The following is a 141043-nucleotide window of genomic DNA, read 5'->3' on the forward strand; positions in this document are numbered from 1 at the left end:
CAAGAAGAGATAGAAAAACTGAATATCCCCTAAAACCAGTCAAAACACACACTATACAACAATAATCCCAGTTTAACAGGTGAATGTAACTAAACATTCAAGGAGCACAAACTCTTCCAAGGGTAGGGAAAATCATTAAGTTGCGTAAATCCCAGGAATGCAAGTGTTCTTTAACATTAGAAAATTTATCAATGTAATTTACCACATTAACAGATTAGAGAAAACCATACAATCATCTCAAAAGATGCAGATTTTACTACTGTTCATTAAAAAAAAAACTTTTTTTTAAAATAAAAGATTAAAAGACACATGTTACATTCATCATTTTATTGGGCTACACCATCATAAAGCTTACATGATGGACAGGTCATATAAACAGCTATACCAATACCTAATAGTCATACAGCACTTGATAGCTTACAAATCACTCTGCACCCATTATCTACCTAATCTAGCCACTCTCAAGGAGGTATGACATTTTAAAATATATATAAATGAGGAAACAGATTTAAAAGGATGACGTGATTTGTCCCAAATCCCAATTATTTTCTTTCTTTATTTTGTTGGTTCTCTGTGATATCCACACATAGATAATACATAATAGGAAAAAAACACAAAATTCTGAATCTAATTCTCCAGTGGTTCTCACATGTTCTTGGAACAAAGATACAAATAAAAATGTTTAACCTCATAGTTTATATTCTTAGTCATATCTATCCTTCCTTCTTGAATTTGTAAACTACAATTAAATGCTGGTATTTCCTCAACTTAAAAACTATAGTTCCCTCAAAGCTAGATGACACTTGCAGCCTGATAGTTTCTACCTTCCAACCAGGCAATGTATCTTTGGGGAACAAGTGAGCATTCCTCTTGGTCCTTACTTGGTTACAAATGCCCGGTGTAAGCTACAGACCTTTGATGCAACTTGACCTGCCATTTCAGTGTCAGATGGAGGATGTCATGGGAAAGATGGAGTGGTGATTTCCCCTATTTCTCTAAGTATAGCTAAAACCCCTGGACGTTCTATAGAAAAAAACATAAGATTCTGAAAGGTGGAGAGAATACAGACAGGCTGGGGACCTCTGGACCCGAAGAACAACACAGGGCTCCTTGGCTTTTCTTTTTGCTTCATTTGTCCCAGACTGGGTTCTGAAGAAGCAGGCAATCCAGAAACACCAACAAGCACAGACCAAAAAAAAAAAAAAAAAAAAAAAAAGCCCAAGAAAAGTCTGCTCTTTCTAGCCAAAGGACTAGGAAAAGAGCAGCTTAGCAAGACAGAAAACTTTTAGACAAGAACCACCCTACTCCGGCCAGAGACCATGGAAAAACACTGTGGTCTTATCCACAACCAACAAAGGCCAAGTGGGGAGCCTACACATCCACCCTCACAGGCTGTAATGAGGCTCCTCAATGCCCCATCCCCACCCTGAGTGGTGTCAGAGAAGGTCAAGTGGGGGACAGGATTGTCAAAGCCAACCCCTCCCCCATCCCACCCCAGCAGTGTCACCGGGGACCCTCTGGGGAGACTAGGCTTCCAACCCTACCCAGGGACAAGACGTCTCTCCCCTTCCTTACTGGTGTGGTGCCAGTGGAGGCCACGTGGGGAGCTGGAACTCCTCCCCACCCCCAGCCCAGCAGTACTGAGGATCCCTGTCCCACGTGTCAACAGAGGCCAATGATGGGCCGGGACTTCCAACACCAACGTATAGTCATAAGGCAGTGTCCCCCCAACCCTTTCCACCAGAGAAGTGTCAGAGGAAGGCTGCCCAGACAGAAGCTCCAAACAGAGTCAGAGCCTCATAATACTCAAAATGTCCAGATTTCAATGGAAAATCACTCATCACACAAAGAACCAGGAAAATCTCAACCTGAGTGAGATGATCCACAGATGCCAACACTGACATGGCACAGATGTGCGAATTACCTGACAAGGATTTTAAAACAGTCATTATAACAATGCCTCGGTGAGCAATTACAAACACACTTGACACAAATTTAAAAAATAGAAGTCTTAGCAGAGAAATAGAATAGAGAATCAAATGCAAGTGAAAAATACAATAACTGACGTAAAACCCAATAATGGGCTCAAATAGTAGAATGGAAGGGACAGAGGAACCAGTGAACTTGAAGACAGAACAATAGAAAATACCCAATCTGAACAACAAAGAGAAAATTGCTATGGACTGAACTGTGTCCCCCAAATTTATATGTTGAAGCCCTAACCCCCAATATGACTGTATTTAGAGATGGGGTTTTTAGAAGGTAATTAGGTTAAGTGAGGTTATAAGTATGGGGTCTTAATGTGATAAGACTGGTAGACTTCTAAGAAAAGGGAGAAAGAATTCTCTCTCTCCACACCCATGCACTGAGGGAAGGCCGTAAGAACACAGCAGGAAGGTGGCCACCTGCAAGCCAGGAAGAGAGCTCCTACCAGAAACCAAATCAGCTGGCCCCTTGAAACCAAATCATCTTGGCCTTCCCAGCTCCAGAGCTGTGAGAATTAAATCTCTGTTGTTTGAGCCACCCAGCCTATGGTACAGGCACACCTCAGAGATATTGTGGGTTCAGTTCCAGAAAGCCACAATAAAGTGAATATCACAACAGTGAGTCACATACTGTTTTTGGTTTCCCAGTGCATATAAAAGTTATCTTTATACTGTAGTCTATCGAGTGTGCAATGGTATTATGTCTAAAAAACAAGTATGTACCTTGATTTAAAAATACTTTAGATGCTAACTTTCAGCGAGTCATACTAGTAACATCAAAGACCACTGTTCACAGATCACCATAACACATATAATAATAATGAAAAAGTTTGAAATATTGAGAGAATTACCAAAATATGACACAGAGACACGAACTGAGCAAATGCTGCTGGAAAAATGGCGCCAATAGAGTTGCTCAACAGTGGACAGTTTGCCACAAACCTTAAATTTGTAAAACAAAAAACAAAAAACAATCCCACAATACCTGCAAAGCGCAATAAAATGAAACACAATAAAATGAGGTCTGCCTGTATTTTGTTTTGGAACCCAAACAGATTAAGACAGGTTTTGGTACCTAGAAGAGGGATGCTGCTCTAACAAATACCTAAGAATGTGGAAGTAGCTTTGGAACTGGGTTACGGATAGAGGCTGGAAGAGTTTTGAGGTGCCTCCTAGAAATATGGGTATTAAAGGCCATTCTGGTGAGGTCTCAGACCTCAGAAATGAGGAACACATCGTTGGAAACGGGAAGAAAGGCAATCCTTGTTGTAAAGTGGCAAAGAATTTCACTGCACTGTGTTCCAGTGTTCTGTGGAATGTAGAACGTGTGAGCAATGAAACTGGATGTTCAACAGAGGAGATTTCCAAGCAAAGTATTGAAGGCACAGCTTGGGTCCTCCTTACTGATTAGAGCAAAATTCGAGAGGAGAGGGACTTCCCTCATGGCACAGTGGTTAAGAATCCGCCTGCCAGTGCAGGGGACACTGGTTTGAGCCCTGGTCCAGGAAGATCCCACATGCTGCAGAGCAACTAAGCCTGTGTGCCACAACTACTGAGCCCGTGCGCCACAACTACTGAAGCCCACGTATCTAGAGCCCACGTTCAGCAACAAGAGAAGCCACCGCAATGAGTAGCCTGTGCACCTCAACGAAGAATAGCCCCCACTCGCCACAACTAGAGAAAGCCTGTGCCCAGCAACAAAGACCCAACCCAGCCAAGAAAAAAAAAATTCGAGAGGAGAGAGATGAATGAAAAAGGAATTGTTAACCCAAAAGGAACTAGAACTTGGAGGTTTGGTAAATTCTATCCATGTTGCAAAACACGAGAAAACTTGTTCTGAAGAGAACACTAAGGGCGAGGCTGAGCAACCATTTGATAAAGAGATCATGGGTGTGACTCATAGATTTAATCAGCCATCTCAGCAGAAGCCAGGGACAGAAATGGGACTATACCAGCAGAAACACAGCCAGCTGGCACTAAAGGGGATAGAAAAACCAGACAAATGAAGGAAGGCTGTTGGACTTCTTAGATCCTATAGGGCCAGACAATAGAGCTTATTCAGCTGCAAACGTGCGCCGTGCTTCAAGAAAGGGAAGAATGACTCTGAAGTCGACTCAGAGATCTTGAGGCTGCCTCCTCAGCTTCAAAGGGTGGGGACATCACCTTGGTTTCAACAGGCCAGACAGCCTCCAGCCACAGTTTGGAGGAAGGGCTGCCCAGCAGAGCTTGGCAGCAGGATGGCTGCACGAGCAGGTCTGGAAGGTGGGACACAAAGCTAGACAGGTTTATCCTCACCTGAAGATCTCATGGAGTTTGCTTTGCTAGGTTTTGGGTTTGCTTGGGATCCATCACCCCTTCCTTCTTTCCTACTTCTCCCTTTTGGAGTGAGAACGTCTACCTTATGCTGTCCCACAATCGAATTTTGGAAGCACATCACCTATCTGGTGTCACAGGTTCACAGCTGGACATGAATTTTGCCTCAGGATGAATGATACTTCAAGTCTCACCCATATCTCATTTATGTATATTTAGATGAGACTTTGAACTTGACTTTAGAGTTGATGCTGCAATAAGTTAAGACTTTGGAGGTTGTTGGGAGGGAGTGGATGTATTTTGCGCGTGAGAACATGAATTTGGGGGCCAGGGACTGAAATGCTATGGACTGAATTGTATCCCACCAAAATTCATATGTTGAAGTGCTAACTTCCAATGAGACTGTATTTGGAGATAGGGTTTTTCAGAGTAAATTAAGGCTACATGAGGTCATAAGGCTGGATTCCTAAGCGGAGAGGACTGGTGGTTTTACAAGAGGAAGACAGCAAGCGCTTTCTCTCTTTCCATGCTCAGGCACCAAGAAAAGGCCATGTAAGGACACAGCAAGAAGGCAGCCACCTGCAAGCCAGGAAGAGAGCCCTCATCAGAGACCAAGGCCGACACATTGATCTTGGACTTCCAGCCTCCAAAACTGTGAGAAATTAATCTCTGTTGTTTGAGTCACCCAAGCTATGGCACTTTGCTAGGGCAACCCATGCAGACTAAGATAAAAACGTACCAAAGAGTAAGTAAACAGAGTCTCAGGAACCTGTGAGACTAAAGATCTAACATTTGTTAGAAGGGGTGGGGGTGGGGGCTGAAAATGTATTCAAAGAAATGGTGGCTGAGAATCCCCCAAATCTGGCAAAAGACACACACCTACAGCCTCAAGAAGCACAGAAAGCAGGATAAACTGAAAGAAATGCACACTAAGACATCACAGTCAAACTTGTAACCACTAAAAACACAGTACTCAAAATGTTTGCAAAAATAATCTTCAAAGTTTCAGTGAAGAAAAGCAAATATAAAGATGTCACCTGCCTCTATTCAAGAGTAAAATGATGAAAGGTAAGGATTTCTAGTGTTTTCAAGTTGTTTACAACTTAATATGCAGCGTCAGTTCAGGTCTACAGCTAAATTAAACGATGGTATGAAAAAGCCTAGGCTACAAACTACATACAACTGAGGCAAATTTTTATAAATATGCACATTCTCAGGTAACTCAGCTTAAAACAGGTTGAAAGCATCAGAGGTCCCTTCTGTAGTCTCCCTTTCTAGGTTGTCAGTCTTGACCCTTGGAGTTAATGTGATTCTTAGTAGGTAACTTCTCAATGAACATGGCCTAAAAGACCAAAAGTGCAGAAGTGGACTTGCCAGGCCAACATTCCTTGGCTTCAAGGTGGAAACTTCGTGACCAACTAACAAGCCTGACTGATATTTTTCCTGGTTCTTGGTACTCATTTGAGTAGTTATCTCAATCAACATTTCCTGAGTTCATCCCCCAGCTCTTTTTGTCTATTCTTATTATCCACCTCCTAAGTGCTCTGGTATTTAAGACCACGGACAATGTCCCTTCCACCACCACGCTCAACCCTGTACAGGTTCACTGTGAATTGCCAACCTCTTATTTCCACCCTTGCAACTTGCCTAAAAGGACCATTTATCCCTTCAAAACTTCATCTCCTTAGCATTATGAGACCACCTACCCCAGCCAAGATGGCCTCTTTCCATCATGGCACACCCTATTTCTCTTTCAAGGATTTGGTAGCTTACATACACATTAGGGTGTTGGAAATAATTTCCCCCTCTCTCCAGGGAAATACACAACGTCCTCTGTTACTTTAAAAAATGTAAAACCCTTCCTTCACACTCTAAATAAGCTATGTCCCATATCAACAATGACTTCTCAATTAAATCTTTTTTTGTAACACAGTCTTAAATTCCTTTGTAGCCCTCACAGCATGTATGGTAATTGTTCAATAAATGTGTTCTGAATATACTACATGTACATGACCTTTATCCAGTATGAATTCTCTTTTGCTGGCCAAAGGCTGAATGCTCACTAAAGGCTTTTCCGTATTCCTTGGTTTTCCCTCCAGAATGAGTTTTCTGATGTTGAGAAAGGGATGAACTCTGGCTGAAAGCTTTTCCACATTCCTTACACTTATAAGGTTTTTCTCCAGTGTGAGTTTTCTGATGCTTTGTAAGAGATGAGCTCTGGCTGAAAGCTTTTCCACACTCCTTACACTTGTAAGGTTTCTCTCCAGTGTGTGTTCTCTGATGACGAATAAGGGCTGAGCGGTCACTGAAGGCTTTGGCACAATCATTGCATTTGTAGGGTTTCTCCCCAGTGTGAGTTCTCTGGTGTTGAGTCAGGGCTGAACAGTAGCCAAAGGCTTTCCCACATTCATTACACTCATAAGGCCTCTCCCCAGTATGAGTTCTCTGGTGCTGAATAAGGCCTGAACGATCACTAAAAGCTTTCCTGCATTCATTACACTTATAGGGTTTTTCTCCAGTGTGAATGACCTGATGCTGCGTAAGGAATGTGCTTTGGCTGAAGGCCTTCCCACATTCATTACACTCATAAGGTTTCTCTCCAGTATGAATTCGCTGATGTTGAGTGAGGTATGAACTCTGATTAAAGGCCTTCCCACATGCATTGCATTCATAGGGTTTCTCCCCAGTATGGATTATATGATGCCGAATAAGGGCTGAGCGGTGACTGAAGGCTTTCCCACATTCGTGACATTTGTAAGGTTTCTCTCCCGTATGAATTCTCTGGTGTAGAGTAAGGTGTATGCTCTGACTAAAGGCTTTACCACATTCATTACATTCGTAGGGTTTTTCTCCTGTGTGAATTCTCTGATGTAAGACAAAAGCTGAGTAGTAACTAAAGGCCTTTTCACACTCATTACACTTCCAAGGCTTCTTTTCTGCACAAATTTTCTCATGTTTCATTAGATCTGAATTTTGTTTCAAGTTCTTTTTAAGTGAATCACAATTGTGTCGTCGCTCTCCTTGCTGCTGAACAAGTAATGTCCTCCGACTAAAATTTCTTCCAAATCCATCACACTGGTAACTTCTCTCCCCAGAAGGTTTCTTCTGAGGGACAACCTCTTGTATTAAATGTTTCTCATGGTTTTCCTGCTGACTCTTTAAAGAATCCTCACATTCACTGGAACTTTCCTTTGGAAATCTCTCTATTAACACCCCAGTGTTAACAGGGGCTGATTCTTCTTCAGAAATGTCCTGCTCTTGAGTTAGTTCCTTGCATTCCGGTCCTGTATCCCAGTCTCAAAGAAACAAAAATACAATGTATCATTTCCTACACTGAGAGAAAAATAATTGCTGTGGTAGGAAAATAACAAAACAAACAAAAAATGCTTACAGGGGACAGAGGAACTTGTAAGTTCTCAAAAATAGTCCTGCAACCTTGAGAGAGCATGAGAAAAGAAAGATGACTGGGCAAAGCAGTGCTCAACATTCCTGTATCCAGCAGGGGAGGAAATGAGAAAGAATAACAGAACAAGACTAAACAGAGGTGATGGGGGAAATAGCAGATAAGAAACAGGGTCTGGTGGAGACTGGACCGGGATCTGAAAACGATGGTCTCCCATGCATTGCCCACTGTCACCACCTCACCAGAGCATCAGGCCCTGAGAATGTCCATCATTAGCTGATCTTACCACCAATCTTTTCTTGTTCCAATATGTCCCAATCACTGCTAGCACACTAACCTTTTAAAAGCCTACCTCTTACACAAAAATCTCTGTTGGTTCCACTGTCTCAAGGTGAGACACAAATCCTAGAAGCTAGCATTCAAGGTAGTCCAGATCTACAAATTCAATTAGTAATTAAAAAGCAACTGATCATCTCTGATAGTGCCACACCGAACAAACTGGAAACAGCAAAACAGAACCAACCTTTACAAAAAAATAAGTAGTGTGTGGGGAGGGGAAGGCCAAATTCCCACATGCTCAGATTGGTCCCCAACCTGTCAGGACACCTGCCCCCCAAATTCCAGGCTTCTTAGGAAGAGTTTGGGGGAAAACCCTGCACTGCTAGAAATGTTTAAATATTCTAGGCTTAAATGGTCATTAATATCCATTCCAACCATGACTCTACATGAAATAAATCAATACAATATAACATTCTCAATGATGTATCATAATCAAGGAAGTGGCTAGGATTTTAAGGATAAATAGGTAGAAAGAGCTTAAAGGCAAATGGACTTTTAGCTAAGGGGAGTGGAAGAATTGAAGCCCCAAACATTTGCAGAAAACACATGGTTAGCGGAGGATAGTCAGAGACTTGCCTGTCTCGTGTTAAGGGTTCAAGTTGAACAGAGAAGATAAAATGACTAGGCAGGTAGGTCTTGAAGGCAGGTAGAGGAATACAGAACTGGCAGAGTAAACAACTCACTGTGGGAAATCTGGCAGTATTATGCTGCCTAATTAGACAAGGATAAGAAAGTACAATTAAAAGCTAAAGAAAGTATAATTAGCTGGTAGTCTACTGCAGTATCCAGTTTGACAGAAGTGATAGGCTCAAATCCATGACATCTTTCAAAAGAAAAGTTAGCAGGACTTAATCATTAGCTATCACTTGCTTAGCATATAGCCAGGTACTGTTCTAAGCATTCCCTTGGATTATTTCATTTGATCCTCACAACAACCCTATGAGTTAAGTGCTATCATAACCCGCATTTTACAGTTGGGGAGTTTGAGTCACAGAAAGAATAATTAATCTGTTAAAGCTCACAGAGCTAGTAAGTAGTTCAGATTGGCTTTGAACCCAGGAAGAGTGGTTCCAAAGTCTGCACTCTTAACCACTATGCTATGCTACCTCCACTTAGAGAAGAAGGCAAGGGACGACTCAGAGATCAATTTATAGTCATTGTTCTGAGACAAAAAGTCACGTTATCCTGCAGAAATAAAATAACATGTATGAAAAAACCTGTTTAGAGCCTTGCACCCAAACAAATTATTAACAAACATTAAAATGTTGATTTCATTTCACCTTATTTGGGAAAAAGAATTGGTTTGAAAGGGTGGAAAGTACTGAGTTTCTAAAAAATAAAATTATGACTCTATAACAGATCAGCATCCACAGAGCTGGAGTATGGCCCAGGAGAAAGGCACTTCACTTCAACCTTTCCATGGGTCTAGCGAAATCTGGAAAGGCTCCTCCACAAGCATTGCAAAGATGCTTTTCCCACTGACCACCTGGGTTTTACGTTCACTGTTTCCAAAAATCACTCACCTGGACTAGTTGCTTTAGAGACTTCTCTCTCCAGCTCCTCCCCACACTCCAACCGAGAGATTACATCAGGCTTGGAAATTGGAAGCCCTGTTCGTGGGGAAAGAAAAAGGAGTCTGGTAAAGAGCTCAGTGTTAGCTCCTTGGTCGTTAGAAAACACAGTCAATATAAGAGAGAGAAAGGTCAGTTCTGGATTTCTCCCTCAACGGCGCTCAGAAGAAGGTAGGAAGATTGATATGGGGTCTATTTGAGTTCAGAATAATTGAATCACTTGCTTTTACCTCTCCCTATTAAAAGAATAAGCACCCATCTCTTAAGAGGTGTTTTTATTAGAACTTTGTCTCAACATCCTTGGTCAGGGAGTAGGGAAGAAGGACGCTACCGCCTAGGCAATTACAATATAAAGGTGTCCACTTCTAACTCTAGAAGGTTTAAACTTATATCCAGAAACAAAAAGAAGAAATTGCCCGCATCAGACCTTACACAGGGATTAAGAATCTTTGAATCTAAGAACCTCAGAGCTCCTAGGAACTGAGGAAGCAAAGGTACCACACTGGGTAAATTCCCACACTGGGTGTGGGCCGGGGTGATGCTTACCCAGCAAGACCAGATTCCTATGCTTCTCAGGCACATCTCCTTGAGGAGCGTTCAGCTGCCCCCACTGGGTGACAGCCTCAGCCATATCCCTGATCATCGACTCCTGAAAAACGGAACACATCAAGTGCTCACCAAGGGACGTCCTTCCAGAAGCCTCTGGGAAGGACTCAAACAGACAGCATAAGAGGAGAAAGACAGGAAGGACAGGAAGGTTAGACAAAACGACCTCTACCGTCCCTTCCAATACTAAGATTCTCTGGTGTATTTGGAGTCACAGACTCGCTCCTTACCTCCACGCATCAGAATCGCATGTAACCTGCAAGTGCGAAGGAACACCTGCAGGGTAAAATCTGAAGGTACCAAGTTACTAGTTTATGTGCTGAAAAGTTAAATTATAGAACTACAGAAATCCTTACTATTTGGCAATAGTGGAGATATGGGAAAGTGGAGATATGGGATATCTCCCAATATGGGATATGGGAAAGTGGAGAAAATATAATTATGAATGAAGTATTTTCTTTATGGTATGGTTTTAGAATACAAGAGATTCAAGAAATATGAATTATTTTTCTCTCTCGTTTTCCTTTGAGAATAAAATCAGTCCAATATATTTTCTAAAAATTAAGATGTTTGCTACACATGTCACAGTATATAGATTTGTAAAACAGTATTTCAAGCCCAAATTATCAGAGTTCCGAAAGTGTTCTTGCCATTTCTCCCCAGTCAGTCTGACCACTCTCCCACCCGCCTCCACCATCTACTCTCTAACCCATCATACACTTCTCCTCCTGCATTCTCTGTGCTCCAGTTGCCGGCTGCCCTTTGGCTGCTTGAAATGTATGTCATACTCCCTCCCTTCTGCCCCTTTACACGCATTGCTTCCTGTCCCTGAATGTTCTCCCCTTGCCCCATCCTTTCAGCTATCTTAATCCTACTCACACTTCAGATCTCAGCTCAGGGGTTACCTCCTCAGGGAAGCCTTCCCTGACTCTCTGGGTGGTAGCACCATGTTCCTTCCCTCCTCTTGGGTTATGCACACATCAAGGGGACTTTGTGATTAACGTCTGTCTGTCCCATTAGACGCTAACCTCCAAGAGAGTAGAGGCCAGGTTTAATTTTGCTCAGTGAAGCAGCCCTAGTCTCTGGCACAGAGCAGGAACACTGTGAATATTTGTCAAAGAATTAAAAGAAGGTGAAACACTTGAACAAGAATTAAGTTTAAATGGGGTGTTCTATAAAAGTGTGCCTGGGAACAGAGGTGGGAGGGGAAGAGAAGTGTATCAAACATTGAAAACATTACAGGAGTGTTTACCTTACCTTACCTTAACCTAGATGACAGGCACAAAGTTTAGATCATCTACTAAAATGTAGGGAGAGTGAGCAGGGTGGGTAATGCTCCTTTGAATCTAGAGCTGAATCGGTTTACTGCTGATAAAACAAATGTCTAATAATTGTTCTAACTCTATTAAAAATTTTTTCTATACAACTTCAATGTAATGGAGTCACATTGAAACAGACCAGTCCCTGGGATGCTAGCAAATGAACCAGTCATGGCTTTCTTTGAAACACCACTTTTGCCATAGCCCCTGAATATATATGTATATACATATATACATGTATATATGTATACACACACACGTATATATGTATACATATCCTCCAAAACCAACTGGTAAAATAATTCACATCATGACATAAAGTTAAGAGAACTACCTACTTTGAAAATCCCCTGCTCAAAATAATTTAAATCTTTTTCTAATACTTGAACTATGAAATCACTTCCCTTTTTATTTAAGTTATGGTCCCTTAAGGCCACATGCCTCAGGAGTGCTCAACACAAGCCATGCAATTTGTACAGTCTCTTTTCTTTACAAACAATGCAGCAGTAACAGACTACCTAGCAGTTCCTTTGAGACTTTAGTTCTGAGAAAACCTCAGCAATCATACTCATTTAAGGAGCTGCTGCTCAGGGTGAGTATGTGGGGGGCTTGAGGGCACAGGCAGACCAATCACGCACTGTCCAGCAGATGCTACTGACTCTCTCTCCTCTTCCCTCTGAAAGAGATCTACCAGTTCACATCAGAATCAGTACTGGTGTTTCTTCCTAGCGTTTTGCATGGATTGTCAGCACCTGGATGCTGTGAGGCAGGTCTGAGGTTGACAGGCAGTCCCAATGCCTTTACCACGGGGTCTGCCATTCTGCCAGTATCCTAGGCCAGATCCTACAGAAGCATCTTGACTAATCTTCTCTCTCCAATCATTCACAGCATGTTTCGTCTTGCTGGGCCTCTAAAAACTTTCATGGGGCCTCACCTGCCTTTGGAATAAGATCCTGTGTGGATTTTTCTTGTGGTCTGGCTACAACACGCCTACACTTCCCTCATCACACTCCAGCTCACTCCACAGTGACACACCTTCTCCCTGAAGACCTCTGACTCTCTCATCACTTGGAGACTTTTTGCCAAAGCTGTTCTCTCTCTTGGAATATTCCTATATTCTATTTTCCAACTACCTACTCTCTCCTGTCTTCCAAAATGCAGCTTTTATCCCAGCATTTTACCCCCAAATACTCTAGAGGATGGAAAACCTCTTCTAAGGTCTTTTATGACTTGTCTGTACTAGTAATTTCTCTATTAAAAAAAATATATATATTTCTTCTTTCTGTTTAACTATTTTACTTATCTATATCTTATTTCCTCAGTAAACTTCACAAGGCAGAGGCAACTGGCTTTTATTCCTTTGCATCTCGCCAGGAGGCCAATTACAGCACTGAAGAGCTTGTAAGTGTGCATCTAGCACTAAGCGGATAGAGAAGTGATGCCAGGAGGGAAAGTTCTGTCCATGTGAGGAGCATTTACTATCAGGTTCACCGCTCATCATTTTATTAGGATGAAGCCAGTGGTCTAGGAACCACGGCTGAGCAAGTCCATAACAATGCTAGAAACCATATTCACGTTCTGAGAACAGAAAAAAAAAGAAGAAATTTAAACCCACCTGGGATGCAGGGGTCAGCAGCACAGTGGTCAGGCCATTTTCTTTTGGGTTTCCAGCATGGGGAAGGTCTGAATTCTCAGAAAGTGACCCTACAAGTGGAAATAGGAACCACAGTGATTACCCTTGCTTGCAGTACACTCACAGAAACTGCCACACACAACTACTTGTCACCTAAGAAGAGTCAACACAGGGAACCAAGGGACAATCCCACAACATCTCTTATACAAGACAGTCATGACCATGGCTGCCTCAGGTTCCTCCTATGCGCTTCTGCCCTTAAACTCCAGTAGAACTCTGCTACGAGATCCTGGACACTTAAATACATATTTCCATTTCTCATCTGCTGAGTGTAGTCAAAATAATCTCAAAGCCTCGGTGTGTCAATCCGTGCCTCAATGAGTCACTCCTGTTCTATTCCAGGCTCACAGGATGAAAGACTAGTTAAATTCTTTTTGAACATTGGCTTTTCAGATACAAAACTGGCTTTCTCAGAAAAGCAATGGGCCTGTGGGGAAAAAAATCCAAGTACTCTAAACAAATCCTGTGACTTCTCGAATCCTCACTTTCCCCATCTGCCAAATGGGTCAAATAAGATAGTCTCCTTCCTCCATAACCGCCTTATGAGGTTCCTGTGAGAACAAAAGAAGGTCATTATCAAAAGCCAAATCGTCAGATCTGGTGATTTGGGGGTGCAAGAGGCATACGTCATCCTAAAGACCAACAGGGCAATGTAGGTAGCGGGCTCCCCTTAAACCCCAACGTGAGACCACCTGGTAGGAATGGGCTCTCTCCCAGAGAAGTGATGCTTGTCCTTCCAGAGCTTGCCCCAGCCAGAGGGCAGCCTTTCTCCTTTTTTCTCTCCAGCAGGCGGCATCCCTCTGAAATTCTCACCTCTGCCCTTAGGCTCCATGGCGACTTCCTCCCCGCCGGCGCAAGTGACGACCGTGGGAGAATGGCGCGACGAACGCACTAGGGGCGGGGGGTCCACAGCTCTAGTCCACCCCGAGGCCCGGGAACACGCGCGCGACTCTATAGCTGGGCAGCCCGGTGTCCTCCACCCGGGGGCTCTCCACCGCCCTCCTTCCGGCCACTCAGACTCAGAAGGACACGCGCTCAGCCCTCCTGGAGCCCAGGCTCGACCTCGCGAACAACACTGTGGAGGCCCAGCCAGCGACAAAGGCACCTAGGAGCCGGCCGGGCCGAGTCGCGCCGGCCCGAACCGCTACTGAACTACAACTCCCAGAATCCTCCGCAGGGCGCGGCGCGCGTCACCGGAGGACGCTTCCCAGAGGACCCCGCGGGGCCGCCTCTGCCCCCGGACCTGCGTCTCTGCGGTGGCGCGCGGCCGTGCTGGGTCTTTAGGAGTGCTCGGCCCCTCGGAGAGCTCTTTCCTGGACGCTCCAGGGGCCGCCCCTTCCTCAGTGTGTACTCTGGGCTTCGACCCCGGAGGACGTGTTCGGCCGCGCCAAACCCCGCCTCGAGAGGGAAATTCACTCCCCGCAACTGTAACTGGCAGAGGGCGGCGCCCCCCTACCCACCCAGGATTCCTCCCTGGCTGCTGTGCTCCCTCGGAGGGAAGGCGCCCGCGTTCCAAGGATGTTCACCCCACCACGTCGCTTCCCCTGTACTGCGCCTCCACGACCCATTGTCGGGGGGCAGAGATTACCTCAAGTAACCAGGGATGTTTATTCCATGCTGCACCTCGAAATAATGAAAAGCAGAATCTCAGTCCCGGAAAGCACCTCAGTCCGGTCCCCAAGAAGCTATTAGTTAATAGTTGGTACCGCTGACCTTAAGGTGCCTGGAACATGAAGGTCTTTCAAACTCCCAAGGAGCTCTAGGAAACGTCAGCTGCGAGTGGGGTTATCTTCAGGCTGGTGCATGTTCTCACCTTCCTTCCCACAATAAAGTGGCCAATTTGCTATCCAGCTCAAGTTCCCAAGAAAGAAAATCAAAGTACCTAACTGTCCCTGCTTGGGTATAAGCCACAACGTCTGTTTGTCCTTTCTTTAATAGAATCCCCAACTTTTAGCTAGGCTTAAGGCTGCCTGGAGTAAAAATGACATTTCTCATCGTCCCTACCTCTTGCCAGGGGGATGAGAGCAAAGTGATTCTTAAAGGGAAGAAGAAACTCCTCCATGATGGCTGGAACGCAGGCTAGTCATTGCGGATGGTGTGGACAAGGTTAATACCCTAGGAACGGCAAACCAATAAGACAGAAGGAACTGAGCCCCTAACATTTTGGTGGAACAGAGCTTGGGCTTTAATGTGGGAGAGATGTAAACTCCTGTTTTGTAGAAGCCACTATTATACTGGGTTTCTGCTATACAGATAATTATGCTTATCTCCTAATTCATCTCTAGGTTGGCTGATTTTGGTCCAATCAGCTAGGGCTGGGAGGAGAGGGTGCATGTGATAGAGAACACAGCCCTACCAGCTCAAGCTGGAGGGAACCAACACCCCCCCCTCTCCACCCCCACCCCCCATCAGCAGGAGGTATGGAGTGGGCAGTTTCTTTCAAAAAATAGTGTGTGAAAGGTACCACCAGTTGACATATCTGGAACACCTGGGAATACCTTTCTTCCTTTTGTTAACTATCACCATGAAATTCCCTTTCGTTACCAGATCAATGGGCAGTTCTCAGTCCTCTTCACTTTACCTATGAACAGTAGTTGGTAAAACGGACTAGTCCCTCCTGGAAACACTCTGGTTTTCCTCCTTGACTGGCCACTCCTCAGTCTCCTTAAGTAGTTCTTCCTCCTCTTCTCCCTAGCCTCTAAACTAGTAGTGGTCAAACTATAGCATGGTCAGGATCACCTGGAGAGCTTGTGAAACCATAGTGCCGAACTTCACCCCTATTCAGGATGTCTGAGGTGGGCCTGAGAAATTGCATCTCTAAGAAGTCCCCAAGTGATGCTGAAGCTGCTCATTTGGGAACGAACTAAATGTTGGAATATCCCAGGGCTCAATCCTTGGACTTTGTTTCTTTTCCAATCAACACTTACTGCTTGGTGATCTTGTTCATTCTAGATATTCTAAATACCATCCAAATTTAGTCAACTCCCAATTTATCCCTCTAGCCTAGGCTTCTCCCCTGACCTTGAGCTGTCTCCTCAACCTCTTTACTTGGATGTTCGGTAAATATCGCTGATGTAGCATGTTCAGAAGTGAACTTTTGATGTCTTTCCTCCCCCACTGTAGTTTTCCCCACCTCAGTAAATGGCAACTCCATCCCTCTATTTGCTCTGTTCAAACACCTTGGAGTCACCATTCTTCTCTTTATCTCACCACCCACATCCACTTCCTCCCCAAATCCTGTTGGCCATACTCTCAAAATCTATGCAGAATCTGACCACGTCTCACCACCTCCACTGCTACTACACTTGTCTAAGCATCCATCATCTGTTGTCTGGATCGCTGCAAATGCCTGCTAACTGCTCTCACTCCTACTCTTGCCCTGCATATTCTAGTCTCAACACAGTGCTCCCCTATCTCAGAGAAAAAGCCAAAGTCTTTACAGTGGCCCGCAGAGCCCTTCAAAATCTGCATCACTGGGAATTCCCTGGTGGTCCAGTGGGCAGGACTTGGTGCTTTCACTGCCATGGCCCGGGTCTGTGCGGTGCAGCCAGAAAAAAAAGTCTGTATTATCCACACCCACTAACTCTCTGATCTCATCTTCGACTACTTTCCCCTCCTTTGTTCTGCTGCAGCGACACTGGCCTCTTTGTCACTTGTCAGTCAAGTGAACATGCTTCCACTACGGAACCTTTGTGCTTGTTCCCCTGTCTGGATATCCTTCCCCAGATGCCCACATGGCTTGCTCTCTCACCTCCTCCCAGCCTTTGTTCATCTTCCCTGTGAAGCCTTCTCTGACCACACTATTTTTTTTCCCCATAGCACTTATCGCTTGCTAACATATGATTATTAATTTTGTTTACTAGGTGTCTCCAACACACATGCACCACAGATTAAGCTCCATGGGGCAAGGAGTATCACTAGAGTATTTACTGGTACTTAGATGATCAACAGCTGTATGAGAGTATGCTCTGTACTTGTAGAGAAGGAATAAATGCCTGCAACTAATATGGCCCTCATTGCTTTTCTTGGCTCTCATTTGTGTGCTGTTGGAAAACCTGGACTTCCTTTATAACTCTGCTTTTATTTGCACAGGCCCAACGTTTGAACGGACACTACCAGCTGGCCCAAGTGCATAAATTGGTGTCACAAAGCAGCACAGAGGAGTTGGAACCCCTTGGGATTAAAAACCCATTGGTCCCCAGTGAGTTCCCATTGTCTCTTAAGGGAGGATTGACCTTGAGCTTTCCTAAATTTATTAAAGTTCCTAAGTTTAAATTTGAGAGTCACTGTTTCCTTCTAGTCTGTCTTTGTGTTTGCCAAAACAACCTGCCAGGAAAGCATCCTTGCCTTCCTCAAGAAGCTACGGTGCCATCAAAGGCCATGAACTTTGACGCGAAAGTTGACGTAAAGAGAGGTAAACAAGGAATCCGTTAATAACCATGGAAGAGGGAAAAACCAAAAAGTAAAGAAAGGGTTTGGGTGTCAAACAGGTGGAGGTTTGAGGGACATGAGATTCAAAAGAAGAGAGAGGTGCTAAAGGTCTCAGGCAGTCAGAGAGGAAGGCAGACTTGAGACAGGAAATCGAGCTTGGATTGAAATAGCAGAGGGAATAAATCAGGCGTGAGTCCTGTGCCTGGTCACGTTACCTCTGGGCCTCTGCACAGACCCTCAGCTCTTTGCTCCATCTCAGCTGCCAGAGCCTGGAAGCGTGCTCAGCCTTGTGACTGCACCACCTGCAGCGGGACAGTTATTGGCCTGGGCAGGCCAGTCTCTCCCCTTGCTTGCCACAGGTCAAATAACTGCACACTGCAGGTTCCTGGCTCCTGGTACCACGCCCAGACTTGTTGATGTGCCACACGATGGGTTGTGGGATCTGGCTATGATGCAACCTGAAAATGCGAGGAAGATGGAAGGGATCTGATCAGATAAAATCCTTCTGCTTCTCTGCCCATCACCTGCTCCAAGGCATGGTTTCTCCACGTAGACTGTCTGGAGAATTCTTTTTTTTTTTTTTTTTTTTAATTTTTAAATTTAATTTTATTTATTTTTTTATACAGCAGGTTCTTATTAGTTATCTATTTTATACATATTAGTGTATACATGTCAATCCCAATCTCCCAGTTCATCCCACCACCACCACCCCTCCCTGCCACTTTCCCCCTTTGGTGTCCATACATTTGTTCTCTACAAATGTGTCTCTATTTCTGCCCTGCAAACTGGTTCATCTGTACCATTTTTCTAGGTTCCACATATATGGCTCAGTAAGTTGAACTGCTGATCCTAGGGTATTTGGAATTGCTGCTTTATTACTAAGCAGGGATTCTCAGAGATGTAGGTGTAAGGAAGCCAATCTATGTCCCCACTGTGTAGGTGAAGATAGGACAGTCTTCATTTTGGTTTCACAGATACTTATGTTGAGGGCAAGAAGGACATCACGTCTAATAGGACATGGTGGCCCTGCTTTCAGTTACATCCTCATGTCAGCTGCTTTAGTCCTGAAGGATGACCCCTCGTGGGTGAGCTATGTCTGGAGTTAACTTTGGCTTTGTGGTATTCTTTGAGATTAGACATGGCCGCATCTCCTGGTTCACTGTGGTTGACTTCTTCAGCCTGGGACCCCACCCAGCTGCCATGGCTGCAGCTGGCTTTTGCAACTGGACTTTGAACTTCTGGTATGAATGTGTTTCCCTTCAACAGCTATGAGTGAATATATGATGAGAAAGGGACGGTATTGTGCCCAGGGTATTGATGGAATGACAGAGCCAGGCTAAGGCATCTTAGGGACCAATGAGATTAAAGATAAAAACAACCACTACCCTAGAAACAAGAGCAGTTGGGTAGAAACAAGAATAGTCGGGTGATGGGTTACTCTACCAGAGCCCAGAGGTCAGGTAAGAGGGCAAAAGAGGCAAACTCCAGGGAAACTGAAGGTCCTGAGGAGCTAAAGTGAAGAACAAGAGCATATAAACCAAATCAGAGCTCCAAGAAGCTCCAAGAAGAATGAATTAAGAGCTCATAGCACAACTACAGTGAAGGTATTTGCATTGCTAAATATATTAGCTTGATGTTTATTTTCTTACTGAAGTTTCTAGTTCTAGAAAGTGCATTGGATTTGGGACTCAAGTTTTCATGACTAGACAGGTATTCATTCATTCGGGAAATATGTAGTAAGTGTCAGGCACCACACTGGGGACACAGCAGTGCACAGATATGAAATCGTTCCTGTCTCATGGAGTAGTCAGTCTAGAAAAAATAAATGCATGCATGAATGAATAAAATATATGATGCCTATCTTAGAGTCCCCTTCAGACACTTACAGAGCATATTGATTGGAGAGGTTATGACCAATTTGGGGATCCTCAGAGTATGATCTTAAATTTGAAGCATCCTAGGGGAAATCTATGGCACAGTCCATTGAGGCTATTTATTGAGACCATGGTACCAAATGGAGGCATGAGAATAAGCAGTAGTCAGAAATGCTCAGACATAAATCTTTATTATTTTGAATAAGAGCATCCTAAGTCTCTATGGGGGTCCCATGTCTGGCAGAAGCACCTCTATGATATTCTGAAGCCTGTTTGGTATAACGTCGCTAATGCTGGATGATAGATGATTTGCAACTGAACACTTTCCCGCACACACCGCATTCGTAGGGCTTCTCCCCAGTGTGCACCCTCTGATGTTGAATAAGTCGTCTTTTCTGGAGAAAGGCTTTCCCACATTCAGTGCATTTATAGGGCTTGTCTCTACTATGAATATTCTGATGCTGATTAAGGGATGAGCGGTCAAAGAAAACTTTTCCACACTCACAACATCCAAAAGGAGTCCCTCCAGTGTGGGCTCTCCTGTGGCGGAGGAGCGAGGAGCGGTCAGAGCTTTGTCGCACCCCTTGCACCCAGAGGGCTGCTCTCCGCTGTGAGTGAGCTGGTGGCGGGCAAGGATGCTCTTCTGGCTAAAGGATGTCCCACATTCTGTACACTCATAAGGACTTTCTCCAATATGGGTTCTCTGATGTCGTGTAAAAGAGGATTGGACAAAGAAAGCCTTGCCAAACTTGTTACATTTAAAGGGCTTCTCTCCCGTGTGAGTTCGCCGATGTTCAGTGAGGGTTAATCGGTCATAGAAAGTTTTCCCACATTTGCTGCATTCAAAGGGGTTCTTCCCAGAGTGAGACATCAGATGTTTCTAAGACTACTCAGATAGCTGAAGGCTTTCCCGCACTCTTTACAATCATAGGGCTTCTCTCCAGCGTGAGACCTCTGATTGCAAGTGCGGGACAAGTGGTTGAATAAGGTCTTCCTACATATGCTGCAAAGCTTCTCCCTTTACTGTTGGTTTTCTTAGCAGGAGTGGATCCTTGCCTGGAGTCCTTTTCCTTGGGGGAGGATTTCTTCAAAGTCTCCCCTGAAGGATTTTCCTTCATCGTGCCCTCAGGGTTTTCTGGGCCAAGTACAGGACCCAGAGGACCATCTTCTCTGAGTTTTTCCATTAATGTCTCTCGTGACTTTACTTTTTTAGAAACATCCTGCCTTTGAGTTGAGTCCTGGCTCTCAAGTCTAGCCTTCTGGTCTAAAACAAATAGAAAACAGAGATATAACTGGGTTTAGTGCCAGTGAAAAAGAAAACATTGTAGATGTTAAGAAAAGAACGAATACAAAATATTGCCTGGTTTATTGGTAGCTCCTCAAGAGAAAGACATCATGGAGAGGGTGAAAAATGGCAGAAGAAAAGAGAGGAATAGAGACTGGAAGTGGAGGGTGGGCATTTAGTCCATTAAAAAAGTTTCAGTTATTCATTCACAGATATTTACTAGGTTCCTACTAAGTGCTAGGCGCTTGTAAAAGTCACTGGGATTCTAGGGGCTTCCCTAGTGGTCCAGCAGTTGAGACTCTGTGTTTCCAATGCAGGTGGCACGGGTTCGATCCCTGGTCGGGGAACAAAGATCCCACATGCCTTGGTGGCACGGCCAAATAAATAAATACATAAAAGAAGATTAAAAAAAAAGTCACTGGGATTCTAATAAACAAGACAGACACGGTCCCTCTCCTTGTGATGCTTGTATTCTACCACACAGAAGACAAAGAATAAACAAACAAAATAGAACAGATGGTGAAAAGCACAGTGAAGGAAATAATGAATGGGAGTTGGAGTGGGGCCTTCATTAGAGGGACCCTTAAGAATGGTCATCTAGAAGCGACATTTAAGCTGAGATCTGAAAGACAAGGTAACCATATGAACAGCCAAAAGAAGAGAATTTCAGAGGGAGATACAGATGCAGAAAAATAGGAGAGACACAAAGAAGCACAGAAATGACCGGGCAGTTTGTTATGTGTCCGTGAGTGTAAACAGCAGAGAGTAAGTGAGGAGACAGGCTAGCACCTGAGCAAGGGAACTGTCAGTGACTATGAACGGTGTTTTAGAGGAAGAGGAGGGAGATATGGTAAAGGGCAAGCAGGAAAGATAAGAAATGTTAGCAGAGCTGAGATAAAGATAGGTCTCGGAACTTCCCTGGTGGTCCCGTGGTTGGGACTTCACCTTCCAGTGCAGCGCTGTGGGTTTGATCCCTGGTCGAGGAGCTGGCATCCTGCATGCCTCATGGCCAAAAAGCCAGGGCATGGAACAGAAGCAGTGTTGTAACAGGTACCAATAAAGACTTTAAAAATGGTCCACATCAAAAAAAAAAAAAAAAAAATCTTAAAAAAAAAGAAAAGATAGGTCTCAACCCACCCTCAGAAAAAAACCAAGAGAAAGGGCCTTGTTATGCACAGCTCCACTAATTCATTCCTCTGACAAGTATCTGAGTGTGTGCTACATACCAGGTACTGTTCAAAACACTGGGGATACAGTAATGAACAATATAAAACAAGAATCTCTCATGGAGTTTACATTTTAATCGGAGAGTAGGTGTGGACAGACAATAAACAAAATAAAGAAGTAAAGATATAGTATGTTAGGAAGACAGAGCTGGGAAAAGAGCTAGGTCGTGCAGGGGCTGGAGATGGGAAAAGGATGGAGAGAGTTCACTTTTAGTTAGGCTGGTCAGGGCAGGCCTGACTGAGAAGGTGGCACATTTGAGCAAGAACTTGAGAAAGGTGACAAGAAAGCCATGTTTCGATCTGGGGGACAGGTTTTCCAGGCCAAGGCCCGGTATGGCAGGGACCATCCCCACAGGTCTATGAGACCCCAAGGAGCAGGATCTAAGTGAACTGTCCAGCACAGTCCCACCTGCCTGGCTCACACATACCTAGAGAAGTACCTCCTGGGACTTCTTTCTCTTCCGCTTCCTGAAAATCAAGTTTCCACGGCTCTTCACCTCTCTCCAACTGGAAAATCACATCAGGTTTAGGGGCTAGAAGTCCTGTTCACAAAGAACAGAATGAGAAATGGCTGTTTAGGATGGAAATTCATTCATCTCAGGGTTTAATAACAGCCCCTTACTCTCTAGAGAGGAAGATGGAACTGTCCAGAAAGCATACGCTAATTTCTAGAATAAGACACTAATTTCTATTCTCTGAAGGCAAGTCAGGACTGACTTTCTAGAAAATCTGAATTAGATCTTTTGAAGTAGTTCACTTCTTTTTCCCAATAAATATCTAGAAACCTCCCCCCTATGGAATTGGTATTCCTGGGGGTTTTGGGAAAATTCTTGGCCTAGAGGAGTGGAATATGGAGAAGGTTCTGCACCTCAAGGAACTAAGGTGAGGAAGACACCCTGTGTCCTTTGGTAGTTTTTTAAATAATAAATTTTATTCCCTTAATTATCCTTCTGTGCAACTGTACTGAATTTGATGAAGCTACTAATCAAACTGGAAGAGTTTTAGAAATATAATTCACCTTTCATACAGTTAATATAAAACACTCAAAACTGAAAACATCAATAAAATTTTTTTTATTCTCAAAAGATAAATTATGATGTCTTTGGCTTTTAAAATTTTCAAGTAGTGGCATTTATAAAGCCTTGATTTTCTACATTTAGTTTTTTTTTTTTTTACATTTAGTTTTTAAATGCATAATTAAATATTTAAGACATACAAAAGGCATAAAAACTAAAACAAACACCTATGAACCCACCATCTAACTTAAGAAATAAACATTAAAGCTAAGATTGAAGCCCTTCCCTCATCCCCTCCCCCCTTCCCCCCATGAGGTAAACACTACGCTAAATTTGATGCTAATCACTCTATGCATTTAAAAATGTTTCATCTTCTTTGCACTTTTTAAAATACTTTAAAATATTCTGTATTCATTGTAGATAATTGAGAAATGCAAAAAAGAGAAAAGGAAAAGCCACCCGCAAGCCTACTAGTCAAAGATAATTAGGGGTAAAATTTTGGTGTAGATTCTTCCAGACTTTTTCTATGCAGATAGATATATGTTGTAAATGTACTCAAGTTCCAATCATTTTGTATCCTGCTTGTATCACTTAACAATATATCATTACTGTTTTTCTAACCCTATAAATATCATCATTGTCAAGGCCCATATTATACTGTAGTCCATTATGGATATACAATTCATTTATCTAAATGCCTATTACAAAGTATGTATGTTGTGTCCATTTTTCACAATTCTAGGCAAATTGAGATAAACATTTATCTGATGTTTTTCCCCTTAGGACAATTTCCTGAAGAGAGGGTACCCATTTTCAGTTTTATATGATACAATTTTTTTACTTAAAGCTAGAGTCTCGTCCAACCTTCACTTATCCTATAGACTCCATCCAGATCAAAAGGAAACTCTTGGCCCGGGGTTTCCCTCAGGCTGAATGATGAGACTTCACTGGCATGACAGCCACATCCTTGGCCATTTTTCTGCACGTTCTTGTCCCTGGCCTTAGGAACTTCTGTGGCTTGGACTCAGCAGTCTTCCTTAATGCTGTTCAGATGTCCTGTTCTGCTTGCCATTCTTTTGGTCCATTACTGTGGTCTAGGGAGTTCTGGGATTATCTCAGGCTTTCCTCTCTCATTTTAAAAACTGTAGGTGGTTACTTTTCCTACAAGATGCTGTATGTTTTCTCTATATCTTACCTTTCCTTCATTGTTGTTCTTTTTTTTTTTTTCATTGTTGTTCTTTATGACTGTATTTCAATTTCTTTTCTTTTTTTGGCTGCATTGGTCTTCATTGCTGCACGTGGGCTTTCTCTAGTTGCGGTGAGCGAGGGCTGCTCTTCGTTGCGGTGCGCGGGCTTCTCATTGCAGTGGCTTCTCTTATTGCAGAGCACGGGCTCGAGGTGTGCAGGCTTCAGTAGCTGTGGCACGCGGGCTTAGTTGCTCTGGGGCATGTGGGATCTTCCCGGACCAGGGATCGACCTGTGTCCCCTGCATTGGCAAGCGGATTCTTAACCACTGCACCACCAGGGAAGTCCCTTTAATGTCTTTTGAGTGAGTTTTGACATCAACAGGAACCTGTTCTTTACCTCTTGGTAAGGAGGTAGGATTTCATTACTACTTTGCTAGGCAATATATCTTAAAGCAGCTCCTTGAGGCATCTACCAAATCCCAGTAGTACTAGGATGTCACTAGTTAAACACAAACAAACAACAAAAAGTATATAAACTCACAAAGCATTCTTTCATCCTTCCCGGGAATCTATTCAAAGATGTACAATTCTGTCCCAGTAAGAAAGGAAGGACCATATTCTTTACACACACACTGGATGGCAGATTCTGAGTCACTGAGGAAAGTCATGCTCACCCAAAGAAACAAAATCCTGATAGTTCTCCAGCATCACCTCCCTGTAAAGGGCTCTCTGAATAGGAATCAGCTGCTTCCACTCATCCTTTGAGATCTTCACAGCCACATCCTTAAATTGGAGTAACTTCTAAAAAGACAAACATATTCTTACTTATGTGTCTTCTTTTATGTATCACTGAGGAGGCATAAAGACCACAGCACTGGAAGACAATGGAATGGATAAGAAATGGTTTTGATGATGTCAAGAGGACTGGATATTTTAAGGAAGAGGTACAGGTCTGTGACCTGAGGCATGAAACTCTTGGTTATGGCCTCATACCATCGTGCCCATGGAAGAACCTCCAAATTTCAGGGACACTGTTATGTATCCTCAATTTTTTAAACTATAAAATGAAAGAATTAGATTAGATCATCTTAAAGTCCCTTCCAGCTCGAACATTTATGGATCCATGAGATCTGAGCCTGACCAACTGGTTCTCAAGTCAAGGGAAGACCCATGATGGGTGTACCCTCAGTTGAGGATACTTTAAAGCAGGGGTCCCCAACTCCCAGGCCGCAGACCAGTACCGGTCCATTGCCTGTTAGGAACCGGGCCGCACAGCAGGAGGTGAGTGGCAGGCGAGCGAGCAAAGCTTCATCTGTATTTACAGCCGCTCCCCATGGCTCTCATTACCGCCTGAACTACACCCCCGCCCCCGCCCCCGCCCCCGGTCTGTGGAAAAAGTGTCTTCCATGAAACCGTTCTCTGGAGCCAAAAAGGTTGGGGACTGCTGCTCTAAAGAACCGAAACTAGAGAAATGGCATCAAAGACACAGCGCCTCTTTGAAAGGCAAGATAACATCCTGTCCAGACTAGAAGATTCAGACTATTTATATTCTCATGAAAGAGAGCCCATGGACCACCAGACTCATTGCCATGGACAGAGCTGCCTCAACTCTCTGCTCCCCAGTGATGATCAGCTCATGAGGGGGCCGGTTGCCAAGGCTTTAGGAAGGGTGACTCAGAAGGAAGGTCTCTGCAGCTGTGTTGTATGGCTTGAGAGGAGAGAATCTGGAGCCAGACAGGGTACTAGTGAGTATTCTCTACAGAGCCCACCTTTACCAGAACGGGACCAGTCTCCAAGGCATTCACTCTCTGGCTGGCAAGGAAGCTTCAGACTGAAGGAGGTCCAACTCACCTGCCATCTGGCTGTTAGCAGCACAGCTGCCATTCTCTCCTCTTCTGTGTTCTCTTGGAAAAGGACCAGTCCAGGGATGGCAGAGCTATAGACAAGGAAACACGGAGAAGAATCCCATTTTGCAGTTGTCAGACCCAGGCTAGAAAATCTCTACCTAACAATGAGGTGTGAAACGGCCTTTACTCCCAATACCCTACTAAGAGCAAAGCAACCCCAGAAATAAACTCACCCTTTCCCAGGGGGTGTATATTATGGATATTGCCAAAACTGTGTTCTGGAGTTGGCAGATTCCTGGGAACAGAACTCTATTCCCACATCGGAAAACTATTAAAAATCAAATAGTTTACACTGAGGTTAATTTTTACCCCATTTAATATATCTACAATCAGCATTGTGCTCTGTAGTATTTTGACATAAATAAACATTTAATAAATAACTCAATTGGACTTTTCAGTTATGACCCGGAGGATGCTTCTACTAATATTTTCTTTAAAGCTAATGCCTGTATGGTCAAGAATAAAAAAAAGTAAAAGCAAATAGACGACTATGTATTAGTCAAGTTTTGTTTAGTTCTAAGGACCAGAAATATATTCAAGCCAGTTCAGGCAAGTGAGGTGTTATTTTTAGGGTACAGTGGGCATTATAAGGACACTATAATCAAACTGCATCCAGGCCTCCTGAAAGTTGTAGCCCCTACTGGGATTTAAAGAGCATTGGCCTCCTGTCTTAATTCCTTTGATTGCCAGGGGTCTCAAGTACAGGTTTAAGAAACTGACTGGGTCCCATCCAGCCAAGAGAAAGGCAATAAGGGACTTCGCTGGCGGTCCAGTGGTTAAGACTCTGCGCTTCCACTGCAGGGGGCGCGGGTTCGATCCCTAGTTGGGGAATTAAGATCCTGCATGCTGTGCCATGTGGCCCCCCCAAAAAAGAAAACAAACCAAGAAAAGAAAGGGAATCAGAAGCCAGATGCTAGAAATTCCAGCCAGTTTCTTTGTTAGGGTCATTTTTAAAGTTCTTGCAGAACTAGGAGGCTGTACTCAAAATGATACTACTCAGTGGTCAGTCCAAGACAATACAATTGCTTCTCCAGCAACAAAGGGCAGCAGAACCAAGCAAGATGGATAGACTGACCAGAGCCCTGCAGCATTGGCTGTTATCACAGAGGACCATGGGAGATAAAGTATTAGCCAGAGAGCTAAGGACTGTTATAGTCACCTGCAGAGGCAGGTGGACCCCACCCAAACTTTGGTGCCAATGTTGAGACTGATGATGCTACACCCACACACACCAAGAGTATGAAAAAGATTATTATTTATTTAATTGAGGTCTCCGGGAAGAGCAGGGCAGGCCTCTCAAGCAGGTTCAAAATGGCTTGAGAGAGCAAGGAAAGAAGACTGGCCTGGGTTTTTATCGTGGTTAGGGGATGGGGCCAAGGTGAGGGTTCCCACATGCCCATGGGAATGGGCTTGTGTGGTTTGAATCTCCTGCTGATGTCAAAGGAGAGAACATTCAGGCTTCCTCATCAGCTTGTTCAGGTGTGGGGCGTAAGGGGAAAAGGGAGAGGTGAGGCTTTAAAAAGCTGTCAGCAGTCAAATATCAAAAAATGGAGGCAGGCTACACAGAGTAACGATACATCCAGGGAAGGAGGGAGAATCTATATCCCCTTCTCTCCAGTCCTTCTCAACCTTATGACATTACAGCACCTGGAAGACATAAGAGGTAATAATATTCTCAAGGGAAAGATTCGTTCATCTGTCAGAAGTTTTAAAATGAAAATCTGAAAGACCCTTCAAGGAGTGGAGCCAAGAATAATGGTCTCCCCAAGCTAGTCCACAAAGAATGCCAGAAAAATATTCTCCTGGGCTTTCATCACAAATGCTATTGCAAGATGTAGTCAGTAGGCAGTAGAGAGGGCAGAAGGGTAGAAAGAGGAAAAGGAATTAGAAGTAAAGGCACCCATCAGTACCCACCCGAGGCTGACTCCATGTGATACACAGCTATACAATCCAACGGGATAAGGCACATTTGGCACCATCTTCTGGATTCCAACTATGGTTATGACCCACTACCAATCAGATTTAATTTCTATTTTTTAAAATTTCTTTTGTTAGTAGACTCGTGTGCCTGCTGGATATGGAAGAAACAATGATGGTGCTATACATCTTTATCTCTTGCTCCTTGAGATCTCTAGACAGAGAACCTGGATATACCATTTTGAACCTTTAGAGTGGCCAATAGCAAGATTACATTTATACTTTCTGTGTGTGCAGGGCATCTGACACGTGCCTGGAGGTGACTGCAAATGAGAATGGTGCTGGAACAAAGGCTGCTCTCTAAAGCCATCAGGGAACATGAGTCTTGTGTCTTTCCATCCCTCAAGAGAACGTTCTCAAAATTCTCCTCTGTACAGACAAGTCCTCCTGGACTTACTGATGTAATACCCACAATTAACCGGCCCTGGTCTCTGTGTCTCCTACTTGAAATTCTCGAGACACTATTGATTGTTGGCCATTGAGAGCCTAATGACCTTAAATCATTAAGGTCATTTCCACCTCTTGCCCAATCAGCTGTGGCCAAGGAGCGAGGTTGGGGGGGTGAGGAGTTCTTGGAGAAAGGGATTAAGCCAGGCCTGGCCAGGCTTACTATTCTATATAAAGTAGCTTTCTTAGTAGCAGTATTTCAAGGTGAGTGACAGGCAGCTATTGTTCTGTCTCCTGAGATCTGCCAACAACACTTCACACTTTTTAAGGAAAATCTTTACCCACAACTGAACATTTATAAAAAATGACTTCACTTCCCGGCCAAAGCTGATTGGCATCTGAGCCAATGAGAGTCTTTACCCTGGAATTTTGGAAGTGGAACCAAGAAGAGGTCTGTCTCTTCTCATGAGGTTCCACTTGAGGGAAGGAAAACTTGGGAGCCCTTGACAGTCACATTTTGTCACGCCATCCGAGAGCAGAAAAAGCTAGTCAGGGCTTCCCTGGTGGCGCAGTGGTTGAGAATCTGCCTGCTAATGCAGAGGACACGGGTTCGAGCCCTGGTCTGGGAAGATCCCACATGCCGCGGAGCAACTAGGCCCGTGAACCACAACTACTGAGCCTGCACGTCTGGAGCCTGTGCTCCGCAACAAGAGAGGCCACGACAGTGAGAGGCCCGCGCACTGCGATGAAGAGTGGCCCCCGCTTGCCGCAACTAGAGAAAGCCCACGCACAGAAACGAAGACCCAACACAGCCAAAAATAAATAAATAAATAAATAAATAAATTTAAAAAAAAATTAAAAAAAAAAAGAAAGAAAGAAAGAAAAAGCTAGTCAGCAGTGACAAGAAAATATGAAACATAAATATATACAGAAGTAGAGGCGAGGGGTTACAAGAGGGCCCTGAATTTGTTCCGGCCCCTGGTTCCAGTTTACAGGCACACCTGCAGTCTTCTCCTTGGGTTCCGTGACCTATCAAGTATTCTCAAAATGAATCCCCTTTTTACTAGTCTGAACTGAGTTTCTGTAATTTGCAACCCAAAGAGACCTAAGACAAGGAGCAAAACCTCCCAGTTCCCTCACCTGAGGTTTCATTGTTCATGTTCTGCTACCAAGACCTCTCTTCTTAGAGCTCTTCGGGGTCCTGAGGATACAGAGAAGACACAGCATCCAACGTGGCTCACAAAATCAATCTCAAGATGCCCACCAGTGCCATGAAAAGAAACTATGCAAGTTTCCAGCCAAGCCTATAAACTCGTTTCCAATCCACTCCCTGATGAATCCACATCAAGAAATAAAGGGTCAGGGTCATTTATCTTCTTTGAACTCTCAGATTTCTGTCTCAATCACCTAATATAGCCTATCTTATACTATAGTTATTTGTATTTTTGTTTTATCTTTCTAAGTAGATGATGAATCTTGGGAGCCAAATCTTGCTTTCCTCAAAGAAAAACTACTTCCACATATTTGGTACTCAAGAAATCTTTGCGGACTAATTGAAATGCCAAGTTTTGCAAGAAAGCCTGATTGGTATTGGAAAGCGGCACGGAGGATGAGAAGAGGAGAGCCTTTGGGCAGCTGCAAGAGGCCGAGTGGAAGGGGTTGAAACCCTGGACCATGTGCAGGGAACCCAGAGAAATGACCCATCAGGTGCTTTCCGGGAAAGCTGGATCAACAGGATTCAGCGGAGCCAGTTCAATCCAGGTGTACTGGGCCCCTAGGACGGGTAAGCAGGGGGACTGCACGGCGAGTTTCGGTCAGGAAGCCTAGGGGAGGGAATGCGCCGTCCCACCCGGCGGACAGCACTGCTGACCGTGGCCCTGCGCACCCCCAAACACGACACCTAACACTCGGGGGCCAGGCTATCGTGACCTCGCTTCACTTCGCAGCCACGTCTTCACCCTGAGTCGTGCTGGACCCGCAGCTAGCGCTTGCTCCCCTGCCCCGCCGCGGGCCGGTTCAAGGTCAGCCGGGGAAGCGGCGGCCAAGGATAGTTCGAAAACACCCCATTTCGGTTCCACCCTCAGGTCATGGCGCTACGCATCCCTCCCTACCTCCCGGCCCCTTCCTCAACACGTCCCTCCCCGGCCACCTCTCCCACCACACCCTATCCTAGGTCCTCACCCAGGTGGCCAACCCGCTCGCGGCGCCGCGTGAGGCGCAAAGAGCGCAAAGCGCCTGCGCAAAATGCGCTCGGAAAACTACGATCCCCAGAAGGCCTCCGGCGTAGCGGCGATACTAGGCCACGCCCACTGAAGACGCCCCGCCCCCTAAGGTAGCAACGGGGTATTCGTGTCCATCACTTAAAAGGTGCAACCTCGCCGTTTTTAGTAAATATGGAGGAAAGCCGATGAGTAAAGAGTCAAAGCGGTCTCATAGCCCTGTTCGCTTGCCCCAGCTTGGCCCGTCACCCTACCGCGGATGGCTCTGTTTCCTAGGCAGCTTGCTATCCAATTCTCCAGAAGGATATTTTTAAGCATTTTCTACCCTTCTCAGGCACCTGCTACTTCATCGTCTCCCTCCCTTCGGGAGGGTGTGGGTGGGGAAGACGCCTCAGAGTTTCCATACTTGCCCGTAATCAAATCTACAAATCTGCCTTTCTTCACCTCCATTCTTTCTGCCTTCTGTAATTGTAACAATAAACAGAGCTACACCCGGGGTTCGCAGTTGTAAAAGTCAATAAAGCACCTTCAGGCTTAAGCAAGTTGGGGAAGCATTTTCTGTCTCCTATACCTAAAGCATCCTGATAAATGTTCACATCTCTAACATTTTAAAAGAAATCTTCCCTCAGTGTCACATCCGCCTCCAACTACCATCCTCTCTCCTTCTTATCAAAGCCAAATTTTCAGCATTGCGAATACTTGCTATTTTTACCATACACATCCCACTCATTCCTCAACCAAGTTTATTCCAATATGACTTTGGCGCAACCATTTAAGTTACCGACAAATGCCAATAGACTCTTTGTCCCTTTTGACCTCTTGGCAACACTGAATGCTTTTTGACTATTCCATTTCTTGAGAATCTTTTCTCTTGAATTCTGTGACACTGCTCTCACATGGTGTTCCTCTTACCTCTTCTATTCACTCTGCTTTAAGGGCTCTTCCTCTCTTCATGCCCCTTAAATGTTGGTGTTCCCCAAGGACCTGTCCTAGACCCTGGTCTCTTCCTACACTACACCTTCATGAGCAATTTCCCTCCACTCACATAGTTCCAGATATCACCTATATATCTGGGATCACTCTTTTCCATTTCAGTCTGCCTATAGAACATTCCCATATATGTTTGGATATTTCACAAGCATCTCAAACTCAATATATTCAAATGAAATCACTCTCTACCCTCATGTGGAACACTTTGGGTGCACCACCTTATTCCTTGGCCCAAATTTTACCCCAGCCATGCTACAGCAATCACTTTTGCACAGATACAATCAGATAACACCTCATCTTGGTTGTATCCCATACTTCTCACTTTCCTCTTGGAGTTTCTCTGACTCTGCAACCAGGGAAGACTACAGAAATCCCTGGTGGTCGTTCAGCAGCACTTAACCAATTGGGTGTGGGAGCTGGTAGTTAAACACTCCCCACTTCCATATCAAGGGCTGACAGTTCTGAGGCTCACTCACCATGACTCCTTAGGTCCCAGCAGGATCGAGCCCCAGTTGCCCACAGCAGTGACCAACGTGATCATATACTTTTGTATTGGCTTTTTCTTCTTTTTTTGCAGGTACTTGTTATTAATAATGTAATGAGTAACTTCAGTATTTTAATATTCAAATCTTGCTTTATCAGATTATATAATGCAAAAAAATTTAAATATCTCAGTGGCAGGACAATAAAAGCAAATTGCTAGTGTGTTAAGTGAAGTTACATTTATGCTGCTATTAGTGGATCAGCTACTGGGTATAAACAAGAATGTGTTAGCTAGATCCATGGCTGCCTATCAGTCAAGGGGTGACTTGCAACTATCTTCTAATACAGAAACCAGAGGAAGCAGAGAACTAGCTGCAGGTGGCTCCACTTCATTAACTTTACTGTGATAACTGTAGTAGTTAACTTCCAGGATCTAGCTTTTTAACCAGCCAAACCAAGGAATCAGAAAGGAAACAGTGGGACAAATCCTTCCACTTTATCATCATGGCTATAATTTTCCTCACTCTTTTGTATTTACAGTTTTGGAGCATCCATTGCCAGCACCCATTCATGCTTTGCCCATTCTAATAGAGCTTCCTCCTCCCTCCAGAATCATAATAAACGGATTCTAATATCCTGCTCAGAAAGAGATAAAATACATGATCACATGAAGTATCTTTTAACTTTCCCTAACTAGCAACCTTGGATACTTCCTCCTCCATATCCTCATTGGGTTGTTAGAGGTTCATCAAGTAACATCTTTTCCCCACTTGAGTTCTGATCGAACTCAGAACAAAGGAGGCAGGCACATAGAGATCAGAACAGCTGTTTTGAGAGCTGTTGAAAAATGTGTCTGAGGGACAGTGACAACAGGTTTCCCCAGCCTGGACCCCACCCAGATATTTGTCCTACTGGAAGCGGAAGACTGCTTTCTGCAGGTACACAGTGCTTGCCACATGGCCAGGAGCAAGCATCCCTCTAACGTCTCCAATGATCAAAATAATCCCTTACCTTTTACCTCTAACAGCCCCTGATGATTTTGCAAAACTGTGCTATACAATACAATAGCAGCTAGCCCAGGGTGGCTACTGAGCACTTGAAATGTGGCTAGTCCGAATTTGAGATGTGCTGTAAGAATAAAGTATTTGAAGACTTAGTTTTAAAAAAATGTAGTATCTATCTCAATGCTTTTTATATTGACTATATTTTGAAGTTTTTAAAATATTTGAATGAAATTCAAATATTGATTGAAATGAAATATTAAAATTAGCTTTTGCTGTTTCATTTTAACCTTTAAAATATGGCATTATATTCCTGTTGGGCAGCACTGATCTAAAATGCCTGGACTCAGGTATAGGACTTAGAGTCTCTTCAAGTTGATTTCATATTTAATGGTCCTGGAGGGGAAAGGTACTGCAGTTTTCCAGGGCCAGATCTGGGTCCTTGTCTCCCACATTGGTGCCATATGATCTTCACGCTTCTACTATCAATATAAGCTGAGACATACATTTCCCCTGTACATTCAGGCTCTTGTTAATGCATAGTCAAGGAAGACTCTCACCAGGATCCCCATCACCCCAACATGGGTACTTCAACTACTTTCTGCCTTTTTACCGCAGAAGTCCCACCTCAATAAGAGAGACCACTTAGGAACTTGACATCCACAGCCAGCTTTCTCTTGGACTTCCTGAGGAATCACGATTCTGGCTTTATCAGTATGTTATCTAGGGACTCCCCTGGTGGTCCAGTGGCTAAGATTCTGCGCTCCCAATGCAGGGGGCCCGGGTTCAATCCCTGGTCGGGAAACTAGATCCCACACGCATGCCGCAACTAAGAGTTCGCATGTCGCAACGAAGATGCCGCATGCTGCAACGAAGACCCGTTGCAGCCAAAATTTAAAAAAAATGTTATCTACTGACCGGCATCCAGTAGCCTTGCTCCCCAGCTCCTCCTCACCTCTGTCTTATTTATGTGAGACTTGGGGGTTATTTATTCTTAGGAGCACAGGCTTGGGGGTGAGATAAATTTCTGGGATTAGTAGTCCCACCAATTCTCTGTCCCAGGCTTCAGTGCACCGGTTTTCTCTATTTACCATATTGTCTTCATCTCAAAGTTCCCTAGCATTGCTTATCCTTTTCTTTAAAGCGTTGATTCATGGTGTGCTTCTATTAATTTGTGTGGTAAGTGTTCAATTCTCTTAAACTTAGATAGGGCTTATTTAAACACCAGAGAGATTATTTCATTTTTTTGAAACCCCTTTTAAAGTATTTTGCCTTGTATCTTAAGAATGTTGGCATAGGGACTTCCCTGGTGGTCCAGTGGGTAAGACTCTGCGCTCCCAATGCAGGGGCCCAGGTTCGATCCCTGGTCAGGGAACTAGATCCCGAGTGCCGCAGCCAAAAAAAAAAAAGATAGATAGATAGATTTAAAAAAAGAATGCCGGCATACTTCCAGTTTGTCCAATTTCTGATTCGAAGATTTCACCCTACTAATGGCCATTCAGTGAAGCTAAAACCTCAAAATTTAAGACCTCCACTACTCTATACCCTATTGAGAGGTAAAATGGCCCTTTCCTCAGAATTTTTAGCAGGAGATGGAACAGTACTCCACCTTTTAAAAATGCTCTGCAGATCACCAAATTTTAGAAGGGAACAAAGGGAGAACCGCTTACTTTATGTCCCCACTCTGTTTCGATTACCACTTTACTCAAAAGTCCATTCTAGTCTCATCTTGCTGACAATGGCAGAGTATCTTAGGGGAATACCTGACCTTCAATTTACTTTTAACAAGGCAATAAATTAAAGATTCAGAACTCTCAGAGACAGTCATCAGCCAAAAGTTTGTCAGTAATTTCTTTTATTTTGTACTTGACATTATTAAATAATGATATTATCCACTTCAGTAGATTCTGCACTCTGTTTTTCCTCAAGTTACTTTGAAAGTCCACATGTGAAAAGTCTTCCTGCCGCTCATCTGCTTTAAGAAAGGTGGACCAATAGGGTTGTGTGTAGATTAGGGAAGGGTCTGTTTGGAATTCCAGCTTCTTGAATCAGACTTTTACTCCCAGGGAGAAATGCATGTTGGTTCACTGGGATTCATGCAGGGCGAGGTAAGTTCCAGACAGCCTTTCAGAATCAAGTCCTCTTCTGGGTTTCACCTTAAGCAAATAGAAAGGGAATGCAGATGCCTAGAGTTAAAGTTGCCTGGAACCTGACTGTCAATAAAGTAAAAATATAGGACTGGGCCCAGGGAATAGAAGGGTTTGGGGAGTCGAGATTTCAAGTTTAGCAATGTGGGATCACCTCATGGCAGACCTTAAATATTCAAAGACGTTTTCTTTAAACAGGGAGCTATTTTAGGTCTTGAGTAAGGCAATGATGGGCAGGAAGGGATCATTTGGAAAGATTGGCCTAACAGTAATATGGAAAATGTAACTTGTGACAGAGGCTGTTTATATTAACCAAATGCTGAGGTGCCTGTTGACTTTCCTAGTCTCTTGGTGCTGGGTTCTGGTTTATGAGATATAAACAGAAGTGATGGCCCTTAAAAACATCCCAGCATACCCCCCAGCTTTCTCTTCCATGATGACCTTTGAGGCAACGTGTTCTAAATGATGAGGATGAAGGAAGACAGACTCACATCTGAGTTTATGTGAGAAATGAATCTTTGTTTTTTGGGGGTTTACTTATTGCCCCATAGCTTAACATCCCCCTCCTCAATAATGAAGAGGAAAGAATTCGAATCAAGGAGTGTCTACTGCAGTAATGGGAGCCTGAGATGATAAAGGTACAGGCTAGACTGTGAAATTCAGAGAAAGGATGTGAATCTAAGAGGTGTTTTAAATAGAACTTGGTAAGTCAAAGAGTGATTAATCCAGATAAATATTTATTGAGCACCTATTATTTGCAAGGCACTGTGTGAGATACAAAGACATATAAGTCACAACTCCGAGTGCTTACAATCTGGTTGAGGAGATAATACATGTACATAAATTATAAAACAAACCTTATAGCATTATGGTAAAGAGAACAGACTTTGAAGGGAGACCTGTATTCAAGACCTGGCTTCACCTTTTACTAGCTGTCACATTGGGTAAGTTATTTAACCCCTCTAAACTTCAGTTTGCTCATCTGTAATATGTGGGTAGTAACAGTACCTACTTCAGAGGGTTAATGAGAGGAGCAAATAATCTACTCCTTGCAAAACTCTCAGTTGAGTGCTTGCCCCATAATAAGCGCTCAATAAGTGCTAGCTACTAGTAGTAGTATTAAGAGATCTAGAAGCTGGGACACAACAGAACAAGGTCAGTGCCCAAAAAACCTCCAAGAGAGAGGGACTAACGGCTATAAAGAAAGAACTGTTCTGGAAACAACAGTATTGCTCTGACATTAGTGTGCCTTCCCCTCCTGCTGTGTCCTCCAGTTATTTAAAGTGTAGTGATACCTGGGGCCCAGGACGAGAGGTGTGTCTGAGGATCGCCTCCTAACGTTTGTCCCTATCGTCTGACAAACCTCTGCAAAATGTTGACTCTAAAGAGTCACATCCTAATTTCTGGCATCCCACATCAGCTCTATAACACAGTGGGTAGAGAGTGTTCCTTCAAACACTGTGGTAACAGAGGCAGGTAAGGAGAGTAGTAGCCAGAATAGGTGCAATGACCGGGAGATGGGTTTAAGATGGGGAAGACCTATCTTGAGTTTGCATGGAGGTCCTTTAACTAAAGCTTTTGCTCAACTCAGTCTATTCCCTGTTTGGCATAACGCCTTTGATGTTGAATAACTGATGATTTGGAACTGAAAACCTTCCCACACACGCTGCATTCAAAGGGCTTCTCTCCTGTATGAACCCTCTGGTGTCGCGTAAGCCGGCACCTCTGGCTAAAGGCTTTCCCACATTCGCTGCATTCATATGGCTTGTCTCCAGTGTGAATCTTCTGATGTTGAGTAAGGGAGGAGCGGTCAAAGAAAGCTTTCCCGCACTCACTGCACTGATAGCGAGGCTCTCCAGCGTGGGCTTTCTGATGTCTATTCAGTGATGAGACACCATAGAAGGCTTTCCCACACTCGTTACATTCATACGGCTTCCTGCCCGTATGGATTAGCTGATGTCGAGTGAGAATACTTTTCTGGCTAAAGGCTTTCCCACATTGATTACATTCATAAGGACTTTCTCCAGTATGAATTCTCTGGTGTCGAGTAAGGGACGAGCGGTCAAAGAAGGCTTTTCCACACTCATTGCATTTAAAGGGCTTCTCTCCAGTATGAATTCGCTGATGTACAGTTAGGGATGAACGGTCGAAAAAGGCTTTCCCACAGGCATTGCACTCGTAGGGGCTCTCCCCAGTGTGCGACATCAGATGTCTACTGAGACTGCTCCTGTGACTGAAGGCTTTCCCGCACTCAGGACAGTCATAGGGCTTCTCTCCAGTGTGAGTCCTCTGATGGCGGATAAGGGAGGAGTGGTCAAAAAAGGTCTTCCCACAGTCACTGCATTCCTGGTCTCTCTCTTTAGTGAGAATTTTCTTGGGAGGGGTTGCCCCATGCTGCAACCTTTCCTCCTGAGAAAGGGATTTCTTGCAGGCCTCCACTGCAGGGTTTTCCTTCTCTGTTCCCAACCCACCATCCACTGCATGAACTTCAAATTTAGGAGATGGAGGACCTTTCATTCCAAGCTTTTCCCTCAATGTTCTTTCTGATTTTTCTTCTTCTGAAGCACCTTGAATCTCAAGCTTAGTCTCCCAGTCTGGAATGGACAGAAAACACAGATGCATGTTTCTTTCTTGGGCTAGGAAATGTTACAGCAGAGAGGAGAGATGCTATGATAAATCTGAAAAGTCATGTACAGTCACCGCATTGCTTGCTCCCAGAAATACTGTTACACTCTAGGGAGAAACCAACACTTGGGACTGAAACGGGGAATAGAACTGATAGTGGAAATCTCAGAAAAGAGGAGAATTTACATTGGGAGCATGGCCAGGTTAATTAGGAGAGCTGGCTAAGTGGAGGGGATGGTGAGGAATAGGATTATCAAAGCGTGAATGGGTAATGTGACAGGTCTGAGAAAGTAAACATTTGGTGAATAATAGTGAACAGAACTTTAAGGTGTAGAGAAAAAGAAAAAAAAAAAAAACAACCCTGGTGGGGGACAGAGAATAAATAATAAAGCAGAAGATTTGAATTTGAGAAAAAGGTGATACCCAATACTCCCTCCCACATACACCTAAATAACAACCACAAAACAAAACAAAACTCTGCCCTGCCCAGTTCATACTCAATTACCTTGAAAGACATTCTCTGCACATTCTTTCCCCTCAGATCCATGAAGCTCCACTATCCAAGGCTCATCCCCTCTCTTCAACTGAAAAATCACATCAGGTCCAGGAACTGGAAGTCCTGCTCATGGAGAAAGAAACAAGCCAGGTAGTCATGGGTGATTAAATACACAATGATTCCAAAGCTAATCCCAACCTCTAAGTCTTGCAGAGAGCAAATGCAAAAGGCAGAAAGTGCACACCAGGAATACAGAGTATGAAGTCATGCAAGGAATTCAGGAAACTCTGAATGGAAGTCAACACTGAGGTTCTAAAAAGGAACAAATAGCATTTGGTCAGAGAGTTGATAGACTCCATTTGAATTAATGTGTTTATTCTTCCCCACGAAGTGAATGGGATGATCCTAGCTTTAGCACTGGTAGGATGGGGGGAAGAGTCCTTAACTCAGAGAAGATGAGAATGAAGAAAGGTCACCTTGAATAAGAATGTGTAATGTGGGGGCTTCCCTGGTGGTGCAGTGGTTAAGAATCCGCCTGCCAATGCAGGGGACACGGGTTCGAGCCCTGGTCCGGGAAGATCCCACATGCCGCGGAGCAACTAAGCCGGTGCACCACAGCTACTGAGCCTGCGCTCTAGAGCCTTCGAGCCACAGCTGCTGAAGCCCGTGTACCTAGAGCCCATGCTCCGCAACAAAGAGAAGCCACCGCAATGAGAAGCCCACGCACCGCAACGAAGAGTAGCCCCCGCTTGCCGCAACTAGAGAAAGCCAGCACACAGCAACGAAGACTCAACGCAGCCAAAAATAAATACATTTATTAAAAAAAAAAAAGAATGTGTAATGTGTATAATGTAGGTGCCCATTTCTGTTCATTTATTTACCCTTTACTATTGTGATTTTATTTAAACAAGTGGATCATGTTCATTGCAGGAAATCTAGAGGCATGTACAAGTAATAAGAAAAATCACCTTTTGTACTTTGTATTCATTTCTTTCTTTCTATTCACTTTGATACTGAAAGATACCTATAGATACATTTTGTTAAAAACTGGATAATGACAATTATATCTCAATTTCTGAAAATAAAAAAAAACTACTGGAGAGTGATTTTGGAAAATAACTAAGACTACCCCAACTAAAATCATTCCTATCTGATTTATTTTGACATCTACAAGTAGATAATTTCTAAATCCATCACGATTCACTATATATAACATATGTCACTCCAGGCATTTTTACATGTAAAACATCATTTTGGGCAGAAGACTCTCAATTAAAAAAAGACAAACAAAAAACAAACAAGTAAAAACCCCAAATAACTGGATAATGAAATAATGCTAAATTTTAAACTTGATTTTGTCACATATTAATAAATTTAAAATATTATTTTAATTAGCACAGCTCTACCTCACCATTTTAATGGCTACATGGTATTACATTGTATGGAATAACATCATTTATTTAATTAATCTCTTGCTGACAGACATTCCAGACTGTTTTCAATGTTTTGCTAAAACAAACAATGGTATGATGAATATCTGTGTACACCACAGGCTGCTAATCTTATTATTTCCTTAGGACAAATTTCTAGAAGTGAATCTGTCCATCTTTGGTTACATTTAAAAAACAGATCCCCTCCTAGAAATAGTCTTGAGGTCTAAACTTCCCCTGCATTGGGACCCCTGACTTGGGCAAGGGAGGTACTTTCTTCTTGGGCCCAAGGATCATCGATCTGGTTGTATGCTGACTCTCTGCTGAGAACGGCCACATCCATCACTTGCCCATGGCTTCCTGTCTCTATCCTTAGATTTCTATTTTTCCCACCAAAGTCTGTGACAAAGGCTCAGCAGTCTCCCTTAATGCTCCCTAAACATTCTCTTCTATTTCCAGATTTGGCCTGTTTAAGCTAATCCAGGGTGTTGTGCTTGCTTTTTTGACCTGCCTTGAATGAAATCTGCGACGTGACTCCTTTTACTGCCACCTGCTGCTGATTTTAAGTCTATTCTAAATCTGTACACACTCAGCCTCTTATTCTGGAAGCTCCTGAGAGGTTCTCCTTACAGGAGCCCAACTTTACTCTCACGAATACCTCACATCAGCAGTAGCTCTTAATTTTCCTTTTGTCACACAAGTCTCTATCATTGCAAAGTGCCTTCTGCAGGCATCTCTCTAAGATGTCCTTAAGACAAATATTCAAAATCAAACACATTTCTAGTGACCTACTCTGAGCTACAACCTTATAATCTCACCCCTACATGCCCTCTTTTTTTTTTTGGCATGCGCGTGTGGCATGCAAGATCTTAGTTCCTGACCAGGGATCAAACCCACGCTCCCTGCAGTGGAAGCACAGAGTCTTAACCACTGGACTGCTAGGGAAGTCCCTCTCTTTTTTTTTTTTAATTGAAGAATAGCTGATTTACAATGTTGTGTTAATCTGCTGTACAGCAAAGTGACTCAGCTATACATATATTCTTTTTCATCAATAGATTCTTTTCCATTATGGTTTATCCCAGGACATTGAATATTGTCCCCTGTGCTAAAGAGTAGGACCCTGTTGTCCATCTGCCCTTTTTTTTTAAACAAAACACTTCTTTCCCCCTCCTCTGCTTCTCTGAGGAAAAATCTTCCCTCAACGAGAATGCCCCTTGCACTCCCCCTTAGTACTCTGGATGGAGCTGAGTGAGTTACTGCTGAGCTGGGGGAAGACCTGGGCGTAGGTAACTCGGCCTCTTCTGCTGGCCCCAACCCTCTGGAGAGCAGCTCCCTGCAGCAGGCTCTCACATGCCCTGCTCCTCCTGGCCCTGGACCTGGCCCTCCGTGTTGCAGGGCCAGGCTTCTCAGCAAGGGCCCCTTGGTTGTCCAGTCTGCTTACAGCTCAGGGAGCAAGCCTGTCCCAGGCTGGGGTTCAGGATTAAGAAATCCACTCTTGCTGTACACCTAAGCCACATCCCTCTGCTCTTCGATCTTGTCTCTCAGGGGTTCTGACTTGGGTGGGAGGAGAAGAGGTGTCAATTTATTAGCCTCTCAAGCCCACGTCAACACAGTACAGAGTCTACTCCTGGTGGGAAACTCTCCTTACCCAACGAGACAATGCTCTTATAGTTCTCCAGCATCACCTCCTTGTAGAGGTCCCTCTGAGTAGGGACCAGACGCCTCCACTCTTCATCTGTGAAAACCACCGCCACATCCTCAAATGTCACTGGGTCCTGGAAACACAATGATGTTCTCCTTATTCATAACCCTTCTCTTTACATGGACCAGACAAAACTGTCATAATGATGACAGTCTGGAGGATGCAGAGGGAGTGGAAAGAAAATGGTTCTGACAAAGTAGGGCTTCGAAGCATTTGGGGAAAGTGCTATAATCCCCCGAGGCATGAAGTTCTTGGTCACAACCCCACAGTTCCTTCCTAGCTGAGCCTCTGAATATCAGGGACTCTTTTTTCAGACTTACAGAAAATGTGCAAGAATAGAACAAAGAATTCCCATGTACCCTTCTCCCAGCTTCCCCAAATTAACATTTTCCACACTGGCTTTATCTTTCTGTCTCTCTCAGTACATGCACATTCACCTATCTTCTTCCTGAACTTCTTTAGAGTAACCTGCAAACATGATGTCTCTTTACTCATAAATGTTTCAGTGTGTATTTTGTAAGAACAAGGATATCCTCTTGTATAATCACAGTATCATTGTAAAAATCAGGATAGCAGTTATATAATTATCTAATCTACAACCTTAGTCAAATTTCACCAATTGTCTGTGTGTGTGTGTGTGTGTGTGTGTGTGTGTTTTAACAAACCCTTCAAATAATGGTGTAGATTAGATCATCTTTAAGAACTCTCTCATTTCAATCTGTTATTCTGTGATTCTGTAAGGTTGCATCTTTACCCCCAATCCTGAAACCAAGATGAGTCTCCACAGTGTCTGGAGAAGTTCTAAGCCAGAGCATGGAATTCAAGACTCTTTGCCCTTGGGCAGGGAGGGGTAAACCACATGTCTCTATCCACACAAAACTCTCTTCAGGACTCTTTCAACCTCACTGAGGTGCTTTACAGTATGTGTCACGTTCTCCACCTAACCCAACACCCCCTGGGATATGGGGGCCTACTTTCAGTCCATACATAGTGGATGTACTAAAGGGAAGTCAGAACTAGGAACAGCCCGCTGTTCCCCAAACCTTCCAATCAGACCCGTACCATTGGTTTTTAGGCAAAATTGCTCAGGGTGAAGGCCACAGGGGCTGTGTGCCTGGTGACAGGCTAGTGGGCACACGTTCAAGGCAAGGAAGCATTACTGAAAGATATCACAAATCAAATGGGAAGGACACACTCCCTAAGGAGTTCTTCCTCCACCTGGTTGGGTTTGATCAAAGAAGCTCCAAGATAGAGAAAGAAAAGTGGTTACATTCTGGAGCCTGATAGAGTATTTCAGAAACACAAAAGTCCACCTCACCTGGAATCTGGCAGTTGGAGACACAGCAGCCATTCCTTCCCGAGTGCTCTCCTTGCAGAGAAGTGCCGAATCCTAATGAGGCAGAGGTATGGGATGAGAAAGAGGGTATAAGACCAGTCTTGTTTTGTAGTTTTGTGATCCATGAAGCAAGAAATCTCCACACACCAGTGAGTTATGTACTCACCTTCATTCTCAATACCCTACAAAAAGGGAAGGCAAAGTAAAGTAAGGCCAAGAGCAAGCCCACCCCATCCCAGAATTAGAGCGAAAGGCCATGGATATTGCTATGCAGAACACAATGTGGTGCTTGTTTTACCATAATCTTAGAGGCAAAGTTCTGTTCCTGGCAGTCAAGAACATATCAAGGCTCATATCGTCTTTATAAATTCACATTCAACATTGCTCATAATGATTACTACACAAAAAGCATAAGAAATTTTATGAATGGCTATACGGACAAGTCCTGTCAAGGAAATACCCATAGCCTCTTCAAAGGAAAAATGTCCCATTCACAGCAATACCCGATGCTAAAGGAGCAGCCCTTGGGCAGCCACAGTTTGTTCCACGTGACCCTGTGTCTCACTCCTGGAGCCACAATGATTAGGCCACAAGTAGGCAATGCACAGGCTGACCAGTGGACTGACGTATGGTCTGGCTTGAAAAGATGACATCCATCCTCAGGATCGTGAACTAAGAAATGTCAGGACAACAAGTGGGTGATGAGCTGAAAGGATACCATGAGGGGCAGAAGTAGCCACGTGGGTCAGAGCAGCAGAAGGTACCAGGAAGCAGAACCCATGAGCATGTGGGAGGCACGAGGTAGAGAACAGGCTGTAACAGACTAAACACAGGCGGGCACGTTGGTGGTGAAGCACTGAAGCAAAGACCCTAGAATTCCTGGCCTTAAAGGCCCTTATGCACCTAGCACCACCCCAGACCGCAATTTGCATGCAGACCAGCCTTATTTATTCTTATATTTCCATAAGACTCTAACCCTCTTAGGCTTTGTGTGAACTTTACTTGCATTAACTGAGTACATCTCAGTTTCTCACAAGAGTCTAATTAAGACATGGTCAAATCAAGCATTTTGTGGATTCATGAGTGGGGTGTGGGGAGAGTGTGGTCCTGAGAAGGAGAAGGAAAGGGTGTATATGCGGCTCAATGACTACTGTCCTGCAGCCAAGGGAATGTATTTATTGATCCTTGTTATTCATTCATCCATCTATCCAACCAACATTTATTCAGCACCAACTATTTATACCAAAGCAAAAGAAGTACGACACTGTCCTTGTCTTCCAAAAGCTTATGGACTACTATGCAGGACAAACAAGTAATCAAGTTAATATTTCACTACAGGATGAATAGATGCTCTAAAGGGATGTGCACAGGTAACTATGAGACAGCACATCAGAGGCTCGCCTAACCCAGACGGGAGGCAGGGAGGAACACTGCCGGTTTCTTGGCAGAAGTGGGACCTAAGATACGTTTTGATTTGGGGGAGGCATTAGAACATTCTAGGCACAAAAAAAATCAAGTTTTCCAAAAACAAGGAGGCTGGTCTTTACAGGGAAAGGATTAACAACTGTAATGAGTTTAGAATGGCAATGTCTAGGTTGGGGCAGTGCTGCGGGGGAAGATGGGGTTGGAGAAGCAGGCAGAGACCAGCTAGATCAAGGAGAGCTCTGCATGGTCCTACTCCCACTGGCATGGGGATCACAGAAGGATTTAAGCATGGAAGGGTCACCACCAGATTTGTGTTTTAGAAAGATCTTTGCAATTTGTATCAAGGGCCTTAAAATAACATATCTTTGACCCAGCAATTTTCTCCTCGGAGTTTCTCCTAAGGAAATAAGTAAGAACACATGCAAAGCTTTTTATTAATCATCACTAACACTAAGCTTTACTGAGTGCCATGTGAGGCAACCTCCTAAGCACTCTACATGTGTCATCTCATTTAATCCTTACAATACAGCAAAAATTTGAAATAGCCAAAGTTCCTAAAATAGGAGATTTGAGGGCTTCCCTGGTGACACAGTGGTTAAGAATCCCCCTGCTAATGCAGGGGACACGGGTTCGAGCCCTGGGTTCGGGAAGGTCCCCCATGCCACAGAGCAACTAAGCCCGTGTGCCAATAGGATAAACTGTGATTTTATATGTGTATGTGTGTGTGAATATTATACATTGATTAAGATGAATGAGCTAGAACCTCATGTTAGTCATATAAATTTCAGAAATATAATTACTGAGCAAAAATAAAGTTATAGAATGACTTACTATGTAATAGTTATATAAAATTTTAAAACAGGTAAATGGTATCTACAAAAATCTATATGGGACAACAAGCAACAGATTGTGAGTATCTCTGGGAAAGAAGGGAAACAGGATTGGGGAGGGATACCTAGGAGACTTCAACTTTGTAATGTTTTGTTTAAAAAAAATCTAAAGGGAAAAAAAAACAAAGAAATTCACACAATATTAAGTGAAGAATGCACACTTTTAAAATTACATAATTGAGCATGCACACATGTACAGAAAAAAGACTGGAAGAATATATATTAAAATGTAAATGGAATTTGAGTGGTGGCATTACAAGTGATTTTTATTTTATTTCTTACAATTCCTTGTATTCTGATTTTTTTTTTTTTAACAAGAGTTATGTGTTTACTTTGGTGTACAGGAAAAATAACAGGAAGGAAGGAAAGGAGGTGTGCAGAAAGTTATAGCAGACCTGAGACTGCCATTCTTGGGAACATCTACTTGCAAGGTTGGCCCTTGGCTGGGGTCTGGGAACTTCAATTTTAAGAGGGTTTCCTAAGAGGTAGGGTGGGCCATTATGCCTAAACTATTTGTGCAAACAGTATGGTTTCTGCTGAACACCTGCTGTCCTGCTAGAGGGCCTGGAATTTTGGTATATGTTAGGCAGGAGGTGCCTACGTGACTAGCCCTCACTTAAAAGCTTGGGCTCTGAGTCTAAAGAATTTATTTGGGCTGACACATCACACACATGTTGCTGCATTTTCATTGTCGGAGGAGGAAGTGCTCTGTGTGACCCCTCATGGGAGGGAGAGAGCATGAGGAAGACTTCCCATGGTTCCTCCAGACTCTGCCTATCTGTCCCCCTTACGACCTGGCTGTGTATCCTTGCGAGATCACTGTCATCATCTTAGCCATGAGTACAAATATGGGCTGAGTCCTGAGTCCTTCTAACAAATGCCTGAACGAGGGGTGATCTTGGGCCCCCCCCCGACACAGGCGGCCATACCACTCTGGGTAGCTGTGGCAGAATGGGAGCAGAGGAGGTGAGTAGACCGGTGAGGAGACTATTACAATTAACTAAGCAAGAAATGATGAAGAACTGAACAGCAGACATAGAGAGAAGGGGAATTACTATTGATATTAAGAACAGACCATTGATTGGAAGCAGAGGCTGAAGGTGATGGGAGAGGCAAGGATGACTCCAGGTCACAGATCTGAGTAACGTGTGAATAATGGCACCATTCATAGAGATGAGCGACAGAAAAGTAGTTTTGGAGGGAAAGCTAAGAAGTACAGTTTTGGGCATTTAGAATTTGAGCTGTTCCCACATCTTTGGATAGGAAAAAAATCAGATGACTCTGGCTCCCACTGACCAAGTTGTAAAAATTATTACTTGAATTTTGAAAAACTGTGAGTTTCATTCAAAATAGAAAAGTTAATATAAAGTATTTTAAAAATGGTTATAATACAAAGAAGGCAATGTTCAAGCCTTTAGTTATATATAATAGTACTTTGCTTTTTTCTATTATTTGTATGACTATTCATAAAGTATAGACGTATCCTTGAGATATATAGTTGTATTCATTCATATAAGCATGAAAAAAGAAACCTAGGAAAAGGGGATAAGCAAAGTAATCCCAGAAATAGGAATTCCGTACCCCAAACAGGAAGGACTAACCAGCAATGGGACCAGGTAGAAAGAACATGGGCTCCTCACAATGAACCAACCTCAGATTCTAAAGAGGCAAAGTAACTGCAGACTTAATCCTTCTTCCCTTAGGAGATGAGCCCTCCAGCTGGTCTTATTAATTATAAGATACTAATAAGGTAAGTTACATTTTCAAAAATGCCAAAAGACTAGATCAATATATACTTACTAGACAACGGGTTAACACCGGCCAAGCAAACTTTAAAAGAATATTGCCTTGAGGGTGAACACCAGTTTGCAAAAACTAAAACCTATGTGAAAGGCAAAAACTTAAAAACAAAACTTACTGGAAAAACAAGTTTGGTGTATCTATAAAAAAGAATCTCAACCTGAGGAGGGATTGGGGTTTGAATCTTGCTAGGAGGCCAAGAGGATACCTGTACAAATGGAAACAAATATACATCAGTTGGCAACCAGAGCCTCCAACTTGTGTTGTCTGCGGCAATATGTATTCTTATACTTGTTGGTCTGTCAAGATTCCTCCATCCCCAGGAGGGTCTCAAAATATTACCGTTGGGTCCTATGGAGATGTCAAAATTAGCATTTAGAGATACAGGAGAGTATAGGAGTAAAGGCTCTGGCAGACCGCTTGAAATCAAAGTCCAGCTCTGCCTCTTCCTACCTGTGTGACCTTAGGTAAGTTTCTTAACCTCTCAGTTTGCCCATCTGTAAAATTGGGATAGTGAAAGTACATATCTCATAAAGTTATTGTGATGCTTAAATGGGATAATACGTGTAAGGCATTTAGAATAATATGCTAAGTAAGTATGAGGAGTCCTAGGGAGGTAGAAATAATGAAAATATTAATTACACTGTGTTGCTGCTGTTTTAGAGTAGGTTTAAGTGTAAGTGTAGCCACAATATTGGGATCAAGGTATTTGTATATGTTGTCTAAAGCATTAGAACTTTTTGAACAAATCAGTTGAACTACATCTGAAATTGTGGTTGAAACTGCTCAATGTTTAAATGCTTAAAGACAATTTTCAAAGTTTCATTTTTTAGATTATAACTTTAATACACTGAGCATTAACCAAATTACAAACAGAGGTGAGCATAAAAGCTCCCCAGCCATTAAACGACCAGCTAATATTCCCAAGGTGCTCATCGTCCGTGGGCTCCCTGCCAGGCCAACTTCACTCCCCATCAGGTCTAGACTCCACCAGCAGTCACTTCGGTAAGCTCTCAACGGTACCCAGGACTCCTCAAATCCACCAAATTCACATGGAATCACTGCCAGCAAAGGGTCACCTCTGTTTTTCCTTTCCCTATTTCTGGATCTCAGAGTATTTCTGGAGAAAATGCTCTTCAAATTCTTATTCTATACCTTCAGAGAGTGCTCGCCTAGAAAGCTTTTACTGTTCCCATCTTAGCTACACAGCTATTCCAAACCTCCATGGCTACCCTTCAATTTCAGCAGAACACTGTCTTTCACTACACTGAAGCTTCGCAAGAGTGAGTTCTGAGCGAGGCAGGACTGTGGTAGAAAGCATTCCACAGGCCTGGATTACTGACTGTGAAGACTTGGGCGAGTTACTTAAGCTAACGGTTGACCCCCCCCATCCCCTGTTTTTTAATACCTATTTCACAGGGCAGTTATAATAGTAAATGAGACAATTAATGTAAAGCATTTATCTTACAGTCTGTTCAATAAGTGAAAGCTTCTTTCCTTTCTACTGCCCAACGCCAACCCATTCAACCAATATTTCCAAGTACCTGTTATGTGCTAGGCAGCCTAGGTGTGAGGCCAGCAAAATGGAAATGTCTCTTTTCCAGGACTTTACCTTAGTGTCCTACATCTGTGTCCTACTTTCCTTTCCACCATTGTTTCCTCTCAGAATCTGCTTCCTGCATGACCCACTCTTCCTTTCTCCAGCATCTCCCATCGCTTCAGTAGCTTCTTCACATATCTTCAAACAGATATAATCCTCCTCGATGTGAAATTATCTTCACTGAGGCCCACGGCCTCCCTCTGGCAAAACAGTTCTCATTTAGATTTTCCTTTCATGATCAAACTTCTTCTACATACCTACTGACTTCACATCATCACCACCTACTTTTCTCAAAGCCATTTTTCTGCTCCTGCCACCCCCACACACCTGAAACTGCATGCTTGAAAACTGCCAATGCATTTCTGAGCTCTAATTCCGATAGTCCTTTTCTCCTTATTTCTCTGCAGCGTTTTGACTGTTTGGACAAGTTTCTGATGCTGCCCAAGGCTCAGACTGTGGACAGTGTTCTTCTCGCTATCCTGCAGAAAGTCCATCCACACCTGGTGCTCCATTCCCACCTTTACAGAAATGCTTATCGAGTCTAGTCCCAATCCCTCTTCCAAACTCATCCTGCATTTCCAAATGACTAAGAATTGTGAATAAGGCATTTTGCCGGCATCTTAAAACCACCTTCCCCTATGCAATTCCCCACATGAGCTCCTCTCCCTGTCCTTACATTTCTAGCAGATGCTCTATTATTCTCTCAGGTGCCCCAAATTCAAACTCTTACCTAGCTCTCTTTCCTCCCAAATCTAGTCACCAGATCCTTCCGAGTCTTCTTTTGCAATGTCATTTGTATCCTTCCCCACCACTGACACCACCATGATTCAGGTCCACAACAGCTTGCTTCAGGACTACCACCACTACCAAGCATTCCTAACTGCTTCCCTGCACGAGTCCCTTCCCCTCTCTAGTCCTGGATGGAACCTCTAGAATAACTGTACCAAAACAGTTTTAGTCCTGTCAGTCCCCGATCCGTCCCATACAATCCACCCCGCTGGCCGTGTCTTGTCCTGATCCTCTATGCTCTGACCCCGTTGTGCTTTTCCCCACCCTTGTGTCCCACTATTCCTCGATACTTCACTCTTATACATAGCATTTCCTTCTCAAACCTGCCTAATGCATCGCTACTTCTTTCCTATTTTTTTTCACATCAAATTCTACCTCCTCCATGAAGGTTCCCTGATCTAGTGCGGAGGCCTATGGTAGGGAGCTAAACGAGACAATCTGATGCGATTTCTGGGAAAGACGGACGGACTGGAGTGGGCGGCACCCTAGATTTAGTGTCAATTCCACCCACGTTTATTAAGCACCTATTACGGGAAGAAGGTACGGGAGGAGCGGAGGAAGGCTCCAAACTTCCCACGGAACACATGCACACACGGGGGCTGGGGGGACAACTTTCCGTCCGCACCTGTCCGAGCCGGGACGTCGACACACACACACACACACACACACACACACACACTCACGCACACACTCAGACGTTCTGCAGGTTGGCTCCGCCCGCGTCACCTGTTCTACTCCCACAGCACCTCCCCCAAGTTCTCAGTGTCCCCTTCTCTCGGCCGCTGCGCTCACTCGGCTCCGCCAAGACACACACCCACAGCCCTCACCTCCGGCACAGACTGCTCGCGACCTAGGAAGACGGCGCCTTTTCAGGTCGGGAAGGCAGTGCGCAGGCGCAGAGGGTTCTGACGTCCGCGCTCCCCACCAATGCTCGGCCTTCGCAGACTCCATTTCCCAGAAATCTCAGCGGCTGGCGAGCTTTAATATGATGTCTAGCGATCTGCGCAAGCGTACCCTTCTTATGACGGGGTGGGCGGTGCTGAACCGGATCGTACGCGGCAGTGCGGCAGCCTGAGCGCGGAGAGGGAACCGTCGTGGGTGCTAGGGAGGCTTGTGGTCAGCCTGGAAGTACTGTCTATGTGTGATGTCACGTCCCTCCAGTCCTCCGATGGGAGGGCCGTCCTAAGGAAATGTGTCTCTTTTAGCTTTGGGGTCCCGTCCTTACTGGGAACGACTTCGAGTCTTCTGGCCCTCGGAAGGGGCTTGTTTCTGCTTCAGCTTGTTCACTTTTAAGGAATTTGGTTGTAAAATTTGGGCAGGAGTGACGCAGAGTTTGGTTCTGAGGATGGGGCTGGGTACGTGCCATTTTTGTGCACAAAAGAGAAGAGCCCAGGAGTAGGGCAGGTAGCCCGACTCACGACATTTTGAGCGCACCCCAGCTTGTCTTCCTTGGTGCTACTCGAAGGACCCTCGTCGGAGTCTCGCAGGGCTTCTCAGCCTTGCCTGCACGCTGGAATCACTGAAGAGCTTTGATATATTGATTCCTGGGGCCCACTATGAGGAGTGAGAGTTTGAAAAGATCTGCAGGTGATCCTAATGTGCAGCTAAAGCTAAGAATCACTGCTCTATAGCTTCAGGGAAGATTTGAGATTATACAAAGAATGTGATGAAATTCTACAGTCAGGAACAAGTCTACACTTGCACTCAGAAAACCTAAATTGCCTGCCATAGGCAAGGCATTGTTACAAATACAAATAAGACACAGTTACTGCCCCAGAGGAACTAGTGTTCCAGTGGACAAATCAGAATGTGAAATTGTTACAACACAAAGCAGTGTGTTCTACAATTATGTCACTATTGGGAGACACTATTGGGAGTACAACTGAGGAAGCAATTAACTATGGCCGAGAAAGTTGGAAAAAGCTTCCTATAACTGGTATACTTGAAGAAGAGTAATTAGAAAAAATGCAGAGAGAATAGCATCTGCAAAGGTATAGGCTAGAGGATCAAAGTGCAAAGAATTAGTAGCAAGATGAGTGGCTGGTGGATAAGGTTTAGGGGCTGATAACCATAACTTGGAGCCAGATGGAGTTCGATTTTGTGCTATAGTAAGGGGTTTGGACCTTCCAAGAAGATTAGGACTTGGAAAAGTTACCCTGTCCAAGACATATTTTCTTGCTGTTCCCTTCTGTGGGTGGTTTTTTTTTATTCGTTTAGCCTTATGCTGAGAGTGGAAATTTGGGGGTCCTAGGTGAGTTTCTTAGAGTTCCCCACCCTTGGGCAGGCCTTAGGGTTTCATCGCTACCTTAACTCCCCAGGTTGCTGTCAGAGTGGGAGCTTAAGTTCTCCAGGGTTTAGCAGGGTAAGAGTTGGGTTTGCTGCTCACTCACCTCTCAGGGCTCTAGCTCGCACTTCCTTATTTTTTAAAATTGAGGTATAGTTGATTTACAATATTATATTAGTCTCAGGTGTACAACATAGTGATTCACAATTTTAAAAGATTATACTCCATTTATAGTTATTATAAAATATTGGCTATATTCCCTGTGCTGTACAATATATCCTGTTGCTTATTTTTTACATAGTAGTTTGTACTTCTTAATCCCCGATCCCTGTCTTGCCCCTCTCCACTTCCCTCTCCCCACTGGTAACCACTAGTTTGTTCTCTATATCTGTGAGTCTGTTTCCGTTTTGTTATTATTCACTAGTTTCTTGTAGTTTTTAGATTTGGCATATAAGTGATATCATAAAGTGTTTGTCTTTCTCTGTCTGACTTATTTCAGTAAGCATAATACCCTCTAAGTCCATCCATGTTGTTGCAGGTGGCAAAGTCTCATTCTTCTTTATGGCTGAGTAGTATTCCATTGTGTGTGTGTGTGTGTGTGTGTGTGCACACACACAAGTCCACTGTCCTCCTTGGCAGCAGATGCCCATTGAAGGAGACCCAGCCCAACCTACCCCCATTTTTTGCTGGAATATTTTATACCACATCTTATTCATCTGTTGCTGGACACAGGTTGCTTCCATATCTTGGCTATTGTAAATAATGCTGCTGTGAACATTGGGGTGCGTGTATCTTTTTGTTTTCGTTCATTTTTTTTTTTTAACTTTGCAAATTCCTTACTTTCATGCCTGTGTGTTTAGAGAGATGATTTATAACTTTTCAGCATTTTTAGTTTTTTAGTTTTTTTCAATTAGGGTTGTTCAGGAAACCAAATCTGCCATGTTGCTGGAAAGATTAAGAGAATTTTAGCCAGTTTTCTTAGAAGAGTTAGGAAGGGCATATGGATGCTGAACAGCCAAGAAACAACCTTGTTTAGAATAAAACAAGGCCTGCCAGCTGGGGGCTCTGCCAAATTGCAAGATGTTATGGCTATCTGCTGCTGTGTAACAAATCACTTCAAACTCAGTGGCTTAAAACAAGGTTTATTATGCCAATAACTTCTGTGGGTTAGGGACTTGGACTTCTGTGGGTTAGGGACAAGCAAGGGTGGCTTGTCACTGCTTCACACTGACTCCATTGGGAGGACTCAAGTGTCTTTATCACTTGTGTGTCTGGTACATGGACTGGCATCCGTGGCTGGGCTCCCCAGGACTGTGGACCAAAGTCCCTACACGTAGCCTCTCTTTGTACTCGGACCTCCTCACAGCGTGGTGGTCTCAGGGTGGTCAGACTTCTTACATGGCAACTCAGGGCTCCAAGAGAGAGAGTCCCAGTGAATGAGACAGAAGCTGCATGGCCTTTTATGACCTAGCCTCGAAAATCAATGGTCACTTCTGCTTTACACTGTTGGCTGAAGCAGTCACAAGCTTGCCCAGATTCAAGGGTAGGGCATTACAGCCCACCTCTCAAAGGGAGGCGTGTCAAAGAAACGATGGTTGTTTAAAAAAAAATCTGCCACATAGGATTTTAGCCTTCCCCTTTCATGGGTGTTTCTCTATGAGACAGGTGGGGCGGGGGTGGAGTGTGGCCTTGCAGTGTCCCTATTTCAGCAGACAATTTTGCTGTGTCTTGTTGTTTTGCTCAGCTGTGTTGCTGTCTCCCGAACTGCTGCAGGTTGCTTCTAACAGCAGCCCCTGCTCCTCCCAGGCCCCCTCTTGCAATTCTAAGACTCCTCTTCTTGGACACCCTTTAACCTTATTTCTCTGAGCGTCTCTTCTCTTTGCTGCTACTACATGGTACTCTGTATCCAGATCTACATCTCTCCAAACTCTCTGTCAAAAGAAAACATCATTCTTTTATATCATGTGGCCTTTTAAGAGGTGTTATCTTAGCAGAAGAGCATGGGCCCTTAGTGATAAGTGTTTTCAGTTTTACCACTCAGTCTATGGGGTAGAGGATGGTTTATCCCCTAGCAAAGGGATTTGGCTACTTAGCAGTAATATTCTTTATTTTCTACTACCACCTCTTTTTTCCTGGGGTGCATGTGTATCATCAGAAGCTGGGTAGATGCGGTGGAAGAGAAATATTCAGGCACAATTTTACACTATACCTGAAAAGCATTGCTTCTTCTGATGCCTAGGTCTGATTCCAGGTCAGATTGGTAATTTACTTCTATACCTTTGTTTGTTTAATATATTTTTTTCAAAATAGATACCATTGGGTTTTTAGTCCACCCTAAATGATTGTATATGCCTGAACCCTAATTGTGAACAGGTTCCTGTTTTTACTGTGGGACTCCTTACCCAGGTAAGTCAGATGGTGGTGCTCTAACATCCCACATTAGTTAAGGAGGCTCTGTCTGCCAGAGCACACGTTGGACCTGCAGAAATCTCTGTGCTTCAGTTCTGCCTTTCAAAAGCACCAGCCAGTCTTTCACATTTTTGTTTCTTTTAATTAGTTCTTAAAATTCCTTTAGCTCTTTAAACTAGAGTAAGCCATCTCCTTCAGGCTAATGTGAGTTAGAGAGATGCTCTTGCTATCTGATTTTCCTCTGGATAAACTACAGTTCAGCAATGTTGTTCTTAAAGTCTGATATTTCCCATTATTTTTCTGTGGTACTAGAATTTTAGCCAGGCACAAGAATAAAGACTACATTTCCTGGTAGCTAGGTGTGGTCATGTGTTCTGGCAAATAGGATGTAAGTGGATGTGTTGTACAGCACCTTCTGACAACCTTCCGTAAAAGAGAGATGGACTCAGAATAAAAATGAATGAACTACTGATACACATGACAACATGGCCGGATCTCAAGGACTTTATGCTGAGTGAAAGAAGCCACTCTCAGAAGGTTACATACTGTATAATCCTGTTTATAAGGTATTCTGGAAAAGGAAAACTACAGCACAGAATAGAGCAGTGATCACAAAGGGTTGGGATGGGAGAAGGGTTTGAGTACAAAGGAGCAGCAAAAGGGAATGTCAGGGGTAATGGGGAAACCTATCAGGCTGCTGGGGACCAGGGCTCCCCTGACTGCACTTGGCGTCAAATGGCACACCAGAGCACTCTGAGTCGGGGAAGAGACATCACTGTCAAGCTATTGATTAACTCTTCCGGGTAACAAATGTGCATTGTAACAAGGGCCTCTAGCTCAAGGTCTGTCCCAAAGGATGGAATTTAAGAGTGGGAAATGTCAGGCACTGTAGCAGGCCAATGCCTAAAGGAAAAGACATCAGGGGCAGGCAGCGCCCCTCAAGTTCATCTGAAGCAGTTCCATTTCTAGTTATGTCAGCCACCAATGAGATGACGCTCTTTTCTCATGTGTCCATACCCTCCCCTTTTTGGTTCCAGAGCACAGAAGAGAACAGAAACTCCTGTGTCAGCCACGGTTCCCAGGCAGCCCCCCCTTCCCACACCTCCTCAGCTTAGGAGAAAGAGGGCTTACTTGCCGGGCACTTGCTGTGCCATCCTGGCCATCTGTGCCACCAGAAGTGCTGGCAGAAAAGTGAAACAGATTGAAAAAACAAGAAAGGAGAATGGAGACTTCCCTGGTGGTGCAGTGGTTAAGAATCCACCTGCCAGTGCAGGGGACATGGGTTCTAGCCCTGGTCTGGGAAGATCCCACATGCCGTGGAGCAACTAAGCCTATGCGCCAAAACTACTGAGCCTGTGCTCTAGAGCCCGTGAGCCACAACCACTGAGCCCGCATGCCACAACTACTGAAGCCCACGCACTCTAGGGCCCATGCTCTGCAACAAGAGAAGCCACCGTAATGAGAAGCCCGTGCACCACAACAAAGAGTAGCCCCCACTCGCTGCAACTAGAAAGCCCACGCGCAACAATGAAGACCCAACGCAGCCAAAAATAAATTTATTTAAAAAAAAAAAGGAGAGTGGACTTTTTGCCTTGATTTAATAGGTTATTCTTCCTTGAACCCCTAATTAGGGTCTATAAATCAACCTCTCAGTCCTCACAAATCCCCTCTCTGATTGAGGAGTGCCTCCAGAGAACCACTGTTTTAATATCCAGACCGTTTCTCCATTTCTTTTAGGTCCTAGATGATACACGTTTCCAGAAGAGGAGGGAGTCCAAAGCGCTCCCTTCTTTGAGTTCACCCTTCACTGAATCCAAAACCGGGGGACAGTGGGAGAAAGACAGGCACGTTAATAGCCTGTAGAATAGCAGTTAGTAGCCTGCAACTGATCTCAGGTGGCCTCGGCCTGCAGTGGCTTGAAGCAGGATTTCGGTTTGTAGCCAGAGACTGAAGTCAGGCCGTGGCAGTGAGAGTGCTGAATCCTAGCCTCAGACCACCAGGGACCAGTGGCCAGTGACAAGGCCCTGGCCCGTCAGCTGTGTAGAAATGAATTTCCACATAGAGTCAGAAAGCAGTGAAACAAAGTATTTATTAGGAGGAAAAAGGGTACGTGTGGATAGGCACACAGGTGGACTCAAAGAGAGGGGCCTGCCCCTGTGGTAGTTTGAATCACTTTTATGGGGCAGTTCTTCCACGTTTCCTTTGGCCGATCATCTTGCTTTGCCTGGTTCTGAGTTCGTATTTGGTATATTTCAGGGTCCTCTCATGTGTGTGCATGCACCTCTTAGCCAAGATGGATTCTAGCGAAGAGGCCTATGGGTAGGTTGATATCACCTACTATGTGGTGGCGGCCCCTCCCTTTTTGACCTTCAAGGAGCCTTTCTGCGCATGTGTAGTCAGGAAAGTGTCCTTGACCTCAGGATGAGAAATAAGCGGTCTCTTATCTGGGCAGGGCTTAGCTTCTCTTCCTTCCTGCTATTTTGGCCCCTTCCAGCCTGGGACCCATCTATCTCCTGCTTCACCATGGGCCATCAGATCTCCTGAGCACTTTATAAGAAATATACATGTCTGGAGAGCCTACTAGAAATTCGTATTCGGCAGATTAAGGGTAGGGCCCAGGCTTCTCTTTTTAACAAATCTCCAGTGACTTCTGTTGAGCAGCCCCAAGACAGGCTCTCCGGCCCAGGTACTAAAGGCACTCCCAATATGGGGGTTGCTTCCGGTTCCCTGCCCGTGGCTGGGAGCAGGGTGAAACCTCCATCCACGTAGCTGATGCCCACTTTCCCCACCCGCAGCTGCGGGAGCACAGCACCCAGGATTCCCCAGTTGACAGGGCGCAGGCGCTGCTGGGTCCCGCCCTGCAGCCCCGCCCCCCGCCTGGCGGCGGGTCTGCGCAGGCTCAGGACGGGTCTCGGGAGGTGGGGCTGGGGCTGGAACTCGGGCGTCCCTTGGACCTTTGTGGCTTTAGCGACTCCTGGCGCGCAGGCTTGCACTGGGCACCGCGCCCCGAGCCCGTGACACAGAGGGGAGTGTCCCTTCGTCTGCCCGCCTGCGAGGGGCTGAGGAGGCCTGGAGCTGGGCGCAGAGTTGCGGGGCCGGTCGTTTCCCTGTGAGGCTCTCCCCAGAATCCCTGCTGCCTACGGGCAGTGGAGGAGCGGGCACGGAGGTCGCAGGTGCGGCTGTGGCCGTTTTTCCTGGTGCTCTGCGTGAGAGCTGGGTTCCAGAGCCTGGTCCCTAGGAGGAGAGCGGCGGAGCGGAGCCCGTGGGCGGAGGCCGGGCGCGTGAGGGGTGTGGGAGTGGGAGCGGGAGAAGAGCATCGCCCCCGCAGCCATGCTGCGCGCCGCTGGGAAGTGGACCCGGGTTTGACAGCCCTGCTCTGGGCGCTGCGGGTTGGCTGGGCGTGGCTGCCGGAGTGGGAATGCCTGGTGTTACCCAGCTTGCTCCCCGCTCCCTGAACCCCGGGAGAACTGCAGGGACCCGGCCGAAGGACAGAGATTTGGACCTAGTGAAAGGACATCGCCCCTTAGCACGAGCTATGGACTCCACAGCATCAGGTTTGGCTCTCGAGGGTGCCGCGGGCCAGAACTCTCCTGGGGGGTTAGTGCTGGGTCGAGGAGGAGGGCCCTAGGAAAGGGCCGGGGAATCCCACTGGAGAGGCAGAGCCTGCAACCGCCTTCCCTGTGGCGGTGCCTTCCAGGCTAAGGAGCGTGAAGTCCCAGCATCCAGAGACCACGGAGGGCATGGCCATGGGAGACTTATCCCAAAGGCCAGCGGACAGAGGGGAGAGCAGGAGGGGATCTCTTCCTGCTGTGGCAGGGAGACGGCAATAAATCTGCAAGGGAGTGGCCCTTGGCCAGGGATCAGAGGACAGTGGGGCCATTTGGAGCTTTGCGACCCTCTTCCTTTATTACTTCATTAAGTAATAATGTTCTTCCAGATCATCTGGGTACAAGGTCAGCAGTGTACACGGTGGGCACCTCCTGTGACCACCGTCCCCCCCAGTGTTAGGGAGAGCGCAATCCAGGTGACCCAGGAGATTTTAAGCCATTCCTTTCTTAGTTTAGAATCTCTTTTCCTTCACCAAGTGGGCATTTTATTTTATTTTTGCTGCATTGGGTCTTCGTTGCTGCACGCGGGCTTTCTCTAGTTGCGGCGAGCAGGGGCTACTCTTTGTTGTGGTGCACGGGCTTCTCACTGCGGTGGCTTCTCTTGTTAAGGAGCACAGGCTCTAGGTGCATGGGCTCAGTAGTGTGGCTCGCAGGCTCAGTAGTTGTGGTGCACAGGCTTAGTTGTTCTGCGGCATGTGGGATCTTCCCAGACCAGGGCTCAAACCCATGTCCCCTGCATTGGCAGGGGGATTCTTAACCACTGCACCACCAGGGAAGTCCCGGGTGGGCATTTTAATTCTTCAGTGCACACGCTCAGGGTCATAAAACTGGCCAATGACAGAACTGGGCTAAATCTCTGGGACTCTCACCCCCTCTTTTTTCCTATATGCCTTGTGGTCTGTAGACCAGCAGCACAGGCTTCTCCTGCAAGCTCTCTAGAAATGCAGACTCTCACGCTCTACCCCACATCCCCTGAACCAGCCTGTTTAGCAAGATCCTCAGGAATCCATATGCACATTAAAGTTTGAAAAGTGCTGACCTGTGCTATACCATGCTGCCTGCCTACCTCCCTGCTTTTGTTGGTGGTGGCCTTAACCACTTCTCTGGCATGGTTGGGGTTAGTTCTTTGTTTGTTTGAAGACTTTAAAAACAGTATGATACAAAGGCCTATAATAGAGGGGCTCTCAGAATACCCTCTAGAGACCTAACGGTGCTTAAGAACATAGAGGACAGCTGCTCAGGAAGAGCTGGCCCCTGTGTTGCTTCCCAGGGATAAGGGGAGAGGTGTAACTTCTTCCCCAAAGTCCTATATCCCTATGTGGCCTCGTCCTAGGCCTTATTTTGTATTGTTAACCTGTCTTATACCCTCAGGTTACATTAAAATTCCTTGAAGTTCTTATCCACGTTTATATTTTCAAAAGGCCTAGTAAATGACCTGCATATTGGAGGCCCAGTAAATAACTCTCTGATAGAGTGGTCAGACTGGTCACACTTCAGCTACCTACAGCTTGTTGTGGCCTATGGACAGGTGGGGACCTCACGCAGCTGTGTACAAGGGCAGCCTCTAGCCCGTCCGTCAGCTCCCTTTGGCCCAGCCTTGTCCCCAGAACCATGGAAGTGACACACTGACTTGGGGAGTCTGGGAGCTGTAAATCTCATGAGGGTTAGCCTTCCTTATGGCTCCTTTTACCTTCCTAGTTCTCCCTTCTCAGGACCCTGCTCTTCCTCCAGAGAGATGCCCAGGAGAAAAGGGAACAGCCAGCTTATTCCTGAAAGCCAGGCCCCAGGTGAGTTGGGGTTCTCTTAATTTTTCCTCAGTTGCCTGAACTATGGATAGTTTTGCCTCCTTTTCTCTGGAGCCTCCTTGTTTGCCAAAGGGAACTGACCCCAATTCCTGCTCTGCAGGAGGCCGAGCCCATCAGGGCTTTTGCTGGCCTCCTTGCCCCTTGCCCAGGGCCCTCTCCTCTCTGCTCAGTGTGCACTCACTCAGATCCTTTGGTTTATTTCTGTAACGGGCGCTGTGGTGAGTACCAAGTAATGTGAGAGCACCCTGGCCCTGAAGGAGATGTCACAGCCACAGAGGGGAGAGGACTCTCGCACCAGGATGCAGCCCCAGTCACAGTAAGGATGTGTGTGGTGTGATGGCAGATGGAATGGCACAGACAGGCCTTTCCATCAGAGTTTGGGAAAAGGAGAATCAGCCTGTGCTGGAGAGGTTGGGGAAGGTGCACGGAGAAGTGGGGACAAGGAGGTTCTGAGGGTTCGGACAGGTGAGGAGGTCATTGGAGGCCGGACCCCTGTGCAAATGTTATCTTCCAGGATTAGTGTGGCAACACACTTAACTTCACTGCTTCTGGCTGCGTGACCTTGGATGAATCACCTAAACTCTCAATGCCCTGGTTTTGCCAACTGTAAAATGAGGATGATAATCATGTTGATGATAATGATGAAAATAATAAAAGCTGTTATTTGCTGAAAACCAAACAGGTATCAGGAACTATTCTACACAATTTATTGATACTAATTAATTTCATCTTTAAAACAGTCCCATTTTGAAGAATGGCAACTGAGGCACAGAGAGGTGACCTGAGGAAACCAAGGCACAGAGAGAGAAAGTAACGTGGTCCTGGTTATCTAGCTAATGAGGGCGGGAGCCAGTTTCAGATCTGGGCTGTCTGGCTCCAGACTCAACCACTCAGTAATACAACCACCTCATGTAGTTGTTGGAGTCTTCCGGCAAATGGAGTTGCCTAGTCCTTGTCAGCTTCAGTTGCGATGGGGATGACGGGGTTAATGGTGACTGTAGAGGTGGATTCAGGTTTGGCTGTAGGAGGCTGGATGTGGAGGGAGAACCAAGTGGAGGGCTGTGAACGCCAGCCTGCATCGTTTCCTAGCATCCAAGATGGTGGTTTAGTGGGATTCTGGCTTGATAATAGACATTTATAATTAGTTTTCTAGTCAATAGGGGAAACTCTCACCAATAAGGAATTCTCTCAAGTAATTAGTAGAGTAATAAAGAGCTTAAACCTCTTTGGCCCTGATGTACACCATTCAGAGGTGTATCAGAGAGCTTCGCCTAGTTATGCTGTGGTAGCAACAGCCCCCAGCTCTCGCGGGCTCACAGTAATGAAGTGTGTTTCTTCTATACGTTGCCTATCATTAGTGGGCTGGCTGTGACTGCTCCACACCCTCTTCACTCTGGGATTCAGGCGGAAGGGTCAGCCCTCCTCTGGGATGTGCCGTTCTTGTGGCTGGGGGAAGGTGCAGTGTGAGACTCAGGGGATGGCTCTCCAGGCTTCTGCCGAGAACTGGCATGTGCTGCTTCTGCGCACAGCCCATTGGCCAGAGCAGGTCACGTGGCCATGCCTAATGTCCATGAGGTGCGAAGGATAAGCCTCCCATAGTAAGGGGCCCAGAGGGAGGGGCAGTAAACATTCTGAACAAACAGTTACACTGTCTGTCTTCTTGCTCACAGATGTTCACTTCCCTCCCTCCTGCACACAAAATTTCTCCCCAGGGGAGATAACCCAAAAGCCCCATCCCGTAAGAGCATCAGGATTGAAGTCCTGGATGGTGTGATATTTTGGACATCAGGTCTGGATATTTCTCCTCTGGATATGGAGATCTATGAAAAAGACAGGCTGCCTGAATCCATATATCCCACATACAGTGGAACAATGGGGCTGGATAACAACAATAAACACCCCTGTTCAGAAAGGGGAACCATGGGAGGAGCCCAGCAGTCCCTGGTCTGTAACAGTTACGAAATTCCACTGGGCAGAGTATGCATATGGCTGATTCACTTTGTTGTGCAACAGAAGCTAGCACAGAATTGTGAAGCAGTTATACTCCAATAAAGATCTTTAAAAAAAAAAAAAATTCCACTGGGCAGACTTGGTGAAGACCTTGGCCTTGGGAGTGGGGAAGTCTTTTGGTTCTATGCAGTGGTTCTGCTCCCTGGGTACAGCTCCCCAGTCCAGTGTTCTCCTTGGCTCTGCCCTCCAGAAGTTCCTTCCTTTTGCAGTATCCCCCTTGGTCACATATGAAGATGATGTTGGAGAATAAACACTTTTGAGGGCTAAGCAGCTTTTTCATTCTGCCTGAGTACGTTGATGGCCCAAGGATTGTTTCAAGTCATGAACATTCAGTGTAACTCTCAAAAACTTGACCAGCTTTTTGTGTACTTCCTTCCATTAGCTCCCTGTGTCAATAGCTTTTCCCACAGTTCTTGTTGAAATATGCCCCTCTCTTTAGACTTAATTGTGGAGCTTTTGGGGTTTCCTTGGGAAAACCATACTTTTAGTCACTGTGAACAATTTGGTCCCACTGAAAGGATTTACTGGGAGCCATCTGAAATTAATAAGAGGTTTAAACAAAAGGTTTGACAATCACACCCATGATTTGGTCCTTTGTCATGCAAAAGCCATATTTATTTTGTCTTTGACCAGCTGGAAATGAGAATTGGTTAAATCTCCAACCCTGCAAGTCCTGGAATTTCTGGACACTTTCTTTGGCCTTCCATTTTTATTTTGCAAATCAGCAAACTCTTGAGCTCATTTTTTTTTTTTCCTGTAATACTGTCAAATGACATGCCAATGACAACCAACTCATACTACTGAAATTATGTTTCCCTCCTCTTTTCATAACATCACAAGCTCATGCTTGCATTGTTCGTCTTTCAAGCTACTGCAGCAACAGCTTTACCCCACAGTTCACCACCAAATTACATCGGTTGCCATCTTGCCAATAAGTTTCCTCACTGCCTGGCCCTGAAGACAGTGTCACATATTTTAGGCTTTTTGTCATGGCAGAACCCTACTTGGAGTACCAGCTTTTTTAATGAGTCAGTTTAGGCTAGTTATGCTGTGATAACAACAGCAAACCCTGAGAGACTTACACCAACAATGGTTCATTTCTTGTCCACATTACACACAAGCTGTGGTTTTGCCCCACATCTTCACTCTGGGATCATTTGCCATTCTCAAAGCAGAGGAAAAAGAAGCAATTGCAGAACCTCCACTGACTCTGAAGGCTTTTGCTCATTAAGAAGCTCATGTCACTTCCTTCACATTCCATCTGTGAAAGCAGATTATTTGGCCACACCTGAGTTAGTGGGGTAGGAAGATCAATTTTGTAGGGAGGGCCAATGAATATTTTGAACAAATAGTATAATCTATCACAAGAGGTTACTAAAGTAGTGAGTTTTCCACATTTGATTATTCTGGACTGCCTTTAACTTAATATAAAATTGTTACTTTGGCTTATTCTATGGAAACCTTAGTAACTAAATGGGATTTGACTTTTAAACGTTTTGGGGGGAAAGTAACAGTACTACCCTTCACTTATCTGCTTTATAGTTCATAGTTTATGGATTATTGTACAATGTAAGTCAAATGAGAGTGTTGCTGTTATAGAGAGTGCCAGGATAGTTCTGGTTGGGACCCACAGAATGGTTGTACCTTGTGGGCACCTGAGATCCAGGGTCTCACACTCAACTTCGCACATTCAGGAACTGAAAAATGATTAGGCTTTGGGGGAGAGGATTTATGTTAATCAAACTCGCAAAAGACTTACTGATTCACCATAAGGCCACTTGGTATACTTTAACTGAACTGTGTGCTGGCAGGCTGTTTTGGGGATAAGTTATTCTAAGCCCCAAATGATTTTATTTGGCCTTAGCAACAGTTGTCATTGAAATCCTAGGTCACAAGTTTCAAAAATACTTAATTAGAAAACTACTGATACCAGTGCATTTCAGAATGCAGAGCATATGAGTTTGTTCTAATTGATTCCATTTAAATGTCACTATATTGAGAGTGAAACCTTTTGAAAACTGAGGAAATGGATTGTATTTCTCTCTTCCATATAAGCAGAGTGTCTCTGTAGGCCTGATTCTCCTGAGACCCCGATTACATTTCTAAGCAGCTTGATGTTGACATATGTGGGCACTGGGTGGGATACCAAGTAGTAAGGATGACACAATCCCTGGAACAGCTTAAAATATTTTTGAGATGATAAAACCCAGAACAGGGGCATTGCGATAGCTAGGAAATCTCGGAATCCCTTCCTGTACATCCTGAGGTTCTACTCAGACACCAGTCTACTCTTCTCCCCAGGGCCATGAGTGTGCTCCCCGAGGGTGCAAGAGTGTCTTCTGTGTTTCAGGACCTGATGACATTTGAGGATGTGGCTGTGGAATTCACCCGGTGGGAGTGGGGGCAGCTGGACCCTACTCAGAAGGACGTGTACCGGGAAGTGATGCTGGAGAATTTCAAGAACCTGGCCTCCCTGGGTGAGCTCAGCTCCTCCAAAGCCCAAAGCCTGCCCATCAGGCCATCTTTATTTCCTTGGTGTTTAAAAGCTAGGGGTGTCTGGGCCTGTTGGCTGATTTTTGCCCTGGGATTCTGGAATTAGACATTTATATTCTCTTTGGGGCCCAGAGATACGGTATTTCTACTCCTTGTTCCTAGGAAAAGTCCCACTCCATATGCACTCAGAATAAGAAGTTTCATGACTCTGCTCCTGATACTTCACAATGCTTATTCTTTGGAGGCTGTCTACAAGCCTTGACCTCTGACATACGGTCATGATCCTTTTCCTTTCCCACCAGGGTTTCCAATGTCCAAACCGTATGTCATCTGCCGGTTGGAGGAAGGGGAAGAGCCCTGTATTTTGGAGAGAGAAATCTCAACAGGTGCCCCCGCAGGTGAGTGAGTTGGACCAAAGCAGATAATAAGGCCCAACTGAGAGTGGGAAGTTCCCCTGAGCCCTTGGTCAGGGGGCTTTTCTTTGAAAAGGTGAGGTCACTTGCCAGGAACCCTCAACACCAGTATTTTGAATACTTGTAGGCTTTTGTAATGTTTTCTGGTGGGAAAAGAAGAGATGTTCATTTTCTTCTCTAGTGTTTATATTTCCCTTGTTACCTATCTCTGCCCACCTTTCGGGGTTCTTGGGGCTGTGCATCATCACTAGATGTCACACGGTCAGTATTAGATGGAATCTAAGGATCAACAGATGTAAGTGCCCAGCAATCCTATATCAGCAGGGCTAAGAGAGTTAGCAAGGGACCAGACTGAACAGTTAAGTAGCCCAGAAATTAAAGGGTTACTGGCAAGGACATCCTGATGGATAGTCAGGAAGATCAAGGTGAGGACACTTCAAGCTTGGTTAAGCTAAGCTGCAACAGAGGTGATTCCAGGAACAAAGACTACTCCTTACTAGCTGTTGATGGAATCTCTTTGAAACTGTTTATTCCTAGGTGATTTGAGAGTACCCCGTAGGCTCCACCCCTTGGGGTAGAATTCTGGACACAAAGCTCTCCTGACTCCCAAGTGTACCCCAAGCATACTGGAGATGACAGTCTGTGTCAGTGTCCATCTCTGAGGCAGAATCAGCCTCAGGCCAGAGCTAACGGTCCTGAAAGCAGGGCTCAAATCCTGACAGCACAGGCTGGGCCTTGTCATGGGAACCTAGAAGAGAGGAGAGAGAGGGAAGATGCTGATCTCCTCTGTATTTAGTACTCTCTTGATCTTGTTTCCTTCCAGAATGAGGGCAAGGGTCTGACGTCTGGATCTAGTCTCATCATCAATATCTGTCTGTTTACAATGTTCTGCAAACATGGCTGTGTTTCAGAATCTCTCGGGGAGCTTGTTAAACATTCATATCCCCAGGAGCCACACAAGACCTACTGGCTCAGAATCTGGCCTCTGGAGCCCTGGTTAGGCATTGCCAGTCATTTTCCTCTTCAGAAGGGTCACTATTATTGTATTAGCTTTCTGTTGTTGCTGAAACAAACTGTCACAAACTTAGCGGCTTTAAGCAACATGTTTATTATCTCACAGTTCATAGGTCAGAATCAAGCATGGGTCTCACAGTGTTACAACCAAGGTATCAGCAGGGCCGAGTTCCTTTCTGGAGTGTCTAGGGAAGAATCTGTTTCCTGTTCCTTTGGGTTGTTGGCAGTACCAATTCCTTGCATTTGTAAAACTGAGCTCCTCATTGTCTTACTGGCTGTAAGCTGAGGGGCATTCCTAGCTTCTAGAGACTGCTACATTCCTTGGCCCATGGGGCCCTTCCTCCACCTTCAAAGCCAGAAATGGTGGATCGAGTCCTTCTCACACCACATCTCTCTGACTCAGCCAGGAAATGTTCTCTGATTTTGAGAACTCTTGTGATTAGATTGGGCCCACCTGAATAATTCAGGATAATCTCCCCATCTCAAGGTCTGTGCCCTTAATCACGTCTGCAAAGTCCCTTTTGCCATGTGAAGTAACATATTTATATGTTCCTGGGATTAGAGCATGGAAATCTTTGGGGGATAATTATTCTGCCTACCACAATCACATACAGTAATATAATACATGGTATATGTATATTACATAATACATAATAATGTGTGGTGTGGACTGAGGTGTTGAGGGAAGACTTTGTGGAGGGCATCTTCCTAACCCTCTTCTCATCTTTACAATCTTTGGACTTATCTTGTGTCCTGGAGTCCAAACACTGTTCTCTCAGGTTTTCCTAATCTCCAGTCACCTGCTTATCTTATTCTTGACACGTCCAAAACTTTCTTCAGACATACACCATTCTTGGAAGAAACTGTACACCTCTTTTAGATATTATTTTATTTATTTATTAAAAATTTTTTTAAAATTTTATTTTCAGCTGCATTGGGTCTTCGTTGCTGCGTGCGGGCTTTCACTAGTTGTGGCGAGCGGGGGCTACTCTTTGTTGCGGTGTGCAGGCTTCTCATTGCGGTGGCTTCTTTTGTTGCGGAGCATTGGCTCTTGGTGTGCGGGCTTCAGTAGTTGCAGCACGTGGGCTCAGTAGTTGTGGCTCGCGGGCTCTAGAGCACAGGCTCGGTAGTTGTGGCGCACGGGCTTAGTTGCTCCATGGCATGTGGGATCTTCCCGGACCAGGGATTGAACCCGTGTCCCCTGCATTGGCAGGCGGATTCTTAACCACTGTGCCACCAGGGAAGTCCCTAAATATTATTTTAAAGGTTAATTATCTTACATCTATTATAGGACTTTACTTCCTCTTGGCACATAGAACAGGTAATAATAGACTGTCTTTTTTTTTTTTTTTTTTTCCCCAGACTGGGAGAGAAGGCCTCAAGCCAAGGAATCAATGCTAAGTCAGGGAATTTCCAAAGAAGAATTATTCCAGATAGCATCAGTGGAAAAACACATTAGAGATGAACTCTGGTCCTCCAAACTGAAAGCAACTTGTGGTTGTGATGACCAGTTAGAGATGCACCCAAAAAAGCAGGAGAGACATCTGAAAGAAATGTCACTCACTCACAAATCTACTACCACCCTTAGGAGAGATCATGAGTGGAGTGAATTTGGGACAAGTGTAGGTTTAAGATCAGTCCCTGTTAACCAACACAGTGTTCTCATGGGAGAAGGATACTATAAATGTGATACAGATTTCAGAGAGACTTCAGGGAGAAATAACTCTCAGAGAACCCATCCAGGGAAGAAATCTTGTAAATGCAATGAATGTGGGAAGTTGTTCCATTTCCAGTCAGAACTTAGGCGCCATCAGAGATGTCACACTGGAGAAAAGCCCTATGAGTGCAGTGAATGTGGAAGAGCCTTTGGTCATATTTCATCCCTTATTAAACATCAGAGAACTCATACCGGAGAAAAGCCCTATGAATGCAGCGAATGTGGCAGAGCCTTTAGCCAGAGTTCATCTCTTGTTCTACATTATAGATTTCATACTGGAGAGAAACCCTACAAATGTAATGAATGTGGAAGGGCCTTTGGTCATACTTCATCCCTTATTAAACATCAGAGAACTCACACTGGAGAAAAGCCCTATGAATGCAGAGAATGTGGGAGAACCTTCAGCCAGAGTTCCTCTCTCATTGTACATTACAGATTTCACACAGGAGAGAAACCCTACAAATGTAACAGATGTGGGAGAGCCTTCAGCCAGAGTTCCTCTCTCACTCAGCATTATAGATTTCACACCGGAGAGAAACCCTACAAATGTAATGAATGTGGAAGAGCCTTTGCTCACACTGCATCCCTTATTAAACATCAGAAAAGTCATGCTGGGAAAAAAACCCTATGAATTCAGATAATGTGGAAAGGCTTTCAGCTGGAGTACACACACCACTAAACCTCAGAGAATATATATATATATATATATATATATATATATATATATATATATATATATATATATATATATATATATATATATATATAATATGAGTGTAATGTATGTGGGAAGACTTCTGGTCGGAGGACCTGTCTTGTTCAGCATCAGACAGGACATACTAAACTGAAGCTCTATTAATATCAAGAGAGGGAGTGGGCTTTTGTCACAACTCCTCCCTTATCAAACAAACACCAGAGAATTCAAACTAGTAAGAAACTATGTGAACGTAATGGATTTGGAAAGGCTTTAGTTAGTGGACACACATTATTCAACATCAGACAATTTATACTGGGGAGAAGCCTTATCTGTGTAATGAGTATAGCACAGCCTTCAGTCACATATTATTCCAAAAACAAAAAAACAAAAACCAGATAACCATACTGGAGAGAAACTCCTCAAGCATGGTAAAAGCTATCAGTAATCCTTCTCTTCTTGCCTTACTAAGCATCAGGAATACACACTAAAGAGAATCGCTGAGAAAGCAGTAAATGTGGGAAGGCCTTCAGTCACAGCACATCCCTTATTAAGCATCAGAGAATTCGTTCTTGAGGAAAAACCCTGTGGATATGGTGAATGTGGGAGAGCCTTCAGCCAAAGCTCTTCCCCTTATAAACATCAGCAAGCTCACCCCACTGGTTAGAAACCCTGGGGATGTAATGCATGTGGGAAAGGCTTTGGTGGATGTTCTGCCCTTTTTGCACATCAGAGAATTTGTACTAGAGTGACTCTTTGAATTTAGTGAAACTGGGAAAGCCCACTAGCCAGAAGCCAGAACTATACATATTGTATAGTTCCCTTTATATGAACTCCACTAGTAATAATGTGTGTCCTCTAACTAAAGCCTTTCCAAATCCAAAACCCTCAGCATACATTAAGGCTTCACCCAAAAGGGAAACCCTGGGAGCTTAATGAATGTGAGGAAAGTTGATTCATAAAGCTAGAGCTGAAAGGAAGCTAAGAAACCACCTAGTCTGGTGATCTCCTACCTGCTGGGGGTTGTTTTTATAACCACTTGTGTTCTGTCTCCCCATCCTGTTACTGATGGGAGAGGGGGTGCTGTGTGTGTGAAGAGAGTGAAGGCTGATGAAGGTGGAGGCACCAGTGACCTAGCCCAGCCATATTTTACAGCTAAGGAATCTGAGCTTCGGAGAGTGCCGTGCCCTGGTCTATACACCTAACTGCTGGACTTCTTTCCTCCTGGTTCACAGCTATAGTTTGGGGATTCAGAGACTGAAGGCCTTCTCTGCACAAAAGCTCCATGCACTTGTTTCTCTGTAATACATGTTACTTTTATGAGGCAGTAGAGTACTCTTATTAAAGTTTTTGCGAGCAAAAAGCAATTTTAATAGATCTTTATGCTACTAGATTTGGGATTTTTGAAATAAAAAAATTTTAAACATCAATTAAAATATGGGTATTATTAAAATCAAAACCTCAAAAACATTATCCTAAGTGAGAGTAGCCAGATGCCAGGGACCACATATTGTATGGCTCCCTTTATATGGAATGGCCAGAAAAGGCAAATCTTCAGAGACAAAGTAGATCAGTGGTTGCCTGGGGCTGGGAGTGGCAACTGGGAGTGACTGCAAATATTTCAAGGAATCTCACTGGGGTGGTGGGGCTATCCTAAAACTGGATTATGGTGATAGCTGAACAACTTGGTAAATTACTAAAACTCATTGAAATGTACAAATAAAATGTGAGTTTTATGGTATGTAAATTATACCTCAACTGTTTTTCAAAAATCAAATATACAGACATACCAACTGTTGCTAAACCAATTTTCCTATCTCGTCTGTTACTTCAAGCCATCTGTGTGTCTTTGCTATCACCTTCTATTTTCTGTAATGGTTATTCCTAAGTTACTGGGTCTCAAGTTCATATCATGTTGTCTCTGCAACCTATGTGGAGAAGCCAAGACCAAGAGCTGTCATAGGCCAGAGGAGTCTTGACTAAAGGAATTAGCTTACACTAAGGACAGTCGTTCAAACATTTAAAGTCCAGATGAGGTAGCTGAGCCCAGAATTCAGGGAACCAGCTCAAAGTGGGTCCATGCAGACAAGCAGGATCTAGGGGTACAAGAGGTTGGCAGAGGGGAGTAGGCAGGTAGAAGGCACAGGAGGCATCTGGACAGCTAAGATCATGATGCCAGCCTAGGCGCCTGAAAATCATGGGAAATTCTTCCCAGAGATTCAAAGTTCACAAGCAGAAATAGCAAATATTTTACAATAGTAACAGCTTAGTTTGCTCTATCACACATTTTTTCCCTCCAGTGCCCTTCTCTAACCCCCGCCCAGGTCACTTTATATACCTGGATACCTGCAACAACTTTGTAGCTGGTCTTTGCCTAACATCTGTCCCTTCCTCTTGTATCTCGACCACGTTAACCATTCTCATCAGCGTGCACCCATTCGCACCCCTGAAAGCCTTTGTACTGCCTACAGGATAAATGCTCACCTCTCAGTTTAGCATTTAATGCCCTCTCCAGTCTGCCCTAACCTCCTGCTGCTCCTGACAAGAACCTCTATTTCAGAAAAACTAGCTTGCCTGCAATACTTAAGACATGCCTCTGCACTTCCCAGCTTGGGCCGTTCTGCTCAAGCCGTTCCACCAGCCTGGAATGCCCCCTCCACTGTCTAAAGCCTAATAATCAGTCAGAACCCTGTTCAAAGGTCCCCTCCTTGGGGAATAATTCTCTTGAACACTGATGAGAAGTCAGGTCTTATTCATCTGCAATTGTAAAAGCATTTGTTGTATCCATAAATATTTAAAAATGAACAATATATAGATAGGGATAGTTCTTATCACTGTCTTGATCTATTTAAGTCACGGGTTGTTTATCATCTTGCTACTTCTTTGTCTCCTGAACCAGATTATAAGCTGCTTCAGGTCATTTCTCATACTTCCTCTCAGAAATCAGCACCCAGTAGGTCCTTACTAACCACGTATTAATTTGAAAAACAACTTGTATTGCCTGTTTTCTCAGTGCTCTGACTGCACACTTTCTACTAGATGAAAATCTTTCCTTCTAGAACACTACCAATCAAATATTTTCTTAGAAAAATACTATATTGCTCCTGTAATTATTTTTCAATTTCAAATATAGATTAGCATTGTTCCATCTTTTGGGGTTGTTGTATGCGTATATGAAAATTCATTGCTATTTTATTTTGTAGCACTACAATGACTTCTCATTCCAGCTACCCAGAGTTGGGCCAAACTTCACAGGTTAAGGAAACAGTCACCCACAAGACTGCTCTCACTTCAGACACCAGCCATGAATTGGGGGTCCCTAGGTCACCCTCTGACCATCTGGCTACAAATCTGGGAGTTCCCACTACTCTTTCAGACTTGGTAATTCTATATAACTACTCTCAGAACTCAAAAAAGTGCTGTATTTATTATGGTAATTTTATTATAGCAAAGGGATACAAATCAAAACCAGCCTAAGGAAGAGACACATAGGGTAAGGTTTGGGAACAGCACAAATGTGAGGCTTCCCCAGGAACACATTACCCTTCTGGCATATTGATGTGTAACAACAATACATAGAGTGCTTCCAGCCCAGGAAACTCACCTGAACTTCGTTGCCCAGAATTTTATTGGGGTTTCATTACATTGGCGTGATCAGTTAACCACACAGTTGAATTCCATCTCCAGTGCCCTCCACCCCCAGGTTGGGCTGATACCATGTGGCTCAAAGCCCCAACCCTCTAATCACTTGGTTGATCTGTCAGGCATGGCCAGTCCCCATCTTGAGTCATCTCATTTGTGTAAACTAGGGGCCAACCACGAGTCACTTCGTTAGCATAAACTATCAGATATGGTCCCTGGGGGGGTCACTATGAATAACAAAGATATCCTATCACTCAGGAAGTTCCAAGGATTTAGAGGTTACCTCCTAACACATTCAAATCAATGTAAAAATGCTTCTTCAATTATTATTCAAATAAGTCATAAAAATAAAGACTGTACTTTAAACATTCCTCATCAAATAATTGCAATATACCACTTCTGCTTGCAGACCACTGGCAAGAACTTAGACATAGGACTATGGCTGATGGCAAGGGAGGCTGGAAATGGAAGTCTTTGTCCTGGGCAGCAATGGGGCCAATGAAAATTGGGGGATTCTATTACTAAGGAAGAAGAGAAGGATGGATATTGACAAATGACCAGGAATCTGTGCCTGAAGACCCCAATACTTCAAAGCCATTTGGGAATGAGATCATATCCATGATCCTCTCTGGGTCTCAGTCTTCTCCTCTGTAAGATGAAGGGCTTTGCACTTGTGGAAATAAATGAAGACTACCCAAATGAGAAGAAACAGGCTGTTTATTTAGAGCTTGCCATAGCAAAGGATCAGCCACTATCACCTGCACCTGGCAGAGACCCAAAGGCATGAAGGGATTAAGAAAGCTTTACGATGAGAAGAAAAAAAATGAAAGCTTCAGGTATGCTCTGACTGGAAGTTGTCGGCATGGGAAAACTGGAGGGGGGTTAACTAGGAGCAGGATATCTTATGTGATTGGTTTGGGCAGCATATTTGGTTTTCTATGGTTGGTTCTAAGTTGGAAGTGAGGGCAAAGAATAGGGGGGAAGTAGCAGTCATTTGGCTGTTCTGAGCTGATTGCTGCAGAGGCTGTGGTTTGGCTTCCAGGCTGGTTGCTGCAAAGGTGTGGGACAGAGTTCTATTGTCATATAAGGTGTATCCATTGTCCATTGGTATATTTAGTCCCTCAGTTCTCCCTTTTGGTCATTTTCTTGCTTGAGAGAGGTTGACCAATTCAGAGATGCTAGAGAGCCAGATATTTATGGAGGATTGTTTGGTTGTCTCCATAGTAAACTAATCATGAGATCTTTTTGATCTTTTTGTTGTTGTATCATCATGGCAATCATCTGATGAGAGAGAAGCTGTGCAGAAGCATTGAGCCAAGTAGTGTTTTCTTTAAGGTGATGTACTGCCTGTTCTACCATGCCTGTTTCATTGAGCCAAGTATAGCAATGGCATAGATGCCCCCATGATTAGTCGGTAAGAAGTTTAGTGCAAAGCAGTTGCCCATAACTACTTGAGCCAATGAGCTGAGACAAATCTACAGATCTTCAATCTAGGGAAGAGGTGATGTCATTAATAACTTCTGGCAGAGTTAGTGAGTGATAGGTCTCTTATAGTCTTTTTGTCTTCCACCACTGGAAATACTGCTCTGATTGTTCACATAAACAATGAGTCAGCAATTCCCCAAGGCAGAGTGCATGAATAATTAAGGGTGACCGCATTTTGGAGCTCTTGCCTGGGTTGGAATTTCCAGCACTGGTGATTTATAAAGTTAGGATTTCTATATACAGACAGTTTTGGGATGCTATTCCTAAAGTGCATGAAGTTTTAGTCTGAGGAAAACGAGACCTGTTGACCTGGTTGCAAAGGAAGTAGAATCCATTAGGGGCACATAGAGATCCAGGAAAAAAGTTGTTCATGACATGAGATGGGAACCAAAGCCTCACATTAGCTCTACTATATATTTGGATCCCTTTACTTTCTTCCAGCTGATAAGTAACTGGCCTACTACCCTAATGAAGGTTGTTGAATTCAAATTTAGAATTACCTGGATTCTGATCAACAGATTGTGATAATTGGCTCTTTTTCTGGGAGAGTGGGACACTAGCAAAGTCACAGGTTGATTTCTTTAAGGTCATTTGTCCCTGTAGGTGCTAATGGAAAAACCACTGGCTTTAATTCTCTATAGTCTTATTTGGTGAGACCAGAACCGTTCATATATATTTATCATGATGGTCTGCCAATAGATGGCATATCCAGCAGTTGGTGAGACTTAGAGTAGTGGCTACTATTTAGGATAATCTAAGAATGGCATTAGAATGAGTACACTCTGGGGACTTCCCTGGCTGTCCAGTGGTTAAGACTTTGCCTTCCAGTGCAGGGGGTGCGGGTTCAATCCCTGGTTGGGAAGCTAAGTTCCCGCATGCCAAAAAACCAAAACATAAAACAGAAGCAATATTGTAACAAATTCAATACAAGACTTTTAAAAAAAGAATGAGTATGCTCTGACCTAACAATTATAATGAAGAGGAAAGAAAAGAGAAAACGGGTCATTATGGGTGGATGACAACCAGGAATCAATAGAAATGAGAAGGATAACTATAAGCAAGCAGATGAAAAACAAAACAAGACTTTTTTTGAAGTATAGTTGATACAGTATTGTGTTAGACAAAACAGGGCTTTGACACAGGTCTTGGTCTGACATCTTGGGCAGAAGCTATCTGTTATCTGAAGTCATCTATTTATTCCAAAGGTCTTTGGTCAGCTGTATACTTCTGAAGACCAGCTGCTTCTAGAGCATCTGGGAGAATGCTCAGTTTGAAGTCCTCTACTGGAATAGGCTTCCAGTTGTGTCAATTTGGAAATTCTTCTTTAGTTGTAAAATATGTATTGAAGAACTGACCCCCTGGAGTTTCACTGCTGTATTTTTTAACAGTACCCAATAAGGTTCTATACAATAAGGTTCAAGAACAATTTTTCTCTGACGTCTCAGACAAAAATCTCATGGTTGAAGATCACAAAGAGGCTATTTAGGAAGATGCTGTGGGAAGATGTCCTTAACCTGCTGATGATAGGACTGGGTAGAGTACATGAATCCCTTGTAATATTTTTCCATGTCTGCATGCAGCAGGGTAGAGTCTAGTATTGGAAGTGGAATCTCTAAATAAATGGGTTCAGTTCTTAGATAACTGATGTATCCCCAAGGGAGTGAACCATATGGCCATAAGGGCTTCTGGGAGTACCCTGGCCAGGGAGCTAAAGGGTTTCTGAGATTTTTGCTAATTTTAAGATAAGGATGTCATTGATTCCTGTAAAGTGTGTGCTTTGATCACCTGATATAAAAAAATGGGATGTGATAGGTTGGATACACAAAATCAAGCAGCTTTTAGTAAGCACTATAGCTTTTCATAGCAACTAAATGCTTCAGTCCATCATAAAAATAGACATATTAAAAACTAAAACACATACCCATTTCATGAAGGGTAGGAGCTGGATAAAATCCATCTGAAGGTGTCCAAGGATCTTGGAGGCTTTGGTTCCAGGCCATGTCCCACCTTTAGTTTTTCCAAGATTATGTTTATAGGTGACACGTGACCTAAAAATAACCTGTTAAAAAGTTTTCTTTTTAAAGTTTATTTACCAATGTTTAAGATTGTAACCAATTTGTCTGTATCATGATGCGTAGTTTCATGGAAAAATTCAGCTGTCATCTGAAATCATCTGGCGCCACCAAGTGGCCATCTTGGGAGCACCAGTGATGATCTGAGTGAAGGTTACATTTTTTAACATTCTTCTTTTTCAGAATCAGGGGTTAAACATTGATATTCTATAGTGGCCTCTCTGAATTCCTCCAGAGATTTATCCTTTGAGGGTTTAGTTAGGAACCTCATCTTGGTTAAGGCTGCTTGTTTGGCCTAATGATCTGCTAGTGCATTTCCTTTCACTTCCATATTATCTCTTTTGTATGAGCCTCAGCCCTTATAATAGCCACCTCTCTAGGAAACAGGAGTGAATCCATAAGTTCTTGCTGTCCATTTTTGATGGGGATTCTAGGAGAGGTTAGGAAACCCTCTTTGTTTCAAAGCATCTCAAAGTCATGTTCTGATCTCAAGCATATCTCCTATCTGTGTATATACTTACTCTCCGGTCTTTGGCCAGTCGACTAACTATATATAGTAAGTGCAATAAGTTCTGCCATCTGGGCTGCTTGTAACTCAGGTAGAGGACTACATTCTAAAGAGAACTTAAATTAGTGACACCATATCCTTCTTGATAAACTTTGGTTTCATATTTGAGATATGCTTCATCAACAAAAAGTTTTTAATTGGAGTCTCTAGTAAATCTGAGCAAGGCACAGAAAGTTTCCTAACTAAGGTAAGACAGTCATGAGGTTCTCCTTCTGTTAGGGGCAGGAGTGTGGCAGGGTTCAGGATGCTGCAGTAGTGAACAGAAATGTGAGAGGGAGAGAGTAACAGAATATAATAAGATGTTAATTAGCAGGCTGACAGTGTAAACTCTCTCTTTTCACAGATGACATGATCTGATATGTAGAAAATCCTAAGAAATACACTAAAAACCTATTGGAATAAATGAATTCAGCAAAGTTTCTGGATACAATCAGATCAATATACAAAAATCAATATTTCCATACATGATCCATAAAAGGAAAAAACTGATAAACTGGACTTCATCAAAACTGAAACCTTAAAAAACAAACAAACAAACAAAAAAAAAAAAACAAAAAAAAACCCTGAAACCTTTTGCTTGGTGAAAGACCCTATTAAGAGGATGAAAAGACAGGCTACAGGCTGGGAGAAAATATTTGCAGACAACTTATTTCAAAATGTACTCCCATCTAGAATACACAAAGAACTCTCAAAACTCAATAGTAAAAGAAACCAAACAATCCAACTAGAGAGTGAGCAAACATTTCACCAAAGAGGACATACAGATGGCAAACAAGCACGTGAAAAGACATTCAAACATCATTACCTATTAGGGAAATGTAAATTAAAACCATGATGATTTATCACTACACAACTATTAGAACAGCTTAAAAAAGTGTTTTTTTTTTGTTTTTTTTAAATTTACTTATTTTTGGCTGTGTTGGGTCTTCGTTTCTGTGCGAGGGCTTTCTGTAGTTGCGGCAAGCGGGGGCCACTCTTCATCGCGGTGCGCGGGCCTCTCACTATCGCGGCCTCTCTTGTTGCGGAGCACAGGCTCCAGACGCGCAGGCTCAGTAGTTGTGGCTCACGGGCCCAGTTGCTCCACGGCATGTGGGATCTTCCCAGACCAGGGCTCGAACCCGTGTCCCCTGCATTAGCAGGCAGATTCTCAACCACTGCGCCACCAGGGAAGCCCCAAAAAGGTGTTTTTTAAGTGACAATTCTAAATGCTAGTGAGAATCAGAGGAACTAGATCTCTCACACATTGCTGGTGGGAATATAAAATGGTATGGCCACTATGAAAAAGAGTTTGGCCATTCTTAAAAAACAAAACATACATTTACCATTCAATCTAGCAATCTCACTGCTTGGCATTCATTCTAGAGAAATGAAAGCTTATGCCCACACAAAAACATGTACATGATGGGTATATACCTCTAAGTATTGAAAGCAGGGACCTGAAAATCTATTTGTACCCCATGTTCATAGCAGTATCATTCACAACAGCAAAAAGGTAGAAGCAACCTAACTGTCCATTGGCAGATGGATAAACAAAATACAGTATATACATACAATGGAATATTATTCAGCCTTTAAAAAGAAAGGAAATTCTGACACATGCTACACAAGGATGAACCTTGAGGACATTATGTTAAGTGAAATAAGCCAATTACAAAAGGACAAACATTGTATGATTCTACTTATAGGAGATAGTTAATCAAATTCATAGAGACAGAAAATAGAATGGTGGTTGCCAGAGACAGGAGAGAGAAAGGAATGGGGAGTTTCTGTTTTGCAAGATGAAAAGAGTTCTGGAGATGGATGGTAGTGATGGTTGCACAACAATGTGAATGGACTCAGTGCTCTGAACTGTACACTTAAAAATAGTTAAGATGGTAAATTTTATGTTATGTGTATTTTATCACAATTTGAAATTTTTTAAATGTCAAAAAATGCACATGAATATTCACAGCAGCTTTGTTTGGAACAGCCAAAAATTGGAGAAAAACTACATATCCTACAATGATGAATGGTGGAACAAAAGGAAGAAACTATTGATGCATTCAACAACTTGGATGGACATCAACGGTATTATGCTGAGTGAAAAAAGCCAATCTCTCTAATTCCATTTATATAACATTCTCAAAATGACAGCGTTTTAGATATGGAGAACATATTAGTGGTTGCCAAGGGTTAGGGATGGTTGGGGAAGACAGAAGAGGGAGAATGTGACTCTAAAGAGAAAGCACAAGGGATCTTTGTGATGATAGTTCTGTATTGTGATTGTGGTGGTTATAGAAATCGACACGTGATAAAAATTGTATAGAACCACACACCACCCCCAAGAATGCATGCAAACTGATAAAATCCAAATGAACTCTGTGCATTGTATCAATGTGTACAATGGTTTTGATACTGTATTATAGTTATACAGTTGACCCTTGAACAACATGGGTTTGGACTGCATGAGTCTGCTTATATGCAAATTTTTTTTCAATAAATACTGCTGTACTACATGATATGCAATTGGTTAAATCCATGGATGCGACACAACGAATTCAGAGGGCCAACTATGGGACCTGATCACCCATGGATTTTGGTATCCGTGGAAGGTCCTGGAACCAATCCTCTGTGGATACTGAGAGATGACTGTATAAGATGTCACGATTGGGAAGAACTGGGTGAGGGGTGCATGGGACCTTTCTGTACTATTTTTGCAGCTCCCTGTAAGTCTGTAATTATTTCAAAATGAAAAGTTAGAAAAAACAAACAAACCAGAACTTGACTGCTTGGCCATGGGCCAGCAAGTTCCCTTGTGACCTGAGCTGTCCATCATGAGCTGGGTGCCATCTGACCCACCAAGCCATAAAGCTGGGCACACAGCAGCACGCCACCATCAAATGGAAGTGGTATATATGAAGCTGGGCTCAAGCAGATCCTGAAGGCACAAGAAATTGTATGATTTCCTCATGACCATGGCCTCCACTCTTGCGACATTATCTTCTCTCTCCAACCCCTACCTACGGCTTCACGGTAACCTCCCTCTGAGCAGTTGCCTGAAGAGGAAAACTCTTGGGTTCTGCATGGTATGCAAGCATCACCTAAAAGGACACAGCTGCACAACATCTCACTTTGGGAAGGCTCTGCGGGACAGTGATGAAGGGAAATCCTCTCAGTGGGCAGAACTTTGAGCAGTGCACCTCGCTGTTCATTTTGCCTGATCAGAAGCACAGAGCTATACTTTTTCATGGGCTGTGGCTAATGGCTTGGCTGGATGGTCAGGTACTTGAAAGGAGTATGATTAGAAAATTCAACGAGGTCTGACAAGGAGTCTGGGGAGAGGTGTGTCGACAGACTTCTCTAATTTGGCACAGAATGTTAAGATAATTATGTTCCATATGAATGCTTACCAAAGGGTGAGCTCCACAGAGAAGGATTTTAATGAGGTGGACAGAATAACCAACCTGTGAATGTCAGTCAGCCTCTTTCCACAGAAACGGACTCAAGAACAAAGCACTAGGGATGGAGGTTACGTTTGGGCTCAGCAACATGGACTTCCACTCACCAGGGTCAATCGGGCTCCAGCCACTGCTTAGTGCCCAATATTCCAACAGCAGAGACCAACACTGAGCCCCCAATATGACACTACTTCCCGAGGATTAGCCAGCTATCTGGCTGCAGATTGATTACATCGGGCCAGTTCTATCATGGAAGGAGCAGCACCTTGTTCTGACTGGAACAGACACTCTGGATATGGATTTGTCTTCATTGCCCGCAATGCTTCTCCCAAAACAACTATCCAGAGCTTTGCTGGAGTTGGGTATGAAGAGCTGTTCAATTCTATTTATTCCCCCCTCGGACCTTCACTGAGACCCTCTCCGTGCTCGTCTGTATCTCGCACTTCTGGTTGGGAAGAGTCCGCAGCATCAGCTCCGTTCCGAGGGAGGAGGATGTCACCGGCTCGCGGTCCCGCCGCCCAGTAGGTCCCGACGGTCCCGCCGGGTCCGTGTAGAGAACACCGTGAGCCAGCCCCGCCCACACCGGCAGCCAGCCCAAGCCCCGCCCCTGGGTCCTAACGCGAGGACCCCCGCGGGGGCTGTCCGAGGCTGCGCCGGACTCATCCCACTTTGCTTCCCGTCCAGACAACCCCTCACTCGGGCCTGCGCTGCGGCACGGCCCCCTGGCCTCGGAAATTCAGTCTCGGGCCGAGGTCTGCGGCCGTTGGACGAGGAGCAGTCGCGGCAGGCGGTGGGAAGGCTGCCCGGACGGAGGCGCTCGTGGTTCTCCACCATGGCGGCGGCGGTGCGCGCTGCGGGAATTCTCCCAGCGCTGTGTGGCGCGTCGGCGGGTGAGAGGCAGGACGCTGGGAGCAGGGGCTCTGAGCGGGGCGAGAGTAGGGGTTCGCCCGGGGCCTGCAGACACCTGGGTGGAAAGAAGCGAGAAGCCGCGGCCCCGGCCTCTCACGCCTGGCTTTTGTCCCGTTGGGACTTGCTGTGTGACCTTGCGCGCGTCCGCATCCTCTCTGGGTCGCAGGGCCCGGGTCTGTAAAGTGAGGGTGGACTGGACGCGGTCCAAAATCTCTTCCAGTTCACCAGGCCGCTCGTGCATGCTCGGTTAAAAGGGGCAGGGTAGTGGCAGGCAAGCATCGCCTTCCCCGCGGGCGTGATTCACAGGTTCATTTGGTGATGCTGATGTGGGGTTCGAGGTGGATGGCGGCCAGCGAAGCTCGAAAGGGAAAGAGGCTCTTCTCCAGCTTGAGTCGGATAGGACTGTCAGTAGTTTTGCCTTTATTGTCCTCTCCCACCCCTAGTTGGTTGTTTGCAGCCCGAGGAAAGGCAATCTGCTATCCTCCAGCCTGATGTTTATCTCTAGGAACCACTTCGTAATTAATTTGAGCTCTATTCGCTCTATTTTATTGTAAACCCACAGTCCAGCATTCGTAATTTCGAAATCCAAAGATCTGTAAAAATCGAAAAGTTCTTTTTTGTAACTCATTTTGTTGGGAAACTTGACCTGCAATCGTTTGTCGGAAAATCTGACCTGAGCATTTTTTACTTTTGTTTATGTTGTGACCACCTCCTCCTTTTCCAAAGCCCCGATCGAATAGCACCTAGCATGTGTAGCTTTCTTTTATGAGCTCTTAGGTGTAGCAGGGACTGTCTTAAACTCTTTATGCTTTTTTCTTTGCTTCATCTTCACAATGCCTTTATGAGATAGATGCCTTTATTATTCCCGTTTTACAGATGAGGGAATTAAGGCACACAGCGGTTGGGAAACTTGTTCAAGGTTAGACTGGGAGGATGTCAGGTTTTTGCACCCACACCATCTGGCTCCAGAGCCTCTTTCTTTCTTTCTTTCTTTCCTTCTTTTTTTTTTTTTTTTTCTTTTTCTAGTGTATAAACTGTTTTTGGTAGTGGCTTTATTGGGATGTAATTTACATACCACAGGATTCATCTTCTTAAAGTATACAGTTCAGTGGTTTTTAGTGTATTCACAGAGCTGTGCAACCATCACCACAATCAATTTTAGAACATTTTCATCACCCCAAAAAGAAACCCTGTACTCTTTTAGCTAGCATCCCCCCGACCCCCATTGCCCCCAGCCCTGGACAACCACTAATCTACATTTTCCTCGATAGTTTGCATGTTCTGGATATTTCATATAAATGGAATCAAGTAATATGTGATCTTTTGTGACTGGCTTCTTTCACTTAGCATAATGTTTTCCAGATTTGTCCATGTTGTAGCATAAATTAGTAGTTAATTCTTTTTTATGGCTGAATAATATTCTGTTGTGTGTATATACCACATTTTGTTTATCTATTGAGCATTTGGGTTGTTTGTACCTTTTGGCTCTTATGCCTAATGTGACTGTAAATATTTGTGTGCAATGTTTTTGTATGTACATATATTTTCATTTCTCATGTGTATACACCTGGGAGTGGAATTGCTGGATCAAATGGCGACTCCATGTTTCACTTTTTGAGGAACTGCTAGACTGTTTTCTAAAGTAGCTGTACCTTTTTACATTCCCACCAGCATGAGGATTTTTATTTCTCCACATCCTTGTCAACACTTTTTATTTTCTGTCTTTTTGACTGTAGTCATCCTAGTGGGTGTGAAGTGGTATCAATTTGTGGTTTTGATTTGCATTTCCCTGATGGCAAATGAACGTCTTTTTTTGTGCTTATTGGCCATTTCTATATGTACTTTGGAGAAATGTCTATTCTAATCTATATCCATTTTTAAACTGGGCTTTTTATTAGTGAATTGTAAGAGTTCTTTATATTTTCTAGATACAAGTCCCTTGTCAGATAAATGATTTGTCAAATTTTCTCCCCATCTGTGTGTTGTCTTTTCATTTTCTTCATAGTGTCCTTTGAAACACAAAAGTTTTAAATTTGGATAAAGTCTGATTTACCTATTTTTGGTTTTTGTTGCTTATGCTTTTAGGGTCATATCTAAGAAACCATTGCAAAATCCAAGGTCATAATTATTTACCCTTATGTTTTATTCTAAAGGTTTTATAGTTTTTGCTCTTACCTTTAGGTCTTTGATCCATTTTGAGTTAAGTTTTATGTGTGGTATAAGTAGGGCTCCAGCTTCATTCTTTTCGCATGTGGATACTCAGTTGTCCCAGCATCATTTGTTGGAAAGATTATTCTTTCTCCACTGGTTTTTCTTGGCACCCTTTTCAAAAATTAGTGTCCAGTGAATGCTGTCAGAGCCTGTTCTGAAGTACTGTACTGTGTGAAGTGGTACACTGTACGGTTACAACCTGGCGCTGCAGGGGCTCCTGATGAAAGAGGGGAGCAGAGTGCTGTGGGAATTGGGGAGCCTTCACCGAGAGGTGGTGTTTCAGGCAAACCAGGAGAAGCTGTCAGAGACACACTAAAGGATTCAAGAGCTGAGTGTGTTCCAGACTGACTGCGAGTCTCCTGCGGCCAGAGGGGGATGGAGAGGAGAGTGGTGGAGATGAGGCTGACGTGGAAGGTTGGGGCCAAGTCGCAGCCCTGTAGGTGATGCTGAATTTTGAATTTGTTCTGCAGATAGTAGGGAGCCAAAGAATGATATATCAGGGCTGTGCGGTGACTAGACTTGTAGTTTTAGAAAGGCCTGCCTGTTACCAAAGGGAAAAGGGGAGGGGGGTAAATTAGCAGTTTGAAATAAGCAAAAAAAAAAAAAAAGAGAGAGAGAGAAGGGCCTGCTTGACAGCAGATGGTGAATTAGAGGGAGAGACACTGGAGGCAGACTGGAGACCTGTTAGGAGACTGTCCTTACCGTGTGGCTGAGGGATGGAGCCTGAACAAAGAGGGGCAGTGAGACTGTAGGAGGGTGTGCAGCTGAGAGGTGGATTGATTTTTGAGGAGAATCTGTAGGGCTTGGTAACAGGTCAGATGTGAGAGTGAAGGAGCCGATGTGATGTGATTTCATTTACTTGGGCAAGTGGTCATAGAGCCCAGAAATTACTCATTTACTTGTCTTGGTTCTTATATTCTATAGATAATACTATTCTTTAGGTGTTAAAAAATGTTCCTTTTCATGTAGAAATGGATCTTAATTTTTTTTTTTTTTTTTTAATTTGTAGGTCATTTATGGTCCAGGCAGCTTTACGTAAACAGCTTTCCAACAGCTTCCATTTTGGCATTGAAGACTGTTCCCAGCAATGGTGAGATTTATTTATCTAACTACCTTTTCTTATAAGAGCTAGTGTTAAGAGTACTTTATGTAGTTTTTAAAAATGTAAAGGAATGAAGTACATTCTTTGTAATAGAAATGGATAAGGTCTAAAGAGTATTTTTCAAATTTTTAATGATGACAGCTGTTATAATTCAAGGCTTTAAAAAATAATAGCCATGATTTATTGAGTAATGACTGTGTCAGGTTAATAGTATGTTATCTAGGTTAATCCTCACACCAGTTTTTATGAGGAGTTGTTATTCCCATTTTACAGATGCTGAAGTGAGTCTCTGAGAGGCTAAGTGACTTGCTTAAGGTCACACAGCCAGTAATGGCAGGACTGGGTCCTGAGCTGTCTCGGATACTGTGATGTGTTCTCGAAACACAGTGTTTGCAGAAGGGGTGGGAAGAGTGCTGACTGGTGGAATGACCGCACAGTTCTCAGCTCCTCCACTTTCTGCCTGTGCAACCATGAACTAATGACACCCCTTGGACCCTCAGTTTCCTCTTCTATAAAATGAGGATGGTAGTTCCTACTTTAAAGATTATTATCTTAAAATATTGTACTTCCGAAGAGTACTAAAAGGTTTATATCTTAAAACCACTTCCCTTTTCTAGGCCTTCTCATCTTCCAGTGACACTTGAACTTCCATCTGGTTATATTTCTAAACAGATAGTGTATATACTTGTTCTTTTCTCTGTTAACATCGTTATGCTAATTGAAGATTTAATTAGGCACCATCCCTGCTTTTTCTGAGCATAGTTGTAAGCACAGTTTTGGTCGAATCTATAGGCAGTTATGTATATGTTCTTCACAGCTGAGCTAGGTAGTACAGTTGACCCTGTACGACCAGAACGGGTTTGAACTGCACGGGTCCACTTATATGTGGATTTTTTTCAAGAAATAAGTACTATAGTACCATGCAATTCGAGGTTGGCTGAATCCAAGGATGTGGAATCGCAGATAGGGAAGGCCAACTATATGTTATACGTGGATTTTTAACTGGCGGGGGGGGGGGTCAGTGCCCATCACCCTCACGCTGTTTAAGGGTCAACTGTATTCTCTTATTACGTTTCCTTTCTCCTACAACATTTTCTTTTTCCTAGAGTTAGTAATTGCCTTGTTTTTAAAAAATTGCTTTGTATTCTTTGTACCTGTTGCAGTATTTTCCTAAAGGCTGCAACAGATTGGTCAGAAATAGCAATAATTTTTCTAAAATCCCTGAAACACATCACTAATGAACCAGTTTGATTTAATAGAAGAGATTTAAATTAGAAGGAAGAAATTCTTCATGGTGAAAACTGTTAAACACTGAAGTGAAACCTTCAAGGGCAGACTCTGTCTTTGAAGAAGTCCACCCAAGGGAGCTTCCTGGGCTTGGCCCTCTGTGGACTCCATGCTATTCCTGAGACGGAGACTTCATGGTCCGAAATTAATAAGCATTCAAAGGATCAGAGCAAAATTGTTACTTGATCGTTGGTGGATGATAATCTGTAATTGAACTTCAAATGTGATTTAGCATGAGCTGCTGCCACCTCCTGTTTTAAAAAGCACAATGCAATTTGAGCAAACTCAGTTGTAGCGACAGTACATTAAAAGAGATTATTTCTGAACTCTGCAGTTGATTTCTTTCTACTTTTGACAGTTGGACCTTTGTAGGCTAACTACATTATTATTTGTGAATAGTATTTTGGTCTTTTGAAAAAGATTAAAGAATTCTAAATTTGATGGTAGTGATTTTTACACTCTTCAAGTATGTCAAGGATTGTAGTGCTAAACTACAAGAATAAATTCATGTGCACTTGATATTTTGTTGAAGATTGAGAAGGTTACAAGAAAAACTAAAATGTGTCCAACATAATGGGATTTAGAATGATTATTGAAGATCTGAATTTATTTAAAATGAAAAGCCAGTATTTTCTATTTACTTTTAATTGAGTAATTTACAAAGTAAGCTAATAGGTCCAGAGAGACCTCACTATGTTATCTGAGCCAGCCTCCAGAAGTTTTATTTTTTAAAGAAAGACTGTCCTCAAAATATGATTCTTAAAAGTTCAGGATTTTAGTGACTTATTTTTATTAGTAACAGTTAATTTTTTGGTGCTGGCAGTGTTTCTCCATAGGTGTGGAGCATCTAACAGAGTTTTATTCCATCTACCTGCAGGCTCTTTGTCATCTCCAGGAACCAGAGACAACCGTCATTTTATCAGCTTGACCCGTGCGCTACAGACACAGTGCTGTATTTCTTCTCCCAGTAACTTGATGGGCCAGCAGTATAGATTCTATAGTTTCTTCACTAAATGTATGTAGACTGGGCACAAACTTCCCGTTTCATGAAACAGGAAAATAAAAGGTGCTTTTGTATCTTAATTTTTCTTCTTTTTCTTTTTCCTCCTTAAATGAATTAAGACTTCAGAGATTAATATATGATGTACAGGCATACCTCATTTTATTGCACTTCACTTTATCGTGCTTTGTGGATATTGCGTTTTTGACATATTTAAGATTTGTGGCAACCCTGTGTTGAACAAATCTATCTGCACCATTTTTTCCAGCAGCATTTGTGTGTTGTTTCTGTGTCATATTTTGGTAATTCTTGCAATATCTCAAACTTCTTAGTTACTATTATATTTGATATGGTGATATGTGATCAGTGGTCTTTGATGTTGCTACTATGACTGGCTGAAGATTAGCATTTTTTAGCAGTAGAGTATTTTTTATTTTTATTTTTTGAATATTTTTAAAATTAAAGTATATATATTGTTGTTTTAGACATAATGCTATTGCATGCTTAAGACTGCAGTACAGTATAAACATAACTTTTATATGCACTGGGAAACCAAAAAATTTGTGTGACTCACTTTATTGTGATATTTGCTTCGTCGCAGTGGTCTGGAACCAAACCCACAATATCTCCGAGGTACGCCTGTGCTATTAAAATAAAAATGTTCCTCCGTGTACCTCCTAGAATTATCTCACATGCTACCAGTTGTATTGTACTGTACACACTTTTGGGAGTACTACTTTACTTTAATCCCCTCATTTGGGGCACCTGAGGTCTAAAGGACCTGTGGAATCCCTGGAATTCCAGGATGGAATTGTGGCCCAAATCCCTGCTGATTTAGATTCACACCAAGAATATACTCAAAATCTGTTTTCAGTTGCACTTTAGTTGAGGAGACAGGACTAATCAGGAAAAGTTAATTTTAAGTAGATGTTGTTTTGCTAAGATTACTCCTATCTGAGATAGTATTTGAGAGTCCAGTCTGAACTGAAATTAGCTTGTAATAAATGGAGATTGAATCCACAATTCAGCATTAGGCAAATTAAAAGAAATTAGGATTATAAAGCCAATTCATTTTAGACTATTTGGTAAATACAGAATCAAAAAGCAAAAAATGACTTGTAATCCTACTACCCTGAAATCCTGGATTTGCTGCTTTTTTCATGCAGCAGTACGCTATACATTTTCCTATGACAGTACATGGGCTTCTCCAGTGCAGTGTCATAACTGTAGAATATTTCATTGTGTGGGTACAGATCACTTTAATTTGGATTAAATTAAATAATGACCTACTAGGTCATTCATGTAGCTATGCAGAAAAGAGGACCAGATGATGGGGAATTGCAAGTAACACAGTCTTCCTTGTATCAGAGGGTTTTGGTGTAAAGAGAAAAGAGAGGTGGGTAGAGTTGGAGCCATGAGGCTCTTCCTTGGTGCCTCCAGCCCCAGTGTTTTCTAAGAGCTGACTTTGTGCTTTGATGGTGGTGGTTGGGGGGTGTCGGGCGGGTGTATATCAGACTTACAGGCCTTTTTAAAAATAGTCTTTTCCCTGCCCTGAAAGGCCTTTTCTCTAACTCTTCTTGTTCTAGAGGTGCCCCCTGCCCTCTGAGACCTCTCACACCTGCCTCTGACTCTCCATTAGCCTCCCTTCTTCCTCAGTCATAGGACTCTGTACCCTTATGAGTTTATTGCTCCCAAGTCAGGGCGGGGTGGGGGTGAACTCAGTTGAAACCAGCATGGGGCTAGTTTTTGCTGTTTTAATAGGAAATAGTCTTTGACTTTCTAAATCTCTTCCAAGAAATAAAAAAACCCATAATTTTTTCAAAACTCATTAAGATTTCCTAAAAATGTTTAACATTGTATTTATAAATCTATCCCTCTGCCATAGAGGGTCCACCATTAAATGCTGGAGTCTTTTAAATCTTCGTCTTAATATCGTTTCTTTTAAAATCGAATCCCTTTTAGTCTTAATGAGTGATTTGCTTATTCTGATTCTAAGATAAACTGTAATTGATTGACCTCCTTATGCCTCCATTAAAAGTGCTCTCACTGTGAACTTTCAAGTTTTTGATGGCATTTATAGATACCATCATTTTTAAGCAATTAGGAAAGGAAGTCAGTCTTTAGTGAGACTTTAGTTTGAGGTTGGTAATTTTATTTCAAACCTGTGGTTCTTTTAAAAGAATCAGTGTCAGTCTAAAGTTTGAAGTTAACCCTTTGCTTTGATCAGGGATACACAAGGCAGCATGTGATGTGGAAGCTTACTTACTTTTGTGAGCTTCAGTTATGCAGATCATCTGTAATAATACGTTTGTATTTTTAAAAACAGGGTACTGTATAGCTGTAAAGCATTAAAAAATATTATAAATCCAAAGCATTTTTCCCTTTTCATGTTATCTACGCAAAGGATCAAGGTGTAAGGCCTTTCAGGAAGCTAGCAGGTAGAACTTTCATTTTTATTTTTATTATTTTTTAAAATTTTTATTGGAGTATAGTTGCTTTACAATGTTGTGTTAGTTTCTACTGTACAGCAAAATGAATCAGCTATATGTATAATATATATCCCCTCTTTTGGGATTTCCTTCCTATATAGGTCCCCACAGAGCATTGAGTAGAGTTCCCTGAGCTATACAGTAGGTTCTTATTAGTTATTTGTTTTATGCATAGTATCAATAGTGTATATATAGTGTATATATGTCAATCCCAATCTCCCAATTCATCCCACCCCCTCCTCTTTCCCCCTTTGGTATGGTAGAACTTTTAAAGCCTAAGGGCTCAGAAGAGGAGAATGAAGATACTCATTTGAGTTCTAGAATATGTTTAATATTTCAGGCATGTAGATATATGTATCTTAGATTTTTGACTAGTACAACATTTGTATGGCTCTGATTCTTTATTAAATCGGTAATGGAACAATCTGTGGTCATAAAATCAATTGGTGATACTGTGAAAGGTAGAAGTCCTTGTGAAGACAATTTAAATCTAATAAACGACATAGCTATACCAATAAAATTCAGAAGTGGTCAAAAGTAAAGAATCTGAATATTCCATAAGTACAAAGGGGAAAATACTGCTTGCAATGTATGATAGAAAAAGATCTGGGGACCCTAGAAATTCACAAATGGAAATAAATCAGCAGTGTCAGGGTCTATATATAAAGAAAAAGACAACAACGATGATTTAAGAAATACACACATACACATGCAGGTATTAACTATCAGACCTCTACATACTCATTCTTTCGCAAGTATTGGTTAGGCTATAATTAGAGTTGAAGGTGAATTTGGGCATCTCATTTTGAAGGATATACAGAGATGTTTAGGGCATTTACAGAATAGAGCAAACAATCCAAATTATTAAGATTTTTGGGTTCAAATTGCAGTGTTGGTACTCTGGGCTAAGAGATCTGTATTTTGGAAGTCTAGTTAGTGATTATCTCAATAGTTATAATGGAGGCAAGAGGGCAGGGAAGAGACCAGTCACACAGTTGTTAAAATGTCTGGGAAACAAATCTACTGGAAAGTAACAGGGATTGAAATATGGTTGTCTTTTGTGGGGGAAGGCCATATTCTGTAAAAGGAGTAGAATCGCTTCCTCTTGGGCTTTCCAAATGTAACCATGTGATGTGTGCAAAGAATGTTTTAATTTTGCTTTCATTGCCGTAATGATATGTGACCCGACTTTTTCCAGCCTTTTGTATTCAACAGGAATAAATCAGTAGACCGTAGATCACTGCTTGAAGAAATTTTTTAAAACCTATTTCTTTACAGTGACAGCAGATGAGCTGTGGAAAGGTGCCTTAGCAGAGAGTGGTGCTGGAACAAGAAAAGGAAGAGGCAAAAGAACTAAGAAAAAGAAAAGAAAGGATTTGAACAGGGGTCAGATCATCGGTGAAGGTAAACTTGTTAATAAAAACAGCTAATGTGCTTTCTAAGATTTTTTCTCCAAAATTTTATAGATATTTTACAAACTAGAAGCATAAAACATTTCTCATGAAGGGTATTAGGTTCTGTGATTTTAGGGTCCAGCCAAATGGCTTATTGTCCCATGATTCAGGGAAAGGAAAATCCCATAGAAAGGGGTTGATTCATTTAGTTATTCATTCAACAAGCCTTAAGTGCCCTTGTGTGGCATCTGCTGCAAAAGTCCCTATCCTCAAAGAACTTATGATTCAGAGGTAGAAGGTGGAATAACTGGAGAACTGGCTTAACTTTTTCTCTGAAGGGCCAGGTAGTAAATACTTTTTTAGCCTTATGAACCACATGGTCTCTGTTCCAACTATTCAACTCTGCTGTTGTAGCACAAGAACAGTCATAGACAATACATAACCGAATGGGCATACCTGTGTTCCAATAAAACTTTATTTACAAAAATAAGTGGTGGGCTAGGGCTTCCCTGGTGGGGCAGTGGTTAAGAATCCACCTGCCAATGCAGGGAACGCGGGTTTGATCCCTGGTCTGGGAAGATCCCACATGCTGCAGAGCAGCTAAGCCTGTGCGCCACAACTACTGAGCCTGCGCTCTAGAGCCCACGAGCCATAACTACTGAAGCCTGCGCACCTAGAGCCCGTGCTCCGCAACAAGAGAAGCCACCGGAATAAGAAGCCCATGCACCGCAACGAAGAGTAGCCCCTGCTCGCCACAACTAGAGGAAGCCCGCGTGCAGCAACGAAGACCCAACGCAGCCAAAAATAAATAAATAAATAAATAAATTTATTAAAAAAAAAATAAGTGGTGGGGTAGGTTTGGATTGTGGGCCTTACTTTGCCAACTTCTGGAACACATGATTGTTTATATTTATGTTTTTTAAAGAATAAAAATAGTATACTTGAATCAACATTCTTTACTGTGGTTGCTGACAAATTATCTTTGATAGTAATAGCCTTTTGGATGTAAAGAAAACACCTTTCACTGCACTTGTAGCTGCTGCATGTCTACTTGGATGTTTTTCTCCATGACTTACCTTATATCTTTTTTATTTATTTATTTTTTTAACATTTTAAACAATCATATATGTATGATTCTCAATTAAAAAAAATAGAGAAACCTAAAGTCCCCCTTGATGCCTTTATCTCCCCCAATCCCAGTTGCCTCCCCTAAGGAAACCACTGATTTCATTTTGATGTGTTTCCTTCTGACATTTTCTAATGCTTTTATATATATAAATACCCTAAAAGGAGTATACATTTTCTTTTAAAAATAATTAGATTATGTCATATGGTACATACTGTCTTATAATTTGCTTTTTTTCACTCAATAATAGGTCTTGGAAATTGTTCTATATCAGAACCTATAGCACTACCTTATTCTTTGAATTTAGTACAGAGTATTTCATAGGTTGGATATGCCGTAGTTCATTTTACTGTTCCAATATTGCTGGACATTTAGATTGTCTCTGTTTTTTGCCTTTACAAATAACACTTCAGTGGACATCCTTGTCCAAGCACACATATGCCTCATACCTGCATGGGAGTGTTTTTCTAGGCAATACCAGTAAGTGGAATTACTAGCTGTTACGGTAGATATGTTTAAAATTTTAATGGGGACTTCCCTGGTGGTGCAGTGGTTAAGAATCCGCCTGCCAATGCAGGGGACATGGGTTCAAGCCCTGGTCTGGGAAGATCCCACATGCCGCGGTGCAACTAAGCCCGTGTGCCACAACTACTGAGCCTGTGCTCTACAGCCCGCGTGCCACAACTACTGAAGCCTGCAAGCCTAGAGCCCATGCTCTGCAACAAGAGAGGCAACCACAATGAGCAGCCCACGCACCGCAATGAAGAGTAGCCCCTGCTCACCGCAACTAGAGAAAGCCTGCACGCAGCAATGAAGACCCAACGCAGCCAAAAAAAAATAAAATAAATTAAAAAAAAAAAAATTTAATGAACAGTGCCAAGTGGCCTGTAGAGTGATTATGTTAGCTTAAGCTCCCACCAGCGGTATCATTATCTATATACACATTGCCTGGCATTTTAATACTCAAGAAATGAATGCTTTTAAAAAATTCTTATTTATGTATGTTTTTAAACCTGCAGGGCGTTGTGGCTTCCTATGGCCTGGTCTGAATGTCCCTCTTATGAGAAATGGAGCTGTGCAGACCATTGCCCAAAGAAGCAAGGAAGAGCAGGAGAAGGTAGAGGCGGATATGGTCCGGCAGAGAGAAGAGTGGGAGTGGAAGAGGAAGATGAAGGTTAAACGGGAGCGAGGCTGGAGCGGAAACACGTGGGGAGGCGTCAGTCTCGGCCCCCCTGACCCTGGTTCCAGTGGAGGTAGCAGAGTCCTGGTTTTGCTTACATTGTGACAGAGAGAGCACTCCTATTTCTGGAATTCTTTGATATGATTCTATTTACTCGTCTGTTTAGATTGCCTTCTTCCTAAAAAGGATTTGAGCATCATTGAAGTAACTTCACATTATTACCCAAGTGTATTTTATGGAGCACTAGAGGCCTATAAGCCAAGAAGTATTCCACAAATAGGGGGCAAGGCACTGGGTTCTGGTGTCTTTATTGTGCGGCTTCTCACAGAGCATTTGAACATGGTGGTGTGCATTACGGCTCTATATAAGTCATCTATGGGATGCAGTTTCCCAAATGCTATTGGTCATGGGGTGTGGAGCAGCATGGCTTGGGAGTGCTACTTTGATAACAGAAGAAACCAAATAGTTGTCATTAGGCCTCATAAAAGTACACATGAAATAAAAGTTGATAATATTTATCAGACTAAATTAGAAAACAAAGTCATCTCCCCACTGCTTCCTGAGTACGTAAAGAAGTAAAAATCATCTGAAATATTCATCCTTGTCAATGAATAGGAGATGAAGAAATAGACAAGGGGTCGCCTGTTTTCTTTAGTTTGGCTCAAAGAGGAGACGAGAGGTTGAGGTGGAGAGACTCAGGCCAGCGTGCTTAGGACTGAGCAGAATGCTTCCGTTGGGAGAACGAAGATACGGGAGGGAGAGGAAAAACCCATAAACTTATTAAGTCCCTAGTGAGGGCCCAGATTTAGAGTGTAGACAAATGGACGAACTTGTGATGGAAGAAAGGGCAGGGGACAGAGTCAGGTAAGCTGTGTTGGTGGTGGTGGGAGGAGGGGGTGGGGCCTGTGTGAACGCTGTCTCTCCGGAGCCTTCAGTTAGTCTGTGAGGAGGAAGTGGGCAGGGATGAGCATGGCCACCCGAATATTTTGATGAGAAGGTAGGGTATCTGGGACGGGCCTCAAAGTTATCCAGTGGAGTGGGACTTGGACAGCGTTTAGAGGAAAGAAGATTGGCTGTGAGTTGATAATCATTGAAGCTAGCTAATGGTACATAAGCTCACGTTTTGCTGTTTTTGGGGGGGGGGTTTGCCTATGAGTGTAAATTTTCTATAGTAAAAAGTCAATAAAAATAAAAGAACACAGAGAGTGTTTGAAATGGCTGCTGTGGTGAGAGGAGAGAGACCTAACTAATAAGATGTAAAAGGCCAGCAGGCAGCAGGGAGGTCTTGACTGAGGTGGAGACCGTGAGTTTTTAGTGACCCAAGTGTGTCCAATGCTTTGACTTCTCTACAGCAGCACCTGGCAGGTCAGGTGTGCCCAGACAGCTGCGTTGATTCCATCCTGCATAGTGTGGTGGAGAGGGGAAGAGGTGAGGGACTTGAGGATATTCACAAGACCTGGTGGAAGTGTTGGACTGTGGTGTCTTGACTGAGTGGGAGAGACTGGAAGACCAGAGGGGTGATGGGGAAGGGGAACAGTGGTCTAGAGTCTGGAGGTGCTGGGGAGCCCCAAGGACCATCACCTTTGAGTCACTGAGTGAGAGCTGGAGAGGTAGGAGGATGCAGTCAGGGAGATAGTGGTCGAGTTTATGAATTTAATGGTAGAACAGTTTCTGGTGATGATGGAGGACCAGGGTGTTGCTTTGATAGTGGCACCAAAATATCTGAGATTCTTTCTTAGTTAAAAGTCAGTGATGGTGCCTATGTTAAAAAATGCTTTCATACACTAATTATATAGACACATTTATCTGTATACCTGTTTCTTTTCTCCCTGCAGAAACATATGATGATTTCGATACCAGGATACTTGAGGTGGGCATGCTGAATAAAATACCCAGTTAAGCCTTCCGAGAAGTTGGGATGGACAGAGTGGGGTGGGTGGAGAGGGTAAGAGGAACAGTGAGGAAAAGCCTTTGATGCATGACTTTTTCTGAGCTACAGAGCTGCTTTGGGTAAGGAAGTAATGAAACTTTAATTTCAGTTACTTGGTCATATTGGCTTTTCTGACTGCTGCCCTTTTGGGGGGCCACCCATTAAGGTCTCAAGACAAAGCAACTTCAGTGGTATTGTTGATAACAGAATTTGGAGATTGCATTTAAATTTCCTCCTTCTTAAAGCAAAGGTTGCAGTAGCAATTTCTCCTTGAATTCGGTGTATCTGACACTCAGTTCAGCGGGCAGAGATTGAGGGGAGCCATGGGAAGGGTAGAAAGCTTGGAGTTACTGTGTACGTCCAGCTCTTGGTGGGGAAATGATCTGCTGGGCTGCTTGTAGGCCCTTGAAACTGAAGCTTGTATCAGGTAAATTGCAATCACTCTTTCCAAGGTGTTTCCTAAAATAGTCAACTTCCCTTTGAGCTAGTGCTGCATACTTAGTGTTAAATGCCATATGGAATAATCATGTATTGAGTTTGTGATTGAATGTGTATATTGTTTCTTCAATATCAGTTGCATTACAGAGTTTAAGATATATTTACAAGTATTTTAAGTCTCTGGGTCCTAGTTTACACCCTTTTGAAATTAATTCCTTTGAAGAACTCTTGTCTATGTGGGAGATTTCCTGTAAGATTATCCACAGGAGTGGGCTTGAGCTCCCTTTTCTTACCTTATGGGAAAGGGGCTGCCGTGTAAGCAGTTTAGTTAACAGTTTCATAGTTCTTGGTAAATTTATAAATATGCCAAAAAATGCAGATTTTCTTGTAGTTCATAATAAGCAGGTATTTCCAAATTTTCTATTTTCAGTTGAACTTAACCCATAGAGATCCAGTCCTGTGCTAATTATTTCTATACACTGCATTTTATCATTTCTAAGATGGACATTTTTTCATATTTTAACATCTCTGATATTGGGATGTGATTGATTGACTGATTGATTTTTGGCTGCTCCACGCAGCTTGTTATATCTTAGTTCCCCGACCAGGGATGGATCCCGGGCCCCAGCAGTGAGAGTGCCAAGTCCGAACCACTGGACCGCCAGGGAATTCGAAGGATGTGTTTTTATAATCAATTAGTTATAAACTATGTCAAAGTTTAATCAGCAACTTTTTATCTTTCTGTGGTGCGTTCATTAAAATAGGGTGTATTGAGTTTTACAGTTTCAAATCCTTTAAAAATTGTCTCAGTCAAACTTTCTAACAAGCCTGTGAAATAAGAAGAGAAAGCCTTACTTCCATTTTACTCCTGAAGAAACAGTGCAGGTGGAGGTTTCCCATTGGAGAAAGTGTGCTGTTGGTGCTCGTGGGATTGAGGGATGATGTGTGTATTCACCACGTGTGCCTGTGTGTGTGTGAGGAGGTCACTCCAGTTCCCTACTTCAGAATTTTCTTAAGGTGTAATATTTATGAAACATTTTCTTTTAGGTGAGGAATGTTTTCAATATGACAGCAAAAGAGGGAAGAAAGAGATCAGTCCGTGTCCTGGTCGCTGTGGGGAATGGCAGAGGAGCTGCAGGTGAATGGGGGTGTGATCATATACGAAGAGCTGGTGGTGGAGGGACAGCCGTGGCCTGGGCTCAGCCGTGGAGTCAGTGGGTTCAGGCTCTTTTGACTAATTAAATCTTTCAGCGGCTTGGGCTCACAAACCTTGTGGTAAACCCATATAATCCTGTAGAGGCAAAAGAAAGATCTTCCTACATCTGCCTTTTTCCATGAAGACAATGAATATTTTAAAAGGCTTAAGACACTACTGTTTATGTATAATAGTGAAAAACGAGGGGGAGGGAAAAACACTAAATGTTCCACAATAGGGACATAGTTACAAGAAGAGTATAGCTATACATTGTAATAGTCTATAGCCATTAAAGAATTATGGAAAATTACTTACAAAATAATGGTAAGTCAAACGAACAGACAAAAACCCACTTCGTATAAAACTGTGTAACATAATCCCAATTTTTTAAAAGTATGTTTATATGCAAAGAAAAGACTGGAAGGATTGGAAGGATATACACTGAAAAGATTAAAAATGTTTAATTAGTATGTTTGCCAATCATTTAAATTTCTTCTTGATACTTTTCTCTAAAGTTTCCATAGTGAACATCTGTTTTTGAAATGTATACATGAATACATTTCAAAAGGGAAAGAAAAGTGGAAAGAAAAATGGAAAACTGCCTATTTAAATCCATACTGACACTTTCAAAACAACTACTACCTATAGATAGTATGTTGCCAGAGGAAACCACTCTTAACAGTTACTTTTATATCTTTTCAGAAATTCTTTCTTCATATATCACCATATATCTTCTTTTTTTTTTTAAAATAAGTTTATTTATTTATTTATTTTTGGCTGTGTTGGGTCTTCGTTTCTGTACGAGGGCTTTCTCTAGTTGTGGCAAGCGGGGGCCACTCTTCATCGCGGTGCGCGGGCCTCTCACTATCACGGCCTCTCTTGTTGTGGAGCACAGGCTCCAGACGCGCAGGCTCAGTAGTTGTGGCTCACGGGCCTAGTTGCTCCGCGGCATGTGGGAACTTCCCAGACCAGGGCTCGAACCCGTGTCCCCTGCATTGGCAGGCAGATTCTCAACCACTGCGCCACCAGGGAAGCCCTCCATATATCTTTTTAAAAAAATTTATACAAAGGGTCATATTATATCCATAATTTTATAGCTTGTTTTTCTTGCTTAGTATTATACCCAGAGATTTATATATTAGCATAAATGGATTCCCCCTCATATTTTTGTATTGACTGCATAGTGTTCCATTGTATGGATAAACATAATTTTTGTAACCTTTTCCCTATTGCTGAATATTTATGTTGTTTACACTTTTTTTTTTTTTTTTTTTTTACTATTTATAAAAACAGTGAGCTTCTTGTACGTGTCATATGTTGTACTTTTGCAAGCATATCGATAGGGGAAATTTCTTGCAGTGAAATTGCTGCCTCTAAGTTACATACATTTGAAATGTTGATGAGTATTGCCAGATTGCCCTCCCAAAAGGCTGCATCCGTTTATGTTTATCTGCACCATCACACCCTTGCCAGTCCTGGATAGAGTCAGACTTTACTGATTGTAAGTAAGTGACGATATGAAACATAACTCTTAGTTTTGATCTGTATTTCTTTAGTTATGAGAGTTAGGACACCATTTTACATGTCTGTTGGCCATTATAATTTCCTTTTTGAGATCTGTTAGTTCACGTGTTTCACCCATTTTCTGTTGGGTGATTATTCTCATTGATTTTCCTCTTTGTATGTTAAGGACATTAGCCCTTTATCTATCATATATTTTGACTTAGTTTTAAATTTTTTCCACACGAAAGTTTTTAAATCACAGAAGCTTTACACCTTTATATAGCAAGTAAGTTCACCCATATATTCCTCAAGGACTTACATGGTTTAATTTGTTTTTTTAAACTAGTAATTGTAATCCACAGCCCCTTTTGCCCCAGCTTCTCAGATGTCTTGCATATCTCATGGAACAGTACTGTCTTATGTTACTTTTCTGTGTATAATTTAAAAACAATACATTCTTCAAAATAAATAATGGTGATAGCAAATAATGCAAACATTTTCTTAACTTGTGGTAGACCTCATTTCACAGGATTAAGCATTTACAAACTCAGGAATCACTGATTTTTATTTCCGGGTTAACTGAAATCTGAATTGCGTTTGAAAGTTCCACTGAAATCATGGTTTTACTCTGTAGCAGTGTATGTTTTTTTCCCAACTTTTCTGGTTATTTTAATCTGTTTTCAGAATTCGTGAAAACCATTTACCTTATTAATTTAGCATGGTTAGGGTTTTTTTGGGTTTTTCGTTTGTTTTTTTATTCAGTGTAGTTTTATCTAGAAATTTATAAAAGGTAATGTTATGCATCTAACCTTGAATTTCACAGGTACATTCAAATGTAATGTTTCCAAAATGCCCCAAAACAAAGAAGCAAATTTCTGTAGCCTCATGCTTTGTCATTTGTTTTGGATAGCGGGTTTTCTGTGGGCAGAAGAAAGATGAACTACTGTGAAATGTTGTAGGAACTGAAACTTGAAATGTGGTAAAAGACATTATGTGCCAAATTTATGCCCCTTTTCATATTTTTGCTTTTTCTTTTAAAGGTTTTGCCATTGGGAAAGCCGCTGAACGGGCAGATGCTTTCAGAAAAGTATGTACATTTTTCCTTTGTTAACAGTAAAAGACTAATAAGCTATGTGCTAGACATTGTGGGAACCACAAAAAAATACTTACTGTCAATGGTTACTTACTTACTGTCAAATACTTAACTGGCAAAGGTTACTTATCTCAGAAAAAGCAATTTCAGAAGTGCCTGTATTCTTGCATCATTTCTATCAGACTTGCAACTGCTTACCAAAATTACGAGACAACAGGGAACGTTTGAACACTGTCAAAGATATTAAGGAATTGTTTGGGGTTTTTTTTCTGGTGTGATAGTGATGTTATACTTATGGTTTTTTTTTTTTTAAATTCTTAGCTTTTAGAAGTATATACTGAAATTTTTGTGTAAATTTGAAATTTTCCATAATAAAATATTTTATAAAAGGTATTTTTTGAAATCCCTGAGGAAAGGTAAATTCTAACAATAGATTTAAGGAATATATTTTCCTTCTTTCTTTCAGGCAAAGAACAAGGCAGTTCACTATTTGCATTATATAGAACGATATGAAGACCATACAAGTGAGTTTTAATCTTTTCTTTTAAAATTTGCAGGATTATACTTGTTTCATTTATGTGTGGCAATATATCTCTGTGGGTGTTTCTGTGTTTCCCTGCTTGTTACTGCATTCTTACATATAAATATATAAAATGTAGAAACAAACTTTCTCTCCTGAGAAGGTTAGTAATGAGTGAAATCGGAGTTTGTTACTCATCCTTGGCCAACGTGTGGTGGCTGCTTAGGGTAGTATTGGTTGCTTTGTGATATTTGCAAGGGCATTAAAGCTATACCCCTAACCCTTCTTATGTTTATGTTTTTACTCTCCAGTATACCATGATATTTCTTTAACATTTAAAAGGACGCATATCAAGATGAAGAAACAACCCAGAGGTAACTAAAAAAACTCATAATTTGTTGAAGATAAAGCAGAGAAACTGTACCAGTTTCATACTGCCCTCTATTTTTGCTCACCTTTACCTGATCTCATTTTGAAAACACCAAAATGGAAAGGCCTAAGTTAGATTTAAGAAGATTGAGGCTTTGGGGAACTAAAAAGCAGTCATCCTACCCAGGCTCTCATGATTACAAACACTTCCGGGGTAATTGTAGGTGGGAAGAGCACATAATAAGAAACAGTAACTGAGTGAGTGAATAGTTGGGTTTGTAGTGGGAACATTGGTTACTCCTAGACAATTCATTGATGCTACTAGATGGTTCTTTTTTTTTTTTTTTTTTTTTTAATTTTATTTATTTATTTATTTATTTTTGGCTGTGTTGGGTCTTTGTTGCTGTGCGTGGGTTTTCTCTAGTTGCGGTGAGCGGGGGCTACTCTTGGTTGTGGTGGCTTCTCTTGTTGCAGAGCACGGGCTCTAGGCTCGCGGGTTTCAGTAATTGTGGTGCATGGGATTAGTTGCTCTGCGGCATGTGGGATCTTCCCAGACCGGGGATCGAACCCGTTTCCCCTGCACTGGCAGGCAGATTCTTTTTTTTTTTTATAAATTTATTTATTTAGTTTTGGCTGCGTTTGGTCTTCGTTGCTGCACATGGGCTTTCTTTAGTTGCGGCGAGCAGGGGCTACTCTTTGTTGCGGTGTGCGGGCTTCTCGTTGCAGTGGCTTCTCTTGTTGCGGAGCACGGGCTCTAGGCGCACGGGCTTCAGTAGTTGTGGCACGCGGGCTCAGTAGTTGTGGCTCACGGGCTTAGTTGCTCCACAGCATGTGGGATCTTCCCGGACCAGGGATCGAACCCACGTCCCCTGCATTGGCAGGTGGATTCTCAACCACTGCGCCACCAGGGAAGTCCCAGGTGGTTCTTTTCTTATAGCTTATTCAGTTCCACTCATTTATTCTCATCATCAAGTATTGATTGAACATCTTCTGTGAACCAGGTGCTACACTGAGCTCTGAGGTTCCAGAGATGGACCTTCTTCCTGTCTTGGAAAGAGCAAGCAGGCAGAGTTCAGGGTCATGGAGCTGTGCCAGTCATGCCCAATGGTCTCGAGGTGTGGAATTATTGAACATACTGATTTGTGTTTCACCTGTGGTTCTACAGTAAAAATGATGTCATATAACTCTAGGTATACTTAGAAGGTCTGAATCAGAAGATAAAATATTATACAGTATTTAAATTTTTCATGTCAAAGCTTCTCGTACAGCTTTGCTAGAGCTATGGCATGGAAATAAACTAAGAGAAAAAATATCAAATACAGTATTAGTTGTATTAATTGTATTTAATACCAATTGTATTAGTGCACCAGAACTTGCCTTCTGCTTTAAAGTCATAATTAATCATTCATATGCCAGATAAAAACCATTTATCTTATTATTAGAAAAAGTATTGAGTTGAACACTTAGACATTAAGGTTTAGACCTGTGCTAAGGTGTGTCCCATGTGGTAGTTGCAGCCTGTGTGGCTATGGAGCACTTGAAGTGTGGCTTCTGAGAGACCCTGTAAGTGTCAAACACCACCAGATTTCAAAGACTTAGTATAAAAAAAAAAAAGAAATATCTCAAAAATATTATTGTATTGATTACATGTTCAAATGATAATGTTTTAGACATATTGGGTTAATAAAATATATTACTAAAATCAATTTTACCTGTTTTTTAAAAAACTTTAAAAAACCTATCTGCGAGAGAATTTAAAATCATACATATGGCTTACATTTGTGGCTTGCGTCATGTTTTTGTTAGACATGTTACTTTGGATACATCTTTATCTGAATGATTTTGGAAAGACTGCTACAATTTTAATTGCAGAAGTTACCTTTTTTATCTTCCCTGTCTTCTAATTAAAGCTGTATTTTTCAGTGCTGCCTTTAAGGCATGTGCTGAGTTTCATGCCTGGTTAATCAGAATGTTAGAGTCTAAATTTGGGCTTTTTCTCTGCATCATTCCTACCTGCATTTGCCAGGTGCTGATCTAGGCTCTGGGGATACAGCAGTAAGCAAACAATATCCTGGCTCTCATGGAGCTCGCATTCTGCTGAGGGGAAACATCGGATAACAAGTTCGGCTGAGTGCTTGAAAGCAGCCATCAGGGTCTGGTTTGCAGGGGAGGGCACGGGGAGGGAGGAAGGAGGCCACCTTCACTAGTGTGGTCAGGGAAGGTCTCTTTGAGGAGGACGTATCTGAGTGAGACATTGCAGGTAAGAAGGGGTCATGCAGGGAGAGCAGGCTGAGGGAAACACTGAGTGCAAAGTCCTTGCGGTGGGAAAGCCAGCACGCGGAGGGTGGTGTCTCTGGATGAAGTCGGTGAGGTGTCGGTCACAGAGGGCTTTGAAGGCCGTGGAGTTCTTTGTTACAGTCAACCCTTGAACAGCATGTGTTTGAACTGCTCGAGTCCACTTATACTTGGCTTTTTTTCTAAATACTACAGTGCTTCACGGTCCGTGGCTGGTTGAATCCATGGATGTGGGACCTTGGATATGGAGAAACCGAGGACATGGAGGGCCGACTATAAGTTAGACTCAGATTTTCCACTGTGTGGAGGGTTGGCTCCCCTAACCTCCACACTGTTCAGGGGTCAACTGTACTTATTTTAATTCAAGGGACAGTGGGAAGTGAAGGGCTTTTTTTTTTTTTTTTTAATTTTTTAAAATTTTATTTATTTATTTATTTATGGCTGCGTTGGGTCTTCGTTTCTGTGCGAGGGCTTTCTCCAGTTGCGGAGAGCGGGGGCCACTCTTCATCGCTGTGCGCGGGCCTCTCACTGTCGCGGCCTCTCTCGTTGCGGAGCACAGGCTCCAGACCTGCAGGCTCAGTAGTTGTGGCTCACGGGCCTAGTCGCTCCGTGGCATGTGGGATCTTCCCAGACCAGGGCTCGAACCCGTGTCCCCTGCATCGGCAGGCAGATTCTCAACCACTGCGCCACCAGGGAAGCCCAAGTGAAGGGCTTTAAATGGGGAGTGATGTGTTTGCTTTGTGTTTTTAAAGCTCTCCCTAGGGAAGGGATTACAGGTAGACAAGAGTAGGGCGAATGGCTGGAGGGGAAACCACCCAAGATTTAGAGGCCAGCAAGGAGGTGAGAAGGATGGGCCAGTAGCTAGGAGGAAATCTGGGAGAGGGTGTGTTACCGAAGCTAAAAGAGTTTTTCCAGGAGGAAGTGGATGTCTCTCTGCTCAGTGCAACTGAGCATTCAGGGAGGGTGAGAACAGATGTGTCCCTCGAGTCTTAGTTAACATGGACATGGGGCGCCAAGAACCTTCAGCCATCTCTGTTAATCTTAACAGCCCTGTTTTTTTTTTGCCCATATGTTTAAGAAACTTATATATTATTTCTTTAATCCTTATAACATCTCATTTAAATAAGTGTCATTGTGGAAGTTAAGTAAGTTGTGAAGGGTCACTCAGCTGGGAAGTGGTGAAGCCGGAATGTGAACCAGCATCCCCTAAACCCAGAGCTGGAAGCCCCGCGAAGCCAGCAGGTGATGCCGCCTGCACTGTGGGCAGTGGGCAGGTGTTTGACTTGTTTTTCCTCTTTCTAGGCTATGGCCTCCGCTGCCACCGGGCCATCATCACCATTTGCCGGCTCATTGGCATCAAAGACATGTATGCCAAGGTCTCTGGCTCCGTCAACATGCTTAACCTCACCCGGGGCCTCTTCCACGGGCTCTCCCGCCAGGTAACTCTTCCCTGGGCTCTGAAACAGAAGGGCTAGTTTGTATTTCATTTGTGTGCTCTGAGACCACCATCTCCTGGGCCGTCCTGGAGTTGCTCTCGGGCCACCTGAGGACTGGGCATTCTTTGTTGTCTGTGGCTGCATCAGATTAGTTAATCCAGCTGACGAGTTAGTTCATGAGAATTATCCTATAAAAAAATACTCCATGGGTGTTTTGAAGTTTTAAAATTAAGTATTTTTAAAAGCCAGTAATTATAATCTGTTTTATTATGGAAAGAATACCTGCTTGTTCTAAAGCTCCGACAACATAAAGATGTAAAGTAAAAAGAGAAAGTCTCTTTCCTTACTTCGTCCATTCCTTTGGAACTGGGGTGAAGCTCCTTGGGTACCTCTACTCGAGAGCGGCCTTCAGTTGAAGCACAGTCAGTTTTCATGTCACCTGTATAGGTAGTTCAGAGGGACATCTGAGTCAGTAGGAATATGAACATTAGTAGTTCAGGTTATTTCTCCACATAGATGGGAGCTCTGGGCCCCTGCCCAGCTCACCCCCTCAGCCTCGGCTAGGCTCACAATCACTCCGGCGGTAGGAAGGAAGGGCTGTCACTGCACGGGGCGCCCCCTCCTGGGCTGCCTCTCTGCCAGCTCGGCCGGGCTGGCTTGTCCCTTGAAAGGATGGGTGGACCTTAGCAGAGCTGGGTGAGCAGAAAGACAACCAGGTTCAAGAGACATTTGCTGACCTCCATTTGCTGAGGACTTTGACAGGCTTCCTGACAGAGTGTGATGGCTGTTTCTGAATAAAGTGATCCATGGAATAATTGTAGCCATCTCTGTTTAAAATAGGAAAATTAACTGAAAGAAAAAGCTTTGCTTAAAAAACCTTTTTTGAACAGCTGTGTTCATGTGTGTGTGTGTGTGTGTGTTTGTGTGTATGTTACTACTATCTAAAACGTCCTTCAAAAGCACTTCTAAATTGACACTTACTGTTAAGAGGTTTAATTGTTTGATGTAGTAGCTAAGATATTTGTTTTAGATAGGTCATATTTATGGTCAAGTAGACCTGTTCTAAAATGCCATCAGCTATAAAAATTTGCATTGTGCTACTCAAAGAAAAAAAATGACACCAGTGTAAGCAACATGCCACTGATTATAAGACACTCCAATTTAAATTATGTTGTTTTTGTTTTATGAATCAGCTCTTCTCTTTTCTAATTTCAAATGTATATAGAATTAGAATAGTACAAGGTGCACATAAAGTCTGGAAACATGAGATTGTACATTTCTCATGGTATTTTAGGTATTTTAATGTACTATCAATAAACCATCTATTGAGTTTATTCGCCTTTTTCTGACTTTTATGGCTACCTTCTGTTATGAATCCCCATGGCTCTCTTACACAGAATCAATAGTTAGCAGCTCGTGGCCAGTTTTGTTTCTCTAAACCACCCCCAACCAGCCCTAGTATTTTGAACCAAATCTCATATATCAATTTATTTCACTCATAAATATTTTATCACGTAGCTCTAAGAGATAAGGATTAAAAAGGACCCGACAATACTACTATCATACCTAAAAAATTAACAGTAACGAGATATCAAACATCTAGTCAGTGTTCATAGAAATGTATCCATTTGTCAGATTTAAAAAATTTTTTAAAATTAATTAATTAATTTATTTTTGGCTGCTTTGGGTCTTCGTTGCTGTGCATGGGCTTTCTTTAGTTGAGGCAAGCGGGGGCGACTCTTTCACTGCAGTGCGCAGGCTTCTTATTGCGGTGGCTTCTCTTGTTGCGGAGCCCGGGCTCTAGGCGCACAGCTTTCAGTAGTTGTGGCACGTGGGCTCAGTAGTTGTGGCTCTCCGACTCTAGAGCGCAGGCTCAGTAGTTGTGGCGCATGGGCTTAGTTGCTCTGCGGCATGTGGGATCTTCCCGGACCAGGGCTCAAACCCGTGTCCCATGCATTGGCAGGCGGATTCTTAACCACTGCACCACCAGGGAAGCCCTAAAAAAATTTTTTTAATACAATTTGTTTGAATCAGGTTGCAGAAAAGATCCATACATTTTAAATCTTTGCTGTCTTTTAAGTCACTTTTAATCTGTAAGTTCCCCTCTTTTTTTTCCTTGCATTTTTTTATTGTCGGAGAAATCAGGTTGTTTGTCCCAGTCTGGTGCTAAATATCTAAGGATCCTTAACATCTTCTCTCCCTGCATGTCCTATAAATTGGTAGCTAGAGCTGGGACACGATGAGGTTCAGGTTCAGTTTTGGGCACAGTATGGCACATGATCAGGAGGGTTAGGAAGGCAAGAGACCAGAGGCCAAGGCCCTTCCTTTATCCCACTTAGGGGTGGGGAGATGAGGCTGAGGTGATTCTGCCCACAGCAGGTCACCATAGTTTAGCTGCAGCAAGTTCCTGCTCTTTAAGTTACAGACTTAAGTTTATTGTGGTTTTTTTTTTTTTTTAAAGTAAAATCTTGTTTTTAATCACTCTTAAATAATTCAGTAAGCAAATAAACTTGATATTATATTACCTGGGCCATGTTTCCTGCTGTAATAATCACCCTCAGTTAATGAATTTTCAGGAGTTGCTACATTTTAATCAACCAAACAGTTTTGGCCATGCAAGATGAGTATCAGGGGTGGACCACGTTAGTCCAACCTCATAGACCTAACCTCGTGTTCTCAATTTGGTCGTGCCCAGGAAACCCATCAACAGCTGGCTGACAAGAAGAGTCTCCACGTTGTGGAATTCCGGGAGGAATGTGGCCCTCTGCCCATCGTGGTTGCCTCCCCCAAGGGGGCCTTGAGAAAGGATCCGGAGCCGGAACATGAGGTTCCAGACATCAAACTGGACTGGGAAGAAGTGAAGGCTGCACAGGGTATGAAGCGCTCTGTGTGGTCAAGTTTAAAGAGAGCCGCCACCTAGGCCTTCTTCTGGCCTGGCTCAGCCTGGCATCTCTTGCTTCTGGCACCTGGGAGAGACTCAACCCCTCACACTTTGGATTGTCACTTTTTCTTTTTTTTTTTTAAGGAAAGGCCAACCTTACATTTCTTTATTGACAAATAACAAATAATTATAGATTTAATTTATTGAGCACGTCGTATATACCAATTACTGTGATAGGAACTTTACATACATATCTTAGTTAAAAACTACTTTAAATATTCATTTAAGCTAGCAAATTAGGGAGGCAGGGCTTCTAGTCTGACCTAATAAAAAATAATATGCAGTCAAGTTATAGTTACTTGACTGTAGTCACACAGCTAGAAAGTAGAGGAAAATGGGCAAACTTTGTTCTTTTTGACTCTAGAAATTCTCCTTTTTAGTAAACCTCTTTGTATCAATGTTTTAGTGGTTGCTCTAGGTATTACGTTATACCTATATCACTTATCACCAGTCTACTGGTGTTGACTTTTTACCAGTTTGAAGTATAGGAATCTTACTTCCCTTTAAATCCCTTTACCCTCACCTGTTTCTATAATTGTTTTAAAATTTCCTCTGCCTACACTGAGAACCACATTAGACAACATTATAGTTTTGCTTCAACCATGAAACATAATATAAAAAACTAAAGAAGAAAAAAAAAATAGCCTATTGTATTTACCCATGTTTTTGCTCTTTCAACCGTTTGTTCTTCTTTCCTGACATTCCGAGAGTCCTTTTGTCATTTTGAGTGGGGAAAAGCCAAGTTCCCCTCCTGTGTGTCTCCTTAACTCTCACAGTACTACCACACTCCCAGCACTTCTGACAGCAGATTTGGGGGGTTTCCCCTCACCAAGCAATCCTCTGCAACACCAGCTGCATGTCCTACAATTTAACTCAATTCTGACACTGTCTACCTGGAGGTAACATCAAATTCCACTGGTTAAAGGCTCAGTCCCACAAGACTGCCCCCACCCCACTTCACACCAATTGCAAGTCCAGTTGTCACCTGTGCTTCTGACTCATCAGCTGTAAATCAGAGGTTCCCATGACTCCCTCATTGTGTTTGATTAATTTGCTAGAGTGGCTCACAAAACTTAGGAATACAGTTTATTTATTGCCTACCAGTTTATTATAAAAGGATATGATAAAGGATACAGATGAACTTCCAGATGGAAGAGAGACAGAATTTTAAAATTTTCATGAAGTCTAATTTGTCTATTTTTCTTTTGTTGCCTGTATCTTTGGTGTTCTATACAAGTAATTATTGCTAAATCCAGTGTTGTGAAGCTTTCGTCCTATGTTTTCTTCTAAGAGTTTTATAGTTTTGGGTCTTGCATTTAGGCCTTTGATTTCTTTTGAGTTTGTTTTTGTGTATGGTGTTAGAGATCAACTTCATTCTTTTGCATGTGGATATCCAGTTTTCCCAGCAACATTTGTTGAAAACACTGTCCTTTCCCCATTGAATGGTCTTGGCACCTTTGTCAAAAATCATTCAACCATATATACAAAGGTTTACTTCTGGGCTCTCTATTCTATTCCATTGGTTTACATGTCTGTCTTTATGCCAGTACCACACTGTTTTGGTGACTATAGCTTTGCTGGATATTTTGAAATCAGGAAGTATGAGTCTTTCCGTTTTGTTCTTGTTTTTCAAGATTGTTTTGGCTAGTCAGGTGTCCCTTGAAATTCCATATGAATTTTAGGGTGGGTATTTCTGTTTCTGCAAAAAATATCTTTGGGATATTGATAGGGATTGCATTGAATCTGTAGATCACTTTGGGTAGTACTGACATCTTAACAATATTGAGTCTTCCAATCCATGAACGTGGGTATGTGTTCACTTATTTACATCTTCTTTAATTTCTTTTAGCAATGTTTTATAGTTTTCATTGTACTTTCACTTCCTTGGTTAAATTAATTCCTAAGTATTTTATTCTTTTTGATGCCATTTTAAATGAAATTGCTTTTGTAATTTCCATTTGATAAGGGATATTGGTCTATAGTTTTCTTGTAGTGTCTTTGGCTTTTCTATCAGGGTAATGCTAGTCTCATAGAATGAGTTAGGAAGTATTCCCCCCTCTTCAATTTTTTGGGGAAAGTTTGAGAAAGATTAATATTAATTCATCTTTAAATGTTTGATAGAATTCAACAGTGAAGCCACCAGGTCTAGGGGTTTTCTTTGTCAGGAGATTTTTGATTACCTACTTAATCTCCTCAGTAGTTACAGGTCTATTCATATTTTCTATTTCTTCATGATTTAGTTTTGGTAGGTTTTGTGTTTTTATGAATTTGTTCATTTCATCTAGCTTACCCAATTTATTGGTGTACAGCTGTCCAGTATACTCTCTTATAACCCTTTTTATTTCTATAGAATCAGTATTAACAACCTTACTTTTATTTCTAATTTTTTAGTAATTTGAGTCATCTCTCTTTTTATTCTTAGTCCATCGAGCTAAAGGTTTGTCAATTCTGTTGATCTTTTCAAAGAACCAACTCTAGCTTTCACTGATGTTTTTCAATTATTTTTCTATTCTCTATTTTGTTTATCTCTGCTCTAATCTTTATTATTTCCTTCTTTCTGCAAGTTTTGGGTTTAGTTTATTCTAGTTCCTTAATTTATAAATTAGGTTGTCAATTTGAAATCTTTCTTGGTTTTCAGTGTAAGCATTTATAGCTGTGAAATTCACCCTTTGCACTGCTTTGTTGTGTCCCATAAATTTTGGTATGTTGTATTTTCTTTTTTATCTCTAAGTATTTCTAATTCCCTTTGTGATTACTTTTTTGATTTATTGATTGTTTAAAGTGTGTTGTTTGATATCTATAAATTTGTGAATTTTCAAGTTTTCCTTTTGTTACTGATTTCTGACTTATTGTTGTGGTTGAATAAGTTACTTTTTATAATAGTTATCTTTTAAAATCTGTATGACAGTTTCTGGCCTAACATATGATGTAGCCAAATTTTCTGATGAGATCTGCTGGTAGTTTTAATGAGGATCCCTTGTATGTGATGATTTACTTCTTGCCTCTTTGAAGATTGTCTCTGTGCTTGTCCTTTGAAAATTTGATTATAATGTGTCATGGTGTGGATCCCTTTGAGTTTATCTTACTTGGAGTTTATTTTTTAGATGTTTATATTCATGTCTTTCATCAAATTTGGGAAGTTTTCAGCCATTACTTCTTCAAGTGTTTTATTCTGCCCTTTTCTCTTTTTTCTGGGACTCCCACAATTTGTATGTTGATCTGTTTGATGCTGTCCTACAGGTCCCTTAGCGCTGTTCATTCTTCTTCAATCTTTTTCTTTCTGTTCCTCAGACTGATAATTTCTATTGTCCTGTCTTCAAGTTAATTGACTTTTTCTTTTGCCTGCTCAAACCTGCCTTTTAATCCCTTTAATAAAAATTTCCATTTCAGTTATTAAAATATAGCTACAGAATTTTTTTTGTTTGCTTCGTTTTAGGTGTTCGATATCTTTATTGGTGTTTCCATTTTGTTCATACATCGTTTTGTTTGGTTTTGTCCCCATCTTCCTTTAGTTCTTTGAGCGTCTTTAAGACAGTTGTTTTAATGTCTTTGTCTATTAGATCTGCCATTGGGTCTTTCTCAGGGATAGATTCAAAAGTAGACATTTTAATCTAATAATGTGGTAACTCCAGAAATCAGATTCTCCTCCTTCCCCAGGGTTTGATGTTTTTAAATGTTTTAAATTTATGTATGTATGTATTTATATTGTTGTAGGTTGCCTCTATGTCAAGAATATGCCAAGATGTAAACTTAAGGTCTTCTCAGGTCTTTTCTGAGTCTGTGCCTTTCCCTGGGTATGCATGGTCACTTTATAATGTTCCTTGTATATGCAGCTCCTTTTGAACCTCCTACTCTTTAATGTGTGACCCCCAAAAGGTGAAAAAGAGAAAAATAAAGAGAAGGGGAAAAGGGCATTATCCCTTTAAATCCCCTTAAAGTCACTTCAGCTGGAGGTGGAGGGACTTCTAACAGTTGTGGGAGGTGCAACAAAATTAGCCACCAGCCTTTTTGTCTACACCTCTCTGATCAGAGGCAGCAATCAGTGATCAGAGCAGAGATCCCTGGTATTTGTGGGACAGGGTCCTTTTCGCCCACCCTGGCTTCAGCAAGCTGTGTGCAGGCTGCTCCAAGGACACTTGCACAGCTGCCTGCCAGGTGGCTTAAAGCAGGGGTGGGTGGCTGCTACTGTGCTGAGTGACGAAATTGCCCAAAATTAGCCACAATTTACCATCCATGCATTTCCCTGAAAGTCAGAAACCTTCAATAGACTCCACAGTTCCAAAACAGTTACATCAGATTCTGCCAGCACAGTTGTCATTTAGGTGGGGAGACAGATTCCTGGTGCCTGCTACAACCAAAGGGTTCTGAGAACCCTTTCTTGTTGCCCTTGTTCTCTGTTCCTATTGTTGTCTTCCACCCCATCTGCTTTGTGTGTGTGTGTGTGTGTGTGTGTGTTGTTTTAATTGAGCATTTTATATGATTTCATTTTCTCTCTTAGCATGTCATTATACTTTTTCTTTTTAGTGGCTGCCCTAGAGTTTCCAATATAAACTTACAACTAATCCAAGTCCACTTTCAAATAACACTGTACCACTTCATGGGTAGTGCAAGTACCTTATAATAATAAAGTATTTCTAATTCCTCCCTCTTGTCCCTTAATGTCATTCTTTTCACTTTTACATAATTTATAACCAGTGATACACTGTGACTATTTTTATTTTGAACAAACTGTTATATGTTAGATAACTAAGAAAAATATTTTATTTTTCCTTCACTTATTCCTTCTTTAATGCTCTTCCTTTCTTTATGCAGACCTGAGTTTCTGGCCTATATCATTTTCCATCTTTCTGAACAGCTTCTTTTAACATTTCTTGCAAGGCCAGTCTACTTGACAAATTCCCTCAATTGTTGTTTGTCTGAGAAAGTCTTTATTTCTCCCTTGCTTTTGAAAGATAATTTTACAGGATACAAAATTCAAGGTTGGTGAGATTTTTTTCCCCTCAACACTTTAAACATTTCATTCCACTTGCTTCTTACTTGCATGGTTTCTGAGGAGAAGATGGATGTAATTCTTATCTTCGCTTCTCTATGGGTGAGATATTTTTTCCCTTGGCTTCTCTCAAGACTTTTCTTTACCTTTGATTTTCTGCAATTTCAGAGGGTACTTTTTTTTTTGGCCGTGTGGCTTGTGGGATGTCAGTTCTGTAACCAGGGGTTGAAGCCAGGGCACAGCAATGAAAGCCCGGAATCCTAAACACTAGGCCATCAAGGAACTCTCTGATTTTCTGCAATTTCAGACTTACACATACATGGTCAAATGATTTTTGACAGACTCCAAGGTAATTCAAGGAGGAAAAGAATAATCTTTTCAACATTTAGTGCCTGGAACCCTTGGATATTCATGTGGAAAAAAAAAAGCTTGACTTTACTTCAGGCTACACACAAAAGTTAACTCAAAATGGATCATAGACCTAAATATAAAAGTTAAATCAATAAAATTTCTAGAAGATAATCTTGAAGACCTCAGTGTAGGCAATAACTGATGTCTTAGAAACACAAAAACATAAATCATAAAAAAGATACATTGGTAGACCAGTCTTCATAAAAATAAATGTTCTGCTTTTCAAAAGACAGAAAAAGAAAACAAAAAGACAAGCCACAGATTGGGAGCAAATACAACACACATAACTGACAAAGGACTTGTGTCCAACTTGGGTCATGCATCCCTCTGACAATATGTACACTTGCTTCTCATTATTTGTTCTGTACTGTGCATTTGCCAACTGCTGATATTCATTTGTACCCCTGAAGTGGATCCTTATGGTACTTCTGGGTCATTTGTGGACATGTGCAGAGTGCTTGGGAACTTGAGTTGCCTGATGTGCACATTCTGGCTGAGGTTGAACAAGGTGATGCTCTGCTTTCATGTTTCAGCCCTTGTCCTGTAGCCAAGTATCCTTTTCACGGTCTATTTAGCACCATGTGTTTTGCATTCTTGTGCTTTTTGTTGGTGATTTTACTTTTTAAAATGGTGCTCAAGCACAGTTAGTGCTGACGAGTGTCCCTAAGCACAAAAAGGCTGTAATGTGCCTTATGGGGAAAATACCTGTGTTAGATAAGCTTCATTCAGGAATGAATTACAGTGCTGTTAGTCATGAATTCAGTGTTAATGAATCAACCAAATACATTAAATAAGGTGTCTTTAAACAGAAACACAGATAAAACAAGGTGATGTATTTGCCAGCTGGTGAAAATGTCGTGACCATAGGCTTATAGAACCTAATGCTGTATTTATCCTAGGAGCAGTAGTTCAGTATTTACTAAGCCAGTGTTTGTGGTGACTTTATAGAACCTAGTTACTGTGAATAATGAGAATCAAATGTGTATCTGCTATGTATATCTGAAGTATTGCTCTGTTGCATTCAAGATTTCAGAGCTGTTATTTGATGATTGGAGGGAAATTATTTTTAACCCAAATTGTATATCCTGCTAAACTATTAATCAAGTGCAAAGGTAGAATAAAATATTTTCAAACACAAGTAGTCTAAAAGCAATCACCTCAGTCCCCATTGAACTATTTCCTAGGAAGTAACTAAAGCATGTGCTCCCCCAAATGAAGGAGTGAGCCAAACAAGGGGCAAAGGTTGTATGGACCACAGGAAACCAGAGAGCAACGTGGCAGGGAGATGAGGGAACATGCAGAGTGATGATGAGGGGACATCTGGGCACAAGGTCCCAAGAGGACAACCAATGCAGATTGCAAAGCTCTGGGAGAGACTTCTTAACGTCAAAAAAACTGAGGGAATATCCGACACATCTCACAACTTGAGAGATTCAGAAAACTACTACAGTATTTCGGTTGAACTAATAATAGAAAAAAATAAAACCCTCCCCTTTAAAAACAAACACAAAACAAAAAAACCACAGATATTAACCCTATGGGAAATAAAAATATTTTTTTAAGGAAAAGAAAAGTAGCCATGTTACCGACACTTTGGATTCAGGCCCCAACAAAGGTCCTTCTGTCCGGCATCACTTGTGCCAATCGGACGAGACGGAGTTCCATTCGGAAGCGAAGGGAAGTTTTATTCTCTGATAAAAGAATGGAGAGGTGTGAGCGGCCTCAGAGTACACGCGCTTTTCCCGAAAGGCTATGGGCGGGGCTGCTCAATCGGGTTCTCTTCCATGGAGGGCGGGGTGGGCTCCTGCAGGTCCGGCGCAGGCGCATTGCTCACTGCCCTTAACACTGAAGGGCGGGGCAACGTCTCTGCACCACCGCCCGCCGCCGCCATCTTGGATTGAGTGTCTTGTGCACCGTCTGCACACGGCCCGCCGAGCTGAGGTGTCAGGCGCAAGCCACTGGCCGTGGGAACTCTGTCCGAAGTGCCGGGTGCGAGGCCTCTGCTCGAGGCACCCTTTGAGGAGGTGACACCAGACTAAGCACAAAGGAAAAGAGAAGGGGAAAAGAGATTAGACTTTATTATTCAGATTCTGTTTTTATCTAGGAATTGTTAATGAGCTTTGCCAGTGACGCTAGTGCCCACCCTCTGGGCAAGTGACAGGAGAGCCGTCTTGCATGTCGCTTTGGTGCCCTTGTCCCGGGCACCTCTCCCTGCCTCCTGCCAACTCCGGACCCCGGCGGCTTCTGCAGCCGCGTCTGTTCCTGTTCACAGCTGTTCTGGGAAATGACTTCTCTGGGCCCAGGAGACCGGAGCTCGCGGAGTCCAGCGGGGGCTCCTTATTGCTCCTCAGGGTTGGGGGTGTGAGGGGGGTCCATTCCCTGTGGGTCTGTTCTCTCACTCCAGCGGGAAGCAGAGTCTCCTTGAGAGAGAGGTTTCGGGGCCGGGAAGGCTGGGATCCTGGTGGCCAAACACCGTAAAAGCCTTCCTTGCAGATTTTCAGGGTCTCCTGCTAAAATGCAACCATCCTCGGGGGCCGTAGTCCCTTTAAGCCCCGAAGGTGAACGGGGGCAGCTGAGAACCTGTATGGAGCTGGGGGAGGCGGGGGAGGCAGGTGCTCGAGGGGACCGGGGAAGGTGGGGAATGCGATATGCTTCTGCGGGGATGGCTCCTTCCCTGCCGGGGCGCCCGCTCAGCCTGCCTGCTTCAGGGCCGGGCTCAGCCTCTTAGCAGCGGCCTCAGCGGGGCGTGATCCAGAGGCCGCGCCGTGGAGACGGTGATCACACCTGCCTGGTAGGATCGCCGTGAGGTAACGGCAGAGAACACGTGGGGAGCTCTTAGCTTCCGTCCCACTGGGGAGGCACGCCAGCCACTGGGGGCGCTCGTGTGGCTCACAGGAGGGAGCAGAGCTGAGCGGGTGGTGAGGAGGCAGCATGGGGCCCTATGGTGACCACGTGGCAGCTTCCTCTCCCCCTAAGCCTCCCCCACCTCCCTGCCTGGTGAAGCCAGAGTCCCCTGCGCCTTCCATTACCGCTGGGGGCTGTGCCGGGCCACGGAGGACACCCTGTCGAGAGACCCCCGAAAGGGTCCAGGATCCTTCCCCTGTTAGAATCAGAGGCCAGAAATCCACCTGACTTAGGTGAGTGGGGCGAAGGGCGGGCAGCCTATCAGAGCATCTGGAGGACGAGGCCAGCTCCCCAGGCACGCTGTCTCGGGGTGCATTCCAGGCGTTGTTTGCCCAAGGCAGGGCACAGGCCGAGACTGGAGGCCCCCGCCCCACTTTTAGAAGCGAGGGCTTGGCAGAAATATGCCGTCTGTCCACCTGCACTTGCCCTGCCTGCCATCCCTTCCCGACCTGCGCGATAGGAATGAGTCCCAGGAGGGGCCCTTGGGACCAATTCAATTCTTCCTCCTGGGAGCCGCTGAGAGCCCCTCGGTCCTTCTAGCCTCACTGTGTCCTGTTGGGGGGTGGGTAGGGTGAGAACCTACCTTCTGCAGAGAAGCAACAAGTCAGGGCATCTGCCTGGGAGGTGAGGGTGGGCGAGGTGCTTGTAGGTTTACAGAGCAGAGGCTGGCGGTGTGGAGAGCAGGACACACCCGGGGGCAGGAGCAGGCTGGGTCTGGGGAGCCGTCGGCATCATCACAGACGTTCGTGGTACAGTGTTCGAAGAGTGGGCTGGGTGATCTGTGCATGACTCTCAGGGACGGCCGTGCCCCTCCCTAGCCGCTGATGGATCCTGTCCTGTGGTCCCCAAGGTTGTCATCCGTTCTTACCCCAGAAACTGAAGTCCGCAGGGCAGCTGGTGGGCCCCAGAGCCCGCGCACTGGACCTCCACACTCACAGGGATGGCTCTTTTTGACCTCCTGCCCTGTCTTCAGTGCAGGTTGCTAATTTAGCCCCTCTCTCTCTGTTCTGCCTCAGTGCAGATGGCAGAAAGCGGTGGGATATCTTAAAAGAGGAAGACATAACGCCCTCAAGTTCCTGTCAGTGGACACTTGGATTGTTTCTGTGTCTTGGCTGCTGTAAATAATGCTGCAGTGAACATGAGGGTGCAGGTGTCTCTGTGGGATAGTGATTACCTTATGCTAAGTGAAGTAAGTCAGAGAAAGACAGGGTACAATCTCACATATGGAATCTAAAACAAACAAAAACTACCTCATAGAAACAGATCAGTTTTGTGGTTGCCAAAGGTGGGGCTAGGGCGTGGGAGAATTGGGTGAAAATGGTCAAAGGTACAAACTTCCAGTTAGAGATAAATAAGTCCCGGGCATGTCTGTACAGCATGATGACAATAGGTGACAACACTCTTCTGTATATTTGAAAGTTGTTAAGAGAGTAAATCTTAAAAGTTCTCAGCCCAAGGAGAAAAGATTGTGTCCACTATGTGAGGTTATGGATGTTAATTAAACCAGTTGTAGCATTTCACAGTATACACATAGATGAAATCATCATGTTGTACACCTTAAACTTCTACAATGTTATATGACAATAGTATCTTAATAAAACTGGAGGGAAAAAGAGGAGGGCAGCAGGGGCAGGAAGACAAGGGGGGCGGCTTTCAGAGGTGGGTGCCCAGGAGCCCTGAGGCTGCGTGCCCGCTCCAGCACTAACTTACTGGGTGCTCAGGTGAGTCTCGTGGCCTCTCCAGCCTCCTGTTCTTCATCTGTAATGTCCCCGACCCCTCCCAGCACTGCCCCCAGGAGGGAGGAGTGAAGCTTGTTAGGTCTGGCTACTCATGCCTGGGCAACTGAGGGACTGAAAGGTCTGGTCAGATGACCATGACCATGACAGTGACCTGCACTTGGTGGTCAGAGGGCTCTGGCAGAAATGGCTTCCTTCCCAAGGGACTGAAAGTTGGTTTACTATGTTAACCAAAATTTTGGGAATGAAGACTTAATGGAAATAAAGAGGCATTTATTTGGGGTTTTTTAGGACTGCAGCCTGGGAGAGCCAGATTCAAGAAGCACTTGAATTGTGTTCTGCTGGACTACAAAATGGAGAGCGCTTATAAAGGCAAAACCCGCAAGGCCGCAGTTAGTTACGAGTTGTTGATCAAGAATTATAATTGGAGCTGGCAGGAGGTAAGGATCAGTTGGAGTCTGAAATGATTGTATCGTTAGGAGGGGGAACAACCTTGAGACCACAATTTTGCAGCTGGCAGATGTTGTTTTAAAAACAACTGGTGTCCTTGGTTTGATACAGTTAAGAAAATGTTGAAGTTCTCAGTGGTGCAGGGACGTGTCTGAGACAAGATTCTCAATGGCCACCTGCCCTGTTTTGTATTCCTGAGCTGTGATTACTTCCGTATGATTTCAGTCTGTCATCAGCTAGGTGGGGCTATTTTAAAGTGTGTCATGGCTGATTAAATGTTCAGTTCTGTGGGGAAAAGCAAAAGTGTCAGTCCAAGTTTCTGACAATGTCAGGAACATGGTTAATTAGTAAACACAATGCCAATAACTATCATCTGCCCAGGTTAGAGACTTAGGATCATTCTAGACCTTTCCCTCCTTCATTCCCATGATGGTGAGCCCAGCTGACACTTCCTCAGCCTTCCTTGGTCCTAGGTGCTTACCTGAACCAAGTTCTTGAATCCTCCCAACAACCTGGGAGGCAGGCTGAATATTCCCCTTCTGCAGACAAGGGCCCCGAGGCTGAGAGAGAGGTCACACACGTGTGCAGGCTCAGGGTCCGTGTCCTCAGCCACTGCCTTCCATGGGATCTCTGTTCACCAAAACCTGGTCAGATCTATCCCACCTCCCCAGCCCAGCCTGTCTGCCGCTCTTCCCCCACCACCCCTGCTAGTGCCCACACCCATAGCATCTCTCACCTGGAGAGCTGCCCCTGCCAACAGGTACTCGCCTTCAGGGCCATGTCAGACTCTCCTAACCTCCGGAGGCCTCCCCTCCCCAACCCCACCTGGCTGGATCATTCCCCTGGCTCTGCCTAGGGAAGACTCCCTGCCTGCAGGTGCTCTCATCTCAGACACACTTCCTTGGCGGGTTGGGCTTCGGCCTGTGTTTGCCTGAAAATCCCTGTGTGTAGTTTGGAACCTTCAGTATCGTCTGTCAGTGCTGTGGGTTTGAAGGACTTGCTTGGCAGGTCTGTGCCCCCTGGTCCTATGAGATGTGGCGCGTGACAGGTAACGCTGGGGGCTGTGGAGCCAGACCCTTGGAACTCGAGTCACACCTACTTGCTCTGTGACCTTGGGTAAATCATTTAACCTCTCTTCGCCTCAGAGTCCTCATCTAAACAGTACCCACCACATAGGGTTGTCCTGAGGATTAAGTGAATAAAGTGCTTTAAGCAGCACTGGGCAGCCAGTGTTGTTGCCAAGGCTTCTCCCATCATGTCCCTGGGCGCCTGCCTCCTACCAGGCTCTCCTTGACTACAAATTGGCTGAAGGACGTCTTGGAAGCTGAATTCCCTGCATGTATCAAACCTCTCTGGGTACCATCTCTAGAGCCTGGCACTGTGATGGTCCCAGATTACCTGTGAGAGAAGAGAGAGGTCACAGCTAGGAGCCCCAGCATCTGCCTCCAGCACCCCAGTTCTTAGAGGCTGCCATGACCATATGATGGAGACAGAACAAAGCCCATGAGTCACGCAGAGAGTGGGGAAAATCACTTTAAATCTTTTTCTCAAGTCGTGTTATTCTGAATGCCCTGGGCGGATGCCCATGTGTGCAGGAACACTCGGCCAGGCCAGAGGCACTTTGCCCCTCAGAGGCCCCATTGTGACCCCGAGCAGGCCCCGAGTGATCCCGGGAACAATAATCCCTTGTGTGGGCCTGAAGGCTGCACTGGCCCACGGCCCACGGGCCACGGCTGGCAGTGCAAAGCCTCTGTCTCTTTAAGGTCAGCATGAGGAGGCCTTAAATCCCCCATGTGGGCTGCTGCAGGGGTCCTGATAAGAGGTGCTTTTCGGAGTTTGGTTTGGGCATGTCGGTGAAGCCCAGCTCCTCTAGACTCTGTCCCCTCCAGGAGAAGGGCGGATCTGGTGGGACCAGCTGTGAGCAGGACAAGGGGTAGCGGCTCGGTTCCCAGAGGAGGACTATCTGTGGATGAAGCCCCTCCCAGGCCACCTGCCCTGCGCAGGGAAGGCCCTTAGGATGTGTCCCCAGAGCCGCCATAAAGCAAGGGGGCCACGGGCACTGAAGTCACAGGTAGGAGCATCCAGAATATCCTGGTGGGATTTGATCCACGGCTGCCTCTCCTTTCCGTCCGGAGATGCACACCCTCACCCACGTTTGTAGTCACCACGGTTTGTTCTGTGCTGCAAGCTTTGGCTCTTGGTCACATACAGACATTGACTTCTCACTCCTTTCTCAGGCCCGTGGAGGGACAAGCTCTTTGTTCTATGAACTTACAGACACCCAGTTATTCACCTTCTTCACAAAGCATCAGCTGGCCTGGAGGGCCTTTGGCTTTGTCGGGGCTGCAGCGTGGGGCTCGGCAGCTGCCTGGACGGGCCTGGCCATGACTTTGCAGCTCAGAGCAGCCAACCCCTTTCAGGAAGACAACGGTGCCCAGGACCTGGACTCGGCCATGTGGCCTCCTGCAGGCCCTGCTAGTGGTCTGGGTCTGTCCCACATGCCCGGCTTCATCCCCCTCTGACGTCCTCTGCCCACTGGTATCAGGTCTACTACAAGGTCTTGTCTCACTGTCACTTCCTGAGAAGCAGCCAGAGAACAGACCCTCATGGGGACAGGTCTGGACATGTGAGGACAGTGAGCGAGCACAGGGCTTCAGGGACAGAGGCCCCAGACCCAGCTCCAGGTCTCACCAGCTGAGTGAGTCTGTCTCCTCACCTGCACAAGGACAGTCATAGCCGTCTACTGTGCCCACTGGGAGGGTGACAGGAGGCTCTCTGTATGGGAGGTGCTGCCACAGTGCCTGACCCAAGGCAAGAGCTCCAAACATGGCAGCCAAGATGGCCACACAGTGCAAATGTGGGTCCTTTGTGCAGTCGCGTTTGGGTGTTGGTGTGACCTGCCCTTTGGTCCAAGTCAGGGCCACCAAGCAGGCAGCCTCTAAGGCATGTCCCACCTGCCCTTGGGGTGGCAGCCAGATGTGCCCCATAGGAGGTTCCCTCCTGCCCAAGACCCAGAGGCAGAGCTGAGGCATGCCAGCCACGAGAAGCTTTGGGGGGCAGACACCATCCCACACGTGGAGGGACCAATGGTCCCAGCACACAGTAGGTGCTCATTTGACGCCCAGTCTCTGTGATCTGAGGACCTTTCTACTGTTGCCCAGCAGGCTTCTTAAATGCCCCCTTCCCCAGGCCACGTGGGCTCCTGGGAGCACTGCCCTTAGCAAGGAGGCCTGCCCACTGGCCAGAAGTTGTACCTGCCAACACTTCCTAAATAGCTGAATGCAGATGGAGCTGAGCAGTGAGATGCACCAGCCGGGAGACTGGACCAGGGTCTGCTGGGGGTGGGGAGAGGCGGGGTGGTCTGCGTGAAGGAAAACAGGACCAGGAGAGCCGGGAGACTGGACCAGGGTCTGCTGGGGGTGGGGAGAGGCGGGGTGGTCTGCGTGAAGGAAAACAGGACCAGGAGAGGGCATTTTCTGAGGCTGCCCACCCTTATTACACCCAATGCAAGAGGAGGCAAATCAAATGCCCAATGAAGCTGCAAATTATAAAAATGACTCAGGATAGAAGGAATGAGAAGGTCATGTCAGAGACTCTTCTGCAAAGCTTGGGATTAATGAGGGTTTAGAATTAGACAATTCCCAACTGAAAAAGGGAAAATAGAGAAAGAGCACATCAAATTTCCTTTAAAGAGGATAATTGAAAAAACATTGAGAAACCCTTGGGAAATTCGACTAAGCCTCTGGTTTTTTTTTTTTTTGATGGGGTCGAATATGAGCTTCTATTAGCATCTTGGTGCATGATGAAAAAATTATAGACTTCCCTCAGTCAACACCTGGTAGCAAATTTTGTTAAACACGTGACAAACTTCCTATCATTTCTTAACTTGTATTTGTATTTTTCAGGATATAGCCCCAGTCACCTTTTGCTCCTAATAATGTAAAATTTTACCTTAAATTTAAGTGGACTCAGTGAAAGTGGCCTTTTCTGGTACAATTACCCTGGGATAACAGCTCCTGAAGATACCACTGAGATCCAGTTTAGTCACAGGGTCCCCATGTTGGAAGGGGAGTAAGATGTCAACTAGTCAGACCTCTGCTTGAGGCTTCAGTCCTTGCTCTGCGTGCCCGCTAGCAAGCGGTCGTCCAGCCTCTGCATCTACACCTCCACACTGGAATGTGACTAGCTTTTGAGACACCTGTTCTGGTGTCCCAGCTCTAGAATATCATTACCTTCCTTTAATGAAGGGATAAAGGAGCATTTCGTAACAGGAGCGGAGTTTTCAGGATTCCTTACTGAGTGCCCTCCTTCCTAATCATCCTTTCTCCTCCCGACCCAGACCTCTCGTACCTGAAAGGTAGCACTGCCACTTGTCATACTACTTCCTTTCACACTGTGGCCCGGTCCCCTTTCTCTACAACAGTGTGGTCCAAGGAAATTCTAAAAAGAGTTTCTTATCCACGTTCCTAATGGGAATAGAACATGGAAGATACTTCCCAGAAAATTTCTGATCAGCTTCATATAGAGCGAGAAGAACTTCTGCCCCTGTTTTCTTTTGGCTTAAGGATTTTCTAATTTAGCACAGACCCCCCCCCCTTCTGTTTTGTAGGAAAAAGAAGGGGTCCCCCAGGCTGGTACTTGGTTAGTTTCCAGAGATGGTGAAGCCCTCTGACCTCCTTGGTTCCTGGGGAGGATGGGATACCCACGCCGGGCTCTCTGAGATGCAGTGGCTGGGCACACTGTCACCTGAACTGCCCTTTGATGCTGCCTCTAGAGATTTGGTCTAAACCAAAGATTCCTCAGAAAGCTGACATGATTGTGTTCTCTATACTGGAGAATTAAAAAAAAAAACAAAACGAAAAACACCCCCATGAAAGTATTAAACATACAGGTACTTTATAAAGTATTTCAAAGGTTTATCACATCCCACTGTGGACATCTGCAAATATTTGTTGGGTGAATTTTATTCCCCATGACAGAATATTCTTGAAGACGGAGAAACTTGCTGCAAGATGGACACTCAAAAGAGCCGGAGGAAAATTCCAGTAGACGGTTCTCACGATCCGGTCCAGGAGTCAGCAGTCCAGTTCTGTGGTCTCTCAGATCACAATCCTCACTTCCCACTCCCACTGCCCCCTTTCAAATAGGAAACGATCTTGGAAAGACAGCTCAATAGTTGGAGGATAAATGTAGCAAGCCTCCTACTCTGACATGAAGGTATATGGGAGAGTAAACCTCTTTCTTTATCCACTATCAAGAGCATTTCTGCATTCTAAAGTGTTATGCTGGAAGGCGGGCCGATCAGTTAACACCCTCTCGGTTTTCAGCTAAAGTTCTTCTGCTGCTTTAGGAAGACTTCCATCTGATTAAAGAAAACACTGCATGGACCACGTACAGCAGCGTGGCTACGAATGAAAACACCTGAAACCAAGATAAATGACAATTAATGGCCGTGCATGGGGAGAGGGAAAGGCATGGGCTGTCCACACCGGGGTCGCCACGTGCATGGCTTGCGGTTGACAGCCCTTAAGTCTGTGGACTGCCACTGCTTCCCATCACACATGCAGATATGCTTTCCCGCAGAGCCTAGGTGTGACCCAGAACGCTCTCAGCACAGACTCCAGGTGACCTGATGTTATACTGAACTTGGTGTGCAAGGTCAACTATTTGCCATCACACATCATCATATTGGTGCCATCCAACTGGAAACGAGGGCCCTCAGAGACCCTTCGAGTGATAATTGCAGGGAAGTATTCCCCTGCTCTTCATGGAAAACTTCCTTCCTGCACACCAGTAAGACCAGAGTCCACCAGCTGTGATCCCGGCGGCCTTGGCTAAGAGAGTTGGAACACTTGGGTTTGCTGCCTGGACATCTTCAGACCCCGACCAGAATTTTATTCTAAGATTCTGAATTTCACAAGCATGGGCCAGGGAGTCAGGCCACAGGAAGTGAGGGGCTGGGATGGGGAGGAGGGATTTTGAGCTTTTGGCAAAAGGAGGGAGCTTACTGAGAAAGCTACTACTGGGAACAGAGGCTGGGAAATGTGGCAAAAGGTCACTTTGTGCCCTGTCAAGGCTCTGACCTGCCGTTGTGCACCTGGGCACCATCTATCCTATCACCCTGCTCTGGGTGGCCGGCCCTGAGGGCTGACTGCTCCCAAGCAAATATCTGCACCTGGCTTCTGACCTTGGGTGTAGGGTCAAGAGTTTCTAACCCAGGCATAACATCAGGGTGGCTACACTCCCGTGACTGTTGAAAATTCCCCTAAAACCAGCCGTAACTGTGCCTGCTCTTCCCCTGCCTCCACACCTGGGCGAACCCTCACCCTCACTGCCGGAGGCGGTAAGTAACCTGAGTTATTTAATAACCAAGGTAAGAAAATTTATCTGGGAATCAAATACCCTGTCTGAAGGGAGCAGTCACACACGAGTGAGAAGCCCCTGGAAGACCCCCCTGCCCATCAGGAGGGAGCAGTGTGCTGTGTCGGGGACCCCGAGCCCAATGAGGACCCTTGGCAGGAGCACCTCAGAAGTCCCCGCAGGAACAGGAAACACTTATTTTAAAGGGGGGTCAAGAAATGGCACACGGGACATTGAGAGCCAGGGCCATGAATGGGCATGAACTTGGGCCCTTAAAAACCCCTCTCCCTGAACAGCTGCCATTATTGCCCACCACAGTTAAGATCCAGGAACCTCTAGATTTCTCCAGAAATTTCCAGCTACTCTCAGGCAACTCTCACCAATCCCAGGGATCCCTCTGGTGCACATTCTCTGCTGCCAGCTGAGGAGAGAGGGAGAAGCTCAGCTTTTGAGGCAGGTGAGGAGTCCCAGAGGGGTGAGAGGAGGCCAGATGCTCCCAAAGGCCCGGGGTGTGTGGGAAGTCGTGAGATGCCTGCTCACATCCCCGGACTGCCGCAGCCCTGCCCCACCCTGAGACCATGGGAGGGGCATGTGGGTGTTGGGCAGCGTCTGGGGTTAAATCCTGAGCGTGTCATCATGATCCTGTCTCCCATGTGCACAGACACAAACTGATATTTTGAATAGAAAGACGTGAATTTGCATTGAACTGGGCTCATATTTCCCCTGGGGGTTTCCAGCCCAGCGTTTCCGTCTGCTGGCAACATTTAGAGTCCTGATTCCAGCCCTGCTCACTTTGCCTGGGCCTCCTCATGGTTCTCCAGCTCAGCTCCCAGAGATGTGGGGACGTGATCAGTCGTGGAAGGGGTAAATAGATGTTGGCATAGTCCTCAGTGGAACACTAAACAGCAAAGAGAACGAACCTCTACCTCCCCACCCAGCAAAGTGGATGTGCCTCACAAACCTGAGGTGAAGAGAGAGAAGCCAGACATGGGAGAAGGCACATCACGCTCATGAAGATCCAAAGCGGGTGAAGTGGAACCTGAGCTGGAAACCAGGGCAGTGCTTATCCTCAGTTAAGGGGCACAGTGACTGCGGCAGGACAAGAAGGGGACTCCTGGGAGCTGCTTATGTCGTTTCTTAATCTGGATGCTTTGTTACACAGAGGACTTGTGAATTATGAATAATGGATGGATTATGGAAATTCATCAGGTTGTACACGTGCATCCAGGTCACCTCTCTGGATGCCTGTTTATGCTGCCTTTTGGTGGAAAGTAAAAGGGAGAAGTCAGAATATGGTAGAGCCTGGTAGAGCCCAGTGGTTCTCAACTAGATATCTGCCCAGTGGGCAGGTCATTAACTCCCCCCTCCTGCATTGTTCAGTCAAGGGCTGGCCCGCTATCCACATTCCGTCTACATTTCACTGCCCTCGTCTGCAATAATTTTACAGAAATGGTTGTCAGATGCCTGGCTGATGTCTGTTCAGAGAGAAGGCTTCTGGGGTTGGGATGGGGGAGGTATGTATGGGTTCTCTTGTGAGGGGGTGATGAAACAGTCATTTGAAGGTGACAGAGGAGGCAGATGACCAGTCTCCCAAGAGAGGGAAGAACAGCCAAGGTGCTGCCTGGTTGGGAACCAGCCATCTTGGGAGGTGAGCCCATATGGGGGAGGGTCCCACACGGTGGGACATCTGAGGGGGTGCCAGGGACCAGGAGGTGGCCATGCTTATGGAACTGGAGAGTGGCTGGGAGCTGAGGGCAGTGTGTGGCTTCCCCAGGGAAGGGGGTGGGGCCCTGGGGACCAGCAGACAGGCTTTGAGGAGCTTTCCCCCAGACCCCTCCCTCTGGGAACAGGAAGGGCACCCTCACTAACCCCCTTCCCAGAGCCCAGCTGCGCCCACCCTGTGGGTTTTCTCTCAGCCTCTGCTCTACCCTTCCCAAAGAGAGGCGGGGGTGGCACAGATTTGGCACCTGGGGCGGACATCTTGTGGTGTGTCATCACATTTGACCTTGGGATTTGCTTAATTCATAGGTCGATCGCTAGAAATCTGAGTGCTATTTCTGAAACTTTTTCTTAGTTTTTAAACAGTATCCATGGTTAGAAATACATCTGATATCATGAGTTAGCACACTGGTGCAAGGACACACATGCACAACTCTGGGAAAGAGTTTCATGAAACAATACATTCTCATATCCCCTGTCATTCTGATCCATTCCATCAACAAGAAAATCAGGTCATGACCTCACAGCCCGCCATGGATCTGGTCCCCCAGTTGGAGGTTGTTCATTTTAAAGCTCAGAGACCTACATGCACTGTGCTCCCCAGACACACAGTTTCACCCCCATCTCACCTCCTAATGGGGTGAAGGAGGTTACAGCCCTGTTCCACACATTGCTCATCATGAGGCCTTGGACGAAAGTGGTTTAAGAGCTGTCTCGTTCTCCAGGGAAACAACAGGAATTACTGTCCCATTTTATAGATGAGCAAACCAAGGCTCAGAGAGCACAAAGGGACTTGCCCAAGGAATGGGCGAGTGTGAACTCCAGGCTTCCTCCTGCACAGGTTCTCAGAGCTGTCAGGCAGGAGACACCGTCGTCAAGAGACGAAGGCCTAATCCCAGCAGCAACCATCCACGGCTGGGGGTCTGGACATGCTGCGCGTGGCAGGGCCTCCCCACAGCCGCAGAGCCAGGGCCTGGGAGACACTGGCCACTCGACTTTCCATCTGTGGTCTCAGCACTGCCCCTGCCCTGACTGTGTGCTTCCCTGGAAGACACTCATGGAAAGCCAGGAACCCAAGTGGCCAGACGTTCTGCTCACGCTGGTGGTAAGAGTGTGGGTGAAAGAGCACCTGGCCTGGACACCAGGCCTCTCCAATTCCTGGTGACCCTGGGGCAAGTTGTGCATGCTCTTAGGGCCCTAGTTCTCCATCTGTGAAATGGGTATAACGGCACCTCCCTCCTAGGGCTGTTGTGAGGGGTAAACAAGATTGTTCACAAGGGCTCAAGACAGTGCCAGGCCCCACGGTCATGTCTCCTCCCGCATCTGCCTCAAAGCCCACCCAGGCTTGGACCCCTGGTCAGTGCAGGCCTGGGCAGTGCAGCACTGAATGATGGCTGAGGAAGTCTGGGGCACATCATTTCCCTTTTCTGAGGCTTTGTTTTTTCAGAAATGAGGAGAAGGTTTATTTTATTCAAAATTTAGTGAACTAAAAAAAGTGCGGGGAGGGCCCGGGCAGCCTTCCACTCAGAAACTTTTCAGTGGGAGCTGTGAACAGGGCACATTGACTGGGGGCTCACCACAGCAGCGATGTTTTCATGGTAATATTTGTAGGTGAAGCCCACTTGCAGCTGGATGGCGGCCAAAGCTTCCAGGACAGAGGCACCAAAGTAAAACAGGGAGGCGATACAGTGGTAGGTTGCATCCTGCAGGGTGAGAAAGGGCCATTAGAGAGGTGGGGCACCCAGATCTGGAGATGCGGGGCAGCTGTGTTCCCAGCAGGGCCTATCCACCCCACCTGTCCCTGCCTGGCACGGACCAGGCTCCCCGTCGTCATCTGCTACTCCCTTTGACACCCCCCAACCCTGAGCCCCTCCTCAGAGACATTGATTAACCAGAGCTGCCGAGCTGAGTCATCTCACTGGTTTGGGGCCAGAGTAAGGACTTTGATGGAGGAAGGATACTGCTTCCCCTTGAGGTGGGATCTAGTAAGCGGTGGGGAGGTGGCCCTTTGGGATTGGTAGCAATTGGTTCTGGGCCTGAGAAGTGTCAGCTGCGGTCACAGTCCCCAGTTCGGGTGTGGCCTTGGTGGCCAATACAGAGCGAGAGGCTCAGGCCACTTCCGCTGTTGTGTTGTTGTTAGCTTTTTCCTGGGGGGAGCCAGGGATTGGGGCTCCAGGTATGTTTTAAAAGCAAAAAAGCAATAGAACAGGTTTTTGAGTAGTTACGATTTGGAGGTGGTTTCTAAAGTCTAGGTTGGAGGCCCTTTGAGACTAAGAGGCCTGGCTAACAGCCCCACCCCCTTCCAGGGGAGATAAGGGCAGGTGGCCCACGTGTAAGTTTACCCCCTTCATGGGCCTCAAAGCAGAATCATACGCAAGAGAGATCATAGGCCTTCCCTCTTCCCGGGCCAAGTCCCTCTCTGGTGACCCTGCTCTAGAAGGTGCGACTGAGCGCTGGGCAGTGAGCGTGGCCTCACACTGGGCAGCCAGGACCAGCCCCCAGCACCCTGTCCCCTCCCCCGAAATGGAAGCCAGCCCTCCTGGGCGGTGGGAGATGCCAGCTGGCCCCTGGCAGGTGCAGGAGGTACAGGGAGGGTTGGTTGGGCTGCCGGTTTGCATGAAAAGGGCATTCACACAGGAGAAAGCAGAGCAGGCCCACAGAGGATCAGGCAGCGACAGTGACGGTCTGCTTCTGCCTTCACCTCTGCCTGACCTCCTGTGGCGGGGAGCCCTGAGCTGCTATGGGCAGCTCGGAGCTGAGGGCCTGGCGGGCTCAGCCTTGGCGCATGGGTGGGAGACGTCTACAGGGCACCTCACCCAGCACTGGCAAAGCCAACCTGCCAGGGGCGAGGGTGCAATGCCGCACCCCACCCCCACCTCAAACATCGCAGGACTGGGACTCACCAGGGTGATCCAGGAAGTTCTGCTGCCGTGGGCACCAATTACACACAGGAAGAGCAGGAGAGTGGTGGCTATGAAGCAAAACACAGACGTGAACATGACCCAGCCCTGGATCAGTGGGATGGGCACATGGGACGAGGCAATCAGGATCCACACCAGCCCCCCAAAGACCTGCAGAGGGAGGGAGAGAAGGGGTGAGGGTCAGACCGGGAGAGCCCATGCCCAGGTAGGGCCAGACCCAGAGGTCACGCTGGGGAACCAGGGGCACTCTATAAATGTTAACTCAGTTAATCCTCATAACATCCCTGTGAGTGTGGTACTGACCCATTTGTGAGATGGGGAAACAGAGGCACCTTTGAGTTAAAAATTTGTTATCCCTAGAAAGGACTTAGGCCATCCAGTTTTTTTTAGTAGAAGGGCAAATTCTGAGATTATAGCCTTCCTAGTATTTTTTATAGAAAAATATCCTTTTTGTTTTGTTTTGGCCACGCTGCATGGCTTGTGGCCCAAGGCTTGAACCCGGGGAGTGAAACCCATGGCAGTGAAAGCACTGAGTCCTAACCACTGCACCGCCAGGGAACTCCCCAAAATATTCTTTCTTTTAGAAAATGGTAGTGGCCAGCAGATTTTTTTGGTCTTTACTTGGCAAAACAAGTTAGCCACACTATATCATTAGCATTTAAGAAAAAAACTTGACCTTTAAATCCCCAAGTCCCAGAAGTTCTCTGACTTTTGGAGATGGGGTTGGAGTAGGGAGGGCCCAGGTCAGCCTGGTCTCCTCAGAGGCGAGAGAAGCATTCCTCCCCCTGTCATTATCCAGAAGACATCCCACTTGGTGTCCTCAGGGTCAGGGAGCCCCATGTTTTCAAGAGAAGCATAAGGACAGACTTAGGGTTCATAATCTCAATGGTACAGTCCGGCTCCCCCTGTGGACGAGGTACAACCCAAGCTGGGATTTCCTGTACTTGTCTTCCCTTCTCCTTGTCCCTCTCCATCCCAGTGAAGTCACCTCAGCCTCCTCCACCGACCCCACCCAGAGAAGGACTGGGCTGGGACACGGGTGGAGATAATCACAGGGTCCAAGGTACTGCAGAGCTTAGCACCATCCTCCTGAGGGTCTGGGGGCTGAGGACGGGCTGCCCTCCCAGCCCTGCATCCCCGGGGGTGAAAATGCACGTGGTACCCTGACCTTGTCTCCCTGTACCTGCTGCCTGCTTGCTGGGTAAGAGATAGCGCTTCCTTAGGTGTTCTCTGAGACTCTTAGCTGAGAAGCTTCAGGAGACCATCACATTTGGGTAGGAAAATCAGTGCAGTGAAGAATCTGGAGTTATCAAAACCAAGTTGGTTGGATATGAATTGGCTATTGGATATGAGTTGGTTGGCTGATGAATCATATGTGGGCATCTCTGATCAGAAAATTCCTCTACGGATGACTGAGAGGCAGTGGGACACACTTTCCAACTTACAATAAGTGGAGCAAAATGGATTAAATAAAAACCCTCAGACTGCTGTAGAGTAAGATGTGTGTGTAGATTCATCCATAGTTGCCTCTAAGATCAAACAGATTGCTGGGCCTTTATCATAAGGGACGCTTAACAAAAGGATGTGATTGTGCCGATGGCTGAGACAGACTTGGGTTTAGAAGGCACGAGAGTGTGGCATGGAGACGAGGGTGGATCTGGCTTGCGCATCTTGTGAGCAGAGGTCTGCTGGCACACGGCGTGAGAGGGCCTCTCCGCCGAATCCGCTGGAGCATACTGTAGCATGTGGTTCCACCTCTTGGGCCCGGGCTTCCTCCACTGTAAATGGCACTTGGCAGCTCACTCCCCATGTTGCCGGCTGCTGCGAACCGCCTGAAACTGTGGGCGTTGAGTGTGAAGCTTCTGGCCCTGTGCCCCCTCACCAGCCAACAGCACAGGGAAGACTGCTCACCCAGGATGCCGGCAGCCCAGTGCAGACAGGCGTAGAGTCAGCCAGTGACAGCGCAGGACGATTACCAGCCCCGAGTGGGCAAAGCAGCCCCGACTGGGACATGGCCCCAACTGAGTCTTGAAGGGAGAGGTGGACTTAGGCCAAAAGGTCAGGACGAAGCTTTCCGGGGGAGGAAAGGGTACATGCCAAGCCCAAAGGATCTGGAGCAGCAGTGAGGGCTTGGGAAGGCCGTGAGTTGGCACGAGGTTGGGGAACAAGGAGCGGCAGGAGGTGCAGCTTGAGGAAGGGTGACCTTCACACAGGACTGATCGTTGGGCCACCTCAAAGGCGTCCCAGGCCCCGCTCAGTGGAAAGCTGAGATTCAGCATGAATCATGGGGCAAAGTCAGTGCCTGCCTCACTCCACCTATAAAGTTTGCAGAGAGCAAACAGAGCAAGTACAACACCCACACCTAGGAGATAATGCATCCCGGGCAGGGAGCAGTCCACTCCACCCTGACCTCAGAACCCTACTGGCCAAATATTTGTCAAGAGCAAAGGGGTAGGTGAGGGTTCAAGCACTTCCCTTCCTAAAGAGAACCCGAAGGGGCTCCCAGCTCTCAGGAAGCACACTGAGAGGCAATCGTTTTGACACATCAGTTACACAGGTGGAGGCATGGCCCCAGTTTCCGTTCATCTCTGTCAACAGGCCAGATTCCCACCACCCTCACCTGAGCCCAGGTCACCGTCTTGCATAACAGAGATGGTGCAGCCGGCCGGGGTGGTCTCAGACAAACATCTCTTAGCTGAGTGGCCCGAGAGTCACCAGGGTTGAGCTTGCTCTCTGGGTCCCAGATCCCCACGCTAGAAAACGGGAGTGGGGCCTGGGCTAAGGCTCAGTGGTCCTCAGCCCTCACTCTACACTGGAATCGCCTGGGTCACCTCGAAAACCCCAGTGCCCAGGTCTCATGCCAAGGAGAGAAGCAGAGTGATAGGACAAGAAGCAAACATCCCAGGCTCTTTGCCAAAGACTTTGGAGTATGTTTCCATAACACAAGTGGTCCATGGATGGAGTTTTAGTAACTCCTGTCAAACAAGGAGAAATGGCTCCTGTCTCCAATGTCCAGCAGTGCCGGCCAAGATGCCTCTCCAGTTCCTGACTGGCTCTGATACAAAGTTTCCTTTCCTCTCCTTAAGCTTCCATCCCTGTCTTGCTCTGAATGTGAGATCGCTCACCCTTGGGTGTCCTCTAGACACGGGAACACAGCCTCAGTGTCCATGAATGGGGTGGAGCTGGGGATCTGAGACCTCTACCCACCCTGCTGTTTCAGGACTGGAAACCGCCCATCTTTCATTCAGTGTGGTTTTGGAGGCGGAGTAGAGGTGAAGTTCTGTAAGAACCAAGGATATTGTACAAATCTAGACAAAAAATTTCCAAAGACTTAAAAAAGTTTTAATCTGTGGTCTACCCCATCAAATGATTTTTGTGAAAAAAATTTCCTCAGGAGATGGTCTTGGGGAAGGCTCTCACGTGAACTCAAGGGTAGGTTCTTTCTTTTCTTTTCTGAATTAATCCAGAGGAGGCAGGCAAGGGTGGTTAGGGGTGTAGACTTCAGAATTACTGAATCTGAATCAGCTCTGCCACGTTTTGCTGGGTCACTGGTTGTCTCTGGGCAAGTTACTTCCTCTCTGGTCCCTATCTGAAAAATAGTGATAGCAGTAGTGCCCACCCAATGGGACTGGGGTGAAATGAGTTTATATCTACAGGTGCCTGGCACACGGCGAGTGCTCTAAATACTTGCTGTCATAACTGTCATACGATGGGGCGAAGCCTCTGCTGTAACCACGTGAAAACCCCAGTAGGTCAAGATCTCAACATGCACAATTATCCCCTCCAGACCTTGTTGGGACCCAGAATTTTAAAATAACTTCAGAAGCATCAAAAAGAGAAAAACCTACAATCTCCCAGAAATCAAAAGCTGAGGAAAATGTGTCTGCCTCTGCTGAAGGAAACACAAAGGACATAAAAATATGAGAAAGCCTTCCTTCCAACAATGAGCTTTGGTTACAAAAGTGGGAAAAGGACTCCTTCGGCACATTCTTGAGATTGGTAGGGTGTCTCCATTGCTTGTGCAGGGCTGAGAGCTCTGGGTCTACAATTGTCCAGTGTTTTTGCTGCAGGACTTGGATCATTGAGGTCAAGGCAGAAGAATCGCTCAAATTCTCTGAATATTTTTCTGGGGCTCCATTTTACTCTGTCAGGGTTGCCGCAAGCAGGCACTCTTCCAATAACAAGGCAAGACGTGACCCAAGGAGGACGTCCACGTGGGGCTGTTCACACACACACACCTAGTAGTAAGTCCCTCGGAGCCCAGTGTCAGAATACCCAAGCTCCGAGGGCACGGTGTGGTCTTGAAGGCACATGTGAACAGGAGCTTCTGCCTTGAACTCTGGAGAAGGAAACTGGCCACAGAACGCAGGTGGCGCACCCAACCCTGAGCAGTCCTGCTACTTTGGTCAGGTGGGCACAAATCACCTCCCCAGGAGGGAGAAGAGAGATGGACACACCAGTGAGACTTGTCCCGGCTGCCGAGAGCTCCGAGCCCTTAGGTGCTCTCCCAAGGCCACCAGGAACAGCAACTCCAATTTGTGTTTCTGGAAGTGTCTCTATCCACTGAACTCTTTTGGCAGTCAGGGGTCAATGCAATGCTGGGAGGGCCTATGCAGGTGACTTGACCAGTAGAGTAACGGTGTTCCAGGAGAAGCAGCAGTCCCAGCTCTGAGCCTTGGTTGACTAAAAAAAATCAGTCATTCCGTGAGGTAGAGTAGAGGGCATTTTCTTGTGCGTGTGTGTCTGGAGGCTGAGCTACTGCAGAGAAGGGAATAGGCACCAAGTCAAGAGGACATAAGCACCAGGCAGCAGGAGAGTATAGAGAGAGGGAGGTCAGAGCACTGAAGCCTTCCCCAAGACCCAAGAAAAGGGCTCTGAGAACGAGACTGGGGACTCCTCCTGTTCTGAAAAGCACAGAGAGCAGGAAGCAAACACTAGTTGTCATATGAGCCCCACCACCCTTGTATGGAGGAACTGGGCTCCCAGCAAGTCAGAGGAAAGCCTTCCTTCACTTGCTCACTTACTCAGCCACCCATTCATTCATTCATTCACTTATGCACTTAACAGATACTGAGAGGAAATGGCAGCACTGGGGGCAGGTATGTGCAGGGAGACAGACTTTATTCAAAGACACACTAGTAAATGGAGCCCATCTCTCCCATCCTGGCCTCTCTCCTCCAGTTTTGCTGCCAAGCCCCACTCAAGCAGCTCTGGGGCCACCAAGGGCAGAGGCAGGTCCTGGTGAGTGTCGTGGCCCCAGTGAGGGTGACCAGCTGAACACCTCCGCCCAGGAGAGGGAAAGAGCCCAGAAATTTGCACAGCGTCCTCTCCTTGGACCTCATGGAGGTATCTGGGGGAAGGTCAGAGATTCTCTCTGTGAGGACCCTCTCCCCCTCTGCCAATTGAGGAGTCTGACCTCTGAGTCTACTCCCATGGTGAACACCAGGAGTGGTGCTGAGGCTTCGTGACTCAGTTTACCTATGCCAGGTGCTCTGCCCTCCTGGCCCCTTTGTCAGCAGGCTCCTTCCTTCTGGGGAACCATCATTACATGACCCTCCCAATATAGACTGAGATAATGTCCCTTTAATCTGAGGGTGAGACCAGGACTCAGGGGACCTTGAGTCTGTTTGTGAAGAGGAGGATAGAGGTCTGGGATTCCAAAAGACAGGGTGTGAGTTCACGTCTGTAGTTGATATTAACAGGGTGAGTGTGGAATGGGAAGTGGCCCCCTGTCCAGGCCTGAGTCCCTCTTCCCTCAGGTGAGTACCCACCCCACCTCTCTGCATAGCACTGGTCATTAGCATGCGGGGGTACTTCTCCCCCTTCTCCCCCGTCCCTCTCTTTCTGCCCCCTCGTCTCCCAGCCTGACTGTATTCTAATAGGAACCAAGGCTCCCGTGTGGGATTTCAGGTCGGCTGAGACTGGCTGTGTGGCCCTTCTTCTCACTGCACATGCACATCAGTGTGTGATGGCTGGTGACAAGGCTTTTCTTTTAGTTCCTACATGTATTTTCTAGGTCCGAGGACCTCGGTGTATTAAAATGATTCAACACAGGGGTTGTTTTGCCCCAATGTGAACAGAACATTATTCACATGGTGGGAGGGACAGAGAGCCTTGGCTAAGTATGGCAGAGAATCAAGGCCACTACATTACCCTAGGAAGTAGTTATGCCACTAGAAGCTACCCATCCAGAAGCTACCAGGAACCACAACTTCCCACCAGAATGCAGAAGACCGGTCAGAGCCCCACGATGCAGAGAGTACCAGGGCCCTGCTTCATGCTCTGAGGAATAATCTGGAACCCATGAGGAGTTGGCCCACACGTCCCCAAGACGTAGTGCTTCAGGGACCAGGGCTGTCATTCACCTGCTGTCCTCACATTCATCAGCATCCAGAGAGAACACCTGCTGGGGCATCTCATCAGTGCCTGACCCTGGTGGCCTCTGGTCCAAAGCACCAAGTCCAGGGACCTATACTTGAGAGCCAAGAAGAAGCGCAGCTGGGCTTATATCAGGGGTGGAAGCCAGGGCTCAGCACGGAATCCAGGGGGAGTCAGCCCCCAGCCCCCATCCAGGTCCAGACTGGCTGGCCCCATCCTGCCTGGAGGCAGGCCCCAGGTGGCCCAGTCCCCATGCCCAGCCCTTCCCTCAGGTAATGTGTCCTGAGTCCAGAGCAAAGCCAAGCTATTCCTTGGGTAAAGAAGATGCGGTACATATATACAATAGAATATTACACACCCATAAAAAAGAACGAAATAATGCCATTTGCAGCAACATGGATGCAACTAGAGATTATCATACTAAGTGAAGTAAGTCAAAAAGAGAAAGACAAATACCATATGATGTCACTTACATGTGGAATCTAAAATATGGCACAAATGAACCTATCTACAAAGCAGAAAAAGACTTACAGACATAAAGAATAGACCCATGGTTGCCAAGGGGGAGGAAGGGAGAGGGATGGACTGGAAACTTGGGGTTGGTAGATGCAAACCATTACATTTAGAATGGATAAACCACAAGGTCCTACCGTATAGCACAGGGACCTATATCCAATCTCCTGGGATGAACCATAATGGAAAAGAATATTTAAAAAAAGAATGTCTATATGTGTATAACTGAGTCACTTTGCTGTACAGCAGAGATTGGCCCAATGTAAATCAACTATCCTTCAATTAAAAAAAAAAAAAAAAAAAAGCCAAGCCATTCCTAAGACTCTGCAGAGCCAGCCTCGGCTGGCAGCACAGCACACCTCCCCAACGCCCCCTGGCACCCAGCGTGGAGGGAGTGGGTGTGAACAGCCAGCCTTTGTCCTGGCCTGACTTGAGTGTGAGCTGTGCCTTGCAGGGGCATCTGGAACCTGCCTACTCTCTTCTGAAAGCACTCGGACAGAGAGGGGGGCCCATCTGCGTCGAGTTGGGGGTGACCTATGGAAAGCTTAAAAGCCATCTTTTCCAAGGCAGCTTGGTTGTGACGACATATGCATGAGGATCCTGGAGCTGAGCTGCACCATCACGCTTAGCGGTTTCTAGAGGACAGCTCAGAGTCACTGACTTCTGATCAAAGCAGGCCTCCCATTCTGGAAAACCTGGAAAAGTCACTTCTCAGCTCCAAGGACAAACCCCTGAGAGACCTCTACCTGTAATTCTTCCCCTCCCTTTAGAGAAGAGGAAAGGAGAAAACCCAGCAGTACCCTTACCTCCTTCTAAGCAGCTCCAGGGAGGGGCCTGCAACACGAGGAGAGACACAGGGCCAGGAGTCGGTGGGCACAGCCAGGGAAGAGAGGATCAGCCACCATCCTGCGCTGGCAGCAGGGCCGGCCCGCACTCTCTGGTGACTGTAGGAGAGGCCCCTGGCTGGGGCAGCAGGAAAGTTTCCCCAGGAGCAGAGAGGGTGCTTCCCCTGAACCCAGGAGAACCTCAGGGCACCTGGCCTCTTGCCCAAGCCTTTCACTGAGAGCCGTCTCCAGTATCCTGTCACCCATTTAACGTTGAGGGGTAGACTGGCCTCCCGTTGACCACTCCAAACCTAGCTGGATGATGCGGGCTGTGCAGTGCGTATCAAATGCAGATTCTTGGGCCGGCCCAGGACCTAGTGACTCAGGACTTCCAGAGTGTTTTTGACAATAAGGCCTAGGCAGCTGTGAGCTCCCCAATGGCTCCGAGCTGTCCCTTCACTCGCTGGCGGGGAGAAGAGGGAACCAGGCCTTGCCCAGGGCTGCCTGGTGGGCAGCGTGGTCCCTTCTGCTGTAGGCGGAAGTTCATCGTGGGTGTTTGGGTGAATGCAGGAACCTGCGAGAGCTCTGCTGTCACTGCAAGAAGTGCCACTGGAGATGGAGGTACCAGGCGAGCTGCCTCCCCTCTCTGAGCCTCAGTTCCCCTCCACCTCTTAAAAACTAGGTTTCTGTGATTCTACATCTCTCATCTCCTAGGAGTCCTCATGCTGCCTTCCCAGTGTAGCCAGAATGTGGACCACCCGTCAGAGAAGTGCTTTGTCATCCTGCCCCCACCCCCACCCCTAGGTGCTGCTGTTCCCCAGACAGGTGAAAATCTAGGGCAGGTCCCAGGACTTTTCTGGTCACTCTCAGATAATAAAAAGTCCCCAGTCACTTTGGGTCCTAGAAGCAGTCTCATTTCAGTAAGTACTCTGTCCAGTTCACTGTAAGAATGGACACTGCCAGCTGATTCCGGGTGACTCCCCACTCCCACCCCCGCCCCCCAAAGGGCACACTGCAGGCTTTGCCCCGAGCCAGCTGACCTTCTCCGAGTCCTCCTGCGCACTCTGAGGTGCGCACACTCTTTCCAAAGAAATGTTCTCTCAGTGTCCAGCCATTCTATCCGCGGCTCCACCTCTAGCAGGCTGGGGAAGAGGCAGTTGGGTTAAAGATTATTACATAACCTGTTTTCAGGCATCCCCTTCACAAGTTTCGAAAGGGAGGCGTCTCTCCCAGCACTTGGGGAGACCGGAGCTGGCCAGAGCTGAGACAAAAAACATCCTATGTTAACATCCCATTTTCTGAACACGTCCCAAGTGTCACGAAGCCGCTGGCTCAGAGGGAAGAGGAGGAAGGGGAGCCAGAGCCTTGGCTCCAAAAGGAAAAATTTCCTTGGGTGGCAGCGGGGGAACAGGCCAGAAGCAAAGCCCTGGGGGGAGTTGTTGGGGGAGGGGAGACATTGGGCATTCCACCTGCACCTGAATGGGGGTACACCTGTGACCCCACCGCCTGCAACAGCAGCATGGCCTCTGGGGTGCTCACAGAGGCAGGGTCACACCACCTGGTTGGGCCTGCCTTCCCCTTCCTGTGAAGACCCTGCAGCTCTCAGAAGTCAGGAGCTCAGGGGTAGGGGTGCAGGGCCAGAGTTGAGCTGCCCTGTGCCACCCTGAGCTACCAGCCTTCCCTGCTCTGTGGGCAGTTTCCATGTCTTGGGAGCTGGGCAGAGGTCCACTCTGTTAGTCCTGGAGGCTGAAAGTTTGGCATCTGCACCTCCCAGGCTGTTGGGAGGTCAGGCATGAGAATACGGACTGGGAGTAATCAACAACTCGCTGGACCACAGATTCAAAAAATAATCAAGCATTTCACACCCTCTGGGCTAGCAGAAAATTACAAAGTCTGACTCTACCGAGTGTGGCAAGATGAAGAACAATGGAGACTTTCATAAGCTGCTGGTGGGGTCAGGAAGTTATACAATGTGGGGACCCTCTTTACGAAAGCATGCAGAGTGAGTCAGAGTCTTGGAAGGGTCCTGAGCAAGTGGGGGTCCTGAGCTTAATTAAGCTTCATCAGCTTCCTGGAAACTTCACTTCTGACTGTGTAAGTTGGAATAACCCTTTTGGACATCAATGTGCTAGCATCTGGGAGAACAAGGGTGTGCATTCCCTATGACCCAGCAAGTCAAATCTCTGTGTGTTCCCACAAGAAATTCCCAAAAGTAAAGAGGCAAATACAAGGATGTTCTTTAGCAGTTCCATCTGCGCTATCAAAATGCAACAAATTGGAAATTGCCCAAATGTCCATCAATAGAAGACTGAATAAAGAGTGTCAACATGTATAAACCTCAGAACAAGGTTGCATGAAAAGCATGTTGCAGAAGGATGTGTATGGGGTGATAGTACTTTCAGAAAGCGAGAAAATATATAAAACCTCACCATGTGTAGTCATAGATAGTTAGGTGTGCAGTAAAGGTCTAATCTTGAACACACATTCAGCCCAGGGGTCATCCTGAGGCTGGAGGGAGGAGAGTAAGATAATAGCAGAATATCCAGGGGGCTTAGATGTCATCTGAAAGCTCTATTTCCTTAATACGGAGAGTAAATAAGGCAAAATATTAAGATTTGACAAAGTTGAGTGTTAATTACATGGATGCCTATTAAACTATATATAATTTTCTGTCATTTTTGAAATAGTTCTTAATTTTTAAAAAATTGATTCGAAGTTGGTACAACAGAAAACTAACCATTTAAAATGGACCAGTTCGAGGGCATTTAATACATTCATGATGTTGTGCAACCATCACCTCTAACTCCAAAACATTTTCATCACCCTGAAAGAAAAGCCCGTACCCATTAAGCTGCTCCCAGTTTCCCTCTCCTCTCAGCCCCTGGCGAACCACCAATTTGTGTTCTGTCTCTATAGATTTACCCATTCTGGAACATTTCATATAAATGGAATCATACACTATGTAACCTTTTATGACTGGCCTCTTTTACTTAGCACAGGGTTTTCAGGTTTATCTACTTGTATCAGTACTTCATTCCTTTCTACAGCTGAATAATATTCCATTGCATGGAATATTACAGTTTGCTTATCCATTCACCCGTTGATGGGACATTTGGGCTGTTTCCACCTGTTGATTATTGCGACACACATGTTCATGTACCTATTCAGGTCAGGGAAAGAGGAAGAGGGTGTGCTAGAGGCTTTTGCGTGAAGCCCAATTAACACACTTAAAAAAAAATTATTTATTTATTTGGCCATGCCGTGTGGCTTGCGGGATCTTAGTTCCCCAGCCAGGGATTGAACCCGGGCCCCTGGCAGTGGAAGCACAGAGTCCTAACCACTGGACCGCCAGGGAATTCTCAACACACTTTCTTATGATTCTTGTTATAATGCTCCCCAAACAGCTCCAAAGGCAGAGTAAAAAACTCATTAGGGCAACTCAAGAGATACTAGCAAGTCATTTTGTTGCTTAAAAATCTCTCTGCCCCATCTCACCTCACCTTTAGCCATCATCACTTACAGTCACCAAATTCTGCCTTTGTAAATACAGTAGCCTCTGAAGGAACCACCTGTTACTTATTACACATGCTCATTTTCAGGCTAAGTGCGACTGCAAGCGCAGAGATGAGCCATTTGGGGAAGGAATGTTCCAGTGACTGCAAGCCCCTTCCACTCTGGGCCTGGGTGTCCCTACCTGTAAATGGTGTGGCTAACCTTAGAGGTGTCCAGGGTCTCTCCTAGATGTCACTTCCTTGATATGGTGACATCAAGCAAACTTAACCCCCTCTTCCCTTTCCCCCAACCCTCCATGGATGACAGAACCTGCTCCCTTTGTTGTTCACACCCTCCCTGACCATCAGGAGATAAGAAGCTGGACGTTTTCTTTTCCAGCTGACTCTCCAGGCAGCCACTTCTGCGGTGGGGACGCAGGGAAAGGAGTCTCGGAGCCCATGGAACCGCACCCACAGAAGAAATACCGCATCTGCTCCCCCCGCCGCCGCCTTAGGTGAGGCCCTGGGGTCCTGGGGAGTTTAGCCTGAAGGCGGGTCTGAAGCCTCCCCACAGTGAGCACTTTACAGGAGCCCAGAGTAGGAAGCGCTTTCCTGCGGCCACGGGCTGAGGCTGTGCGCCTCCAGTGTAAGGAGAGACCAGCCGCGGTGCAGAGGTCTACAGCCTGCTCAAGGTCAGCCAAGGCAGGGGACGGCTCTCACAGGTGCCTCTGCCCTCGCACACCCCACACTGGGCACCGCGGCTGTGGCGGAGCAAACGACAGCGTGTTTGATTATTTCCAGATCCAAGTTGGAAATAATTCGCGAATTCGTTCACTCGCCAAAAACGTTCAAGAGAAAATAATCCGGATTCGGCTCCTCCTATGACACCAACTCAATCTCCACACTTCGCTTGGTAATACTCAGGTTTCTTTTGCTGATTTTTAAAATTTTAAGCAAAATCCTAACCCTGGAAAGAGCTGGGCCCCTCTACAGGGACGTCGCTCTCCAATAAGGGCTTCCTCTGCGCGGCCCATGGGAGACAGGTCCGGAGCGCAGCATCAGAACCGGCGCGCAAGGAGTGGACCGGGGCCGGCTTCGGATATCTGACCCGTGTTGTGAGTTCGTTTTTTCCACCTAAGTCTTGGAGACGGTTTCCCCATGGCCGTTAGCTAGAAGGGGCCAAAGTGTTACTGCGGGGTGGGCGTGCGGGAGAGTCTTTCCTCCCCGGGCCGGCTACCGATGCTCAGGGACCCTCGCTGCTTGCGGATCAGCCGGCGCGCTGTGCGGATCCCCCAGAAGAGCGCGCGGCACGACCCATCCCATCCCGCCTTCCCCGGCGCGCGGGCGCGGGGCGCGCCAGCCACTCACAAACTCGAAGAGGAAGAGCAGGTCCGGGAAGGTGGTGAAGACCGCGAAACCGCTAGGCAGGCTGCTGCCGCCCGACGCCGCTGAGGGGGCCATGCTGGTGGGCTGGCGACGGCCTCGGAACCGGACGCGCGCAGCTCTGGCTCTGCGCTGACCGCTCGCTTGCTCGGCGGAGCTCAGTGGCCAGGGCGCCCCCGCGCGCGGGTTAAGAGCAGGGGCGCCCCTGACGAAGAGGGAGGAGCCCCGGCCGCCGCCCGGCCCCCACCCTAGACTGAGGGGCGCACCCCCAAGGGACCTGCCCAGCGCCAAGGGCGCAGCCCTGAACCACCCCGAGGTTGGGGCGGGGGTTTGACTCCTGATTCCCACGTCTCGGCGCCATCTCCCACCGGGAGCCAAAGCTACCGCGGTGAGGCGCTTCGCACACTTCGCACACTTTGCACTCTTTGCAGGTGATCGCCATTTCTTAAGAATGATCACCATCAACCACTAGGCCCCCCAAACTCTCCACCGTGGCACCCCTCGGGTCACCACTGCTCGAACTGTTCTTAAGTTGGAGCTCTTTCATCTTTCTGCTGGGTGAGTTAATATGCGTGACCTCTGGGTCCAGGCTCACCGTGGGACCAGTTCCCTGCCCTGCAGCGGCGGTGCTGAGACCAGCTCCGGCCACCCATTCCTTCTCCCTGCATCCTCAGAGCCCAGAGCCCGGAACGCTGCACCCCGGTCCGCATCACTCCGCGGTGGAGCTGCTGGGCGGTGGATTAAGGGCAGTCACAGCTGCCTTGGACCTTGGAGGGTGGAGGGGAGCCAGCACTGCTGAGGGCCTACTAAGTGCCCAGCACTGCCATAGGCTCGTTGCACACATGACCTCATTTAATCGCACAGAGCCTTTCCAGTAGATGTCACCCCACCTACAGGCTCAGAGTGGGGAAGGAACATGCCCAGGCCACATGGAGGGCAACTGGGCCTCTTGACTCTAGAAGGCAGACTGTCCCACTGCCTCCGTGCCCCCTGCATAAAATCCACACACTTGAAAACTGTATCTGTGAGTCTGCTTCTTTTTTGTTATATTCACTAGTTTGTTGTATTTTTTAGATTTCACGTATAAGTGATATCAACAATATTTGTCTTTCTCTGTCTGACTTATTTCATTTAGCACGTCTTCCAAGTCCGTCCATGTTGCTGCAAATGGCAAAATTTTATTCTTTTATATGGCTGAGTAGTATTCCATTGTGTGTGTGTGTGTGTGTGTGTGTGTGTGTGTGTGTGTATCTCACATCTTCTTTATGCATTCTCTGTTGATGGACATTCATGTTGCTTCTATATCTTGGCAATTGTAAATAATGCTGCTATGAACATTGGGGTGCATGTATCTTTTCAAATGAGTGGTTTAGTTATACCCAGGAGCAGGGTCAGATGGTAGTTCTATTTTTAGTATTTTGAGAAACCTCCATACTGTTTTC

At 44.9% G+C, this 141043-nt stretch overlaps 6 protein-coding genes across 18 annotated transcripts; 2 read left to right on the plus strand and 4 right to left on the minus strand.

Annotated features, from left to right (window-relative positions):
* Positions 1–312: 312 nt before the first annotated feature.
* On the minus strand, positions 313–14351 carry ZNF892 (zinc finger protein 892). Its single transcript, XM_059893538.1, has 5 exons — positions 14043–14351; positions 13152–13240; positions 10158–10260; positions 9564–9650; positions 313–7594 (listed from the first exon to the last, which is right to left on the minus strand). Exons 1-5 carry the CDS (start codon positions 14059–14061, stop codon positions 6315–6317), a joined length of 1578 nt encoding a protein of 525 aa, XP_059749521.1. The 5' UTR covers positions 14062–14351; the 3' UTR covers positions 313–6314.
* A 5355-nt stretch (positions 14352–19706) lies between these two features.
* On the minus strand, positions 19707–30727 carry LOC132347128 (zinc finger protein 2-like). The gene is made up of 5 exons (XM_059893545.1): positions 30701–30727; positions 26100–26184; positions 24923–25049; positions 22474–22587; positions 19707–20798 (listed from the first exon to the last, which is right to left on the minus strand). The coding sequence occupies exons 2-5, from the start codon at positions 26130–26132 to the stop codon at positions 20425–20427; spliced, it is 648 nt and encodes a 215-aa protein (XP_059749528.1). The 5' UTR covers positions 26133–26184; positions 30701–30727; the 3' UTR covers positions 19707–20424.
* Positions 30728–35059: 4332 nt separating this feature from the next.
* LOC132347126 (zinc finger protein 2) lies at positions 35060–50340 on the minus strand. Of its 6 annotated transcripts, XM_059893543.1 has the most exons (7): positions 49394–49458; positions 48676–48863; positions 47182–47271; positions 42931–43002; positions 41559–41685; positions 38490–38603; positions 35060–37953 (listed from the first exon to the last, which is right to left on the minus strand). In XM_059893543.1, exons 4-7 carry the CDS (start codon positions 42961–42963, stop codon positions 36947–36949), a joined length of 1281 nt encoding a protein of 426 aa, XP_059749526.1. In that variant the 5' UTR covers positions 42964–43002; positions 47182–47271; positions 48676–48863; positions 49394–49458; the 3' UTR covers positions 35060–36946. The 6 variants fall into 6 exon arrangements, with proteins under 6 accessions (XP_059749526.1, XP_059749525.1, XP_059749522.1 ...); XM_059893542.1 differs by lacking the exons at positions 47182–47271; positions 49394–49458 and adding an exon at positions 50280–50328; XM_059893539.1 differs by lacking the exons at positions 47182–47271; positions 48676–48863; positions 49394–49458 and adding exons at positions 43115–43130; positions 50280–50323.
* A 6758-nt stretch (positions 50341–57098) lies between these two features.
* Positions 57099–78090, plus strand: ZNF514 (zinc finger protein 514). 6 transcript variants are annotated; one of them, XR_009506495.1, is made up of 6 exons: positions 57099–57699; positions 59452–59540; positions 63919–64045; positions 64364–64459; positions 71951–72377; positions 77636–78090. XR_009506495.1 is itself a non-coding variant. In XM_059942892.1 (5 exons), exons 1-5 carry the CDS (start codon positions 57564–57566, stop codon positions 77701–77703), a joined length of 534 nt encoding a protein of 177 aa, XP_059798875.1. In that variant the 5' UTR covers positions 57099–57563; the 3' UTR covers positions 77704–78090. The 6 variants fall into 6 exon arrangements, 4 of the variants coding, with proteins under 4 accessions (XP_059798875.1, XP_059798876.1, XP_059798874.1 ...); XR_009506496.1 differs by lacking the exon at positions 77636–78090 and adding an exon at positions 76010–77537; XM_059942892.1 differs by lacking the exon at positions 71951–72377 and having other exon boundaries at positions 77618–78090.
* Positions 78091–79779: 1689 nt separating this feature from the next.
* Positions 79780–105668, plus strand: MRPS5 (mitochondrial ribosomal protein S5). 2 transcript variants are annotated; one of them, XM_059942475.1, is made up of 12 exons: positions 79780–79993; positions 83233–83313; positions 85490–85627; positions 89380–89505; positions 91641–91874; positions 93637–93671; positions 95217–95307; positions 97908–97954; positions 98427–98484; positions 98792–98854; positions 102447–102583; positions 105276–105668. In XM_059942475.1, exons 1-12 carry the CDS (start codon positions 79936–79938, stop codon positions 105498–105500), a joined length of 1293 nt encoding a protein of 430 aa, XP_059798458.1. In that variant the 5' UTR covers positions 79780–79935; the 3' UTR covers positions 105501–105668. The 2 variants fall into 2 exon arrangements, with proteins under 2 accessions (XP_059798458.1, XP_059798460.1); XM_059942477.1 differs by lacking the exons at positions 79780–79993; positions 83233–83313; positions 85490–85627; positions 89380–89505 and having other exon boundaries at positions 91657–91795.
* A 15215-nt stretch (positions 105669–120883) lies between these two features.
* MAL (mal, T cell differentiation protein) lies at positions 120884–139784 on the minus strand. 2 transcript variants are annotated; one of them, XR_009506528.1, is made up of 5 exons: positions 139587–139784; positions 126995–127162; positions 125669–125794; positions 123334–123630; positions 121349–121433 (listed from the first exon to the last, which is right to left on the minus strand). XR_009506528.1 is itself a non-coding variant. In XM_059943123.1 (4 exons), the coding sequence occupies exons 1-4, from the start codon at positions 139677–139679 to the stop codon at positions 121359–121361; spliced, it is 462 nt and encodes a 153-aa protein (XP_059799106.1). In that variant the 5' UTR covers positions 139680–139784; the 3' UTR covers positions 120884–121358. The 2 variants fall into 2 exon arrangements, 1 of the variants encoding a protein (XP_059799106.1); XM_059943123.1 differs by lacking the exon at positions 123334–123630 and having other exon boundaries at positions 120884–121433.
* Positions 139785–141043: the final 1259 nt, after the last annotated feature.

Source organism: Balaenoptera ricei, chromosome 13 (genome assembly GCF_028023285.1).
Source record: "Balaenoptera ricei isolate mBalRic1 chromosome 13, mBalRic1.hap2, whole genome shotgun sequence".
NCBI classification, from domain to species: Eukaryota; Metazoa; Chordata; class Mammalia; order Artiodactyla; family Balaenopteridae; genus Balaenoptera; species Balaenoptera ricei.

What these genes read in the sequence shown, in the direction of transcription:
- LOC132347126 (XM_059893539.1), bottom strand. An exon ending in CTCCAACTGCCAGATTCCAG is followed by an intron (nt 41,686 to 42,930) that starts GTGAGGTGGACT and finishes TTGTGTTTCCAG; the next exon opens with GACCCAGTGACATTTGAGGA. An exon ending in TAAGAGCATTGTCTCGTTGG is followed by an intron (nt 38,604 to 41,558) that starts GTAAGGAGAGTT and finishes CTCCATGAGCAG; the next exon opens with GACTTCCAGTTCCTGGACCT.
- MRPS5 (XM_059942475.1), top strand. Translation starts at nt 79,936, where the DNA reads ATGGCGGCGGCGGTGCGCGCTGCGGGAATTCTCCCAGCGCTGTGTGGC. An exon ending in CTATAGTTTCTTCACTAAAT is followed by an intron (nt 85,628 to 89,379) that starts GTATGTAGACTG and finishes ATTTCTTTACAG; the next exon opens with TGACAGCAGATGAGCTGTGG. An exon ending in GGGCAGATGCTTTCAGAAAA is followed by an intron (nt 97,955 to 98,426) that starts GTATGTACATTT and finishes TCTTTCTTTCAG; the next exon opens with GCAAAGAACAAGGCAGTTCA.
- LOC132347128 (XM_059893545.1), bottom strand. Translation starts at nt 26,132, where the DNA reads ATGGCAGCTGTGCTGCTAACAGCCAGATGGCAG. An exon ending in TCAGGATTTTGTTTCTTTGG is followed by an intron (nt 22,588 to 24,922) that starts GTGAGCATGACT and finishes CTTTGTGAACAG; the next exon opens with GACTTCTAGCCCCTAAACCT. An exon ending in CCCAGGAGGTACTTCTCTAG is followed by an intron (nt 20,799 to 22,473) that starts GTATGTGTGAGC and finishes TATTTGTTTTAG; the next exon opens with ACCAGAAGGCTAGACTTGAG.
- ZNF892 (XM_059893538.1), bottom strand. An exon ending in TGCTGACCCCTGCATCCCAG is followed by an intron (nt 10,261 to 13,151) that starts GTGGGTTTAAAT and finishes TCCGTTTTTCAG; the next exon opens with GAGTCGATGATCAGGGATAT. An exon ending in CTCTAAAGCAACTAGTCCAG is followed by an intron (nt 7,595 to 9,563) that starts GTGAGTGATTTT and finishes TGTTTCTTTGAG; the next exon opens with ACTGGGATACAGGACCGGAA.
- ZNF514 (XM_059942889.1), top strand. Translation starts at nt 57,564, where the DNA reads ATGCCTGGTGTTACCCAGCTTGCTCCCCGCTCCCTGAACCCCGGGAGA. An exon ending in TCCTGAAAGCCAGGCCCCAG is followed by an intron (nt 59,541 to 63,918) that starts GTGAGTTGGGGT and finishes TCTGTGTTTCAG; the next exon opens with GACCTGATGACATTTGAGGA. An exon ending in CTCAACAGGTGCCCCCGCAG is followed by an intron (nt 64,460 to 66,850) that starts GTGAGTGAGTTG and finishes TTTTTTCCCCAG; the next exon opens with ACTGGGAGAGAAGGCCTCAA.
- MAL (XM_059943123.1), bottom strand. Translation starts at nt 139,679, where the DNA reads ATGGCCCCCTCAGCGGCGTCGGGCGGCAGCAGCCTGCCTAGCGGTTTC. An exon ending in GAACTTCCTGGATCACCCTG is followed by an intron (nt 125,795 to 126,994) that starts GTGAGTCCCAGT and finishes CTCACCCTGCAG; the next exon opens with GATGCAACCTACCACTGTAT. An exon ending in ATGAAAACATCGCTGCTGTG is followed by an intron (nt 121,434 to 125,668) that starts GTGAGCCCCCAG and finishes TCTTGGTTTCAG; the next exon opens with GTGTTTTCATTCGTAGCCAC.